The 144,179-nt window shown below is 41.5% G+C and overlaps 2 pseudogenes; one reads left to right on the forward strand and one right to left on the reverse strand.

Annotated features, from left to right (window-relative positions):
* Positions 1 to 55,959: 55,959 nt before the first annotated feature.
* LOC147421305 (uncharacterized) lies at positions 55,960 to 116,191 on the forward strand (annotated as a pseudogene).
* Positions 116,192 to 119,448: 3,257 nt separating this feature from the next.
* Positions 119,449 to 120,510, reverse strand: LOC147421306 (uncharacterized; annotated as a pseudogene).
* Between the last annotated feature and the right edge of the window lie 23,669 nt (positions 120,511 to 144,179).

A 144,179-nucleotide genomic window follows, 5' to 3' on the forward strand; every position in this document is an offset into this window, starting at 1 on the left:
CCATCCAAAGAATGAAAGAAACATGCACTAGCATCACTGAGGTTAGAAGGTTTCTGGGAGCATGTGTCTTCTATGTTATTTGGATTCCACATTATGCACATGTAGCTGATCCTCTTTATCAGCTACTTAGAAATAATCAAAAGTTTAAATGGACAGAAGCACATGTAAAATCCATGAAAAAGCTAAAGGAGTTACTCCAGTCAGCAACGACTTTGAGAAAGGTAGACTATGAGTGTCAAAGGCCAGTGATTGTGAAAGTAGATACCAGTCCTACAGGGATTGGATAGGCAATAGGGCAAGATGACAAAGAAGGACACAGGTATGTGGTAAGATTTGGAGCAAAGGTACTAAGTGCTCGCCAAAGAAACTATCCACAGATAAAGAGAGAGTTATGGGGTATGGTTACAGCCTTGAAAAGTGGGAAAGAGTACCTAATTGGTGCATGTGTGGTTGTAGAAACAGATTGTCTACCACTTCTTGGGATGATTACAAACTGCTCAACACCCGACATTGCTATGTTGCGGTGGATTGCCTACATTAAGTGCTTAAATCCCGAGTTTAAGCAAATTGCAGGTAAAGACAATACAGTGGCAGATATGCTATCAAGGGCAAGGTATGAAGATGAGTCACAAATGATTGATGAGGGAGATGATGTAGGCACAAATTTCTATTCTATCTCTCATGTCAAAGGTAACAATGTCTGCATGGCTAATTCACTTGAATTGTTCTTGAAAGATCTTTATGAAGGTGATTGGCTTTCTATTGGAAGGTACTTGAGTACTCGTAACAAAACAAGATGGTTGGTCTGAACAAGAATTCAAGAGGATACGTAGGAAAGCATATGGGTACTTTTTAAGGGATGGTTACTTGTGGAAGCATCCTAAACAAAAGGGTGCTACACCACAACGGGTTATATGTAAAAAAGAGACTCAAGTAAAGCTCATGAAAGAGTTTCATGAGAGTCTATGGGCTGGACACAGGGGTGTGTGGGCAACCTTCTCCAAGTTGAAAGAAAAATATTGGTGGAAGGGTATGTATAAAGATGTATCTCAGTTTGTAGAGTCATGTGTAACTTGTCAAATGTATTCAAATGTTCGACATCATGATGGATTGCACCCTACATATCCACTAGCCATGCACTATAAATGGATTGTGGATCTAGTCACGATGCCTTTAGGACTCTGGCAGATGAGATACTTGGTTCTTGCACGAGAGGACCTAGCTAACCAGGTTGAAGGAAGAGCATTAAGAGCTAAGACCACAGAAGCTGTGTGCAAATTCCTTCTTGATGAGGTGATTTGCCGTTATGGTTGTGTGGGAAAAATCACTGCAGATCGAGGTGAACTGGATGTCGAAGAAGCAAGGGAGTTCTTTTCTAGATTAAGGATCAAGCTTTCTCTTACTACAGCTTACAACCCTAAAGGCAATGGAAAGAGTGAAAGAGGGCATCCTCCTATCATCAAAGCTTTGGCCAAGGCTTGCGAAGGAAGAGTTGGTGAGTGGCCAAAATTGTTACCATATGCTTTATGGGCTGATCGTACAACACATAGCTCATTAATTGGCTACATGCCTGCGGAGCTAATGCATGGTCAAAAGCCAGTGATGCCGATTGAGGATACAATTCCCACATGGAATGTACTACCTTGGCAAGAGGGGCTTAGTAGGGAAGATCTCCTTGCACTACGTATAAGCCAGCTAGAGAGAAGACCTGGAGACATTGAAGCTGCAAAAGAACGACTCAAAAATGCAAGGTTGAAAAACAAGGACTATTTTGATAAGCGACATCGACTCAGGAGCAAAGCAATTGACAAAGGTGACTGGGTTTTAGTGTATGATAGTAGCCTTGATAACCAACACACAGTCATGCGTAAGTTCTCAAAAAGATGGTTTGGACCGTATGTTGTAAAGCATGTGCATGAAAATGCTACTTACAGCTTGTCTGAACTAGGTGCTACAGAAGTAAAGATTCCCATTGTAGGAAAAATGATTAAAATGTTTAAGAGAAGAGGAGACAATGATCTAGAAGATATGGATGAGGAAGAAGAGAAAAACACAGGTCAAGATCAAAGTGAACATGAAGCTCTCGAATCATCCAGTGAAGAAGAAGACAAGGAAGATGTACAAGAGGTCTAATCTTACAAAGACACAATGTGACACATACCGGAGGATGTGCAGGTTTAAGGGGGGTGGATGTCGTGCTGTGACACGTACATAGTGGGAATGCATGCTGCAAGATCTATCTTGTATTTTTTTAGATACATAATTATATTTCCTATAGTGTACATATGCATATTTAAGTATAATAATAAGCCTTCTATCTCATTCTATTATTTTTCTCAAGGGTAACATATCCTTACTTTACCATCAGAAAATACTATGGGAAAAGCATCAATAGCTCCGCTTTTTTAACTTGGGGCAAAAAGCATTGATTCTTTATTTCTACTATTTCATTATCATCTCACACCCTAGCTAAATCCTATATCTAGGGTAAACTCCAATATATATATATTCTACGTATTTTTTATACTTTTCTTATATTTCTTTTTAAATAGCTACTAGGAGAGAATCAAATCCTAGTGGGACACTAGGTGGCATGATTTCAAAGATACACTTATTTTAATGCATTATTGCAAGCATGATTACAAAACTTTGTCAAGGAGCAATGTCATGCTTTCATATGGCATGAGGTGTCCTTGTGAATTAAATGAAAGTCTAGGCTAAGGAGACCACATCAAGACTTTTGCTGCCATAAATGGACCCTATTTTGATGAATTTTTTACACAAGGTTCCAATCCGAATTGGGAAACGATTTTAGAATGAAAATCGTAGCTGATGAGCTGAAGTTTTTGCCCATATTTTTAATTTTTTATTTGGAGCCACGGTTGAGGAGATATGATCAAAATACTGGACCCCAGTCTGCCCACATCATGCAGGGGCAGCTCATTTCCAACTTTTCCAATTCCTGTTCACACTGGCTCCTCTCTTCTTGTGTAAACCCTTGGGGGTTCCCTTCACCTATAAAAGGGGACCTCCTCTTCCTTGGAAGGAACTCAAGTATTCAAGCTATTGATGAGAGGAATTCTTGAGGGAGTGAGTAGTAATGCCTAATTGTACTTAGCCCCATTAACATAAGCCCAAGCCTACACTTTCTCCTAGAGGAAGACTAACCATTCTTGTACGCTATCCTTGGAAGATCAACTCTTATCAAAGAAGGTGTTGTACTTGGCGTATCAATCAACATTGAATTCTCCCCTCTTCTTCTCTCTCCCATCAATAATGGTGCCGAAGGGTTTCAAGTAAGATGTGTTCTACATTGATGTTTTCTTGATTTCTTGTTGTTTTCATTTTCATCTCTAATCCAACATATATATATGTGTCTACTCTCATCTCCTTAACCAAACCTATATCTCTCATTCTTAATAATTCATCCTCTCTAGGTTCTCTTTGCTACAGGTACATCTCTCCCCGCAGTATCCTTATTGCCTACGTGCAAGAATAGGGCTTGGGAGGGAAACTGCTCATCTCTTCACTTCTCTCATATCTACATTTCTCACATACTATCCTAGATGAATAACCCACATGATGATCATTTCTATCGCTTTCACTCTGTACGATCTATTAGAATTAACGTATGGATTAGCCGTAAAATACACTTTCAACAACGTATAGTGTTTCTCTTCGGCCCTGAAAGGCTCAATGAAATACTTCTATCACCGGATCCCATCATACTACCTCTCATAGACTATAATTTTTCTTTTGATGTAAGCGTAGTTATCTTGCTATGAACCAAGAGGATTTGTACACACAATTAATCCCAATCACTAGACAAAATATCTATATTATGGTAAGCACAAAACTACAATTCCAAAGAACAATTCGTAACCTATTTGGTCAGCCAAGATTGAATGCCATTAACTCATCCATTAACCCTTTCATATTACCCATGATACGATATGACCATAGCCTTGATGTTTTCATCTTCGTATTGTTTTAGCATTCTCTTTTGCGTTCTTTCTTTGTGTGTGTGTGAGTGCAAGAGAGAAAGAGTGAGTCTTCTTTGATTGCACTTCTTTCCAAACCCTAGTCTTCATGGCATCTATGGTTTAACTCCTTCATATAGTTTTTGTTGAGTTCTCTCACAAACTCTCAAAGCCATAAGCCCGGTGCTTTCCTAGCAAGACCGCAAATTTCTCGACACCGTATGGCCTTTTTCTAGTCTCTCGCTTCATGCTTCTCTCATCATCAGCTTGTGCAATTTTCTCCCTCCTAGCTTTCTTTAGAGCCATGGTTTCAAACGTTCCCACAAATCCACAAACTTGGACTTATAGGTGGCATACTCTAAAAGACCCTCCTGCTTCAAGTCTCTCAACTTGTCCCACAGCTTCTCTGAAGTGGTTCCTCCCCCAAAGCGCCTCTTGAAAGCAATTTTTAGGAGTTCGTAGTTATCCTTAGCTGCTTGTGGGAGTGCATTGTACCACAAACTAGCTTTTAGCTTCATGAGATGCTTAAAGATTCTAACCCGAGACTCATCTGTATCTTTGTTGCTTACTACACATGCTACTTCAAAGTCATCTAAAAAATCTGCTACCAAATCCTCCCCCTTCTTTCCTTTAAATGTTAGAAATGCTACACTTGCTATAATTACTGAGAGAGAGAGCTAAAAAGATACAGTGCTTAGCCTACAACCAAAGATGTTCAAAAACGATGTGTCAGGTGGGGTGGCCTCTACACCACACACAGCCTAAACTCCTCGAGCATCATCTCAAGACAGGGGTTATCCTATAACTATAAAGGGGCACCACCTAGCATAAGTGCAGCTAGGACGCAGACATAGATGACCTAGGTTGGTAGGAAGGAGATGCCATCTAGGTAATCAATATAGAATGATGATATAGCAACGTCTGGATATAAGAAATGCCTAGTCAACAATTAGGAGTGTGTGTATGAGAGAGGTATGTGACAAAGGTCAGAATGGAGCATGACTGACTAGTGATGGAGTACTTGATGAAGCACAAGCACGGTGATAAACAAGAAGAGAATCATCCCACGGATATGGGGAGAACAAATCTAAGCAGAAGAGAGAATGGACCCAAAGATCATGATAGAATTGCACACTTTTATTGATGTTGATGATACTTACAAACGGTGTTCTTGGCTGTTACGAACCTTGCTCCTGTCACTAGGGATACATGATGGAATGTGAGTGCCACATGGTGCATGACGAAATTTGGCGTTAGCGATGTTAGCTTATTAGCGGGAGGTTAGTTGAGGGAAACCTCAAGACGATCCAATCGCCAGCATCATCGATCACTAACATCGAGAGTGGCCCAGGATAGCGTGATCATGTTTCCTTGTGGGGTGATGATGAGTGCCTTATGTGCATGGGGTGGCCATGACTAGTAAGTCAACCATGGTGTGGGTGGATATTGGTGGTGGTGATGGTGTTCCCAATGCTAGAATACCCATGCTTGCAACAAGCACAACACCATAAGCTCCCTAGCTTGTGATGGTGCATTATGTGCTTAGTGGTGTATGGACTGTAGAGTGCATGGAGCTTGGGTGGTGCCTCTCGTGTGTTCTCTTCTTTGTGCTTAGTGGAGGCCTCTTTATATAAGCTTGGGAGGTGGTCCTTACCTAATTGATCCTTGCAAATACCCAATGGTCACTGTAGAGAGTCTAGATGCCTCTCTAGTGAGAGAGGTAGAGAGGAAGAGAAGATAGAGATAGAGAGAAGGGTGGGGAGTTTTTTACAATTCACTAGCTGTTGGCTTGGTTATTGGAGAAGAGTGGAGATTGAGGAATTTACAATGGGTGTTGTTGATGCTTCGAGTGGTTGGTGTGAGGTTAATGCTTCCACAAGTTGTGTTTTGCTGATGTTGAGATGCTACACGCTCGTCACTTTTTGGGGCAGACCGAGGTATGCCTTCGGTGTATTTGTTTGAACTATGGTGGCTTCTACGTGCTTTTGGTTGTCTTCTTTGTTGATGTCAAGTTCCTTTGTTTGTTTCTTCTTGTGCGTGCGTATGGCGTGCATGTGTTTGTTTGAATGTGTGTGTGCGAGTGTCAGCGTGTGTGTGAGTATGTAAGTGGGTGTGTTTTATGCGTGTACGTGATGTTGTGTGTGCACAAAGCATGTGTTTGTGTGTGTATGTGTATGGAAAGAGAGTGATAGATTTTTTACTAGAAGAGAGAGATGGAGAGAGTGAGTGTTTGTGTGTGTGTGTACGCCAATCTGTGTGTGGAAACAAGAGTGAATAAGATTATTTTTTCTATTTTTTTTCTTGGCTTGCCGACTACAGAAAACGAGAGAGGGAGAGAGAGTGTGTGTGATGTGAGGGTGAGAGGGGGAGGGAGAGGGAGAGGATGAGAGAGAGAGTGTATGTGTGTGTGTGTGTGTAAAATGTAAGAGAGAGAGAGAGAGAGAGAGTTCTGCTATGATGCACCCTTTGGGCTAGTTCGACACAGGGGAGAACAAGAGAGGTGAGAGATAGAAGGAGAGAGTGGTGAGAGGGGAAGGGGAAGGTTGAAAGGGGGGTGTAAGTGTGTGTGTGGTGGGCGTAAGAGAGAGAGAGAGAGAGAGAGAGAGAGAGAGAGAGAGAGAGAGAGAGAGAGAGAGAGAGAGAGAGAGAGAGGCTTTTTATTGTGCCCTGCATGGGTCGGTGCCGACATCACGAAAAGAGAGAGGGAGAGCGGGCATGGGTAAGGGAGAGGGAGAGAGGAGGTGAGCGGGGGAGGGAGAGGCTGAGGTGGTGGGGAGTGTCTGGGTGTGAATGAATGAGAGAGGGAGAGTTCTTCCATGGAGGGCCTTGGTGGTTGACAAACAAAGGAGAGAGATATGTACTTTTTTATGCGCCCTCTTGGGCTGGCTACACAAAGAATGTGAGAGAGTCAAATAATAGATGAGAGGGAGAGTGTAGCTAAGGGAGTGGTTGAGGGAGTGGGGCGGCGATAATGGAGGGGAGAGAGGGGGGATAATGGAGGAGAGGGAGGGAGTGGTGCAAAGGGGAGGTGCGGGCAGGTGGCCCACGGTGGCGCACGGGGTGGTTGGTGGCAGTAACATAAAGGAAAAAAACATGTTTTTTTGTTGTTTTATTTTATGCTCCCTGAACGGGACTGGTTCTTACGGCCTGAGCTCCGAGGTCCGGCCATGATCAATAGTTTTTGGGTGAGCTAGAGGGCTATATGGCTAACCTCGTGTCAATACACTCGTTTGGGTTGAACACAATAGTACGCATGATGGTTTATCCCAAGGCTGGCTCACATCTAGATAGTCACTAGAGCCATAGATATTTTATAAAGGACATAGACAGATTTGGGTTCCTAGACACCACAAACCATAGCCCATCCTCATAGATCCCCTAGACTTTCTTTGATCACACCCATGCTACAGAGATCTAGACCATGTTCACGACCTATATAGAAGCCTACCCCATGACGATTGCTGCACAAGCTAGACATTCATGACCACATGTGAGGAGAGCTCAACCTACATTCAATGAGATATTGCGTACATTGAAGATATGGTTAACAAAGAGCAGACCACCTATCACACCATAGGTTGACACGAGCCATAGCTCACTTGAGATTTCCACTGACCATGTTGTTGACTTAGAGCTAGGCAAGAGTTAGCCATTGAGGAATCTTGAGACACATAGCTTATTTCCCACACAGTCTGTTGATGTCATCCCTATATTTATTAGTTTCCCTATAGATTCTACCATACACATGGAGCTAAGTGCTAGCCAACCGATGACCATTAGACAAAGATCTAGGATATTGCAAGTTCTATTTTTTGGAAAGAGTTATCTTATCCCTCCTAGTTGCACCAGACTCTTGACCTGTGAAGATTGACCATGGTGCATTAGACACATGCACATATACTAGAGGCACTTTTTTCCCATGAGGTTTTTCCCTTTAGGCATTGAGGTATGAGAAATTATTATAGGATTTGTTTTTATTTGTATTTACGAAATAAAAAATCTTATTTCTACGCTGATACACCTTTCTAGGTGGTAGTGTTATTTTTTATGAGTTTGTAGCATAGATGGACTTGAGCTTTCATGTAGCATGGATAGACCAAGATTCAACATTGCATGTTTGCTTTCACAACTCTTGAGGAGACACATCCCATACCTCCAAGTGTACTACTTTATATGATTCATGCTGATGGACATTTATATTCACCGATTGTGCTTCTTCATGGTTTGATTGAGTGCATCTAGTTATATTTTGTTATCTGCCATTAAAGTATATGAACTTGTCTTTGCTTTAGGTAATTGACTTTGAATTTAGTCTTATCGATGAGCCTTGAGGTTAGGAGGCCATGAATTTAGGTTAACTCATTTACTTGACCGCTAGTCCTAGTTAGTAAAATTATTTGAATGTTTGAGACCGTAGGAGTGTTTTAGGCATAGAGAGGCTTGCTCAACACTAGTGAGAATACACAGGAAATGGAGCAAAAAACAAAAGTTCCACAAAAGTAAAATCTTAAGCTGGAAGAGTAATCCCGGCTTGATTTGGTACTTCACTCACATGTATTGCTTATGGTACTATAGCCTTAGAGGTTCCTAGTGTGGGCGCTTTTCTTTGAGAAGCAAGAAGCCCCGGGGTCACAAAATAATCACACACGTCAAATGAATCACTGTGGAAAAAGAAAAAAGAAGAAGAATGAAATGCAAAGACTTCCATTGAGCTTCAAGTGAAAAATTCAAGCTTTTGTTTAGAGTTGTAAAGGTTAGCTAGCTAATTGAAGTCAAAAAACACAACTAGGGAATCTTGCATTTAGATAATCTTCCTAACTTAGCTAGTGCTAGAGTGAGTGTTTTGACCCTTAGTCATAGCTAACTAGTCGAGAGACTCATTCATAACCAAAGTGCAATTTATTTTTCCTTAAGGCAGTGTAACATTTCATAATTATTTGCATTTACTCATTCCCACATGTGCTTTGCATTTCCCTCATGCTTTATTGCCATATGATTAAGGTTGCTAACTCATTTGGGTTTTTCTTTTGCAGGCACATCCTTCCTCGATCGTCTACCACAACATGGCTTTGTTAAAGACAACAAAGCTTTGAAAGGGGGGAATGTTGGAAGCATCCAACACCAACAGCTGCTTACCTCTTCTCCACGAGCATATTTTTCCATTTATATTGTATAGGTTCATGGGATCCTTACGAGTTACGAATTGTATCTATTATTTTACTTTATGTTCCTTGGATGACCGACCTTTTAAAAAAAACCCTACGCATATAAGTGAATTGTAGGCATGTGAAAAAGGGGAGATATCATTTTGAGAATAAACCTAGAGTAGAGAGGAGGAAGGAGGCTATGGAGGTGGAGGCTTGGAGCCACACATACTCTCTTCATGAACCGGTTAAGCATGCAATGAAGTTGAGTCCTATTGATTCTATCTTTGATTTTCATTCAAGTTGTGTATTAGTGTCTTGATTTTTCTGTGTTAAGAACTAATTGGCCTCTAATTTCTTGATTGCCTATTGTGTGTTTGATAATGGTGTTCTATGTATGATTAGATTAATGTGTAGATTAGGATTTGTGCATGCATTTTCCTACTTTTAACCCCATGAGCTTGGGCAGCTCATGACTAGGATGCGATTACAAGAATTAGCAGGGAATGAAACAAACATAAATGTGTGATTATCATGAGGTTTAGCGTGTGTGAAACACTCATCCCTTTCATTAGTTCTCTCTTCTCTCTAATCTAGATGGACTCTCATGATTTTCCCACTCTTTTTCTTCTCATTACTCTCACACACTCACCCATGTGTGATGCTTCCATGCTCTAGCCAGGTCACTACCATCCATGGAGATTGATGATTTTGTTGATCCGATGGAGGTATGCTACAAAGGGAGCCAACAAGAGCCACTGGCTTGAAAGATGTGCCACTCTTTTGGTATAGCATCAACAATGGCTTGACACATGCTCTATTCTCCCCTCATCCTGCACACTGGATGCTCTAACTCTCCTCCAAGAAGTGTTGTAAACTGTAACCAATCTCCTAGTGTGTAGGTTGGACCCTCTGCCATGGGACCCCATGAGACATGGGGTCTACTACCAACCATGTTACCTCAGTGTGTACTCACCAACAGGTTTCATGTGACAGGTTTCCTCAAGCGCTCTTCAATGAAAGTGGGCTGATGCTACTCAAGTCCCCCCCTCAGGTGCTCCCAAGACCAAAGTAAGCTTACTGAAATCAAAATATTCCTCCCATCTCCTTCTCAAATCCACTATGTGCATCTCTATGAAAATCCAATGAATGGAGGGGCTCCAAGGGCCACTTGTCTGTGGAAGTCAATCTCTAATCCAATGTAGTAAGAGCTCTTTCTAGGAATCTATCAAAGTTGATGATGCGGAAGTGTAGAGCAATGGGGAGGATACATGAGAGAGAGAAACAAAGAGAGAGAGAGAGAGAGAGAGAGAGAGAGAGAGAGAGAGAGAGATAGAGAGAGAGAGAGAGATAATACTGAACCAACCAACCTTGGCAATGAATTGATGATTATACAATGGGGGCTAGGTGTACTTATATACTAACCTTAGCAATTTTGCCTATCCAAACTTGATAAATAAATCAAATAAATACCTAAAGCCAAAATAAATATTGGGATCATGTTGCAAAGTTCACTTGAGATGCCACAACTTTAACACCCTCTCTGCAGGTTATAGTGGACATAAACAGTGAGACCAAGTCAATGAAGAAGCTACCATGGATACCCCAGCAATCGTAGACTACTGCATACACCTTTGATGCTACCTTCAACTTTGTACCTTAGAAGAATTCCATCTTGAGGATCATTTGCCTTTTAGAAAATTGAACTGTAGACCACACTATGTCCAAGAATCCCCATTTGTGAACTATGAGCACATCATGTCCAAACTTTCTAGAAATTGAACTTTAAAACACATGTTGTCTATAGTCCGACCAACATTAACGGTGAATTGGGCACGCACATACATAGTATTTTAGATGCGGTTGATTGGTTCCCTACTAGATCTATGTGCCTTGAACTCCAACGCACGAGTTCAAACAACAGTAAATTGAACTCCAACAAAAGGGTCCAAACTACTTATAGGGAGCATTGTTTGTCCCTCTCTACCACTCACAAGACTTTCTCTAGCTGAAGCTAGTAGCAACATCACCCTCTTGACCAAAAATCAAACATCATGGCCAATGTGGCCTCCACCATGTGTGCCATGCCAATCTGCTCTTTCGATTCTATATGACCGTATCTCTTTCCATCTTGCCTTTGCCTTTGTTCTCTTATGAGTTCTTGCTTTAACCTTTGGATTTGCATTCTCGAACGAAACAAAGCATCATCTCACATTCATATCAATGGTTGTTGGACCTCGTGGGTACCAAGGTAGTTATTTGAGTATTATTACTACTATCCTTGTCAATCTTGCCTTTTCCTTTGTCCTCTAGAGAACTCGTGCATTTTCTTTTGGCTTCCCAATACCAAGCCAAACAAATAGATGGATTCCTTGAGAACATTTATTGTGCATAGGTCGCTACTAGGAATTGGTCCATCCTGATTCCATAGCCATGTGTTGGTGTTGGTATTAGTTCTCCATTGAAGTCAAAGCTAGGCATGAACCCCATTGAGGGTCTTTAAAAAATTTCCAAGTCACATGACCTCTCCTCCCAATGGATTAAAAAATGTAAAAGGTTGCCATTGTCATTGGCAACAACCTCAGCTTCATGTCATTATTGAGATATTAGTTGCTCCAGGCATCTCAAAATTTTTTCCAGCAGCTACTTCCTCATCCCACTTTGGAAGAGTATCATTGAAGTCTAGTCCCTAGAGTGGCAAGACCGTTTCACATTTTGAAACAAAATAAAATTTATTCTCTCTTGTGATACCGGTCTCTCTCCTATGCACCGTGCATTTCAAAAAACTAGCGACATCGACCTAGTTGTCTCTACAAACATATGAGAGTCCTCCTCGAGACATGATTGGAATGACTCCCTTAGGCTTGCATTTTGGAATGTTGTGAATTTTATGGAAGTCAAGCCTCTACCTTTTAGAACCCTTGTTAACAATTATCGTGGCACTATCTACCTACTTCTTAGAATTCTTACCAATCAGCTCGTTCACTTTTGTTTTGGAAAGCACAACACCGCTTGCTCCTCATACTCCTCTTCTCCTCATTTGGTTCTCTTCCCTTGCAATCAAAAAGCTTGAGGCTCTAACACCATGCCAAACCTGACGATGCAGAAGTATAGAGCAATGGGGAGAATACACGAGAGAGAGAGAGAGAGAGAGAGAGAGAGAGAGAGAGAGAGAGAGAGAGAGAGAGAGAGAGAGAGAGAGAGAGAGGGGAGGGAGAGAAAGAGAGAGAAAGATATATAATGATGAACAAAAAAACCTTGGAAATGAATTGATGATTATACAATGGGGGTAGGTGTACTCATATAGTCACCTTAGCAAATTGCCCTACCCAAACTTTGACAAATACGTGAGAAAATACCTAAATCCAAAATAAAGATCGGGATCACATTGGGCAGTTCACTTGAGATGCCATAACTATAACATGCTTCTCCTCTAGAAGAAGACCTCAAACAAAGAGCTTCCCAAGGAGGGATCTTCTTTGATGTGCTAGATTGATGATACACAACCCCCCCTAAGAGCAAGGTAAGGTGATTCCCGCCACGAGATTTTGGCCCAAGTCGACTGCATGTCTCTGTCTGTCCACTAAAATTTCTTCATCAGCCTCTCTAGCTGGTTGATACAAGATCTTGACATGATGTGTAATGGAGATGGCCTATGAACTTTGAGAGTAGCGGAATTAGGAAATTAGGTGAAGCACTTTTGTGAGATTACTTTGTGAGCATTGCGAGTGAACTTAATTGATGGTAGCAACATAAACATGGTACTTAATTAACTTGGCACGAACAATACTTTTGCAAGAGAGAGAGTTTAGAGAACATGAAAATAGTTGAGGACCGGATTCATACCTTCCCCCCTCCAAGAAGCATTTTTATTATAGTTTCTCCCATCAAGAGAGACTTGGTACAATACAATCTTTGTGTTCCTTGTGACCTAGGTGATGCAATGAAGATGGAAAGCTTCATGCATCACAAACATAACATAAAATTTGTAGAAAGCATTAACTATCCCAAGGCCTCAAACACCTTCAAAGGAGGAGAGAGCTAGTGGGGAATGAGGGTAGGGTAGAGGAAGAAGAAACATTCCATAGGAGAAAGAAATATTATTTCACTTATCATCACTCTTCTTGCTGGCATACATAATACCATAGTAATGAAGATGGTAAGCTTAAGCATTGAAGCATAGCTCTTGGTTGGATTTGAATTCCATAGCCAAGAGTGTTGGTGTAGGCTCTCACTTCTCACAAGCTTGGAGGAGGAGGTGGAGTTCCTTAACTTTCACGAAGTGAGAATCATCCAAAAAATGAGTGTGTGTGTGTGTGTGTGTGTGTGTGTGGTGTATAGCCCCCCAACACCGCCCTTGCTTGCTTGGGGCGAGTTCCACATGCTTCAAGCTCATTGGACCCCTCTCCCCCTAGCCAATCCCATGCAGCATGCATTCAAGTACATGGGTAGTCTTTAGACAAGTGTCCTCCTTACCCCTTAGAGGGAGAGAGCTTGAAAATATCTAGATATTTGCTGGATGGAAATAGAATCTCATTGGACCCCTCTTTATCCCAACCAATAGCATTCAAGCACACCATGTGGCTAAGCATAGGGAGAGTCTGACATGTGTCCCATGTGCCCCTTGAGAAAAGGGGTGTCCTTTGGGTGAGTGGGAGGTTAAGTCAAAGATTCCCCTAACTTTGGGACTTTCCCCCTCCTTTGTAGGGCCTCTTTTTGACTCAAGCACCTTACCCTCCATGCATCGGAAGCTTCTCAAACACCTTCCACATTAAGTTTGTAGGGTCTCTTTTTGACTCAATGTTGGGGGGTTGTCGCATAGTTCAATCCACCGACATAATGTCAAACCAATGGATCGATAACCCGGCTAGTGCATGGAGGCATGGAATCACTAGAAATGCAAGAAGAGGATCCTAATCAAGAGAGTTAAGAAGAAGAGAAAGCTATGGAGAAGGCTAATCACTCAATGCCTACTCTCTAATCTTCTTTAATCTCAACAATCAAGAGTACAATGGGTGCACACTCTCATCAATCACACACACACATCAATCAAAAGCTCAATGAGCTCACAAATAATGTAAAAGTGAAGATAAATGAGAGAGGGAAGCACTAATTAGAGACTAATCAATGCTTAACTACACACCATAAACACAATTTACAAAGAGAAAGAAGAACAAGAGCACTTAGCATTCCATTGCATGCCATAGGAAGTAGGTGAGCACAAGAGGAAGCTCCAACTCCAAACATCTTCACCTCTATCTTCTCTACAAGCTTTCCATGAAAGCTTAACTCACCTAAGGATCTCTAAACAATGACCTAACTTTCACTTTTATACCTAGGGCATAAAAAATATGTTCGGCCGCCCATGAGATGCATAGAATTGTGTGCATCTCTATAGCTCCTAGGCATCATGGTAACATCAAATATACAAGCTGGAACTCATGTAGAGCCCGTAAATATGTCAAAAGTACATATACAAAATGATGTGTCTGTCAAAAAATGAAGCAACGTATGCTAATACATCATAAGAATATGCTAAAAATAGCATAGTTGAAGGTCATCTGCTACTTTGTGTTTGCGCTGCCAAACACTGCCCCCCTCCTAAGATTTGTCATCCCTGACAAAGCCATGCGTGGTAGATGCTATGTGAAGAATGGACCTGAAAAAGAAAAAGGCAATGAGGTAGCAAGCTGAATCATATGGCAATAAAGCATAAAGCAAAGGCAAATCATATGGCAAAAAATCATAAAGAAAAAGGAAATGAGGTAGCAAGCTGAATCATATGGCAATAAAGCATAAAGGAAAGGCAAATAATGTATGTGGTAATGAATGAATACAAATAATTATGGAATGCTACACTGCCATTAAGGGCAAATAAATTGCACTTGCTGAAATTAATTAATCAAAAGTTTTGGGGTTATGGATGAGTCTATCAATTAGTTAACTACAACTAAAGGTTAAAACAATTACTCTAGTACTAGCTAAGTTAGAAAGATTATCTAAATGTAAGATTCCCTATTTATGTTTTTAAGCTTTGATTAGCTTACTAACTCTCACAACTCCGAACAAAAGCTTGAAGTTTTTACTTGAAGCTCAATGGAAGTCTTTTTCATGTCTTTTTTTCTTTTTTCATTTTTGTTTTGTTTTTCTTTTCTTTTTTTTCTTTTTAAAACATGTGTGTTTATTTTGTATGCCTGGGGCTTTTTGCTTCTCAAAGAAAAGCGCCCACACTGGGAACCTCTAGGACTCTAATACCATAGGCAATACAATGAAGCTCGGATTTCTCTTCCAACTTTTGCTTCCATTTCCTTTGTATTCTCACTAGTGGTCGTTGTTGTTTGAGTGAGAAAGCCTCTCTACGCTTAAAACACTCCTAAGGTCTCAAACACTCAAATAATATTTCCAACTAAAACTAGTGGTCAAGTGAATTGGTTAACCTAAAGTCACAGTCTCCTAACATCAAGGCTCATAAACAATAATATTAAACTTAAGGTCAATTAACTAAAGAAAATACAAGTTTATACATCTTTAATGGCAGATAACAAAACATATCTAAATGCACTCGATCAAACCATGGAATACAAAAATCAGCAACAAACATAAATTGCCACAAACATAAATCATGGAAAGTAGTACACCTGGAGATATGTGCTACATATCCTCAATAGCCAAGGAAAAAAACATGTGAAGCTGGAACTCGAGATTTCCATGCTGTGTGAAAGCTAAAGTCCATCTATGCTGCAAAATCATAAACAAAACACTACCACCTAGAAAGGTGTGTCAGCATAGAGGTGGAAGTTTTATTACCTAACCACAAATAAAAATAAATCCTAAACTAAGGTCTCAAACCTGGATGTCTAGAGGGAAAAAACCAAAAGGGAAAAAAGTGCCTCTAGCACATGCGCATGTATCTAGTGCACCATAGTCAATCTATACAAGTCAAGGGTCTGGTGCAACTAGGAGACATAAGAGAACTCTCTCCAAAAAATAAAACCTGTAGTCTCCTAGCTCTCTCTATAATGGTCATCAACTGGCTAGCACCTAGCTCCATGGCAATGGTAGAATCTATAGCACAACTAATGGATCTAGGGATAACATCAATCTGTGACTGTGTGGTCAATGAACTATGTGGCTCAAGATCCTTGAATGGCTGACTTTTGCCAAGCTCTAAGTCATCAACATGGCCAATGGAAACCTCAGACAAAAGCTATGACTAGTGTCAACCTGTGATGTGATAGGTGGTCGGCTCTTTGGTAGCCAAATCTTCAATCCCTTCAATCTTATGAGGAGGTCATTGGGAGATTTCTTTACATGTGAATATAAAGATCTCTCTCTTTGATACAGTCTCTTTGGTCGTGATCTCTCTAAAAGGATCTGTGAGATCTTCTAGAAGGTCTAGAAATCTCTTGTTTGGGGGACAAAGCGATAAACGGCCGTTTCCAGAGGAGGGTCATATTTTTATGAGAAACCTTTGTAAAATTCTTTTGTAAGGGAGCATCTCTAAGCCAAGAACTTGTCAAAGGATTTATGATTTTTCTTCTGGGAGCAATTGTATATTAAAGAGCCGGTTAAAAGTTTAGGAGCTTTTGTCCGGACAATCCATTTGTAAAGACCTAAACTATAAGCGTCATTTTTTGTAAGTTTGAACATTTTCTTTTTGATGGGAAATTGAGAAGACAACGTACATTTGAGAGCTCCATCTTTCTCCAACTTGTAATCTTCGCCATTGTGGCTAGGGTAATCCAAATTCAGATTCGTTTGTTGCATTGTGTTCCTCTTACCTTGCTCTTCCATTCAAGTCTACTCATTCAAGATTCGTTGTAGGTTTTTAACTACGAGTTTGAGACCTTAAATCGCTGTTTTGAGTGTTTATATGCGTATTTTATGTTGTTTTGACCCTAGGAGAGACTTTAGGGACCCTAAAACGACCCATTAGGATCACATGTTCACTGTTTTGCTGACTTTGGAATGAACGATTGCGATATTTGTACCTTTCTAGAATACTGTGATAGTGATAGGATACGATCCTGATAGTCCCCTGTAGCTTCCCTTCAAGTTTCATACGATTCCGAATAGATTTGCATGGTTAACGGGTGTGACGTCTGTAGAGCCGTGTAGAAGAACATAGTCAGATTACATGGCGATAATGCGTTTGATTTGCTTGTAGAGTTAGTAGAATCATCTCATCGAGTTCACTTCATTAGGAGTGACACTCTAGTGAGTTTCCATGCCTCATCTTGGTCGCTTCCCTTGTATTGATAAATATGTTGATGCTTGAGAGCTATGCTATGGACGTCCGTCGCGCGGCAACCCGCAAACATTAGCGCCGCTGTCGGGGAATGCACCTTAGGTGATGAGTGACCGAGTGCGCAATTAGATTCTTTAAAAAGAAGATCAACCCACCTAAGTTAGGTTGCTAGACAAGGGTTTAGAGCTTAGTGGAGTCTAGAGTCGGTGAACCGGCTAGATCCTCTCTTAGGAGATATAGGGAGCTGTGAGTGAGAGTGTTCAAAGCATTTTTGCTCTTCAATTTCTCTAATTCCATTGAGTACTGAAATCTCACCCGAAATCCGTCGTGTTTGTTTTGTTGATTCATTTCCTTATGTTCTTTCATTTTTGTACTTAGGAGTAGGATAAGCAAATCACATTCCAATCAGATTTGGGGCAAAAGTTAGAGTCGAGAAAGCAGAAAACCATAGCTTTGGCAAAAAGGCCATAAGACTCTGAAATTTTGAAAGAAAATCTGACCAAACAGAGCTGAAATTGATTCAAATCACAAAGTGGTAGCACCAAACACTTGGAAATACTTGTCAGAGGGAGTAGACCAAATTTCATTAGATTTAGCCCAAGTACTACAATCGCGATCGGTGTACCTAAGTGCCAGATTTTAAACAAGTTTGTCTAAAGCAACAACACCCAAAAACATCAAAAATCAAGGAAATTATGCCACTTGGATAAAACTATCCTCACAGACCCAGAAAGTGAAAAAATCTTGGCTTTTGATGATCCAAATGCAAAAAGACTTGGGGGATAGCTCTAAAACATCATTGTCTATAAGCATGTCAAGTTTGGTCTAATTTGGGCTTAGAACTACGATCGCGATCGGTGTATCTAAGTGCCAAATTTTGACCAGATTTCATATGTGGAATCCTCAGGTGTATAAAAACATAAAAGTATAAAGGACCTTGAGCTAGAAACCTCAAAATACCTGTCAAACCATCTGAATATAGATCCAAGTCAAAAACTGCTAAACTGGCATAGAAATTGACTTTCAGTAGACCAAAACACATCAAAACTGGGAAGAAACCATACAGAGGGATGGCCTATACATAGGACAACCTAGATAGATTCCAAATCCCAAATCAAGCACCAAAATCAGATCAAACTGACATATTTTGGAAAACAGACACTTCCAACCAAGAACTGGTAAAAGCTTGACTTTTTAGAGTCTGAATACAAAAGTATCCGAGAGGTAGCCTTAAAATAGCCTGGTGAACAAGCTGGTGAATTTTGGTCTAATTTGGGCTCAGAACTACGATCGCGATTGGTGTATCTCTCGCTCAGATCTAACTCATTTTTGACATGTTCATAGACCTAGACTATTTAAGATATCAGGAGTTGTCAAAACTCAAATTGGACATACTGTCAATAATCTGCAAGCAAAATTGTGTTGAAATCATTTTGAAAGTGTTGAATCTGCTGAGAGTTGGAATGATACAGTGATCTCATAGCCATCAAGTGTATTCATTTGCAGAGACCGATCAGGTAACAATCTATGCAGTGTCGCAGGAGTTGGAAGATCACTCCATCTCTAGGTAAGAGGTTTGGATTCAGTAAGTAAATCCCACTTTCTTCATGTTTTTGAGATCAAGAAAACAAATCAAAATCCGACACCAAAATTTAACGGATCAAGCAAGTGTTTTATCAACGGAGGAGAGTGTAAACCAAGGTGTAGTATGACCGTTAGAGCCGATCCTTGAAGAAGGCATCTCTGATACTTCTTCAGAGAGATCTTACGAGTATTTCATAGAACACTTGGGACAATTAAAACTAAACGGAAGAGAAAACATGGCGGTAGGACCATCAGACCCCTCGGCCACAATGAAGCTATTGTTCATCAAGTATCAATATGACAACAAGAAAGGTGCCAAGATATACAAAGATGGTATGGACCGCTACTGTGTGAAAATAGAAGATAGACTAAGTGAGTTCAGAGACTTAGTGCCTCTGAGCTATAGCGGAGATAGGTACCTAGATGACGAGGGTATCATGTACTTGGTAGTCCTGAATCCTAACATTGTAGACAAGTGGGGATTGATGGGCACGAAAGCCAAAATAGATGAGGAACATTAGGAAAAGGCACCAACAATGAGCTTACCTAATGCGAGGCTAAGGCAAGAAAACGAACCTTTAAGAGTCAACACGGATAATGTCTACTTGGGGTTATACAAGTATAATAATGGAGATCAAGATATCTATTATAGATGCAAGGAACCCTACGTCGGAGAGATGACTGAGTGGAAAAGACTTTTTGTCTTCACCTACACAAAGGAAGTAGAAACGAAAATTTCCGCATACGACAAGTATGGAAGACGATACGCAGCAATCGATAAAAAGGAGTTGGAAGGATATACGTACTTTGGGGGACCACTTCACCAGTATTATGTCACTCCAAGCCCACTAAGATCAGCACCTACAACTGTCGTGTCAGACCCGATGACAACAGGTGGAGAGAGGACTCATGTAGCTGATTCTTTCAGTCGACCTCATTATTCTATGCCAAGTCCCAAGGAAACATTACATTCCAAAGAATCAATGGCTACGAATCGAGGTAGTGCGGTTCCTATCTCTACACATACAACAGTAGGTCCCACATTTGTAGCCACAATATCACATTTGCCTCCTAGTAGTAGATTTGGGGCAGGGGAGCCAACAAGAGCAACCCGCGACATCCATGATGCACGAGAATGATTAAGTCAAGACACGGGAGCAATGAGACTGGTCGTAGACCATAGACGGACTAGGCCATCCCAAGTAGCGAAGTGCATGCCGAAGAAGTATAGCAGATCAGGGGACCCATATGCCCATGTATCGCTCTTCAAGCAAGTCTTAAGAGCAGAGCAGATCACTGATTTCCATACTCAATACGAGGGATTCGGGCTGACCTTGGAACAGACGACCTTAACATGGTTTCAACCTTTGAACCCTGAAACTTGTCCGAATATTGAACATGTATTGCACGAGTTCGTGGAAGAATTCTCAAAACGGGGTATAAAGCATAAAACTGCATCGTAGATATATGCTTCTAAACAAAGGGAGAACGAAAAAGTGAAGGAAGCATCCTTCAGATTCAAGAAATACATTGAGAAGTGCCCGAGGAGAGAATTACCGTAGGATGAGAGATTGTCTATGCTCTGCATTGAAGGACTTAGGAACGAAACCTTGAAAAAGGACCTTCACTTGAAGGCCTGTAGCACATTTCAACAGGTTACAAGGGAAGCGTTATATCTTGTTGATAACTGCAAAGCATATGGGTAAGTGTCAGAGAATACTGATTCATTAACCAATGGCTCTTCATCTATCAAGAGCGAACTCTCTACCAAGAAAGATGCTCAAGCTTCCTTGATACCGACAGGCTGACCAAATGATAGAGGAGGTAATGAAGAGAATGTAGCAACATATGAGATCAAATCCAGTGATGAGACAGTCTCAGACAAGGAAATGTGACATATGTGGGGGGGATCACCCAACGCCATGGTGCACACAATAGCCGAAAGCACCAATTGGGAATGGACGAGTACTGAAATGGTGCTCCATAGAGAAAAAATGGACAAATCATGGCACAGAAGAGTGTTTTTACAACAAAAACTATGTGAGGGAAAGACCGTGTGGACCTCTAGCAGGACCACCCCAGCCACCTCCTCCAAGATATCAAGTTGGACCAAATATGAATATGGTAGCACAAGTAGACAGACCTCAACCTGTGTTGGGTCAACAACCTCCATTACCACAGGAAAATAGAGCCATGATTAGGTATGCTCAACCTTGTGAAGCATCACTAGGAACAAATAGTACACTTCAAGTTTCTTATTATGAGGAACCAATGAGGCTTACGTAACAGAACCTGAATCAGAAATGTACGCAGATGAAGCAAATCAACCGTGGGGAAATAGCGAGGTTATGGAACCACCAACGTATGTAGCACAACCTTCAAGAGATCAATATTTGGTGGACCAAAGAACGCTAATGTTCATTGCAAATTAGAAATACAAACCAAGAGGATATCCTAATAGGGCAGGACAACCTATGGGACCACCTCCTCAAAATCAACCACCAATTGGACAGTGCTATAACTCTGGAAGTATGGATCATTGGGAGCGTAGCTACCCTTTCAAAGGCGAAAGAGTGAAAATTTTTGGGTTTTGTAACGGATGTGGTGTGAATCACATATTGCCAGAGTGCCCAAGGAATCCGGACAACAAGGGAAAAAAAACTATAAATATTGTGGGGGTGTTACCAAGTGCAAACAGTGGATCAGAAACCGATCCCATGATCCAAATTAATGCGATAACCAGTGCCCAAGACAAGGACTTAGAGAAAAACAAGCCATTGGAGGAAAAGTTCGAGTTGCCAATACCCACAGAAAAGAGTTTATGTGTGAGAACCCAACAAAAATCCTGGAAGGCGAAACGAGACACAATGAAAACAAGAAGGTTGAAAACCCAAATTTCTATGCAAAACGAATTACATGAAATGAAGAGCAACTGAAACAAGAGAGAGATAGTAAAACTGTTGAGGATAACAACAAGCCAAGGAAAGCGTCCTCAGGAGGATCAGTCTTGGTGGACAAAGTGCTAGAGCCTTTAGATGCTCTATTACAAGTGTGTGAAGCCAGGCTAAAAACAAACCAAACCTTAGAGCAGAGATGGTTGACTTATCCTCAACCAGAAGTGGAAACAAAGCGTTTGGAAATGTGTAAACACCTCATTGAAACAGCCCACGCATTGATGGAACCTAAGGTGGTTAGAACCCCAGAACAAGGAGTGCTGATTCACAAAGAGTGAGAAAAACCAAAAATCGATGAACCAGAACACGTAAAGGACCCAGGCCTGGACGATATTGTCATTGGATCACCGAGTGGTGCCGAACACCACTGATGACGCTAAGTCAATGACTATAATGCCAATTCCAGAAGTTGAAGAACCATGGCCACAACACTTATGGGAAACCATTAGAAATAGAAAGAACGGAAGCGCGATGTTACAGTCTGCTCCAATTCCTAAGATTAACTTGGACAATGGATTTTATCCAGGAGATATAAAATCACTGTATGGGGACGCGGGAACAGAGGTTTCGATGGAAATCAAAGCTCAATCCTTGAAAACCTTGCCTTCATTTATAGGTGAACACAAGGCACAATCGGAGATAAGGTTAGTTCCATCCCAGTTGAGAACTATTCCACAAATGATTGACTCAAAAAGTCTTCAAGAGATGCTATCGACACCTATACCATGCACAATCACACTATCAGAACTCTTGAGAGTCAGACCACACTTATGGGAAGACATGGGGAAACATTTGGAGAACAAAGGAGTAAACATTCCTCTTCAGACAAACCCTACGGGAGAAGAAAACAAACGGGAAGGTCAACCCAAAGACCAACCAGTGCCCATAAACAAGGTCGGAGATTACTATGAAGGAGACAAAGGTAATACAACCTTACCTATTGAATATCAGGATATAAAAACAATAGCTATCCTAAACAGTGGAGCGGGAGTGGCGATTGCTACAAAGCAAATTTGGGAGAAATGGGGCCGTCCAGCTCTCAGAAAGACGAGAATGAAACTGCAACTCGCAGATGGGTATGTATAGAGACCATTGGGAATCTCATACCACATAGTTGTAACTTCGTGTGGAATTAACTATGAGCACACCTTTGCTGTGGTGGATTTCGGAAAAACGAACAACTTCGATATTATTTTGGGGCGACCTTTTATGCGTCAACTCAAAATGATACAAGATTGGGGATACAACCAAATTTACCTAAGGCACGAAGAGCTAATAACGAAAATCAACATGAAGGATCACAGCTATAGAGACGTTGCAAAAACACCAGTGCAAGAATTTAATTCAACCACAGTAAATGAAAAAGAAATACTTGCATGGATGCAAACGAAAGCACATGTCTGGATGTGTGGAGCATCTGATTGTGGAGACATAATCAAAGAGGAATGCGTATTGGAAAGATCCGTAGAAGACGAGGCTTATCTCCCAGAACCTTTCCCTGAACATTTATTTGAGCCATTTGGGTGGACTCAAATATTGTCAACCTTGGACGTATGTGTTAACGAATGCACGCCTACAAAATTTTGTGACAATGAAGGATACGACCTAGTAACGTTGCAAATGGCTAGCGTCATCCTTGAGTCAGGATCAAAGAGTGAGGAACAAGAAGAACCACTACGTGAGACTGAGTGTAAAAGAATAATTGATGAGATATCTGTAGTGAACGATAGCAATCGAACAGAGGAGGAATTCACGGATTCACTAAGCGGTGACTTTCCATCACTGGGTGACGAAATCCAAATGATAGATGCTGATGATGAAAGATCAAGTGGATTAGAGACGAATAGGAAATACAGGTCAAGACAGGGCAGGTTTTACGAGTTTCCTAACCAAAAACCTAGTCGACAAGAGCGGTATAAATCCAAGAGAACAATAAAATCAAGAGCGAATAAGAATAATCCGATGCCTCTTGTCAATGACAAAACGGGATATCTAAAGCTTGTCAAAGCTGATGATTACATCAAAGACGAGGTCACTGGCCGGTTTATCAAAACTAAACCATGAAAAAACAAGAAGAAGAACATGCGCGAAAAGCGAATGACTAAGTCACATAAAGGGGGGAAAACAGGGTTTGGAATGACCAAAACAGAGAGGAAAACGGAGTACAATAAGCTCAAGCGAACCCTCAAAGACATATGGACAACTGAATTGAAAACACATGAGGACATGAATTCTGACAAGATGGATGCACCGTCCCAATATAAGAAGTATACCATACAAGATAGGAAAATCATAGTGCAACAACCCATGAGAGAATTGAAGGAACCAGGAACATAGTACGACGGTCTTGAAAAAGCCAAACGAATAGATCTAGCGGAGCTGGGAGAAGATCCAAAACCTGCATATATTGCCTTACTGAAGATGAGGAAAAGCTTTTGGTAGCTACTCTTAAATAGTATAGAGATGTGTTTGCATGGTCATACAAAGATCTTAAGGGGGTGGATCCAAGTATCTCTCAACACACAATACCCCTTAAGAATGACGCCAAACCCAGCAGACAACGTCCCTATACTTACAATGAGACGTTTGCAAAAAAGATCAAGGAGGAGATAGATAAGCTTAAAGAGGCAGAGTTTATTTACGAAATTGAGCACACCCATTGGGTTTCACCGATTGTGGTGGTCCCGAAGAAAAATGGAAAGTTAAGAGTGTGCGTCAATCTCAAGAAAGTAAACGCTACTACAATTCGGGACAACTATCCCCTACCCATTACTGATCATGTAAGAGAAAGAGTGGCATGTAAAGAAGCTTATAGTTTCTTAGATGGCTTTTCGGGTTACAACCAACTCGTAATAAAGCCAGAGAATCAGCACAAGACGGATTTTGCAACTGAATGGGGCATTTTTGCATTCTGGGTAATGGCTTTTGGCTTAACAAATGCACCAGCCACATTTCAGAGGCTGATGGGTCATGCTTTTAAAGAATATTTAAGACAGTTCCTAGAAATTTACATGGATGACTTGTGCGTTCACTCTCTCGTAAGATTGGAGCACATAGAGCACTTGACCAAGGTGTTCGAAAAATGTAGACTGTATCGGATTTGCCTGAATCCAGAGAAATGTGTCTTCATGGTAAGACAGGGCAAAATATTGGGACATATAGTGTCCAAAAACGGTATTTCAGCAGACATGGAGAAGATCAGCGTCATTGTTGATTTACCACGACCAGTAAAGGTAAAGGAGGTATAGGAAATTATGGGCCATTGTGGATATTATCGCAGATTTATCTACTCATACGCTATAATTGCAAAACCACTTTACGTGTTGATAACTAAATTTGAGTGGACAGATGAGTGCGAGAAAGCTTTTCAAACTTTGAAGGAAAGGTTGATTGCCGCTCCAATTTTGAAGGCTCCGAATTGGGAAAAGATATTCCACATCCACGTAGATGCATCAGTATATGCTATAGGACGCATACTTGCACAACCTGGAGAGAACAACATGGATTTTCCAATCAGTTACTCTAGTAGACAATTGAACAATGCAGAGAAGAATTACACCACAACTGAAAGGGAGGGTTTGGGTATGCTCTATGTGGTGAAAAAGTTTAGACACTACTTACTTTCCAATAAATTTGTATTCTTCGTTGATCACCAAGCACTATTGTACTTAGTAAATAAACCTTGCAGTACGGGGAGGATTGTACGATGGTTCATCATACTGGTTGAGTTTGACTTCACGGTAGTAGTCAAAAAAGGAACTACACACCAAAGAGAGGATCATTTATCTAGAATGATGCATGGAGAAAACCCGGTAGGAGTTGATGATGATTTGCTAGATGCATATCTTTTCAACATAGAAATGGTTCCAAGATGGAGCGATGATGTAATTCCTTTACTGACTGTCGGATCATTGAATGTGACAAGACAAACATCTATCATTGTAGCATCTAGATCATTGCTAATGTTGGTGGGAAGGCTATACAAACAGGGATCGGATCAAATCCTTAGGCTTTGTGTTTAATCGAGTGAACGGGAATTGTATCTAAACCAAGCTCATGTACAACAACGGGGATTCACAATAGGCACGCACAGACGTATCAAAGATTGATGAGAATGTATTGGCTGAAAATGCAACATAGTGTTCATATGCATTTCAAATCATGCGTTAGATGCACATTTCAAAAGACAATAGAACATGGCGTACAAGCCGGTGAACATTTCTCAGCTGACAAAACGGCCAAAGCAATTCTTATTACAGGCATATGGTGTCCTACACTATTCATGGATGCTGAAGAGTTTGTGAAATGATGTGACGATTTCTAGAAGACAAAGATTCCTAGAGCATGAGATGATATGCCCTTGAGGCTAATGATGGGGGAAAGAACGTTTGTGAAATGGGGAATAGATTTTATAGGACCGATTGCGCCTCCTGGATATAAAAAGAACGCTCAATTCATTATTGTGGCAACAAATTATCTAACAAAATGGGTGTAAACGAAAGCAACAACCAAAAATGATGCAAAAATGACAACACAGTTTCTGTATGAGAACATTTTCACCAGATATGGCTTACCAATAGAGATAGTGAGCGATAGAGGGACTCACTTCATCAATGAAGTGATCGAATTCCTATTGGATGAATTCATGGTAATTCACAGGAAGTCAGCTCCCTATCACCCACAAGATAACGGCCAAGCAGAAAGTACGAACAAGATTGTGGTGACAATTCTCACCAAAATTGTTAGCGAATCGAGAGCTGACTGGGATCAAAAGTTGTATTCAGCTTTATGGGCATATAGAGTAGCTTACAAAACATCAATCGGAACGACTCAGTTCAACATGGTTTATGGAATTCAAGCGATTTTGCCACTTGAATTTCTTATCCCCACGCTTCGGGTCGCTAAAGAATTAGAATGGACAGGCCATGAATTATCCAATCAGGTAGATATCCTGGAAAAATTGGATGAAACTAGATTGAGAGCCATTGCATCAATCTACGCGCAAAAACGAAACATGAAATTATTCTTTGATCAACATGTTATCAATAAGGAATTTGCTACGGGGGATTACGTCTTAATGTATACCCTAAAACAACATTCCCGAAAACTCAAAAAGCGAGGCAATGGACCCTGTGTGATTCATGACATATCATCTAGCGGTGCCATTAAACTTGTGACATTAGAGGAAGAGGAGATGCCGAACTGGATTAGTGGTTGTAGACTAAAAAGTACAACCTACCACTAACCTCAGAGATGCTTGCCAAAATACACGCTGCGAAGGAGCGCAAGAACAAAGCAAATGCGACAAAATCTCAAGTGCAGGAGGAGGCCAGAATCAGGATTTTAAAACGAAAACAGAACTCACAACAACAAAGACTTCCTCAACCAGCAGATACGGCTCAAATTCCTCTTTCTATAATTCACACTGATGAGCAATGGGAAACAGGATTCGATGTTCGCATCAATGTCATACTTCCGCATGGCAGATATCAACGAGCATTGATTGACACATGAGCAAGAGTCAATGTGGTCAACTTCTCCACTTACAAGATGCTTACAGATGAACCCCTAGTGCAATCCGCACGTGATTTACAAGCTACAAACGGAGCAACAATGCCAGCATTGGGGATAGTAAACTTACCAATCAATATTGATGGAAATAGTTGTCCTCATCAATTTTTTGTGATGAAAGATGGAGAAATCAGAGAATCACTATGTTTGGGAGTTCCATGGATGAGAACGTATAATGCAGTCACACTGAATGGTCAGAACATGAGTTGATGTACACACTCAACTCTAACACGTACATGACTCCATTCGCCAAAACAGATCACTCGTGGCCGAGTATCCCCATCGACAAAAAGCAACCAGCTCATTAGCCAAAAACACAAAAAAAGGCTGTTCAGAAAGTATGGATGAAGAAAAAAATCATGCAGAACAAATAGAGCCAGATATGGCTACCCAAGGACAAACTCCCGACGGAAGAAACACCATATCAAATACCTTCAGGAGTTAGTCCAAAGTGGAAATGGCAACCAAAACTGGAGAAAACCAAAGATTCGGCGACCAAGCTCGAAGGGAAACCCAAAAGTCAAAATAGGAAGCCTGAACTACCAAAATGGCACTAGAAACCTATGGAAATTCAGGAAACTAAAGTTGAATCTGTAAAGATGCAACAAACCGCATACAAATGGGTTCCAAAAATAGTTGCCATCACAACACCCACAATCAGGGAAAGAGCAATTTGTCTGCAAGCTCTTCTGTTCCATGCACAGCTACCCTCACCATCAAAAGCCACTGAAAACTACATTCAGTCCCTGCATCTTGCACAACACCTTCTTACCCAACGCATTGTCTCAAACATGAGAATAGGGCCACATTACACGGCCATGCATAGACACAGATTTCAAAACCCATGCACATGCACCCAATATTCGTCCAGGACGACGCAATCTAGGAAGGGGGGAGTAACTGCTGAATCTAGTAGCAGTCAAGACCATTAAGGGATCCAGCGTGTATATATGTACATAATGTGTGTGTTTTTCATTATTTAAAGTTCAATTTTGAACATATTTGATCAAAATCTAGCATTTTTAGTGTTTTTATCATGTGACCAGCATAATAACGAGCTGTAATGACAAAATTCGGAGCATTGGGATGCTTCTAGTGAAAATATATGCTTAGGGATGAGTATAAAATTTTGGCTAATTTTTGCCAATTAATAGTATTTTCAATTTATTTTGTTTGATTTTCATTAATAAAATATCAAAAATAAAAAAATATCTCTCACAAGTGTCGGAACCAAGTTGTGGAAGCAAACGCCGAAGTATCATGATAAGGTTATCAAGCATGGAAGATATGAAGCTAATCTGAAGATGTCTAATTTAAGCCTTAATGATCATGACTACATTTCACCAAAATCGCATTAAACGGTCATACGACGTTGGAATGACAAGCGGTTCGACCCACAGGTGGTATGCAGATTATATCGGGATCAAAGGTAAGAAAAATAAGACCTATTTCATGAAAACCTCGGGAAGATATAGGTCGGGTAGGCCAAATTCTAGCTCATTGTTCATTTTCACATTTTGAGAGAGAAGAAGAGAGCTTCTTGACCTAGAGCGAGCTACCACATTTCTACCCCGTACGGACGGTCGGAGCCAGCATTTCATACCAGATTTCATAGGTATGTTCCTTATCAAGTAAAGATCAAATCTATTACGCATGCAAGCGTGAATCATTGCACAAAACAAATGGGCGAAGGGATCAAGTCAAAGCTGGATCGGGTCAAATAGGTCAAGGGCCCTTAGAGGCATCCAAACAAAACTTTTTTCAAGCACAGAACACATCAATGTGCTCCCCACAAGGTCAGAAACAAATCCATATGATCAAATCTCAGTTTGGTGGTGGTACACCGATCGCGATTGGTGTACCTCACTGACAAAACTTGAGACAAAATCTGCAAAAAACCTCCCCTCAGCCTCGCCTACAATCTGCAGGTGTCAAAAAGAATTTTGGCCTCTGTGGTACAATCGCAATCGGTGCTCCCAGATGCAGGTTTTGCAACTTTTGATTTGGCCCAGGCTTGGAACTCAATTAAAGATACACTCTCTTGAATTTTCAAGGAAAATGCACAAATTTTACTCATAGAATGGGCCTAATTTGTCAAACACAACCGAAACGGGAAAATTTGACCTACAACTACCAAAAGCTGGTTAAAAATAATGATGGATAGTTTGAAGTCCATACCTGTCCGACTAAGAGTCAGTACAGTTGTAGAAAACCTCGAATGGATGTCAGAATCTCCTACAAGTACAGATATGATCATTTCAGTCTCGAATGATCACACAAAGGGAGAATTGTGGCCGAACCAATGCCAAAGACCAAAAGGTGACTTAGGGATGCTCAAATATCACATTGGTATCCAAAGAATGCCTGAAAAATGCACAAGTCTGGAAAATCTCCCGAGACGGGGTATAAAGTGTCTGATCAAGTCAAAATCAGACAGTGGAGTAGGCTGATGGTAGTAGCACATCATGGAAGCAGTGAAAGCTCTAAAACTAACTTCAACTAACTCCAAGCTCCAACAAAATTTCATCAGGAAAACCCAATATGGTTAGACTTAGTAAAATAAGGTCAAATAGTGAAAAATTGCTCTAATTTGTTCATTTTAAGTCCAAACTTGGAAATAAATCATCAGCGGGCTAGGCAGGCATAGGGGTCCATGACCATCCAGTTTTCACCCAGAAAATCTCAGGTACTACTATCGGGATCGGTGTACCTCAGCATCAGATTTTGACCAAAACCTAACAGATCCCTTGTATACATCTTGTTCAAGTCACCCACCAAGTTTCAAGCCATTTGGCCATCAAAACCTCATGAAAAGTCAAAGTCTAGTCCAAATTGGGACCTATAAACTCAAAAGTGGTTCAAATGAAACACAGAGTGGACCAAAATGACCCTCCAACTATCAGCAAACCACTCATGTGATCAAATCTAATTTTGGCCTCTGTACTACGATCGCGATCGGTGTACCTCAGGCCCATAATTGTCTTAGATTTTAATAAGCCATAGCTCTAGTCTTCTTAGTCCCACTGGTGAAATATGGACAAGAATGGATGAAATTTGTTCAAGTTATGATCAGTTTTAGCTTTTGAACTGTTTTTTACTAAAAGTCTAAATGCGACTGATTGCGAAAGGAAAATCCTGACAGTTTGTGATTCTACTGACACAGAATGCCTCGCCAAAAGAAAGAAAGGCAGTGGACAGTAGCACCATATGAAGTGGATGAGCTTGCTACAAATGAAAAGGCTGACATCTCGGATGAAATACTAGCTCAGATCCCTCCTCACATTTTCATCTCAAAGTTTAGGGATGCTGATGGTGACATGGTAAAGACAACTATCATGCCACGGGAAATATGGAATCTCCACCGAAGGCCGGAGGTAATAGAGGCACTGCGGGCTGTGCATTTGGAGCAGGTTTTCAGATTACAGCCATTGGTAACAGATTACATGAGGGCCCACGAGCTCATGAGCTCGATACAATATGATGGGCAGGCAATGCTCACGGACAAGAATGGATCAAAGGTGAAAGTAAAGATCACAAAAGAAATCATCAACGAAGCTTTGCATTTCCTTCCAGGGCAACACGACTTGCTGGCAAAGACAAAGCACTAGATAACGAGAAGGTATTCGTCAAAGAAAAAGGAAACAAATACAAATACAGTGACATGATACACGAAGAGCTGGAATTACCGATGAGATTGATCTCTCAACATTTCAGAGTACAAAAGCCTCCTCCCTACACCGAGCCAATCATGCACATTGATGTGGTCATGGCTCTGGCAACAGCCGCCGAAAATAGAACCATTCGCTGCGACTATGGTTCTTACATTTTGGAAAACTTGGTCGAAGAAAATTTGAAAAGCTCGGCAAAAAACAAAAGCTACATGAGCGCAGGGCCAATGCTAACAAGAATAGCATACCAAGCTTTGGGAATGATTGAAGATTTGCCAGCTGCCAGTTCTCAAACGGCCCTGATTCAGAAAGAAAAGTTGGTTGCTCATTCAGTAAGGACGACCCCTGGCGTGACATCATTGCCCTCAACCAAGGCATCCAACAAAATCTTGAGTGATGAAGAAAAGACGGAGACTGACGAGGAAGGAAAATCTCAAGGGTCGAAAGACAAAGGGCCATCAGAGTTTGAAGAAAGTGAGGAGGAAGACTCCACAAAGCCGCTTGAGAGAAAAAGGAGGGAAAGAAGTGCAGTACCGCAGTCAGACCTTCAAAAAGCATATGCAGAAGCCCAGCAAAGAGTCGAGGAAAGAAGAACCAAGTTACGGGCTGACAGACAGGCAAGAGCTGCTGCAACACAAAAAACACAAAAACGAAGATTTGAGAAGGAAAGACAAGAAAGAATAGAAAATGTAGCTCGCATACGAGCTGAAAAGCAAAGGTTAGAAGAAGAACAAAAGGCTGCAGAAGTGGATATTTCTTCGCAGTCCACTAAAAGAACGAAGGAAAAAGATGCAGCAGATGATACAAACCAAGCAGAGCAGCTCAAGAAGACTCAAAGAGAGAGGAATGTGGAAGCGCGACGGGCGGCGGATCTGACCCGCCAAAGAATCATCAAGATTTTAAAGAAAAGAAAATCTGAAGCATCTTCTTTGCAATGAGGGGAAGATGCTTCCAAAAAGAGGCATGTACGAGAAGAAGCAAGCTTGCCTCCTCCCTCGCCTACATCATCACCTCCTCCCTCGCCTAAATCACCACCTCCTCCCTCGCTGAAATCTCCTCCTCCTCCTCCTTCTCCATCAAACAAAAAACCGCCACCTCCTCCTCCTTCAACCTCGCAAAAGGAGTTTATACCTCCTACGGAAGCAATCGGATACCACAAATCCTGCTAGGCTGTTGCTGGTTTTGATTACAGGCAAAAATTAAAGGAATTAGAAAGACAGTTCCAGTGCCAGCACGTGGTGCTGAGTGAAAAGGAAAAGAAGGTACAGGAGGCCCAAAACAAGCAAGCATCTGGGCAAGAGGAGTTAGAGAGCCTGAGGGCACGACTAGAACTCACAATGGAGGAAAGAGACCTTGAGAAACATCAGGCTCAGTCTCTGATCATAGATTTGGTGGACGTCAGGACAGATTTGACCGCCAAAGGAAAAGAATGCCAAGAATTGACGACAAGAGTACAGAAAGCAACGGAGCAACTTGCTTACGAGAGCGCAAGGTTTTAGAGAGTTAACAGTTCGTACAACATTGTCAAAAGCACTCTGACAACCTTGATGGCGAACCAGGAACCTAGTGGAGCATTGATCTCCACATTGGACAACGCCACAGCAGTGAACACCATAGCGGCACTGAAATCGGAGCTAGAGCAAGAAAAGATTCAAAGACAGCTGCTCTTATCAGGAATGATGGCGCAGACGGCAGCAAATGAGAAAAAGATAAAAGAATTGGAGCAGCAACTAGCACAAGCAAGCACCGAATTAGAGACTCAGAAACAGATCAATGACACACTACTAAAGGAAAAGGAATATCTAATTTTTCAACAACAAATCAGAGCAGACAAAGCCCAGAGTCAACCGCAACTGCTGCCTAGACAACAATTGCCTGATTTGCCTGAAACATCACACCAAAGGGAACAAGAGCACGAATTTGCAGAGCCACATCTGGATATTAGAGATGCCAAAGGGACCAACAAAGAATTACATGCTATATGAAAAGAAGATAATGGAGTCAGCGGCCCTGGCCTACTTACAGCCAGAAGAGTAGGTGGAAGGGTTTGGCCATGAGTGCCTACCATTTCCTCTGTTATGCCATGAAGCAATTATTTGGAAGGAAAAGATGCGTCCAGCTCTGCCACGCAACAAAGATGGGGGTTAGGAAGGAATTTCACTGACAACGGAAGAAGCTCAGATGCTTGTTGACGACCACCCAAAGTGGTGCCAGAAGTGGTTGGACAAACGGCCACATGATCTAACTAACTACCACAACGCTCCTAGGCATATACAAATAGATCCTACTTTCTGCCTAGTCCTTAGAAGACGCACGTGGAGGGAGTTTGCCACATGGAAAGGCTCAAGCCAGCAAAAGCTAAACTACCCAGTCTTGACAGTACAACAGCCTCCTATAGTAGCCTACATGGTCAACACATTGAATTCAACAGTCACCTTGCTGCGGGATGTCGCCGATGTGGCTTGTCAAATGATAGTAAAGATAGCTCGGATGATCATCACCTGCATCCAGGTGTTTAAAGACACTAAAGGAGACAATCATCCGTGGAATCTGTTCTTGGAAGTGCACATAGAGATCTGCTGGAATCTCCAAGATTCACCGCCATGACACATTTTGATGGCAATATACTCCAGGCTAATGTACCTGCCTTCACACTACTTGCAATTATTCGAAGAGGCCTTCGTCACACGGTTCTTCGAAATCGACTCCTCAAGGATTTTCCATCCTATGGTGAAGGACCTCAAGGCACGGTACGTAGCATACCAACACACATTAAGTGAAAATCCTTTCAGACAACATCAAGAAACCTTGGAAGCTGTCCTTTCGAGAAGAAGCTTTTTAGCAACACTTGCTTCATTGGAGCCATATCAACGGCCAAAGCATTGAACAGGCACGAGGGCGTGCAAGGATAAGGAAGGGGGGACTGTTTGGCGGACGAAGCGACAAGCGGCCGTTTCCAGAGGAGGGTCATATTTTTATGAGAAACCTTTGTAAAATTATTTTGTAAGGGAGAATCTCTAAGCCGAGAACTTGTCAAAGGATTTATATTTATTCTTCTGGGAGCAATTGTATATTAGAGAGCCAGTTAGAAGTTTAGGAGCTTTTGGCCGGACAAGCCATTTGTAAAGACCTAAACTATAAAGGTCATTTTTTGTAAGTTTGAACATTATCTTTTTGATGGGAAACTGAGAAGACAGTGTACGTTTGAGAGCTCCATCTTGCTCCAACTTGTAATCTTCGCCATTGTGGCTAGGGTAATCCAAATTCATATTCATTTATTGCATTGTGTTCCTCTTACCTTGCTCTTCCATTCAAGTGTAATCATTCAAGATTCGGTGTGGGTTTTTAACTACGCGTTTGAGACCTTAAATCGTTGTTTTGAGTGTCTATATGCTTATTTTATGTTGTTTTGACCCTAGGAGAGACTTTAGGGACCCTAAAGCGACCCATTAGGATCACCTGTTTGTTGTTTTTGCTGACTTTGGCACGAACGATCGCGATCTTTGTACCTTTCCAGAATGTTGTGACAGTGATAGGATACGATCCTGATATTCCCCTGTAGCTTCCCTTCAAGTTTCGTGCGATTCCGAATAGATTTTCATGGTAAATGGGCGTGACGACTGTAGAGCCGTGTAGAAGGACATAGTCAGATTACTGGCGATAGTGCGTTTGATTTGCTTGTAGAGTTAGTAGATGCATCTTATCGAGTTCACTTCATTAGGAGTGACACCCTAGTGAGTTTCCATGCCTCATCCTGGTCGCTTCCCTTGTATTGATAAATATGTTGATGCTTGAGAGCTATGCTATGGACGTCCTTCGCGGCAACCCGCAAACATCTCTCTCAAGTCTCCTGTAATCAAATGTGGTCGTGAATGCTCACTATGTGCTACAACTCTCAACCTGGGAACCCAAATCTGTCTATGTCCCTCATAATAACCCTGTGCCTCTAGTGATCATCTAGATGTGAGCCAACCATGTGATAATCCATCATGTGTAATCCGGCTCTCTATCCACACATAAGTGTCATCACTAGGCAATGGTATCATCGATATCTCTCTCCGTGGAACATATACTCGTCAAGTCCTATAGGAAGCTCTGGGTGTAGATCTATATATCTAATGTGGAAGGGTTAACTCCTTGGGAGCACTACTCTAAACTCTATCTAAAGAAGGCTCTAATGCTCGCTCAGAATCACACAATCCTTGTGGTCTCCAATAGAATCTTGCAGGTGCTCGTCTATCCTCATGATGTAAATGTCTAGAGGTCATACTAGTCTGTGTAGGCTCAATGATATGTGGTGTGACCTCTACATGTATGGTATATGTGTGGTGGTCTAGAGGAACCTCATGTGTCAATGTCTCTGCAATCGTATCTGCTCGCTGTATGATCGAGGAATGAGATCGTGTCTCTGCAAGAATAGATGGCTCTATGGAAACATCTATGTGATGTGGGTGCTCTGTAGGTGAATCAGTCACTAATGTGTCACTCTGCTGCGCATCATGATGATGAGAAACACATATCAGCTCTATTTCATCAGTCTCATGCTGATCAAAGCTATGAAGCTCACTCTGAGGTAGGCTAAGCTCAAGAGCTCCATCTAGGGGTGGCAAAGTCCTAGTAATCTCTCGTAGAGGATCACAATCACTCATGGGTGTAGGAGGTGATCTATCACCAGACTGGTGGGCTAAAGCTGTAGTAGGTAGTCTAGTGCTACAATGTGCTCGATCGATCAATGATCTAGGTGTGTATCTCACTCCAATAGTCAGCACATAGATGGCATGATCAGTGCCTCTATATACACGCTCTTGAGGATCTCAATCAAACGAAAGCATGGCAGTCACTCTCTGACATAACTCACTAGATGTGCTAGACTCTCGTGTGTATCTACATCCACAGTCGTCAACATATGTCTTTGTCTGTTCAAGTCTATACAACTCTACCGATGTGGGATGAGTATGCGTATCTAGGGACTCGTCATATGATAAAGGATCTATGGTCTGTAAGTCAATCTCAAACATCAGCTAGTACACCGCATCATACTCGTCTCAAAGAGATTGTGGCATGCCTCGGTTAGGCATAACTTGCACTAACTGATGTGTGGGAGGATCCTGAACAAAGGGCTCAAGTTTCTGAAAGAAGCTCGATTGGCTCAGATCATGAAATATGCATAATCCCATCCTCTCACCACACAAGACTAGCATAGGTCTATTTGTCTGCAGAGTAGTGGCTAACTTGTGTAGCTCATCTCTCATCGTAGGACTCGTGTCACTCGTCGAAACTATAGCCCCATGTGACATAACTCTCTCATGGTCATGTGATCTTGAAACATCAATATGGCTCAATGTTGTGGTCGTAATAGCCTCTCTAGGTAAATGCATGGTATGCTCCGTTACCAAAGGCTGTGGATGCTCTCTCATGGTCCGCAATGTAATCGTCTCATAGTCAATGGCTCTATGTGTGGTGCACTCACGGCGGGTGCTCTCATCTCAATGACTCATGGTGGCTCTGATCTCATCGTAAACATAGACTGTGAAGTGCTCATCATGACGAATCTAGCTCTGTGTGGTGTCTGTGAGGACTTTGATGTCAATCTCGTCTTGGTCTCTATGCGTGGCTCTCTCAATAACTGCTCTTGAGACTCGTCAATCTCCAGTGTCAACCTAGATCTATGGTCATCGATAGAGTCCTGTGGAGCAATAGGTCTAGGTAGAAAGCCTGGAGGTGGTCTAATGGATGATCTCGCTCTGTATGTGGACTCAAGCTCAATGCCGAAACTAGATGTAGGTGATCTAGGGCTAGGGATAGGTCGATAAGGTAGGCCTGAAATCATCGTGTAGGTACTATAATCATCAACGCCATGATAGGTCCTACTACCCATGGATCTACCAAAATCTACCTGAGGCTCTCGTACAGGCATCTATGACTCTCTCAAATACATGCATGCATCATCATCAACATACAAAAAACTATCATGCCTACACCGTAACTGGATTGTCACTGGATGGTATCGTGTGTTTGCAACATCCTCTAGGGATGGTACTGGGATCTCATGTCTAGAATGGATATTTTGTACTCGATAGAGTACATCTAAGAAATCTATGAGATGATCAGACCTCGTGGGGTGGGCTCTGACTCTACCTGGCTGAAAAGCATGAGTAGAGTGATCATGAGGTTGAAGCTCACAAAATAGCGATCGGTATATTGATCTCGATAACATAAATGTCTCTCGTACTCTCCTACTAACCATATCAACACCAAATCGGAACCTCTAAGGGCCATGGTGGTCATCAATCTAGAGAGTGCAAATACTCAATGATCATGTGGAAGCTCACTATGACTGATCTAGATCTCTCAAGGAATATCAAGCAATATAATAAGTGTATGGCAAGATCGTGATGTGAATGGTGTGATCAAATAAAACTGTCACACGAGTGACCTATAGTCAATCATGCATGATAATAGTGGCTCATAAATCACATCAGAATGATGTCAATGCTATGAAAGATGTGGATATTGAAACAATTGTTCAATGGTTGCAAGTGGTGAGGTTTCATCTATGCTGCATTTTCCAAACAAAAGTTGTTGAAGGTGAATCACCCACTATTTGATGGTTGGTTTGATGAGTACCATGAGTTGGTTGTTTATTGGGTTTGTCCTACCTTTAGGTACCCACTTTAATATTGAATCTGAACACTTTGATGGTGTGTTAGTAGCAAGCTAACATGGATACCATGAATACCATTTTTCAGAGCTCCCATTGTAGAATATTTATTATTTTTGATAAATTGAGAATATTGTAACTCCTATTTTTTGGATAAACCTTGTAATTGATGAGTCAGGGCTACAAGCTTCTAGATTGTATCATCCTGTCATTACATATCATTAGTTAGAGCTCCCAAATTATTAGTTTTGACCACCCAAAACTTGGCTAAGGTATAAAAGCTAATTTTTGTAAGTTATTTGTAAGTTTTGAATAATGAAATATAGTGTGAGCTAACGGCGCTCACTTCTCTCCTTCTCGCACTTCTTACTCCCTCCCCGGTTGTCACATTGCAGTCACGTTTGTTGCATTGCAACCGCAAGTAAGAGCTCTATGCATTGATGTAAACACATGACATTAATTCATAGCTTTTGGCGTCACCAACCCGTGGCCTAATTTCATTATAAGTAGGAATTTTGACACTTCAAAATAAAAAACTAATCATAGGCGCGGTATTGGGGCATCATTGCTAAGCATTTAGGTGCATTCTGGGTCGCAAACGACTAGGTCAAAAATCCACTGTTGTTAATAATCGCAATTTTGAAACTTGACCTGAAGTGGGGTTCGAGGCCACAAGCATGTGTGCTTAGGTTATGTAAACTTGTCCTAGAAGTTTCATTACATTTGGATGTCATTTGATGCTGTAATGGCTGTGATTTGTTTGCCGATGAGCGATTGGCTTGTGGTGATTTCAGTCACTTGAGTGTAGCTTGAGTTAGATTCAAGTTGTTTGTTGTTTTTCAAGAAATTGAAAACCTCTTGTATCCTCTATGCACTAGTCGAGTTAGCTTCGTCCCATGGATTGACAATTTAATCGTGGTTCTCGCTAAAACTGCAATAAGATAGGATAGTGAGGTTAGACTACCGTCCCACATTTAGCGCCGTTGCTGGGGATCGAAGAGACCTAAACTAGGGAAAAATACAAGCTTTTGTGAAGTTATCCGGCTTTAACTTCCTCTAGGATCTCCTAGAGGCAAAAAATTTCTTTTAGAAACCGCATAGCCTAAGATTGTCATCTTTCGCTGTGTAGAGGTAGCTTAGAGGTAAGTTGTACTTGCCAAGTTCCTTTAGGATTGTAGGATTGTAGAGCTAAATTAGTATTTTGAGAATGATTGATAGACGAGACAAGTCTTGAGATTAAAGCTCAGAAAACCACAAAAAAAAAGCAAGAAGACGAGTGTTTGTGGACACTTTCCATAACCTCATTGCATACGAACCTAGGAGTAGGGTAAGTAGGATCCGACGTGGATTTCAAAACATTTCTCTCTCCGAAAGAATCATTGTGAGTTGTATTTGAAGTTGTAGAATTTCAGGTCTACGGCTAGAAATAGCACGAAAAGATTCCAAACCACTCAATCCGACTGGAGAGTAAGATTAAATGTTGTATGAACTAGCGGCGGGTAAGCTCAAGGACACTTTGAGGTAAAAATTTCAAGAGTTGGCCAAAACTTAGATTATTTGCTTTTTCTTGATATTTTAAGCCAAATTAAGTTTTGACTTGATTCATAGGCTTAAAATAACTCATGAAATGACAGTCCTTGGAAAAAGTACAAAAAATGGTTCATTTCAAGCCCGAAGTAAATAATCGCGATTATTTACTTTCAGATCCGATTTGACCAAGGTTGATACCTATGATTCATTGCATATATACAAACAAATTTTGTAAAGGCACATTGGATTTGGATCACCAAACTGGCAAAAAATTGGGTAAAAACTAAAGTTTGTACTGACTTTTGAAGACTTGAGTGTAAATTGGAGAAAAAATGATCCAAACTTGATGAAATTTGATTCATAGGCTTGTATTGATGTGATAGACATGTGTACATGCTCAATTGACCAGAAAGATGCAAACATTTACCAGAAGTAAATAATCGTGATTCCTTACATCTACCCCATTTTTAAACTTTTTTAACCAAGTTAGCATACCACTAGTTTTACCATGTTGTAATAAGCCCACAAACCAAACTTGGTAAGATTTGGATCTTTGGATTGGAAATTGTGACCAAATTTGCAAAGTTAGTCTGCAGACAGAAAACTGATGACCATTTGACCAAAAAATTGTCCAAACTTGATGAAACTTGGCTAGAGACCTTAAGTAGAGGTGTTTAATAGATCTGTGTCAAGGCTAGGACAAAAACTTGCAAAAAATTAGCTAGAGTAAATAATCACGATTATTTACATCTGCACCAAAAATTGACAATCTTGCATATTTGAGCATACCACAAAAGGTCAAGCATATCAAGTAGACCCCACAAATCAATTTTGGTGAAATTTGGATCAAAAAAGTGAGACTTAAGCCAGATTCTTGAAATCAGAGTCTACGAACACGAAACAGTTGATAAACTTGAACAGATTTTGTCCAAACTTGTCCAGGGACCTTAACAGGTTGTATACTTGGCAAATCAAGCCAAAAAGTGTAAAAAGATGACAAGAGTAAATAATCACGATTATTTACTACTACTACACAGAGCCACCATTTTTTACTTTTGAACTTGTACAGTGTTAGACCAGCATAATACAAATCCACCATGCAATTTTGGGTTCAATCGGATCCAAATTGGTAGATGTTCACTCAGTTTCTAGGTTGCAGATTAATCCTTTGATTTTTGCCAAAGTCGAGTTTGAAAATCTCAACTACTCACTAAATTAGCTCAATTTGAAGTGATACACATAGACCAATCACAATGGTTAGCAAAATTATACTCTCCTTGTGAAAGAATAGCTAACTTGATCAAATTTGTATAGGAATTAGGTTGCCAACGAGGAATCGGTAACTTGACAGAAAGTGCAATCAAGTCAAGTGGAAGAAATTGAAAATAAGTCAATCCAAAGGTAAGTATTCTATCCATGGCTTCACAAGTCTTATGAACTTTAGATCTGGTCATGTACTAGGAAATCAGGGAATATTTGGAGAAACCTTCAGTAGAGTATCCACCGAAGAAAGCGTGAATCAAGGCAATTCCTTGCACACTATCCCTGAAGAAGTCTCAGTACCTGTTTCTGATTCGACCTCCAAAATGTCTTCTTATTCGACTCACTCAAAAACCGCAATGACAATGCACTATAAGCATATACTCTCTTTTTATAATACTAATCGCCATGGAGCTCAAGTTTACATGGATCCTAACAAAGAGTACGCTACTCGCATTGATGACTATGGTATTGAGTTTGAAGAGGAAATCAAGACAAATAAACAAGAAAAATTGTACATAGATCGAAATGGAACTTAGTATTTACAAGTCGAAAACCCTGACGTGATAGAAAAATGGGGGTTAGAAGTAAATACCATAATTCCAGATATGGTCGCAAAAGAAGGACAACCAACCTTAGAATCCGAGGGATATGATCAAGTTAATTTGTAGCCTTTGAAATGGCTTAGCACTGATAATCCTAAGATCGATGTCTATTGTTGGGAGGATAGAAACATAAAAGATCTCCTATGGAATTCGCATGCCAAATTAGGACAACTAATGCCAATGAAGATCATCTATATCTTCAAGATCAAAGAAAAAGGACCAGTAGATCTACCAACCTACCTGTTTAGGGATTGTTATAATAACAGCTTTGTTATGATGACTCCTGAGGAGCTGGCACAAACCAAATATCAAGGATATTCCATAAGGGATTGGATCTTGGGCCAAGGACCAAAAACTATTCCAAGAGATGAACATCATGAGAGATCTTCCAAGAGTAATGTTAAGAAACCAAAAATCACCTCATCATGTAGAAAACCGGGTGACATTAAGGCCAGTCTAGGGCTACATGAGTCGCTATTTCCAACAGACTGGTTTGAAGGACTTGGAACATGACCAACTACCAGAAGACCGGGAGTTGAACCAAACAGAAACGCCAGACCAGATGATTTTTAGAAATGGGTTAGAAAATACAATGGATATGGGGATCCATATGACCACTTATCAATATTTAAGCAAGTGCTAAGAGCAGAATGCATATTCGATTTCCATACTCAAAGCATTGACATGGTCAATCATGGACTTGAACACATTAGGTCAAGGACTTGTATTTGCTTGTTCTAAAACGGGGATCAAACACAATATGGTAGCTCAAATCTACAGATTTAAGTAGAAACAAGGTGAGTCTGTTAGGGATTGTGAAACTCGAATGAAACAATACATTGCCAGATGCCCAAATCTAGAGATACCTACAAAAGAATGAGTAGTGTCATTTTTTCTAGAGGGAGTGCTAAACAAAGAACTTCATGCTATACTGTATAGAAAGAAGCATACAACCCTAGAAGCATGTGTGACAGATGCGATCGACTTAAGAGACAATTGTGATATTTTCAACGAAGAAGATGTTCCTAAGGGTAACCAAAGTGAAAAAACAACATCCACTAAACCAACACAAGTGGGAACGGCTACTACAACATCACTTCAACCATAAAAGACATGCTCAAAAAGGATGAATGACATGATGAATAACATGAAAAAAGCACCTATGAGGGGACCAGGGCAAGGGATACCTCAACAGGGACAACCAATTAGACTGCAGAAATGGTGTGCAATTGAGGAAAATGGACCAACCATGAGACCAATGAGTGCTACTAACGGCCAAAGTATGATGGGAATGTTCAGTATGTGCCCATGAGGCCACAAGGACAACCCATGTATAGATACCAGCTTAACATGACACCAGCTCAAAGACCACCGATGGGTATGGAAAGACCTCAACCCAGGTTGGGTCAAAAACCTCTATATCTAGGATATAATGTAGTGTCTGTAAAGTACATGCATTTAGAAGGAGTCATAGATGAACAAGCACTAGTGCCTGTTACACCCTATGCTAAGCCTAGTCCATCTACAGTAATGGTAGAAGGACATTGGTATAATTCACATCCACCGCCAATGGAATAACTTGTGACTTATGCTCCACCAGAGCTTGCACCAATGTATCATGTAGCTAATCAAGGTGCTATACCTCCTATGGTAAGACCCATGATTAAGCCAAGAACGGGAAATTGTCACAACTGTGATGCCGATGATGATTGGAAAAATGAATGCACAGAGCCTGACAAAAACCTCAAGCTGGCTGGAGCTTATTGCATACAATGTTGCAAAAAGGGAGGACACTTCCCAGAAGATTGTCCTAAAAATCCTTTAAACAAGGGAAATACAGTAGTAAATGTAGTCCAAGTGATACCAAATAGCTCATCTGAGAGTGAACCGATTGTTCCAATCAAGGTAATCACTAGAGCCCAGGCTAAGAAAAAGAAACATAACTCCTCTGATGATTCGAAGAATACAAAAGTTGCCTCTCAAAAGACCAAAAGAAGCAGAAGCAAAAGGTATAAGTTGAGAAAACATAAACAAAAAGCTGAAATCGAGGAGAAAGCAAAAAAGCTATTCCAAGAAAATGTGAAAGAACCTGGAAGTGAAAACAAAGAGACAGCCGTGAAATCTGGAGGAGCAATTTTGGTTGATTAAAATTTTGAGCCTATTAATGCAGCCTTGGAAGCCTACCAAGCAGGACTTAAAGCATGCCAAAACATGGAAAACAAATGGAAAAACTATCCTTCTCCAGACATGGAAGCAGCTAAGCTTGAAGCTTATCAAAATTTGGTAAGAATCACGGAAGAGATGTTAGAAAAACAAAAACCAAAGCTCAAAAGTATGGCAAAACCTGAAGAGCTTGTGGTAAGAGACAATCAAGAAAAATCCAAAGTGGTGGTAGAACCCCACGTGGAACCAAAAGAGCCAAAATTTATACTGCCAAACAAGAAAGATGCCTTAGACAGAATTCCATTCGTAGAGGAAGACTGGCCAAAACACTTATGGGAAAAAGTTTGAGAGATCAATGATGGGAGCCTAACTCTAAAGTCAGCTCCTATAGAGGAAGTTTCGTTAGACAACCTACCTCCTGACATGGAAACGGGTGTACAATCCTTGTACAAGGATTGCAGATCTGGAGCTTCAAGAATGTCTAAACCATTGACCTTGAAAACATTACCCTCTTACTTGGGAGATAACGAAGATGAATCCATAGTGTGTAAGACCACTCAAGTAAAAAGAATGGAACAGACCCTGAAAGTAGACAATATTCATTCAATCATGTCTACACCCGTCCAATGCCCTCTTACTTTGGGAGAGCTGTTAAAAATCAGACCATATTTATGGAATGACCTACAGAAAACCCTAACAAGGTGGGAATAACAGGGCTCATTGCAAAAAATGTGGAAAGATTGAAACACAAAATGGATAGCAAAGATATTCGATCTATTCCAATGAACAAAGCTGGAGAATATTAAGAAGGGGAAGAAGGAAACACCATCCTTCCAGTGAAATATAATGACATTGAAACCATGGCAATACTCGATAGTGAGACATGCATAGCCATAGCACAAAAGCATAGTATGGGAACCCTGGGGGCAACTAGCCATTAGCAAAACTCGAATGAAATTGCAATTGGAAGATGGACATATTGAAGGACCCTTAGGACTGCTAGAAAAAGTGATAGTTAATTCCTGTGGGATTGAATATCAACACACTTTTGCCATAGTAGACTTTGGGAAGAAACTCAATTACGAAATCATATTGGGAAGACTCTTCATGCAACAGGTACAACTTATCCAAGATTGGGGAAACAACTATCTGTACTTGAAGCAAGTGGGATCTATAACAAGGGTTAATTTAAAAGATCACACTTACAGAGATGTCATGAAGACACCCATACAAGAGTTTGATTCAGCCTCTTTGACTGAAACTAATGTTCCTTCGTGGTTAAAGAAAGACACTCCTATTCGCATGTGCGGAGCTTCAGAAAATGGAAGCTTAAAAAGAGAAGAATGTACCTTAGAAAGGGTTTGCACAGACGAAGCTTATGTACCTTAACCCTTTCCAGAACATTTGTCTGAGCCATTTGAGTGGACTCAAATTTTAGCGACAATGGATGTATGTGTGAATACGTCTATGTCTACTCAATTTTGTATTGAGGATGGCTATGACATAAATCCCATCCAAATGATTTCAACCCTCCACATTGAAGATGAGATTGACGAATCCAAGGACTTGATGAAAGCTCAACAAGTCTTTTCAGACCTCTACTATGATGCAACAGATGAGTTAGAAGAACACTCAGCTGCAGAATATTTGGGGTCAGAAAAAGAACATGTAAGAGCTAAGCTACTCCTAAAAGGAGAGGCGGAATTTTTTTTTGACTTTTCTAACCAGAAATTGAGAAGACCAAAATGGTATAGACAAAAAAGAGACACCAAAAACGTGAAAACAAGACATATGCCATCAGTCTCCAGTAGAACTCAGTTCCTAATGCAGATGGATGCACATGTCAAGGACAAAATCATTGGTAGATATCCTTCAAATGAAAATCCCAAAATGGCAAAAACATTGAAAAAAACAAGGAAGGATACTCAAGCAAAGCCAAACAAACAGGACAAGGAGCCAACCATGACACGAGTTGAGCGGAAAAAGAAATATCAAGAGTTGAAAAAAGCTCTAAAGGAGATATATACAACCAAAATGGAAACCACAAAAGTGGATGGTAAAGATGGAATGAGTGCTCCATCCCATTACAAAAAATATACTCTCCAAGACAGAAAAATCATAGTAGAACAACCTGTTAGAGAACTACAAAAACAAGGTGAGTCCTATGAAGGGCCTAAAAATGCGAAAAAGATAGATTTCGCTGAACCAGGAGAAGAACCTAGGCCTACCTACATTGAAAATGACCAAACAAAAGAAGAAGAAGAGCGTTTACTAGGCTTACTAAAGGAATACCGAGATATCTTCGCTTGGTCTTACAAGGATCTCAAGGGTGTTGATCCATAAATCTGTCAATGTACCATACCTATGAGAGATGATGTGAAACCAAGTAGACAAAGGCCATAAAAATACAATGAAACATTTGACAGGAAGATCAAAGAAGAGATTGAGAAACTAAAGGAATCTGAATTCATTTATGAAATTGAACACACAGATTGGGTGTTTCCAATTGTGGTCGTACCTAAGAAGAATGGAAAATTACAAGTGTGTGTCAACCTCAAGAAAGTGAATGCAGCTACCACTAGAAACATCTTTCCTCTTCCAATCACTGAGCATGTGTTAGAATGAGTTGCAAAAAAAGAATCTTAAAGCTTCTTAGATGGATTTTCGGGATACAATCAACTTTTGGTTGACCCAAAAGATCATCATCAAACTGCTTTTGCAACGAAATAGGGTATTTTTGCCTATTGGGTTATGCCCTTTGGGTTATGCCCTTTGGGTTAACTAATGCTCCTGATACATTTCTGAGATTGATGAGTCATGCTTTTTAAAGAATATCTAAGGAAATTCTTGGAAGTATATATGGATGATCTATGCGTACATTCATCAATCCGAGTTGATCATTTTGAACACCTCAAAAAGATATTAAAAAAATGTAGACTTTATAGGATTTGCTTAAATCCTGAGAAGTGTACATTCATGGGTGGACAAGAAAAAATTCTTGGACATATAGTGCCTAAAAATGGCATAGCTAATGATATGGATAAAATTCATGTTATTGCTGATCTCCCTAGACCAACAACAGTCAAGGGGGTTCAAGCCTTCATGGGACATTGTGGATATTATAGACGGTTTATTTACATGTGTGCTATAATTGTAAAACCCATGTAGAGCTTGATTACACACTTTGAATGGACTGATGAGTGTGAAGAATCCTTCATGAAGCTTAAGCAAGCTCTCACCTCAGCTCCAATATTGCAAGCACAAGAGTAGAATAAGATATTCCACATACATGTAGATGCTTCAGATTTTGCCACAGGGTGTATACTAGCTCAACCAGGAGACATGAAAATTGATTTTCCTATTTCCTTGGATTTTCTTAATTATTTTGTATTTTCACTTTGATTTTTTAGCGCATTTTGTTATTTTCTTTGATTTTTCCAATAAACAGGTCAAAAAAATTAATAATAATTAGCAACGGAGCTCATATGAAAAAACTAAAGACACGGTGGTGATCAGAAAGACAAGGCGGACAAGCACAAAAAATTTCAATCAAATTCGTAGATGGAAGTGAGAAGCCTAAATTGGGTAGCCATACCTACTTTTGTAGAATTCTTGCAGAATGAGCTACAGGGATCCGATTGGGAAATTTTTTGAGTCTAACATAGATTTCACAGCCTAGTAGGACTAACACGGGAATATGGGAAAAATTGGTTTGGGAAGTCCGAGTATAGATACCCAAGGTAGGCTAAAATCACCCATTTTCACTTGTTGCCTTTGGAGAGAGAGCGTTTTGACTTCTCCGCACGTACTTTCTGGAGTCTACAGTTGTCCGTTTTTAGTGCTGTCGCACACAAGACATGAGGGGTAAGTTCTTTACTCATCAATGATCCATTTTTTACGGCAGGTAGCTAGTATAAACCCCTAGAAAAAACCCTAGAATCCGAGCAATGTACGAAGACCTACGACCAAAAATCAACCATAGCGGCTTGTTAGCTCAACCAAATCGGATGAGATTTGAAGTGTAGCATGTCCCAACATATTAGAACACTTCTATATCAACAGTTGACCATCCAACAAAGGTCAAGGGGGCCCCAAGTGCTACCATATACATGTGGTAGTTATGTGTGTGAACACACTAGGACCGTTGGGGAATTTTTTCCCTCTTTAGGAGGTTTTTTTCTCCGAGCATTGTATATGCACCAATCACTCTAGGGCTATCTATCTTTCCATTGCACACTAAGTAACACACTCTCTATTGTCTGCCTTGAGCTTCCTTTGTCTTCTCCAAGCTGTGTGCATTTCTCTGCAACCCTAATTCTAACAATTGGTATCAGAGCAGGTTGTGTCCTCCTGGGCTTAGTCATAAGATGCTCTAGCACACGCCTGCTCACTTTCTCCGATTTCAGTGAGCCTTGGGAAGCGTTCGTAGGTCGACAAAAAATTTGTACTAGCTCATAGAGCTAAGTCTGCTTAGATTTTTGATTCGGGCTCATTTCGACCTCCGTTTCCACTACAGGCTATTTCATCATTTTGTGCAGAATTATGTCAGTGGCGTTTTCTGCATAGCAGGTGCCTTACAGTTTTCTATGGTTTGTGCTATATAGCACGTGTTGTTCCCGCTCCGTTTCTCCTATTTTTGGGTAGTTTTCACATCAGGTGCAACATTTACCATGGCTGACAACAACATAGATGTGTTCAAGATGTTTGCTGCTAAGGACAGGTTGGATTGGGGACAATTACTCTATGTGGGCTTACATGATGCAACATGTTCTTGTGTCAAAGGGCGTCTGGAATATTGTGCAGGGCATTGATGTACGTCCTAGTTATGAGGATGCAAGCGATGTTGAGGATGTTGCAGGTCATGCTGCAAGGATTGCTGCTATTAGAGTAAAGGATGCACACGCTCATGCATTGATTGCATTGTTTGTGAAGTACACTATTGTTCCTCACATCCGTTCAACAAAATCTGCAAAACAGGCTTGGGATATTCTAGTAGGTCTTTATGCAAGCCGCAATGAGACTAAAATTGCTTTGCTGCGTAAAGAGCTGGAATCGAATATTATGCATGAGGAAGATGATATGGACACTTTCCTTGTTGGTGTCAAGGATATCAAGGAGCAACTTATTTCTGCAGGTGAAGTCATTTCAGACAGTTCCCTTGTGCAGACTGTTCTTGATGCCTTACTAGATTCCTACCAGACTTTTGCTAGTACTTGGAGACTGATGACCCAAGGAAATCCTGAAGTTGTCAAGTTTGATGCATTATGCACATTGCTGTTGCAAGAGTTACTTTCAAGAAAAAACAGGACTAGGCAGCGTGCAGTTGAACAGGCTTTTATTGCTTCTCAAAGAAATGGTGGAAAGAGAAATGCAGCCACTTCATATGGTTCTGCTGTGAGTGGCAAAAATTCTGTTCCTAATGCTTCTGCTGGTAGCACTTCGTCTGGAAATTCTGGTGATAAGGGCAAAAAGAAGATGCGTTTCCATTATTGTAAATATAATGATCACTTAATCAAGCAGTGTCCTAAGTTGAAGGCCAAAGAGGCTAAGAAGAAAGAGGGTGGTTCCACTACAAATGTTGGTTTCACTACAAATGCAGCCATTGTTGAGTCTTCTGTAAAAGTAGACTGTAATGCTAATGTTGATGCAGAATTGGATTTTAGCGCAGAGTGCACTTACAATCATGTTGTCCATGACGCATGCTTGTCAGTTGTTGCAGATTCACATGTGTGGTATTTCGACAGTGGTTCTACAAAGCACATTACCTCACATCGTGAATTGTTCACCTCTCTCGAGCCTGTCCCTCATGGAAATTCAGTCACTTATGCTTACAATGCCTCTTATGCGGTTCAGGGAGTTGGAAAGATTGTGCTTACTGCTGCAAATGGTAGTTCTTTCACACTTGTTGATGCACTTTATGTACTTGGGATCAAGAAGAATCTTTTTTCTATATCCACACTTGCTAGACTTGGACTTGTAGTCAAATTTGTGGATGACAGATGTACAGTTCATAATCTCAGTTTTGGTGATGAAATTGTTGCATCTGGGCTGTATAAGCTCACTTTGTATGAAAAGTGTGGACAAAATTTTGCAAATGTAGTTGCAGATTCAAGGGCTATTTCAGATGCAAAACTTTGGCAATGCATGTTTTGGTCATTTGAATTTTGCCAGTTTGCTGTGTTTGCAAAAATCTGATATGGTTGCTTCTTTGACGCCTCTTGAATCACCTGTCAAACATGTTTGTGAAGGCTCTATTTTGGGTAAGATGCAATGTTCTAAGTTTCCAATGGATGGTTCAGTTCGGGCCACATGCAGGTTGCAGCTTGTGCATAGTGATGTTTGTGGGCCCATGCAAACTCCGCCCTTGGGCAATTACCTATACTTTGTGACTTCCATTGATGATTACTCTAGGCATGCATGGGTATTTCTGCTTAAAGAGAAGTCCTAAGTTTTTATGTGCATCTCATCGAGATCACTTCATTAGGAGTGACACTCTAGTGAGTTTCCATGCCTCATCCTGGTCGCTTCCCTTGTATTGATAAATATGTTGATGCTTGAGAGCTATGCTATGGACGTCCGTCGCGGCGACCCGTAAACATTGGCGCCACTGTCGGGGAATGCACCTTAGGTGATGAGTGATCGAGTGCGCAGTTAGATTTTTAAAAAAGAAGATCAACCCAAAAATCCATTTTTTACACCTCAGTTAGGTTGCTAGACAAGGGTTTAGAGCTTAGTGGAGTCTAGAGTTAGTGAACCGGCTAGATCCTCTCTTAGGAGATTTAGGGAGCTGTGAGTGAGAGTGTTCAAAAAAATTTTGCTCTTCAATTTCTCTAATTCGATTGAGTACTGAAATCTCACCCGAAATCTGGCGTGTTTGTTTTGTTGATTCATTTCCTTATGTTCTTTCATTTCTGTACTTAGGAGTAGGATAAGCAAATCACATTCCAATCAGATTTGGGGCAAAAGTTAGTGTCGAGAAACCAAAAAACCATAACTTTGGCAAAAAAGGCCATAAGACTCTGAAATTTTGAAAATGTGACCAAATAGAGCTGAAATTGATTCAAATCACAAAGTGGTAGCACCAAACACTGGGAAATACTTGTCAGAGGGAGCAGACCAAATTTCATCAGATTTTGCCCAGGTACTACGATCGCAATCGGTGTACCTAAGTGCCAGATTTTGACCAGATTTGTTGTGCGCCTTCCTCATAAGTTTCTAAACAAGTTTGTCTAAAGCAACAACACCCAAAAACATCAAAAATCAAGGAAATTACGCCACTTGGATAAAACTATCCTGACAGACCCAGAAAGTGAAAAAATCTTGGCTTTTGATGATCCAAATGCAAAAAGACTTGGGAGATAGCTCTAAAACATCATTGTCTATAAGCATGTCAAGTTTCGTCTAATTTGGGCTCAGAACTACGATCGCGATCGGTGTATCTAAGTGCCAAATGTTGACCAGATTTCATCTGTGGAATCCTCAGGTGTATACAAACATAAAAGTCTAAAGGACCTAGAGCCAGAAACCTCAAAATACCTGTCAAACCATCTGAATATAGATCCAAGTCAAAAATTGCTAAACTGACATAGAAATTGACTTTCAGTAGACCAAAACACATCAAAACTGGGAAGAAACCATACAGAGGGATGGCCTGTACATAGGACAACCCTAGATAGATTCCAAATCCCAAGTCAAGCACCAAAATCAGATCAAAGTGACATATTCTGGAAAGCAGACACTTCCAACTAAGAACTGGTAAAAGCTTGTCTTTTTAGAGTCCGAAGACAAAAGTATCAGAGAGGTAGCCTTAAAATAGCCTAGTGAACATGCTGGTGAAGTTTGGTCTAATTTGGGCTCAGAACTACGATCGCGATCGGTGTACCTCTGGCTCCGATCTAACTCATTTTTGACCTGTTCATAGACCTAGACTATTTAAGATATCAGGAGTTGTCAAAACTCAAATTGGACATACTGTCAGTAATCTGCAAGCAAAATTGTGTTGAAGTCATTGTGAAAGTGTTGAATCTGCTGATAGTTGGAATGATACAGTGATCTCATAGCCATCAAGTGTATTCATTTGTAGAGACCGATCAAGTAACAATCCATACAGTCGCAGGAGTTGGAAGATCACTCCATCTCCAGGTAAGAGATTTGGATTCAGTCAGTAAATCCCACTTTCTTCATGTTTTTGAGATCAAGAAAACAAATCAACATCCGAAATTGAAATTTAGCGGATCAAGCAAGTGTTTTATCAACGGAGGAGAGTGTAAACCAAGGTGTAGTACGACCGTTAGAGCCGATCCTTGAAGAAGGCATCTCCGATACTTCTTCAGAGAGATCTTACAAGTATTTCATAGAACACTTGGGACAATTAAAACTAAGCCATCAGACCTCTCAGCCACAATGAATCTATTATTCATCAAGTATCAATATGACAACAAGCAAGGTGCCAAGATATACAAAGATGGTATGGACCGCTACTGTGTGAAAATAGAAGATAGACCAAGTGAGTTCAAGGACTTAGTGCCTGTGAGCTATAGCAGAGATAGGACCTAGATGATGAGGGTATCATGTACTTGGTAGTCCTGAATCCTAACATTGTAGACAAGTGGGGATTGATGGGCACGAAAGCGAAAATAGATGAGGAACATGAGGAAAAGGCACCAACAATGAGCTTACCTAATGTGAGGTTAAGGCGAGAAAATGAAACTTTGAGAGTCAACACGGATAATGTCTACTTGGGGTTATACAAGTATAATAATGGAGAGAAAGATCTCTATTATAGATACGAGGAACCCTATGTACCCTATGTTGGAGAGATGACTGAGTGGAAAAGACTTTATTTCTTCACCTATACAGAGGGAGCAAAAACGAAAATTTTCGCATACGACAATTATGGAAGACGATACACAGCAATCAATAAAAAGGAGTTGGAAGGATATACGTACTTTGGGGGAACACTTCACCAGTATTATTTCACTCCAAGACCACTTAGACCAGCACCTACAACTGTCATGTCAGACCCGATGACAACAGGTGGAGAGAGGACTCATGTAGTTGATTCTTTCAGTCGACCTCATTATTCTATGCCAAGCCCCATGGGGAAGTTACATTCCAGAGAATCAATGGCTACGAATCGAGGTAGTGGTAGTAGGTCCGACATTTGCAGCCACACCATCACATTTGCCTCCTAGTAGTAGATTCGGGGCAGGGGAGCCAACGAGAGCAACCCACGACATCCATGATGCACGAGAATGATTAAGTCGAGACACAGTGTCGTGCAATGGCATGTTCATAATGTGAAATTAAATTATCTATCTCACTCTTAATGTTTATGATGTGTGGGACCAAATGCTACAATGTACATAGTGTGATATATGCGAAAATGAATGTCACGGTTGCAGTCGTGTACATACCTTACCGGGCAGGCGTAGCCCTACACGTGGTACCATGGAATGCTTTTTCACATAAATATTTGCCTAATTTGATTTAGGAATGTACAAATGTCAAGTGTTTCGAAGTGGCACGCTCGTTTTGCCTAGAAACTTCAATGTGGGCAATCTCGGCCAAAAATAGCAGGTTTCGTGCGTTGGTGTTAAAGACGTGTCCAAAGTGCTTACCAAGTCGGAAAATGAGGTTCAACATGAAATCTGAGCCCAATGGGACTTTTCCACAATTTTAGGGATTTTTCCCAGCTTGTTTGGGCTTTTACAGGCAAAAAGTGACATTTTTGGGCGGAAAATGGCTAAAAATGGCCTAAAAATGCTCAAAAATAACCTAGAAAATGCTCAAAATAGCTCAAAATTCCACATCAACGATGCTGGAGTTGTTTCTCAAGTTGTGTGGGAATTTGTAGAGCCAAGAATGAGCTCATTTGGGCACATGAGCACGGAAATACAACCATTCCTCTACAGGGTGCTAGTGCAGTCCTGTGCTGCTTCCACTACATGGTTGAGCCTGTGAGGCCTCCAATTAGGGTTTCCCCTCCTCAAATAACTACTTGGGCTTCTCCAATGAAGTACTGAAGCTTCCATGAAATGGTGACGACGAAGAGTCGAAGCGTAAATTTAGGGTTTTTAACAAGTCGAATGAGCACTGCATCTGTGCAATTGGGAGCGAGGCTACACCTAATCTTCACACACACAAGAGTTTTGAGTTAGTATTGGTTCTTTTTCAAAGTGGAGATTTCATGGCTGGAGTTTTGTTCTTTTTTAGTGTGTTTTTGGCTTCAAATCGTCTATGCCTTGCTTGATTTTGCAACGAATCCTCACAGTCAGAGGCCCGGCACTTTCCTAGTCACAGTGAGCACTTCTTGACACGTTTTTGGTGAACCCGATGCGAAGTAGGCTAGGGTGAGGGTTCAAAATATTCATTGAAGGTCTCAAATAAAGTTTTAAAGTTATGGAGCAACAAGAGCAACAGGGGGTTCGGTTTGATCCAGCCACTATGCAAATGTTTCAAGCTTTTGCAGTGTTTATGCAGCAGCAGCAAGCTGTAGAAAGGAGGGAGCTCTCCTCAACCAAAGCGCTTCAATATGTGGTGAATAAATTGGACCAATTTAAAGGCAAATATGTAACAAATTATCTTTGTGGATATGTAAAGGAGATGGAGCTTCATCGAGTGCCCAAAGCAGAGATGGTGCAAAGTTTTGAACTTGCTGTGGTTCCTGAGATCAGAGAGCATGTAAGGGGAATTAGAGATGAGCATGGGGCAACTTGGGAAGCATTCAAATCAGCCTTGAAGGAAGAGTATTTCATGGAAGACTCTAAAAGGGTAACAAAGAGGACTTTCTTAGAGTGGGTAGTTTGGCCAAAAGAGGGGCTCTCACCTACCGAACTGCTAAGGGAATTCGAACGCCGTTATGAACAACTTTCAAGAACTGAAAAGGTTAATCTAAACTCGGAGAAGACAGAGCTCTTTTTGCAAGCCACAGGTAAAGATATTCAAGAGAAGTTAGAGTTACTACTTGAGGATAAGGATGCGGAACAGGGTTTGAAGACTGATTGGAATGAGGTCGAAGACGCCATTTCACTGCTAGCTAAGCGACAACGACGAAGAGATAAGATGATAGTCAACCCTACTCAATCCCCAAGTGTTCCTGAGAGTCCTATAAAGCCTGTGATTGTGGTTCCAAAGAGTGACAAATCCATCCTAGATGATATTGTCAAAGGAATGCAAGAGCTCAAGTTAAAGCTTACAAGGCTAGATGAAAAGGGGCAACCATCAGGACAATCTACAAGGCAAAGGCCTCAAAACAGAGAAGGCTTTGTAAATAGATGCATATGGTGCGATAGTACTGACCATGGAAGGAGGGATTGTGAAAGTTTTAAAGACGCTTTGACAAAGGAGCTTGTTTTCTTTAAAGATGGAAAAATTCACTTAAGTGAAACAGGTAAGCTCTTGGGAACAAACTTTGGCAAAGGCGGGATAAAGAAACTAGTTGAGGACATGGCTACTAGCCATGCCATCTTAATGGTTCAGGCACCCACCTATGGGTTGAAGGTGGATCCTATTAGAAGAAAAGAAACAATCAAGTTTGGAGAAGAGGAATCTAATGGCATTGGAGAGCTATGGCCATGCGCTATAGAGTCTGCTATGAAGGGTAAAATGACTACAGAGGTTTTACATGAAGCTAGAGATTGCATTCGGCTTGAAACAGGTTGGAATGACCCTGTGGACTCTTTGTCAATGCATGCATATATTGCCAAATGTCAAGAAAATGAAGCCATTGTTGAAGAGAAACGTAGGCGCGAGAATGGGGATGAAGGGACTTCAAAGCGGGCAACGAGGAGTGGAGGTAGAAATGACACATTGCCTCCTAGATCACCTTCCCCGCAACAAATGCCTGTCCCTGAAGTGCCTATGCAAGAAGCCTCTAAAGACAAGAAGAAGGATGCAACAAAATCCAAAGCAAAGGGTCCGGCCTACAAACTCCAATCCGATATAGAGGCAACAACGGATCTCAAAAAGGTTTTGGAAGAGAGGATTCTAAACATTAAGGTGGAATTTACCTTGGGTGAGGTCCTTGGTATAGCAAAGCGGGAATTCCACGAAGAACTAATTGATATCATAAAGAGGAAGCGGAAGTCTCTTACTGAATCTATCCATGTACAGGGTGAAGCAGAGACTTGAAATGCACAGGGTGTACAGGTCTATGGCAAACAAGGTGATGAAGCTATTGTTGGATGCTACAAGTCTAGGGGAGAAGTAAAACACGTTCGCTTCTTGGATGATGAAGATGAAGTGGAGACCACTCACAAGAGCTACTACTTGAATAGTCAGTGGGCAAGAGCAACTACTGAGACGCTGGTAAAAGTGGGAGACTTGGAAGAGCCATACATTGCATTGATAGATCATGGGTCAGAAATTAACCTCATGTCAAAGAGTCTTTATCAAAAAGGAAAATGGCCAATTGATATAAATCATGGATGGATGATTCGTGCAGCAAACAACTCATCAGAGGAGCTGTACGGAGCTTGTCCAAATGTTAAGGTGACTATAGGGGATGTTAAAGATGACCAAAATTTCTTTGTACAGAAGATGTCTACATATCCTCTTATCCTTGGGCAGCCATACATCACTGCTACTGGCATGGACACCAAGGTGATGGATGATGGGTCAGCTTATGCAAGAATAAGGAGCACGGATGGGAAGCGTGCAGTACAGTTCCTTACTGTTTGTGTGGACCATGAAAGGAATCGTGAAAGTCTTAGAGAGCAACCCTTGCCAAAGACGAACAAAGAAATCAAGGACTACAGGGATATGAGGGGTTTTGGCCATGTACCATTGTAGAGCAATATTGCAGTGGTACAAGAAGAGAAAGGTTCTCGCATGATGTATATGAAAAGGATACATTTTCTACAGGTTTTGTAGGATTATCAGACTATGGATCTGTTGCTTTTACAGAGTGTGAGGACTTAAAGCGGAGTGAACAACAACATGTAAATAGTGTACAAAGATGTTTGAAGATGAATGGTTTGCTAGAAGATGAAGAATGCATTGCAAGTGTGTTTGATGAGTGTTCTTTTGTGGATACTATGCAAGATTTGGAGTCTTTAATGGATTTCAATTTGCATATGGGAAGTGAGGTTGTGAAAGTATGCTCAATAGAAATGTACAAGGTCATTGAGGATTTCAAAAACTCTCAAAGTGTTGATGCACGAGTGGAGACCAAGTATAAGTCCGTGGCAAAGAAAGTGAAACCAGTGGCATTACCTCTACCAAAAGACTGCACAAATAAGATGGAACAAGCTGCTTTGCAACCTAGCCTTTGTGACCCAAGCAAGATTGGACACAAGTTCACAAAGGATTCTTTGAAAGAGTTAAAGGTTGGTTGCAAGGACAGTTTGACAAAAGCTGAAAAGATATGCTTTGAAGACATGCTTGCCAAACATGGAAAAGCTTTTGCATTTGAGCCTTATGAGATAGGGTGTGTTGATCCATCCACTGTTGCTCCTATGGTGATCTTCACTATCCCTCATGTACCTTGGAACTTGAGACCTATTCCTATTCCAAAGGCTCATTTGCCAAAACTCATTGAGTTGCTTAATGAAAAGATCAAGATGGGTATCTTGGAGCCTTCTTGTGCTACTTATTCAAACAAGTGGTTCACTGTTCCGAAGAAAAATGGTTCTTTACGCTTTATTCAGGATATGCAACCTGTAAATAAGGTGACAATAAAAAATGTGGGTATAGGGCCAATTGTCGATGAGTTTGCAGAGGCATTTGCAGGGAGGTCAATATATTCTATGGGAGATTTGTACTCAGGGTATGATCAGTTCCAACTAGAAATGGAAAGCAGGGACCTGACTACCATGAGGACACCCTTGGGTTTAGTAAGGATGTGCACCTTACCTCAGGGGGAAACTAATTCAGTTTCACATATCACTACAACAAAAAAAGGTGTTATCGACGCAGATATCGACGCGGAGCGTCGCTATGTACATCGCTATCCGTGTCGCTGAGAAACCAGTCGCTATTTGCGATGCAGGTATAGACGTATATAGAGACGTGGATAGCGACGCGTATAGCGATGCGCATAGTGACGGACATAGCGACGACCATAGCAGAAAATTTTTCTCTTGGGCAGAGGGCAGGTAGCCTGGCCTGTGCCCAGTTAAAAGATGGACACAGCCACAGCCAGACTTCCTGCCTCCGCCCAAGATAGCGAGTAGCACCAAAATATCAACCATGCTCCCGCGCGCAAAAATTTTGGCAGAATTCCCTTTGTTTTTACATATACTTTTCAAAAAAAACCATATCATGTATACGCATCCTACATGCTATCCATGTAGGATCTCACATGAGATTTAAGGCCAATGAAAGACAACTATACCAATTGAAAACATAGCCATAACTTAAAAGCATAACCATAACGAACCATAACCATAACTTAAAACCATAAATTAAAACCATAACTTAAAACCATAACCGGCTATAACCACTTTGATCAAAACCATAATGCAGATAACCATAACCATAAACAAAATTAACAATAACCATAAACATAACCAGAAAGAGAAACAATAATTGTCTATACAATGACAATGACAATAATCATAACCATAAGGGAAACAATAACTATCTCAACACTAATTGTTTGTACAAAAAAGAGACACAGAAGCGTGTCTGTGTCTCACAAAGCATATAGATGAAATATGGTCCACTAATGACTAGGCGTCGCAGCCTGCACATAGGACAACTCACAGAATTAGTATTGATATTACTTCACATATACTGACTTAATTAAATCAACTCACACATATTAACGTCTCACCTCAAGCGTTCAGCGAGACTGTAAGGCCTCCCAGTCTACAGGCTCTCTTGAAGCTTCAAGATCATTCAGTACTTCATAGATACCTCTGCGATATCCATCTGACTCCTCCTCGTGTGATGGAGCTCGATACATCGCAAGATTCTACGTTTATACAAAAATCAAAGTAATAAGAATACATGATTTATCACGTTTTAAAATACGCCATAGTTAAGATTGGATTAGAAACTCACAAACTCATAGCGAAAGGTGTCGAAGCCTCCGCTGCCAAGATCAGATGTCCCCCTAGTAATCTGTCGTACGTGCGCGGCCTCATGCTGCTGTCTGAACCGCGTGGCCGCTTTCCGCTCATCCTCTCTGATCTGCAGCCACGTCTTGTGTGGGATGCCCGAAGGCTTCGGTGAGCTGGTCCTGAAAGCCTTCCGAGCTGCATCTCGTTGATGTTTGATGGTGTCCCGTGCAACACCCTTGATCCACCGTTGATACTCTCTCATGATGGTCTCCACTATGTAAGTGACTTTTTCCTTTTCTTGTTGATCCCAAGACGTCAGAATGCTGGTCGAAAACTGCAGCTCCACGAGCTGGCGAATCCGCTGTCGCATCTTAGTCCCGACTCTATCCATGTCAACAGAACCATCTCCCCGTACAGTATAGATCTTGGAGGCACTAGGATCGTGTGTCCCCCAAGGTGTCCGAGGTGTGTCGAGAGGTGTGGCTGGGTAAGACTGGGGTCGTGAGCGAGGAGGGATCGAAGCATCTGTGGACCCTCCTCCATAGCAACCACCACCTCCACCTGACGATCGCCGAGATCGACGAGTGCGCCTGTGTTGTGGAGATGAGGACGTACCCGCCTCTATCCCACCCCTAGGTGTCGAAGCCGCCGTGATGGGAGAAGAAGGTGTCGTACCCATAGGCGTCCTGAACCCCGTAGGCATCCCCCCCCTAGGCGTCGGACCCTCGGGTGTGAAGCCCGGAGGCATAGTAACCGTGCCTCTGGCTACCCAGTACTGAGAAGCCTCTGCCATCTGACCAGGCGACATCCGTGTAACGAAGCCCATGAATGCATCTGCACTCATGGAAGCGGGATCTGGAATCTCGTCTGCCATACTAAAGTCCTGCACAAAGAAAGTAAAATAAAGCGTCAGAACACAGTTGTTTAAATTAACTTTAAGCTTAATTTGAAGTCAAAGTCTTCACACAAACACTTACAAGCCTAGGCCTCGACGAGTGAGGCATCATCGATAAGATCTTGCACCGTATCATCCTCTATCTCTAATTGCAAACATAACTCTACCCCAACTCGTTCTGGCAGATTGTCTTCATCCATTGCATCTTCATCTATAAGTGTCAATTTTGGCTCGTCTGCATCATCCCTCGTATATCTGTCAGATTTCTCTGCCATACCTTCGTCCATCTCATCTAATGTCACAGTAGTATGCACGTCGTCTGATTGACTTTCCTCCAGGAGATCTTGCCCTTCAAATACTTGTTTATTTCTTGGAGCAACCTGAACCACAAACCACCATTTTCCCTCTCAAGGGTCCGATACAAAGACCACTTTCTCGCAATGTTCGGGGAGAGCAAATGTGTCGCTTGCATCTGTCCAAGTCCTTGTAGAATCTATTTGCACAAGTTTGTTTCCATCTCTGCGTACCGTTGCATTGCGACCAAAAGTAATCACCTTGAACCACTTCACATCCAACAAAAACATCTCAAACCGCCTGAAGCTTACTTTCAGGATATCTGAGACCAGACCACAGTAATCCAGGTTACTAGTGCTCTCATTCGTGTCTCTAGCACTGGCCCTGCTCTTTTTCATGAAACTAACCATTATCCCACTGTCAAACGTGTTTCTTCTACTATCAATTTGTTGTGTTCTGAAATGATGAGTGGCATAAAATGGTAACTATCTTTTTGCAACATTTGTCAGCCTACTCAACGTCCTCTTCCTCATATGTGTATATATTTTTCTATGCTATTAAGATTCCCCCTCTTCGTTTAACCTTTGTGGCGACACATACATTATACTCTTCCCAAAACTGTCACCTTAGTCATATATTTATATTACCACCCTTTTCTTTTTTGCTTTGTAAATAGAATAATCATACAATAACCAACTATATACCCCCAAACTTTCTTACCTCTTGTGAATTAGTAGTAGAAAAATAATATATCCATCTTCCACCCCATATAGATAAATTCCCATGGAGATCAACTCTCCACTTGTCTTTACCAAAGATTATGGTCCCTCTCTACAAGTCTTCTATGCCCCCTACATAGGTGGTCCAATATCTCTTAAGAATATACATATGGTTTCTCTCCTTTCAAAAAAACTCCAATTGTATATTCTTTTCACAAGAAAATAATATTGGGCCCTCCTCTATTTTTTTAAGCATCATAGCCTTTTGAAAAAGCATGATTCCCCTTGGATGCATACAAGCAAAGGGCCCATACAAGAAGACTTGGAAGCAAAAGGTTCCCTAGCCTAGTGTGGACCTTCCAAACGGAGTTCCTTGGTGCATGGGCGTGAAGAATAGTAAAAATTCATATCAAACATGTTGAGAAGGTCAATTTTTCCTTTTGAAGCATGTCATTCCGAGCTACAAGTCAAAATAGTGTAAATCTGTCAGATTCGCAGCAAAAGGGAACTATAAATCAAGTAAATCAAGAGGGTGAGATCTTATTTTTCCCCTACTCATCTTCTAGAAGAGCAATGAGTGTTCAAGGTCACTTGCATGTGATGGGTCCAACCTAAAGATGCTTTCTAAATGCCAAGAAAGACAAGTTGAGATACCCCGCAGGAGCCACCCGTAGGGCCTTATGGTGGGGCCCACCTACATTATGCACCCCTATGGAGCCTTCACGGTCTAAAATGATATTTTTGGTGAATAAATAGTCCCTTTTATATCCAATATTCAATGAGTGGTCAAAGGACACTTAATTAGGTCTAATCACTTACTCTAATTAAGTGTAGCATAATCCCACTCCTACACAACTATAAATAGCCCCCCTTGGAGAGACTCCAGGACACACACCTATATTTTCAACTTCATGTTGTTTCTTGATCAATAGTAGAGAAAACTCCAACTCTCCCTCTTTCACATCCTCCCTCCTAACGCTCCTCTTTGGAGGAAGTGCAACTCTATTTTCCACTCTTTCCATTCTACAATCTCTTACTCCATCAACCCAAAAAATCATTTGTAGCACCTCAATAACTTGTAAATACATCATGATCTCTCGCATGGTTATGTTAAGGATCATGAAATCATCTTCAAAACTTTCAAGCGTCGCAATTCGTGATGGTTAGCCAACGTCTGTCCTCCCCTTAAAAGGTGTGCGAGCATTCAAGTAAGTGCTCTATTCTCAATTGCACTTGTGTGTTTGAGAGGCAAGTCTTGTGTGCATGATTTTTTGATGAGTGCTTGAGAGAGGAACAGTTTGGATGTATTATGGGTATTCTTATGGGGAGAAGGTGAATGCTATTCCACAAATTGCATATTTCATTTTGATGCACGGCATTGGGTTGCATAATCGTTGATGGTGTTCAAGTGTCCAAAGTGTATATAGAGTAAGGGGGTTTTCAAAGTGTGTTGCTTGAGTGGTTGAGTGCAAGTGTTATTTTGATTGGTTTCCTTCTCCACTCCCAAAAGAAGGTGGTGCCTCAAGTAGTGTACGTACCTCTTTATGAACATTTTGTGAGGGTAGGCCCATTGGTTTGGGTTTAGAGGCCCCATTTCAAAAAGCTCGCCCTCATAAAGTGGTGCCCCCACTGAGGAACATATTTCCAAGTTACGTTCAAATTTTTTAGTGATGAACAATGGAGTTCCCATCTATCCATTTCATTTTGCACAACACATTAGAGTAAATGTTCACATAGATAGAAAAGTCTTTTTCCAGCAACGCATTGTTTTTATGTTTGGTGCAGAAAGACTTAGAGAAATACTGGCATCACCCAATCCAATTATACTTCCAATCATCAATTATGAAACTTCTTTTGATGTTCATGTTTTCATTTTGTTTTAAAGGCAGGAACAAGGAGTGGTGAAGGGGTGCTCAAGGGCCATATCAAGGAACGAGGTCTTCAAACCAACAACAAGGAGTATCACATGAATCACGATCAAAACAATGAACCTTTTAGGCCTATTGCTCGGAAATCCATTCATATAATCATTGCAACTAAGTTTAGGTTTCAATCTATCATAAGGAGGATATTTGGATCCACTCGCCTCAATGAAATCAATGCTTCAATTAATCCATTTATTCTACCTATGATAAAGTACGAATTAACAATGCATGTGTACATCTTCATTTTAATGTAATCAGATTTATAGTGTCAATAATCTTGTGCAGCCCGTAAGAGAAAAGTTTCTTTAAAAAAAAGAGATTTCAAAAAGTCTAAACAAAATGTCAAGTTCTTTTCCCACGTTCTATGCAAGAAGTGGGGAAGATGCGCAAGAGTTTCTTGACAACTTGGAGATGGCACATCTCATATCCGGGAGAGATGAAGAGGAAGTAAAGCTACGAGCCTTCCCGTGTGTTCTAAAAGCAGAAGCTAAAGCATGGTATGAGTCCTTGCAACCCCAAATCAAGTCCAATTGGGAGAGACTGCGAGCAAGCTTCCTCTCCAAGTTCGGGCAAGGTGATACTTCTGAAGGACTATGGAAATGTCTTATTGGACATAAGCAGGTATCACTTGAATAATATCCCTCTTATGAAGCAACCTTTGTCAATCTATGGGGTATGTGGGAGGCTACATTAGAAAATAATGGTGGTGCACCTAAATTTCTAAAAAAAGAGAGATTCATGGTTGGCTTGTATCCGCTTTTAAAGGCTAAAGTAGAGCTAAAATTCCCATCCACCTTCGAAGAAGCACGTGAGGTAGCCATCATCAAGTTTAGTAAACTACACTTCCAAGCACATAGAGCAAGGGGTTTGAATGAAGTGAGTGAGAGGGAGTCTTCACAAACCATGGAAGCACCAATTAGGGCCCCTCTTACACAATCTTCACAAATAGGAGATAACTCTCAACAAGAGGTTTTACAAAGGCTAACTCAACAGCTTGAGAACCTCACTCTGAATCTAGTACAAGGCCTACCTCAACAATGACAACCAAGAGAAGGGAATCGCAATCAACGAAGACAAGCTCAAGAGTTGCGATGTTGGAATTGCAATGAAATGGGCCATGGCATGTACAATTGTCCACATCCAAGGCGACTTCCGGGAGAGATATATCCCCCCAGACCGCCTCCTCTCACTGTGCAGCAAGAACAAGCTCAAGGCCCACAAATCCTTCGTTGACCACCACCACCAGCAAATATACCTCTCGTCCCACATGAGGAGTAAGAGAGAGGAGTCAACAACCTCAATCTAGAAGAGGTAATAGATGAGCATACTCTAAACTTTGATGTTATGCCGGCAGAAAAACGCACAAGAGCACATGATAAGGATGAAGACATGAGAAGTGAAGGAACAAATTCAACCAGAAGGGACAAGAAGAAGAAGTCAATGATGGAAGAAGCTGAAAGTAGCAGGAAGAAAAGATCAAGGTGAAAGGAAATTGGTATCAACGACTTCCCATTGGGAAAGGAGCTAGAGCCCTACAACATCTTGGAGGATTTACAAACCCAAAAGCCAAACATTTCATGGCCTCAACTTCTACACCTATCAGCCAAAGTAAGAAGGCAATGGCCAAAGTTGGTAAGTACAAGAATTCCAAAAAAGAAAGCAAATCTTTCCATTAAGGTTGTGGCCTCAAAGCTACAAAAAGATGTGGAACCCATTGTGGATGCTTACATAAGGGGTAAAAAGGTGTCTAATGTATATGTTGATGGTGGAGCTCAAATGTGTGTGATCACGGAAAAATCAATGAACAGGTTAGGGCTTGAAATTACAAAGTCCTCTAATTGTCAAGCTAGGCTAGCCAACAACTCAAGTGTGAAGTGTTTGGGGATCATTGAAAATGTAAAAGTCTCTATATGTAACATAGATGCACGAGTGGATATGTATGTCATGCCAGCTAAGGGGGAGGGCTATCCCATCATCCTAGGGAGGCCTTGGCTCATTGCAGATCAAAAATGGGGAAGTGGTCGTTTGATTCTTAAGAAGGGTCAACCGGTGGTGTATGATTGGCGAGAAGGAAAGCAACTAGATATCAACTATGAAACCAGGGCAGATGAAGAGAGCGAGGGGGAGAGTCCTTACTCAAGTGATGAGGAAGCATCAACCAGTGCATCAACCAGTGAAGAAGGGTCTTCTTTGGATGTAATGGGAATTGTATTCAACGCCAACACTCAAGATGTTCCAATAGAAGAAAAGCCATCAGACAATCACACACGAGGGGATGAAAGATGCCACCACCTTGAAGAAGGATTTGAGAAGATGCTTGCAAAAGATCTTACTTGTGAGGAGAAGAGGTCCTACATCAATATGTTAAGGAGGTATCCCAATTTGTTTATCACTGACTACTCACAAATAAGAGGTGTAGATGTAATAGAGCATCGAATTGAATTGAAACCAGGGACCAAACCCGTGGCTCAAAAGTTAAGGCGACTAGGATCTGTGCAACCAAAGGCTCTCCTACAAGAAGTGAATCGACTCTTGAAGGCTGGGTTCATCTATCCAGTATCCAACTCCGAATGGGTATCACCTATTGTAGTCACTCCCAAGAAGAATGGTAAGTGGAGGGTCTGCGTGGATTACAAACCCCTCAACGCTGCGACAAAGAGGGACCACTTCCCTCTCCCTTTCCAAGATGAAATTTTGAATGAAGTAGTAGGTCACGAATGCTACACTGTGTGTGATGGGTATTCAGGATATTTTCAAATTAGAATAGCAGAAGAGGACCAACCAAAAACCACCTTCATCACACCTTGGGGATGTTTTGCATTCAGAGTAATGCCTTTTGGGCTCACCAATGCTCCTAGCCCCTTCATGAGATTCACAATATTTGTATTTCAGCCATTCTTTGGAAAATCTATAAGAGTCTTTATGGATGATTCCTGTATTTATAGTTGTAGATCACTTCATTGCCAAAAGGTTGAAGAGGGGCTTAAGAGGCTCCATCAATTTGGGGGACAACTCAACCCAGAGAAGTGTCATATCGGTGAATCTCAGGTGGTTTTGCTAGGCCATGTGGTTTCTTTACAAGGAATTCAAGTGGATCCCTCTAAAGTAGAGGCCCTTTTGTCATTATCTCCACCAACAACAACTAAGGAGCTAATGACCTTCAACCACAAAGTGAGGTACATGTCTCGCTTCATCCATCTCCTAGCAGAAGCCATCGCCCCTTTGCATAGGTTGGCAAGACAATCTACATTTGAATGGGGGAGGGAACATGCAAAATGTTTTGAGGAAGTGAAGGGCATTCTTAGCTCTCTCCCAATCCTAATGCCACCAGATCCAAAGGAGACCTACTATGTCACTCCAAGTGTAGGTTTTGAAGCAATTGGTGTTGTTTTGATGCAAAAAGATCCTAAAACATCATACATGAGGCCGATCTATTTTGAAAGCAAGGTGATGACTCCGCCCGAGAAGGGATACACTGAAATGGAGAAAGTGGTCTTCGCAATCTTGTTTGCGGTAAGGAAGTTTCGATCGTATCTTCTCCCTGTGCCATTTGTTTTTCTCACCTTAGAGCACAATCTACCATATGTAGTACAACACATGAGCCTCTCATCTAGAATAGAAAAGTGGGTGCTTGAACTCCAAGAATTTGAATACACTTTCCTTGTAGAAGATAGCACAAGAGCAGGACGTGCAGACATTCTCACCTACAAAGTGAGAGAAAGGGAAGGATCACGACTACAAAGAGAGGAAGGCTCAAAACAGTTCAAAGTAAAGGAGATTGATAATGCCCATACTTTATGCTTTGACGGAGCTTATCAACGCCAACAAGACAAAGCAGCAGGGGGAATCATCATTTTGAACCCACAAAAGGAGGTAATGGTTAGAAAAGGTATCACTCTACCTAGTGTTCACTCTAACAATGAGGCTGAGTATGCTTCTCTAACCCTTGGGTTAGAAGAATGCAAAGAATTAGGCATACAAAGACTTATTATAAAAGGTGATTCTTTGCTAGTGGTTAGGCAAATCCAAGGGACTTGGAGGTGCAAGAATCGTACATTGTTTGAGTGGCTTAGTAGTGTAAGAGCTTTGATGAAGGGTTTTAAAGCAACGCAGGTACAACACATTGTGAGAACTCATAACAAGGAAGCAGACTTACTCGCAAATGAAAAGCTTCAAATGGCGTTAGGAGGTGTGAAACTATATGAACCCAAATATCAAGGTCAAGAGGAGCTAAAAGACATTATCTTCTTTCTACAAGCAGGTGAGTGTCCCAAACACTTAGACAAGGTGCAAAGACATAGACTAGCTAAGAAGGCCACACCTTGCCAGTTGATCGGGGATGATTTATATCACAAAGGGAAAGATTTGGTCTTGAGGAGAGTACCAGGTGTGCAAGAGATAGAGAAAATTCTTCTTTCATGTCATGATGATGTCTGTGGTGGTCACTTTTCTCAAGATATTACAAGTAGGAAGATTTTACAAGCAGGGTTTATTTGGCCGAGCTTACATCGTGATGTCCAATATTGGTGTAAGGCATGTAAGCCATGCCAAATTGCTGGGGATAGACGACTAACATATGAGCCTCGAGTCCCAATAATATCTTATGGCCCTTTTGAAAAGTGGGGTGTGGATGCAATAGGTCCCCTACCTCGTACTTCTACAGGGAAGGTTTTCATCATCATGGGTGTTGACTACATGACACGATGGGCGGAAGCAACAAGCACAACCCGAATCACAGCTGAAGAGGTATCAAAGTTTATTTTTGATCATATTTGTAGTAGGTTTGGAACACCCCTACAAATCTTATCAGATCGAGGCCCGGGTTTTAGGGCTAACCTTCTGAATGATCTCTTGAGGAGGTTAAAAGTGAAACACCTGGATTCCACACCCTACTATCCTCAATGAAATGGATTGGTGGAAAAAGTGAATGGAATGATATGTAAGATCATTTCTAAGCAGGTTGTGGACCGGCCTAATGCTTGGGATCGCCATTTGACGGCTGCTCTTTGGGCGTATAGGACATCTTTCAAGGTATCTACCCAATTCACCCCTTTTCATCTAGTTTATGGACAGGAAGCACTTCTCCCCATTGAGGTAGAGCTCTCAAGCTTGCGGGTTCTTGCAAGAGTGGCAAAAAAACCAAAAGAGGTTCTACATGAAAGGATCTTAGATCTCCAACGACTTGAGCTAGATAGAGAAGAGTCCATTGATCACTACATCACCAAAGCGACAAGCCAAAGGGATAAAATCAACAAGAAGCTCAATGGGAAAGGATTGAAGGAAGGTATGTTGGTTCTTCGCTATGATAACCTATTTGATACTGGACTTGACAAAAAGTTTTTGCAAAGATGGGAGGGACCTTTCATGATAAAACCAAAGATTGGGAATGGTAGTTACAGATTAGCAGATTTATCAGGAAAACTCCACAAGACCAGAGTCAATGGATGGAGATTAAAGCCCTACTTTCAACGTATCAATCCGTTGATAGGCAGTCATCTGCCTACATCATCTAAGCTCCAAATTGACATGGCTCCCTTTGGCTTGGCAAATGCTCCACCTATTTTTAAAGCTTTGATGTGCAAGGAAGAACCAGTCTTGAAATCTGAACATACCCAAGGCAACCCTCCCATCTCCGATTTATGGGATTGAGGTAATAAAAAGCAGGTCTAATGGAGTAAAAGAGTGCATGACACTCCTCCTATTGAAAAAAAAAAAGTGGAAAAGAAAAAATGACAAAAAAAATAGAGAAAAAAGAAGAAGAAAAAGAAGCAACACCATCCTCCTAAAGATATGAATATCTCTAGGCTTGGGGGAGGGCTAATATGAGTGGCATAAAATAGTAACCATCTTTTTGCAACATTTGTCAGCCTACTCAACATCCTCTTCCTCATATGTGTATATATTTTTCTATGCTATTAAGTTATCTAGAGTAAATTTCCCCTCTTCGTTTAGCCTTTGTGGCGACACATACATTATACTCTTCCCAAAAATGTCACCTTAGTCATATATTTATATTACCACCCTTTTCTTTTTTGCTTTGTAAATAGAATAATCATACAATAACCAACTATATACCCCCAAACTTTCTTACCTCTTGTGAATTAGTAGTAGAAAAATAATATATCCATCTTCCACCCCATATAGATAAATTCCCATGGAAATCAACTCTCCACTTGTCTTTACCAAAGATTATGGTCCCTCTCTACAAGTCTTCTATGTCCCCTACATAGGTGGCCCAATATCTCTTAAGAATATACATATAGTTTCTCTCCTTTCAAAAAAACTCCAATTGTATATTCTTTTCACAAGCAAATAATATTGGGCCCTCCTCTATTTTTTAAAGCATCATAGCCTTTTGAAAAAGCATGATTCCCCTTGGATGCATACAAGCAAAGGGCCCATACAAGAAGACTTGGAAGCAAAAGGTTCCCTAGCCTAGTGTGGACCTTCCAAACTGAATTCCTTGGTGCATGGGCGTGAAGAATAGTCCAAATTCATATCAAACATGTTGAGAAGGTCAATTTTGCCTTTTGAAGCATGTCATTCCGAGCTACAAGTAAAACGTTATGGTCAAAATAGTGTAAATCAGTCAGATTCGCAGCAAAAGGGAACTGTAAATCAAGTAAATCAAGAGGGTGAGATTTTATTTTTCCCCTACTCATCTTCTAGAAGAGCAATGAGTGTTCAAGGTCACTTGCATGTGATGGGACCAACCTAAAGATGCTTTCTAAATGCCAAGACAGACAAGTTGAGATACCCCGCAGGAGCCACCCGTAGGGCCTCATGGTGGGGCCCACCTACATTATGCACCCCTATGGAGCCTTCACGGTTTAAAATGATATTTTTGGTGAATAAATAGTCCCTTTTATGTCCAATATTCAATGAGTGGTCAAAGGACACTTAATTAGGTCTAATCACTTACTCTAATTAAGTGTAGCATAATCCCACTCCTACACAACTATAAATAGGCCCCCTTGGAGAGACTCAAAGACACACACCTATATTTTCAACTTCATGTTGTTTCTTGATCAATAGTAGAGAAAACCCCAACTCTCCCTCTTTCACATCCTCCCTCCTAACCCTCCTCTTTGGAGGAAGTGCAACTTTATTCTCCACTCTTTCCATTCTACAATCTCTTACTCCATCAACCCAATAAATCATTTGTAGCACCTCAATAACTTGTAAATACATCATGATCTCTCTCATGGTTATGTTAATGATCATGAAATCATCTTCAAAACTTTCAAGTGTCGCAATTCGTGATGCTTAGCCAACGTCTGTCCTCCCCTTAAAAGGCGTGCGAGAAATCAAGTAAGTGTTCTATTCTCAATTTACCATTGGTTTGTTTCTCCACACTTATTCAATTGGTCTAAAGAAATTTCTCACTCCAACTCTCTTTTGCTTCATTACATATGCATATGGCTACCTCTCATGGTGATTTTATTTGTGTCACGGCATTGCATAGATGGAGATGAGCTCTCTATGCAAAGTGTGTTAGTTTGATGTAAGTGATTCTCTTGTGTGTTTGAGAGGCAAGTCTTGTGCGCATGATTTTTTGATGAGTGCTTGAGAGAGGAAGAGTTTGGATGTATTATGGGTATTCTTATGGGGAGAAGGTGAATGCTATTCCACAAATTGCATATTTCATTTTGATGCACGGCATTGGGTTGCATAATCGTTGATGGTGTTCAAGTGTCCAAAGTGTATATAGAGTAAGGGGGTTTTCAAAGTGTGTTGCTTGAGTGGGTGAGTGCAAATGTTATTTTGATTGGTTTCCTTCTCCACTCCCAAAAGAAGGTGGTGCCCCAAGTAGTGTACGTACCTCTTTACGAACATTTTGTGAGGGTAGGCCCATTGGTTTGGGTTTAGAGGCCCCATTTCAAAAAGGTCGCCCTGATAAAGTGGTGCCCCCACTGAGGAACATATTTCCAAGTGACCTTCAATTTTTTTAGTGATGAACAATGGAGTTCCCATCTATCCATTTCATTTTGCACAACACATTAGAGTAAATGTTCACATAGATAGAAAAGTCTTTTTCCAGCAACGCATTGTTTTTATGTTTGGTGCAGAAAGACTTAGAGAAATACTGGCATCACCCAATCCAATTATACTTCCAATCATCAATTATGAAACTTCTTTTTATTTTCACGTTTTGATTTTGTTTTAAAGGCAGGAACAAGGAGTGGTGAAGGGGTGCTCAAGGGCCATATGAAGGAACGAGGTCTTCAAACCAACAACGAGGAGTGGCACATGAATCACGATCAAAACAATGAACCTTTTAGGCCTATTGCTCGGAAATCCATTCATATAATCATTGCAACTAAGTTTAGGTTTCAATCTATCATAAGGAGGATATTTGGATCCACTCGCCTCAATGAAATCAATGCTTCAATTAATCCATTTATTCTACCTATGATAAAGTACGAATTAACAATGCATGTGTACATCTTCATTTTAATGTAATCAGATTTATAGTGTCAATAATCTTGTGTGGCCCGTAAGAGAAAAGTTTCTTTAAAAAAAAGAGATTTCAAAAAGTCTAAACAAAATGTCAAGTTCTTTTCCCACGTTCTATGCAAGAAGTGGGGAAGATGCGCAAGAGTTTCTTGACAACTTGGAGATGGCACATCTCATATCTGGGAGAGATGAAGAGGAAGTAAAGCTACGAGCCTTCCCGTTGGTTCTAAAAGCAGAAGCTAAAGCATGGTATGAGTCCTTACAACCCCAAATCAAGTCCAATTGGGAGAGACTGCGAGCAAGCTTCCTCTCCAAGTTCGGGCAAGGTGATACTTCTGAAGGACTATGGAAATGTCTTATTGGACATAAGCAGGTATCAGTTGAATAATATCCCTCTTATGAAGCAACCTTTGTCAATCTATGGGGTAGGTGGGAGGCTACATTAGAAAATAATGGTGGTGCACCTAAATGTCTAAAAAAAGAGAGATTCATGGTTGGCTTGTATCCGCTTTTAAAGGCTAAAGTAGAGCTAAAATTCCCATCCACCTTCGAAGAAGCACGTGAGGTAGCCATCATCAAGTTTAGTAAACTACACTTCCAAGCACATAGAGCAAGGGGTTTGAATGAAGTGAGTGAGAGGGAGTCTTCACAAACCATGGAAGCACCAATTAGGGCCCCTCTTACACAATCTTCACAAATAGGAGATAACTCTCAACAAGAGGTTTTACAAAGGCTAACTCAACAGCTTGAGAACCTCACTCTGAATCTAGTACAAGGCCTACCTCAACAATGACAACCAAGAGAAGGGAATCGCAATCAACGAAGACAAGCTCAAGAGTTGCGATGTTGGAATTGCAATGAAATGGGCCATGGCATGTACAATTGTCCACATCCAAGGCGACTTCCGGGAGAGATATATCCCCCCAGACCGCCTCCTCTCACTGTGCAGCAAGAACAAGCTCAAGGCCCACAAATCCTTCGTCGACCACCACCACCAGCAAATATACCTCCCGTCCCACATGAGGAGTAAGAGAGAGGAGTCAACAACCTCAATCTAGAAGAGGTAATAGATGAGCATACTCTAAACTTTGATGTTATGCCGGCAGAAAAACGCACAAGAGCACATGATAAGGATGAAGACATGAGAAGTGAAGGAACAAATTCAACCAGAAGGGACAAGAAGAAGAAGTCAATGATGGAAGAAGCTGAAAGTAGCAGGAAGAAAAGATCAAGGTGAAGGGAAATTGGTATCAACGACTTCCCATTGGGAAAGGAGCTAGAGCCCTACAACATCCTGGAGGATTTACAAACCCAAAAGCCAAACATTTCATGGCCTCAACTTCTACACCTATCAGCCAAAGTAAGAAGGCAATGGCCAAAGTTGGTAAGTACAAGAATTCCAAAAAAGAAAGCAAATCTTTCCATTAAGGTTGTGGCCTCAAAGCTACAAAAAGATGTGGAACCCATTGTGGATGCTTACATAAGGGGTAAAAAGGTGTCTAATGTATATGTTGATGGTGGAGCTCAAATGTGTGTGATCACGGAAAAATCAATGAACAGGTTAGGGCTTAAAATTACAAAGTCCTCTAATTGTCAAGCTAGGCTAGCCAACAACTCAAGTGTGAAGTGTTTGGGGATCATTGAAAATGTAAAAGTCTCTGTATGTAACATAGATGCACGAGTGGATATGTACGTCATGCTAGCTAAGGGGGAGGGCTATCCCATCATCCTAGGGAGGCCTTGGCTCATTGCAGATCAAAAATGGGGAAGTGGTCGTTTGATTCTTAAGAAGGGTCAACCGGTGGTGTATGATTGGCGAGAAGGAAAGCAACTAGATATCAACTATGAAACCAGGGCAGATGAAGAGAGCGAGGAGGAGAGTCCTTACTCAAGTGATGAGGAAGCATCAACCAGTGCATCAACTAGTGAAGAGGAGTCTTCTTTGGAGGTAATGGGAATTGTAGTCAACGCCAACACTCAAGATGTTCCAATAGAAGAAAAGCCATCAGACAATCACACACGAGGGGATGAAAGATGCCACCACCTTGAAGAAGGATTTGAGAAGATGCTTGCAAAAGATCTTACTTGTGAGGAGAAGAGGTCCTACATCAATATGTTAAGGAGGTATCCCAATTTGTTTATCACTGACTACTCACAAATAAGAGGTGTAGATGTCATAGAGCATCGAATTGAATTGAAACCAGGGACCAAACCTGTGGCTCAAAAGTTAAGCCGACTAGGATCTGTGCAACAAAAGGCTCTCCTACAAGAAGTGAATCGACTCTTGAAGGCTGGCTTCATCTATCCAATATCCAGCTCCGAATGGGCATCACCTATTGTAGTCACTCCCAAGAAGAATGGTAAGTGGAGGGTCTGCGTGGATTACAAACCCCTCAACGCTGCGACAAAGAGGGACCACTTCCCTCTCCCTTTCCAAGATGAAATTTTGAATGAAGTAGTAGGTCACAAATGCTACACTGTGTGTGATGGGTATTCAGGATATTTTCAAATTAGAATAGCAGAAGAAGACCAACCAAAAACCACCTTCATCACACCTTGGGGATGTTTTGCATTCAGAGTAATGCCTTTTGGGCTTACCAATGCTCCTAGCACCTTCATGAGATTCACAATATTTGTATTTCAGCCATTCTTTGGAAAATCCATAAGAGTCTTTATGGATGATTTCTGTATTTATAGTTGTACATCACTTCATTGCCAAAAGGTTGAAGAGGGGCTTAAGAGGCTCCATCAATTTGGGGGACAACTCAACCCAGAGAAGTGTCATATCGATGAATCTCAGGTGGTTTTGCTAGGCCATGTGGTTTCTTTACAAGGAATTCAAGTGGATCCCTCTAAAGTAGAGGCCCTTTTGTCATTATCTCCACCAACAACAACTAAGGAGCTAATGACCTTCAACCACAAAGTGAGGTACATGTCTCGCTTCATCCATCTCCTAGCAGAAGCCATCGCCCCTTTGCATAGGTTGGCAAGACAATCTACATTTGAATGGGGGAGGGAACATGCAAAATGTTTTGAGGAAGTGAAGGGCATTCTTAGCTCTCTCCCAATCCTAATGCCACCAGATCCAAAGGAGACCTACTATGTCACTCCAAGTGTAGGTTTTGAAGCAATTGGTGTTGTTTTGATGCAAAAAGATCCTAAAACATCATACATGAGGCCGATCTATTTTGAAAGCAAGGTGATGACTCCGCCCGAGAAGGGATACACTGAAATGGAGAAAGTGGTCTTCGCAATCTTGTTTGCGGTAAGGAAGTTTCGATCGTATCTTCTCCCTGTGCCATTTGTTTTTCTCACCTTAGAGCACAATCTACCATATGTAGTACAACACATGAGCCTCTCATCTAGAATAGAAAAGTGGGTGCTTGAACTCCAAGAATTTGAATACACTTTCCTTGTAGAAGATAGCACAAGAGCAGGACGTGCAGACATTCTCACCTACAAAGTGAGAGAAAGGGAAGGATCACGACTACAAAGAGAGGAAGGCTCAAAACAGTTCAAAGTAAAGGAGATTGATAATGCCCATACTTTATACTTTGACGGAGCTTATCAACGCCAACAAGACAAAGCAGCAGGGGGAATCATCATTTTGAAACCACAAAAGGAGGTAATGGTTAGAAAAGGTATCACTCTACCTAGTGTTCACTCTAACAATGAGGCTGAGTATGCTTCTCTAACCCTTGGGTTAGAAGAATGCAAAGAATTAGGCATACAAAGACTTATTATAAAAGGTGATTCTTTCCTAGTGGTCAGGAAAATCCAAGGGACTTGGAGGTGCAAGAATCGTACATTGTTTGAGTGGCTTAGTAATGTAAGAGCTTTGATGAAGGGTGTGAGAACTCATAACAAGGAAGCAGACTTACTCGCAAATGAAAAGCTTCAAATGGCGTTAGGAGGTGTGAAACTATATGAACCCAAATATCAAGGTCAAGAGGTGCTAAAAGACATTATCTTCTTTCTACAAGCAGGTGAGTGTCCCAAACACTTAGACAAGGTGCAAAGACATAGACTAGTTAAGAAGGCCACACCTTACCAGTTGATCGGGGATGATTTATATCACAAAGGGAAAGATTTGGTCTTGAGGAGAGTACCAGGTGTGCAAGAGATAGAGAAAATTCTTCTTAATTTCATGTCATGATGATGTCTGTGGTGGTCAGTTTTCTCAAGATATTACAAGTAGGAAGATTTTACAAGCAGGGTTTATTTGGCCGAGCTTACATCGTGATGTCCAATATTGGTGTAAGACATGTAAGCCATGCCAAATTGCTGGGGATAGACGACTAACATATGAGCCTCGAGTCCCAATAATATGTTATGGCCCTTTTGAAAAGTGGGGTGTGGATGCAATAGGTCCCCTACCTCGTACTTCTACACGAAAGGTTTTCATCATCATGGGTGTTGACTACATGACACGATGGGCGGAAGCAACAAGCACAACCCGAATCACAGCTGAAGAGGTATCAAAGTTTATTTTCTATCATATTAGTAGTAGGTTTGGAACTCCGCTAGAAATCTTATCAGGTCGAGGCCCGGGTTTTAGGGCTGACCTTCTGAATGATCTCTTGAGGAGGTTTAAAGTGAAACACCTGCATTCCACACCCTACTATCCTCAATGCAATGGATTGGTGGAAAAAGTGAATGGAATGATATGTAAGATCATTTCTAAGCAGGTTGTGGACCGGCGTAATGATTGGGATTGCCATTTCACGGCTGATCTTTGGGCGTATAGAACATCTTTCAAGGTATCTACCCAATTCACCCCTTTTCATCTAGTTTATGGACAGGAAGCACTTCTCCCCATTGAGGTAGAGCTCTCAAGCTTGCGGGTTCTTGCAAGAGTGGCAAAAAAACCAAAAGAGGTTCTACATGAAAGGATCTTAGATCTCCAACGACTTGAGCTAGATAGAGAAAAGTCCATTGATCAATACATCACCAAAGCGACAAGCCAAAGGGATAAAATCAACAAGAAGCTCAAGAGGAAAGGATTGAATGAAGGTATGTTGGTTCTTCGCTATGATAACCGACTTGATACTCGACTTGACAAAATGTTTTTGCAAAGATGGGAGGGAACTTTCATGATAAAAACAAAGTTTGAGAATGGTAGTTACAGATTAGCAGATTTATCAGGAAAACTCCACAAGACCAGAGTCAATGGATGGAGATTAAAGCCCTACTTTCAACGTATGAATCCGTTGATAGGCAGTCATCTGCTTACATCGTCTAAGCTCCAAATTGACATGGCTCCCTTTGGCTTGGCAAATGCTCCACCTATTTTTAAAGCTTTGATGTGCAAAGAAGAACCAGCCTTGAAATCTGAACATACCCAAGGCAACCCTCCCATCTCCGATTTATGGGATTGAGGTAATGAAAAGCAGGTCTCATGGAGTAAAAGAGTGCATGACACTCCTCCTATTGAAAAAAAAAAAGTGGAAAAGAAAAAATGACAAAAAAAAGAGAGAAAAAAAAGAAGAAAAAGAAGATTGGGGGAGGGCTAATATGAGTGGCATAAAATAGTAACCATCTTTTTGCAACATTTGTCAGCCTACTCAACGTCCACTTCCTCATATGTGTATATATTTTTCTATGCTATTAAGTTATCTAGAGTAAATTTCCCCTCTTCGTTTAGCCTTTGTGGCGACACATACATTATACTCTTCCCAAAAATGTCACCTTAGTCATATATTTATATTACCACCCTTTTCTTTTTTGCTTTGTAAATAGAATAATCATACAATAACCAACTATATACCCCCAAACTTTCTTACCTCTTGTGAATTAGTAGTAGAAAAATAATATATCCATCTTCCACCCCATATAGATAAATTCCCATGGAAATCAACTCTCCACTTGTCTTTACCAAAGATTATGGTCCCTTTCTACAAGTCTTCTATACCCCCTACATAGGTGGCCCAATATCTCTTAAGAATATACATATAGTTTCTATCCTTTCAAAAAAACTCCAATTGTATATTCTTTTCACAAGAAAATAATATTGGGCCCTCTATTTTTTTAAGCATCATAGCCTTTTGAAAAAGCATGATTCCCCTTGGATGCATACAAGCAAAGGGCCCATACAAGAAGACTTGGAAGCAAAAGGTTCCCTAGCCTAGTGTGGACCTTCCAAACCGAATTCCTTGGTGCATGGGCGTGAAAAATAGTCCAAATTCATATCAAACATGTTGAGAAGGTCAATTTTTCCTTTTGAAGCATGTCATTCCGAGCTACATGTAAAAAGTTATGGTCAAAATAGTGTAAATCTGTAAGATTCGCAGCAAAAGGGAACTGTAAATCAAGTAAATCAAGAGGGTGAGATCTTATTTTTCCCCTACTCATCTTCTAGAAGAGCAATGAGTGTTCAAGGTCACTTGCATGTGATGGGACCAACCTAAAGATGCTTTCTAAATGCCAAGACAGACAAGTTGAGATACCCCACAGGAGCCACCCGTAGGGCCTCATGGTGGGGCCCACCTACATTATGCACCGCTATGGAGCCTTCACGGTCTAAAATGATATTTTTGGTGAATAAATAGTCCCTTTTATTTCCAATATTCAATGAGTGGTCAAAGGACACTTAATTAGGTCTAATCACTTACTCTAATTAAGTGTAGCATAATCCCACTCCTACACAACTATAAATAGCCCCCCTTGGAGAGATTCAAGGACACACACCTATATTTTCAACTTCATGTTCTTTCTTGATCAATAGTAGAGAAAACCCCAACTCTCCCTCTTTCACATCCTCCCTCCTAACACTCCTCTTTGGAGGAAGTGCAACTCTATTTTCCACTCTTTCCATTCTACAATCTCTTACTCCATCAACCCAATAAATCATTTGTAGCACCTCAATAACTTGTAAATACATCATGATCTCTCTCATGGTTATGTTAATGATCATGAAATCATCTTCAAAACTTTCAAGTGTCGCAATTCGTGATGGTTAGCCAACGTCTGTCCTCCCCTTAAAAGGTGTGCGAGAAATCAAGTAAGTGTTCTATTCTCAATTTACCATTGGTTTGTTTCTCCACACTTATTCAATTGGTCTAAAGAAATTTCTCACTCCAACTCTCTTTTGCTTCATTACATATGCATGTGGCTACCTCTCATGGTGATTTTATTTGTGTCACGGCATTGCATAGATGGAGATGAGCTCTCTATGCAAAGTGTGTTAGTTTGATGTAAGTGGTTCTCTTGTGTGTTTGAGAGGCAAGTCTTGTGCACATGATTTTTTGATGAGTGCTTGAGAGAGGAAGAGTTTGGATGTATTATGGGTATTCTTATGGGGAGAAGGTGAATGCTATTCCACAAATTGCATATTTCATTTTGATGCACGGCATTGGGTTGCATAATCGTTGATGGTGTTCAAGTGTCCAAAGTGTATATAGAGTAAGGGGGTTTTCAAAGTGTGTTGCTTGAGTGGGTGAGTGCAAGTGTTATTTTGATTGGTTTCCTTCTCCACTCGCAAAAGAAGGTGGTGCCCAAGTAGTGTACGTACCTCTTTACGAACATTTTGTGAGGGTAGGCCCATTGGTTTGGGTTTAGAGGCCCCATTTCAAAAAGCTCTCCCTCAATGCTTTCCATGCGACCACAGTGCCATGTATGTATGATACTTCCAGTCAAATCCAATAGCCAGCTCTTCCTCTTCTAGAGATATGGGTTCTCCGATCTGTCGAGCTGCTCTCACTCTCTTGCCCAACCATGCCATTGTAGGGAATTCAGGTAGAGGAGCGAGATAGTCTCGCAAGAGTAAGCCTCTGGTCATTCGACTTTGCATGAAATTCTGTTGCTCTAGATTGCGTCTCTCTTTCTCTTCTTCGTACCTTTCAAGCCATTTTTGCATCGGCGCTGAATTTAGTATATAGAACTTCATGATTTTTTCTCGCATGGCCAGGTTCATTTTCTTCGGCACCCCTTGCCCTTGCGGCTCCTCTCCCACCAGTCTTGCATACTCCTCATCGCTCCACAGTTGAGGCATTTCTGGGTCAGAAACGGATAGAAATTCGGTCGTCAATACAAGAGACTCTTGCACCAGCCATCCTTCTTCCATGCTCCCCTCTGGATGCGCTTTTTGGCTAACAAAACCCTTAAGTGTTTTCATGAACCGCTCTAGAAAGAACATCCAACGGCTGTGGACTGTACCTGCCACTGCAACCTCATCTACTACATGGACGAGCAAGTGCATTTGGATAATTAGGCAGCTCGTGGGTAGATACTTCTCAATCATGCAAACTGCCTCAATGGAGTTAGCCCTTGCGACTGCAATAGATTCCTCCCGTATCTCCTTGGAAGAGATCCACGGCACTAGCTCTGAAATCTTGTATATGGAGGTCCGCACTTCCTCCGTTAAACACCCCTTGATCGCAATTGGAAGAATGAATTGCAAGAACTTATGCCAGTCGTGCGATTTCAACCTTGACAGTTGATCGTCACGGGTGAATGCTGTCTTGAGACATCGCATATATCCTGTTGGCATCCTGAACTCTGAAATCACCCTTTTCACTTGTCGCTCTTCGTTTTTTAGCAATACCCATGGCTCTCTTGGAATTTTTGTTTGACCAGCTGCATTGGTGAAAGGCCACAGCTCTGGCATCTTTCCAACCGACTGCAAATCATCTCGTGAAGCTCGATTGTCTTTCATTCCCATGATTGTCTTCCAGAGGATCTCTCCCACATTCTTGAATATATGCATTGGATCCAGCAAATGGTTAATTAGTAGATCACCCCAGTACGGCAACGTATGGAGAATGGACAAACGTTTCATTCCTGGAACAGGTTGCCCTTCATGTTTCTCCCATCGGCAACGCCACTCTTGTACATGCATAGGATGACATTCAATGCGACCAAGCTGGCCTTTACGCAAGTGATGGCCATTTGGAATATAACGGTGGTGGCCTTGATAAATTGTCTTTCAAAGAGAGGTAGAATAGAACACATCCAAAGACTGCCCGCAAATTGGACATGCATTGTATCCCGAAGTTGTTAGTCCTGCATATATCAAAGCATGAATCAGGCCAAGGCAAAGGGCTTGCGAATAGCAAGAATTTTGTAAATCAATAACCATTACCAGAAGCTTCTGTGTATCCTGGCCAATCATGCATAGTCCACATAAGAAATCCATGGATCCTTGCATGCTGTTGTCCTACTGGTTCAACCGCATCTGCTATGTCGATCCCATGCCATAACTCTTCGAGCTCGTCAACTAGTGGAGCTAGATAAACATCTATGTTTTTTGCCTTGAACTTACCAGGTACAATTAAGCTTAAAATCAAATGACCCTTCTTGATAGCAAGCCACGGCGGGAGGTTGTAATTGATAAGGCACACAAGCCAAGTGCTCCATGACGAGCTTCTCAAGCCAAATGGATTGACTCCATCCATTGCCATGCCCAAACTCAAATTGCGTGGTTCACTCTTAAAATGTGGCCAGGTATCTTCAATGTGCCTCCAAGCCTTCGAATCAGCAGGCACCCTAAATGTTGCGTCAGTGGATCTATTCGTAGACTGCCACAGCATCAACTTTGCAATGGAACCACAACGAAACATGCTTTTTATCCTAGGAATAATAGGGAAATGCCGCAACACTTTAGCTGGCACTGTCTCGCCAACTGCATCTTGTTTGTAGCGCATTGCTCCGCACTTAGGACACGACAGACAATCTGCGAGTTCATTGCGAAAAAGAATGCAATCATTTGGACATGCATGAATCTTGTTGTAGTCCAAGCCAACTGAGGTCAGAAGTTGCTTTGCGTCTGGCCTGGAGGGGGGCATTTCATTGCCAGCCGGGAGAATTTTCTCCCGCAATAACTTGTTTAAGCCACATTAAATTAAAAAATCTCTCCGAGCACATCACCGTTGCAATCGGAAAATCTCTTTTGTAAATTACGTACCTAAACAAAGCGGTGACGCTTGCATCTGACCACCCATACACTGACTAAAGATTCAAAAACACCAGACAAGTACGAAGCTAATTATTTTGGTGCCTTCATAGATTGATTGACGTGCCAACTTCCTCAACATGTCTTCAGGAGATAGGCGCACGGCTTCTGGTGCTGCTTTGTTCGCGTTCTCCTTGCTTGTCTGGAAGAAGGCATCCAACATCTCCTCCATGCCGTCGTCTTCTGTCTGTAAGCCCTTTTTTGCTTCCATCTGTGGCTCTATATTGGTACCCTATCTCTCGTTCTTTCTCTGTCGATCTCGCTCTCTCTATCTCTCTTTCTCTCTCTCTCTCGATCTCGCTCTCGCTATCTCTCTTTCTCTATTTTCCTATTTCTCTACCATAACTCCTGGAGCTCCACTTCCCTATCTCTCTCTCTCTCTATCTATCTATATATATATATATATATATATAACTCTCTTTCTCTCTCTCTCTCTCTCTCTCTCTCTACTTACCTCTCTCTCTCTCGCTCTCTACTTCCCCATCTCTCTAATGATCGAAAGAGCGACTGATCTAGGGAGATCTAGACGCCCACGACTGCGGAGGACTACACAACATCGACAGAGGCTGCATCAGAGAATCTAGCTAGGTCACTTTGGCTCGACATGCACAACGTCCGGTCAGAGTACTGACCATGGAGGAGATCTGCCTATCCCAACTACCTCGTTTAGCCGTTTAGCCCACACCCAGTAGTTTAGGATTCCATAATATTTTATTTTGTCATCTTCTTACTCTGACTTTGTATCAGATCCATCACATTGTAACTTTCTTGTCTCATGTCTCATAGGTCACTTTCGCCTTTCGAAGATGTTAATATAACATTTCATTTCATTTCTCTCTTTATTTTTTTTTTCTTTAGTTTTAATTTCCTAAGCATACATTAATTCTCTTGATCTCTCTCTCTTTGATTACCTACACACACACACACATTTCTCTCTCTCTCTCTCTCTCTCTCTCTCTTTCCTACACACACACACACACCTCTCTCTCTCTCTCTCTTTCCTACACACACACACACGATGTAGAGAGAGAGAGAGAGAGAGAGGGGGGTTGGGGAGGGTGGAGATGGACATAATATCTGCGCAGCAGGTTTCGGCCAAGACCTGAGCAGGCGAAAATCGCCCCTACACACGGGTTTTTCTTTTTTCCCCCAATTTTTTTCGCGTCGATATAAGCATCGCTATACGCAAGGCAAACAAAGCCTTTCCATGCGTATATCGATGCACATTGCGATGCGTATAGCGACGCCCGCTAATGTCATCGATATACACGTGGAAAGGCATGGCCGTCGATATAGACGCGTTGATATCTTCATTTAGTGTTGTAGTGTATGATGAATGGTATGAACAAAGTCCTACGTGACTTCATACCGCAAACTACAATGCCTTTCCTTGATGATGCGCCAATCAAAGGATGTGATGTAAGTGATAAATATGTGGCTCTAGACTCGAGGGGGTGCCGAAAATATGTGGCAACCCATATCAATGATTGTAATAATATCTTGTCAAGGTTGGAAGAGGTGAACCTTACCTTGTCTGGCCAAAAGTCAGTGTTTGGTGTGAATGAAGTTCTTATTGTGGGACATATGTGCGGGCCATATGGTAGAAGGCCTTGTCCTGCAAAGATTGATGTAATCCAGAGAATGAAAGAGAAATGTATAAATGTCACTGAGGTTCAAAGGTTCTTGGGTGCATGCGTGTTTTATGTTATCTGGATTCCGCATTATGCACATGTAGCAGAACCTTTGTATCAGCTTTTGAGAAAGAACAAAAAGTTTCAATGGGAAGAAATGCATACCTATGCCATGAGGAAATTAAAGAAGTTGCTGCTTATGTCTCCAACTTTGATAAAAGCAAACTATGAATGTGGAAGATATGTAATTGTGACAGTGGATACTAGCCCCACAGGAATTGGATGGGCGATTGGGCAAGATGATAATGATGGCAAGCGATATGTGGTGAGGTTTGGAGCAAAAGTCCTAAGTGCTCATCAACGCAACTATCCACAGGTAAAAAGAGAGTTATGGGGAGTAGTCACATCTTTGAAATGTGACAAAGAGTACTTGATAGGAGAAAATGTAATCGTGGAGACTAATTGTCTACCCCTTCTTGGAATGATAACAAGTTGCTCAACTCCCGACATTGCTATGTTGAGATGGATTGCCTACATAAAGTCCTTGAACCCAGAATTTAAGCATATTGCAGGGAAAGATAATCCAGTTGAGAATATGCAATCCATCTCAACATTGCTATGTTGAGATGGATTGCCTACATAAAGTCCTTGAACCCAGAATTTAAGCATATTGCAGGGAAAGATAATCCAGTTGCGGATATGCTTTCAAGAGCAAGGTATGAAAAAGAAGAAGACATGGTTGTCGAGGGCGATGATGTAGGCACACAGTTCTATAGTATCTCTCATGCCAAGGGTGATCATGTTTTCCTGTCAAATGCACTTGAGTCATTTACAGAGGACCTATATCAAGGTGACTGGTTGCTCATTGGACGCTCTCTGAGAACTTTGACAAGGCAAGAAGGGTGGACTGATCAAGAGTTCAAAAGAATACGGAGAAAAGCCTATGGATATTTTTTGAAAGATGGGTACTTATGGAAGCATCCAAAACAAAGAAATGGAATTCCAATGAGAATCGTGAATGATAAGCACGCTCAAAATGAGCTTATGAAAAAGTTTCATGAGAGTCTTTATGCTCGACATAGAGGTGTATGGGCCACCTTTACTAAAATGAAAGAGAGGTATTGGTGGAAAGGTATGTATAAAGATGTATCTTACTTTGTGGAGTCCTGTGAAACCTGTCAAATGTATTCAAATGTACGTCATCGTGATGGGTTGCACCCTACTTACCCATTGGCCATGCATTACAAGTGGGTAGTAGATCTGGTTACGATGCCATTGGGATTATGGCAAATGAGATACATAGTGCTTGCACGAGAAGACTTAACCAATCAAGTTAAAGGTCGTGCTCTAAGAACAAAAAGCACAGAAGGGGTATGTAAGTTCCTCTTGGATGATATATTTAGCCGTTATGGTTGTGTTGGGAAAATAACAGCAGACAGGGGTGAGTTGGATGCTGACAAAGTAAGGGAGTTTTTCTCTAGGCTGGGCATTAAACTTGCTCTCACTACTGCATATAATCCTGAGGGAAATGGTAAATCGGAGCGTGGGCATCCTCCTATCATTAAAGCTTTAGCTAAGGCTTGCAAAGGTAAAATGGGAGAGTGGCCTAGGTTGTTGCCTTATGCTTTATGGGCTGATCGTACAACTCATAGCTCGGTTACTGGTTATATGCCTTTTGAGTTGATGTATGGTCAGAAACCTATAATGCCAATTGAGGATGTAATTTCCACATGGAATCTACTACCTTGGGAAGATGGAATGAGTAGGGAAGACCTTCTTGATTTGCGCATACAACAGTTAGAAAGAAGACCCCAAGATATTGAGATTGCAGTAGCACGATTGAAAGATGCAAGGTTAAAGAATAAGGACATATTTGATAAGAGGCATAGGCTCGGACCTAAAGCTATTGAGGAAGGTGATTGGGTGTTGGTGTATGACAGTAGTCTTGAAAACCAACATTCAACAATAAGAAAGCTTTCAAATAGATGGTTTGGTCCTTATGTGGTTCAGCATGTACATGGGAATGCAACTTATACCTTGCATGAATTCGATGGGACAAAAATGAAGATTCCCATTGCAGGGAAAAGAATCAAGTTATTCAAAAGAAGAGGTGATACAGATCCCTTTGATTCACAGGAAGGTCAAAATTAAGGCTCTGATGAAAATTCTATGGATGTGTATGAAGAACAAGAGGATAATGCGTTAGATTGTGTTGCAAGCGATGATGAAATCGACATGTATGTTGACTTAAATGAAGACTGAACCTGCAAAAGATATCTGTGGCACATGCCGGAGGATGTGCAGGTTTAGAGGGGGTGGATGCCATTTAATGGCACGTTCATAATGTGAAATTAAATTATCTACCTCACTCTTAATGTTTAGGATGTGTGGGACCAAATGCTACAATGTACATAGTGTGATATATGCGAAAATGAATGTCACGGTTGCAGCCGTGTACATACCTTGTCGGGCCGGCATGGCCCTACACGTGGTACCATGGAATGCTTTTTTACATAAATATTTGCCTAGTTTGCTTTAGGAATGTACAAATGTCAAGTGTTTCGAAGTGGCACGCTCGTTTTGCCTAGAAAGTTTAATGCGGGCAATCTCGACCAAAAATAGCAGGTTTCGAGCGCTAGTGTAAAAGACGTGTCCAAAGTGCTTACCAAGTGGAAAAATGAGTTTCAACATGAAATTTGAGCCCAATGGGATTTTTCCACAATTTTAGGGATTTTTCCCAGCTCGTTTGGGCTTTCTACGGGCAAAAAGTGACATTTTTGGGTGAAAAATGACTAAAAATAGCCTAAAAATGCTCAAAAATAGCCTTAAAAATGCTCAAAATTCCACATCAACGATGCTGGAAGTGTTGCTCAAGTTGTGTGGGAATTTTTAGAGCCAATAATGAGCTCATTTGGGCACATGAGCAAGGAGATACAGCCATTCCTCTACAGGGTGCTAGTGCAGTCCTGTGCTGCTTCCACTACATGGTTGAGGTTGTGAGGCCTCCAGTTAGGGTTTCCCCTCCTCAAATAACTACTTGGGCTTCTCCAATGAAGTACTGAAGCTGCCATGAAATGGTCATGACGAAGAGTTGAAGCATAAATTTAGGGTTTCTAACAGGTCGAATGAGCACTGCATCTGTGCAATTGGGAGCGAGGCTACACCTAATCTTCACACACACAAGAGTTTTGAGTTAGTATTGGTTCTTTTTCAAAGTGGAGATTTCATGGTTGGAGTTTTGTTCTTTTTTAGTGTGTTTTTGGCTTCAAATCGTCTACACCTTGCTTGATTTTGCAACGAATCGTCACAGTCAGAGGCCCGACGCTTTCCTAGTCGCACTACACACTTCTTGACAACGGGAGCAATGAGATTGGTCATAGACCATAGACGGACTAGGCCATCCCAAGTAGTGAAGTGCATGCCGAAGAAGTATAGCGGATCAGGGGACCCATATGCCCATGTATCGCTCTTCAAGCAAGTCTTAAGAGCAGAGCAGATCACTAATTTCCATACTCAATACGAGGGATTCGGGCTGACCTTGGAAGGGATGGCCTTCACATGGTTTCAACCTTTGAACCCTAAAACTTGTCCGAATATTGAACATGTATTGCGCGAGTTCGTGGAAGAATTCTCAAAACGGGGTATGAAGCATAAAACTGTATCGCAGATATATGCTTTTAAACAAAGGGAGAACGAAAAAGTGAAGGAAGCATCCTTGAGATTCAAGCAATACATTGAGAGGTGCCCGAGGAGAGAATTACCGCAGGATGAGAGATTGTCTGTGCTCTTCATTGAAGGAATTAGGAATGAAACCTTGAAAAAGGACCTTCACTTGAAGGCCTGTAGCACATTTCAACAGGTTACAAGGGAAGCATTATATCTTGTTGATAACTGCAAAGCATATGGGGAAGTGTCAGAGGATACTCATTCAGTAACCAGTGGCTCTTCGTCTATCAAGAGCGAACCCTCTACCAAGAAAGATGCTCAGGCTTCCTTGATGCCAACAGAGCTGACAAAATGATAGAGGAGGTAACGAAGAGAATGCAGCAACATATGAGATCAAATCCGGTGATGAGATAGTCTCAGACAAGGAAATGTGACATATGTGGGGGGGATCACCCGACGCCGTGGTGCACACAATAGCCGAAAGCACCAGTTGCAAATGGACGAGTACTGAAATGGTGCGCCATAGAGAAAAAATGGACAAATCATGGCACAGAAGAGTGTTTTTACAACAAAAACTATGTGAGGGAAAGACCGTATGGACCTTCACCAGGACCATCCCAGCCACCTCCTCCAAGATATCAAGTTGGACCAAATATGAATATGGTAGCATGAGCAGACAAACCTCAACTTGTGTTGGGTCAACAACCTCCATTACCACAGGAAAATAGAGCCATGATTAGGTATGCTCAACCTTGTGAAGCATCACCAGGAACAAATAGTACACTTGAAGTTTCTTATTATGAGGAACCGAATGAGCCTTATGTAGCAGAACCTGAATCACAAATGTACGCAGACGAAGCCTATCAACCATGGGGAAATAGTGAGGGTATGGCACCACCAACGTATGTAGCACAACCTTCGAGAGATCAATATTTGGTGGACCAAAGAACGCTAATGTTCATTGTGAGCCAGAACTACAAACCAAGAGGATATCCTAATAGGGCAGGATAACCTATGGGACCACCTCCTCAAAATCAACCACCAATTGGACAGTGCTATAACTCTGGAAGTACGGATCATTGGGAGCGTAGCTACCCTTTCAAAGGCGAAAGAGTGAAAATTTTTGGGTTTTGTAACGGATGTGGTGTGAATCACATATTTCCAACGATTCCGGGCAACAAGGGAAAAGCAACTATAAATATTGTGGGGGTGTTACCAACTGCAAGCACTGGATCAGAAACCGATCCCATGATCCAAATCAATGCGTAAACCAGACCCCACGACAAGGACTTAGAGAAAAACAAGCCATTGGAGGAAAAGGTTAAGTTGCCAATACCCACAGAAAATGAGAGTTTATCTGTGAGAACCCAGCGAAAATCTTGGAAGGAGAAACGAGACAGAATGAAAACAAGAAGGTTGAAAACCCAAATTTCCATGCAAAACGAATTACATGAAACGAAAGAGCAACTCAAACAAGAGAGAGATAGTAAAACTGTTGAGGATAACAACAAGCCGAGGAAAGCGTCCTCAAGAGGATCAGTCTTGGTGGAGAAAGTGATAGAGCCTTTAGATGCTCTATTACAAGTGTGCGAAACAAGGCTAAAAACAAACCAAACCAAACCTTAGAGCAGAGATGGTTGACTTATCCTCAACTAGAAGTGGAAACGAAGCATTTGGGAATGTGTAAACACCTCATTGAAACAGCCCAGGCATTGATGGAACCTAAGGTGGTTAGAACCCCAGAACAAGGACTGCTGATTCACAAAGAGCGAGAAAAACAAAAAATCGATGAACCTGAACAAGTAAATGGACCCAGGCTTGAGACGATATTGTCATTGGATCACCGAGTGGTGCGGAAAACCACTGATGACGCTAAGTCAATGACTATAATGCCAATTCCATAAGTTGAAGAACCATGGCCACAAAACTTATGGGAAACCATTAGAAATAGAAAGAACAAAAGTGCGATGTTACAGTCTGCTCCAATTCCTAAGATTAACTTGGACAACGAATTTTATCTAGGAGATATAAAATCACTGTATGGGGACGCGGGAACGGAGGTTTCAATGGAAAGCAAAGCTCAATCCTTGAAAACCCTGCCTTCATTTATAGGTTAACATGAGGCACAATCGGAGATAAGGTTAGTTCCATCCCAGTTGAGAGCTATTCCACAAATGATTGACTCAAAAAGTCTTCAAGAGATGCTGTCGACACCTATAACATGCACAATCACACTGTTAGAACTCTTGAGAGTCAGACCACACTTATGGGAAAACATGGGGAAACATTTGGAGAACAAAGGAGTAAAGATTCCTCTTCAGACAAACCCTACGGGATAAGAAAACAAACGGGAAGGTCAACCCAAAGCCCAACCAGTGCCCATAAACAAGGTCGGAGATTAATGTGAAGGCGAGGAAGGTAATACAACCTTACCTGTTGAATATCAGGATATAAAAACGATAACTATCCTAGATAGTGGAGCGGGAGTGGCGATTGCTACAAAGCAAATTTGGGAGAAATGGGGCCGTCCAGCTCTCAGAAAGATGAGAATGAAACTGCAACTCGTAGATGGGTATGTAGAGAGACCATTGGGAATCTTAGACCAAATAGTTGTAACTTTGTGTGGAATTAACTATGAGCACACCTTTGCTGTGGTGGATTTCGGAAAAACGAACAACTTCGACATTATTTTATGACGACCTTTTATGCGTCAACTCAAAATGATACAAGATTGGGGGTACGACCAAATTTACCTAAGGCACGAAGAGCTAATAACGAAAATCAACATGAAGGATCACAGCTATAGAGACATTGCAAAAACACCAGTGCAAGAATTTAATTCAACCACAGTAAATGAAAAAGAAATACCTGCATGGAAGCAAATGAAAGCACATGTCTGGATGTGTGGAGCATCTGATTGTGCAGACATAATCAAAGAGGAATGCGTATTGGAAAGATCCGTAGAAGACGAGGATTATCTCCCAGAACCTTTCCCTAAACATTTATTTGAGCCATTTGGGTGGACTCAAATATTGTCAACCTTGGACATATGTGTTAACGAATGCACGCCTACAAAATTATGTGACAATGAAGGATACGACCTAGTAACGTTGCAAATGGCTAGTGTCATCCTTGAGTCAGGATCAGAGAGTGAGGAACAAGAAGAACCACCACGTGAGACTGAGTGTAAAAGAATAATTGATAAGATATCTGTAGTGAACGATAGGAATCGAACAGAGGAGGAATTCACGGATTTACTAAGCGGTGACTTTCCATCACTGGGTGATGAAATCCAAATGATGGATGCTGATGATGAAAGATCAAGTGGATCAGAGACGAATAGGAAATACAGGTCGAGACAGGACAGGTTTTACAAGTTTCCTAACCAAAAACCTAGTCAACAAGAGCGGTATAAATCCAAGAGAACAAGAAAATCAAGAGCGAATAAGCATAATCCGATGCCTCTTGTCAGTGACAAAATGGGATATCTAAAGCTTGTCAAAGCTGACGATTATGTCAAAGACAAGGTCACTGGCCGATTTATCAAAACTAAACCATGAAAAAACAACAAGAAGAATAGGCGCAAAAAGCGAACGACTAAGTCACATAAAGGGGCGAAAACAGGCTCTCGAATGACCAAAACAGAGAGGAAAACGGAGTACAATAAGCTCAAGCGAACCCTCTGAGAAATATGGATGACTGAATTGAAAACACATGAGGTCACGAATTCAGACAAGATGGATGCACCGTCCCATTATAAGAACTATATCATACAAGATAGGAAAATCATAGTGCAACAACCAATGAGGGAATTGAAGGAACCTAGTACATCGTACGACGGTCTTGAAAAAGCCAAACGAATAGATCTAGCGGAGTCGGAAGAAGATCCAAAACCTGCATATATTGCCTTACTGAAGACGAGGAAAAGATTTTGGTAGCTACTCTTAAATAGTATAGAGATGTGTTTGCATGGTCATACAAAGATCTTCAGGGGGTGGATCCAAGTATCTGTCAACACACAATACCCCTTAAGAATGACGCCAAACCAAGCAGACAACGTCCCTATACTTACAATGAGACGTTTGCAAAAAAGATCAAGGAGGAGATAGATAAGCTTAAAGAGGCAGAGTTTATTTACGAAATTGAGCACACCGATTGTGGTGGTCTAGAAGAAAAATGGAAAGTTAAGAGTGTGCGTCAATCTCAAGAAAGTAAACGCTACTACAATTCAGGACAACTATCCCCTACCCATTACTGATCATGTAATAGAAAGAGTGGCATGTAAAGAAGCTTATAGTTTCTTAGATGGATTTTCGGGTTACAACCAACTCGCAATAAAGCCAGAGGATCAGCACAAGACGGCTTTTGCAACTGAATGGGGCATTTTTGCATTCCGGGTAATGGCTTTTGGCTTAACAAATGCACCAGCCACACTTCAGAGGCTGATGGGTCATGCTTTTAAAGAATATTTAAGACAGTTCCTAGAAATTTACATGGATGAATTGTGCGTTCACTCTCTCGTAAGATTGGAGCACATAGAGCACTTGACAAAGGTGTTTGAAAAATGTAGACTGTATCGGATTTGCCTGAATCGAGAGAAATGTGTCTTCATGGTAAGACAGGGAAAAATATTGGGACATATAGTGTCCAAAAACGGTATTTCCACAGACATGGAGAAGATCAGTGTCATTGTTGATCTACCACGACTAGTAAAGGTAAAGGAGGTATAGGAATTTATGGGCCATTGTGGATATTATCGCAGATTTATCTACTCATACGCTGCAAAACCACTTTACGCGTTGATAACTAAATATGAGTGGACAGATGAGTGCGAGAAAGCTTTTCAAACTTTGAAGCGAAGGTTGATTGCCGCTCCAATTTTGAAGGCTCCGGATTGGAAAAAGATATTGTACATCCACGTAGATGCATCAGCATATGCTATAGGATGCATACTTGCACAACCTAGAGAGAACAACATGGATTTTCCAATCAGTTACTCTAGTAGACAACTGAACAATGCAGAGAAGAATTACACCACAACTGAAAGGGAGGGTTTGGGTATGATCTATGCGGTGAAAAAGTTTAGACACTAATTACTTTTCAATAAATTTGTATTCTTCATGATCACCAAGCACTATTGTACTTAGTAAACAAACCTTGCAGTATGGGGAGGATTGTACGATGGTTCATCATACTGGTTGAGTTTGAATTCACAGTAGTAGTCAAAAAAGGAACTACACACCAAAGAGAGGATCATTTATCTAGAATGATGCATGGAGAAAACCCGGTAGGAGTTGATGATGATTCGCCATATGCATATCTTTTCAACATAGAAATGGTTCCAAGATGGAGTGAGGATGTAATTCCTTTACTGATTGTCGGATCATTGAATGTGACAAGGCAAACATCTACCATTGCAGCATCTAGATCATTGGTAATGTTGGTGGGAAGGCTATACAAACAGGGATCGGATCAAATCCTTAGGCTTTGTGTTGAATCGAGTGAATGGCAATTGTATCTACACCAAGCTCATGTACAAACAATGGGGATTCACAATAGGCACGCAGAGACGTATCAAAGATTGATGAGAATGTGTGTGTATTGGCTGAAAATGCAACATAGTGTTCATATGCATTTCAAATCATGCGTTAGATGCACATTTTAAAATACAATAGAACACGCAACTCTATTCAAATTATCTGTAGCACCCCGATGGAGTAACTACATTGTTGAATACCTCACCACCACGATACTGCTTGAAGGGATGAGTAGATCACGTATCAAAACGATCACGAAAGTGGCAAAAAACTATGTACTGATTGAGGAAAATCTTTACAAGAGGGGAAAAGACAATCAATTGAGAATGTGCGCGACTGAAGAGGAATGCATTCCTATCTTAGAGCAAGCACATGGCAGACAAGCTGGTGGACATTTCTTAGCTGACAAAATGGCCAAAGCAATTCTTAATACAGGCATATGGTGGCCTACACTATTCATGGATGCTGAAGAGTTTGTGAAACGATGTGACGATTGCCAGAAGACAAAGATTCCTAGAGCAGGAGTTGATATGCCCTTGAGGCTAATGATGGGGGCAAGAGCGTTTGCGAAATGGGGAATAGATTATGTAGGACTGATTGCACCTCCTGGATATAAAACGAACGCTCAATACATTATTGTGGCAACAGATTATCTAACAAAATGGGTGGAAGCGAAAGCAACAACCAAAAATGATGCAAAAACGACAGCACAATTTTTGTATGAGAACATTTTCACCAGATATGGCTTACCAATAGAGATAGTGAGCGATAGAGGGACTCACTTTATCAATGAAGTGATCGAATTCCTATTGGATGAATTCATGGTAATTCATAGGAAGTCAGCTCCCTATCACCCACAAGCTAATAGCCAAGCAGAAAGTACGAACAAGATTGTGGTGACAATTCTCACCAAAATTGTTAGCGAATCAAGAGCTGACTGGGATCAAAAGCTGCATTCAATTTTATGGGCATATAGAGTAGCTTACAAAACATCAATCGGAACGACTCCGTTCAACATGGTTTATGGAATTCAAGCGATTTTGCCACTTGAATTTCTTATCCCCACGCTTCGGGTCGCTAAAGAATTAGAATGGACAGGCCATGAATTATCCAATCAGATAGATATCCTGGAAAAACTGGATGAAACTAGATTGAGAGCCGTTGCATCAATCTACGCGCAAAGATGAAACATGAAATCGTTCTTTGATCAACATGTTATCAGCAAGGAATTTGCTACGGGGGATTACGTCTTAATATATACCCTGAAACAATATTCCCGGAAACTCAAAAAGCGAGGCAATCACTACAAGAGGCTCTTCATATTAGCGACGCTCACATAGCGACGCTCCAAAAAAAAATTCCCGGCGTCGCTATGAGCGTCGCAAATTTCTTTGTAAATTTGCGACGCTCATAGCGACGCTGGCTGGGGTAAAAAAATAACCGAGCGCGCCCAAAAACTCAGATCTCAGATCTGAGTTTTTCGGCGCCCTCAAGCAAGGAGCAGGTAACGCTCTCCCTCTCTCTCTCTCTCTCTCTCTCTCTCTCTCTCTCTTTTTCTTCTCCACACACACACACACACACACACACACACACGAGGAGAGGAAGGAGAGCCAGGTATGCTCCTTCCCTCTCCTCATTCTCATGTTCCCTTCCCCTCTTTCTCTCTCCCTCTCTCTCTCTCTCACACACACACATACACACACACACATAGTGTTTTTGAGAGAGAGAGAGAGAGAGAGAGAGAGAGAGTACAAACAAAAACAAAAACGCACACACACATACATAAACAAAGAATGCACACACACATTGAGAGAGAAAAAGAGAGAGAGAGCATGCATAAACAAAAAACGCACGCATTGAGAGAGGAAAAGAGAGAGAGAACATGCATAAACAAAAAACGCACACATTGAGAGAGGAAAAGAGAGAGAAAACATGCATACGATCCAAAAAAACGCACACACATTGAGAAAGAAAGAGAGAGAAACTAATTTAACGTCGTAGGAAACTAATTAAAATTAAAAGACCTAAAGATCTAACCGACGAGGAGTTGAACTCAAGACCTATTATTCAAGAGGGAAATGGCATAATCAATCTATCATACTTGGCATGGGTGATAGAAAGGTTATACCATTTATCTCTTTTTATTGGCACACACATCCACACACGCGCACACACACAAGAAGAAGAGAGTTATTACGTCGTAGGAAACTATCTTAAAAGACGTTAAAGATTAGGTTATATGTAGACTTACATTAAATTAGATTTAGGTTTATTTTTAACTAGATTTACGTTTATTTACGCTAGATTTAGATTTACGTTATATTAGATTAGATTTAGGTCTCCATAGACTGCGATGCCTGCATGAAGCGGGTGAAGAAAGCCCTCAATGGAATATAGGGTATTGCTGCCTTCACTCATGGTGGGCTCCGTCGATCCAAAAGTACTGGTGAAATGTCTTTAGAAGATAGGGAAGAAGGTGGATCTTCAGGGCAGCAAGAGTCACTACATCCCCGACACAATGACAATCTAGACAACCTCTAGTCATTAGACTTACGTTAAATTAGATTTAGCTTTATTTTTAGTTAGATTTACGTTTATTTAGATTTACGCTTATTTACGTTAGATCGAGTCCACGCAAGAATTACTTACGGTTTAGGGTTTAGAGTTAGATGAACAGTGAAAAGATCTACTGTGAAAAGATGTTAAGATGAAGTGAAGTGCTACAGCTAGAGAAGAGGCAAAGGGGTTTTGTCCACTACATGCAGTATCATGTAGACGTGGGTGTGTATATTTCTTGTACCCACAAATATAGGTATTGACCAATAAAGACGAGATTATAACCCGGTGGTTCTGATCTCCGTGCACCTCTAGACCGAGGTGTGCGGGGATTGGACATGACTAGAGAATGTGAGGTAAAGAGAGAGAGAGAGAGAGAGAGAGAGAGAGATAAGACTAAGAATGCCAATAGAATATTAAATTTGTTGTCCAGGTTATAAGTTTTTTATCCTCATTATGAGTAGCGACGAGGATGTGGGACCGTCCAACCGAAACACCTATCTCTCAACGAGGGTCTTATGTCCTTGTAATCAATGCAAGCATGCTGTGCGACGGACAAGACGTGTTTCTTTGCAGCACGTTCGCGAATTTGGTGAGTTCGATCCATCTATTATAGATTGAGTTGTTGCCAATTATAACTCGTCGGACTCTGACGCTGGCCAACAAGCAGCAATCTTGCAACCCAATAGACGTGTTCGCAGGCGCTTTGGTCAAGCAGCATATGTGAGGCCACAAGATGTAGCCTCTGACAGCTCGGGGGATGATCATGCGGAGCACATTCCCAACGAGGCAATGTTTGAGCCCGATATTGATGAAATGATCGAGACGATCATGGATTTAGAAAGTCTTATCTATGATGATATGAAAAGTGAAGCCGATACGCCATTGTATAATGGAGCACGTATGTCTAGATTGAAAGCACTCCTGGTTCTTCTCAACATGCAGACAAAGTTTGGATGGAGTGACACTAGTGTCACAGCGCTTTTCAGGTGATCTATTACAATTAGTTTACTTTAATAGAACTCTAAATGTATAATGATCTGATAGATTTTTACACGACTGTATCATATTTTTATGTTGTGTAGATTGCTGAAAGAGCACATACTACCAGCTGACAATGTGATGCCAGATTCTCGGGATGAAGCAAGAAAGATTTTGCGAAACTTGGGGATGGATTACAATACTATCCACGCTTGTCCTAATGACTGCATTCTTTTCAGAGGGGAATACATAGAAATGGAGAAGTGTCCGAAATGTGATTCCGAAAGATATCGAGTAGATCTCCACGGGACAAAAATTCCACAAAAGGTTTTGCGACATTTCCCTCTGCTTCCTCGCATCAAGCATTTCTTCGAATGTAAGTCCATGGCCGCCCTAGCATCATGGCATGAGGAGAATAAATCTTCGGATGGTGTGCTACGAATTCCTGCAGATTGCGTAGCGTGGAAACATATAGATGGAACATGGTCGGATTTTTCCAGGGAAGCTCGAAATTTGCGCTTAGGCCTGGCTATGGATGGCATAAATCCATTTGGTCAAAGATCAACATCTTACAGTGTATGGCCCGTTGTCATCGTCAACTACAACATTCCCCCGTGGTTGACTACGAAGAAGGGGCACCTATGGCTAAGCTTGATTGTGCCAGGGCGATATAAAGTGGGGAATATGGATGTGTATCTTCGTCCACTATTGGAAGAGCTACAACAATTGTGGATTGGCATAGAGGTGGTGGATATGAGCCGACACACAGGACGACGGAATGCTTTGATCAGAGGCATTCTAATGTGGACCATGCATGACTATCCCGGGCTAACAGAATGCTCAGGTGATCTATTGACACTCCTCACTCAGACACTGTAAATCTTGTTTTTTCCCATAGTTGATCTATTATCATGTGTATACATGCAGGGCTTCAAACAAGCAGATACAAAGCATGTGTCACATGTGGACCTAGACTGAATGCACGTAGGGCACCCTCACTGAAGAAGCAAATCTACGAAGGTCATCAAGCGTATCTTCCAGAGAATCATGTGTTACGCGACGGCTTTTTGGGAAGAGAGCCACCAAGGATGTCTGCACAAGCATGGTTAGAGCAAAAGGAGATGTGCGATGACGGATTGTCTCCAGGGATGAAGAGACTATCTCTATGGTACGAGTTACCATACTAGCCCCGACTCATGATCAATCACTTGCTCGATCCAATGCACATATTCAAGAATGTGGGTAATCTACTATGGGACCATTTGACCGGCAAGAAAGATACTTTGGGAGCCAGAGTTGACCTTAGAAATGTGGATCGTATGGAGCAATATTGGCCGCAAACAGCGTCTGATGGATCGATAAAACTCCCTAAAGCACCATGGATTTTCACAGGAGCCCAAGAACGCAAAGTAAAAGAGACCATTCGATCTTTGCGGACCCCCACTGGCGTAATGCACTCGCTCCGAACGTGTTTTACTAAAGAAGGAAAGCTTACCGGTTTGAAGTCACACGATTGGCATAAAATGTGTCAGGTACGTTCATAGTGGACTTTAATATCATTGCATAAAATGTGGACTTTAATATCATTGCTGTACATACTTTACAGTTTATTTTACCGGTTGCCATTGAGGGATGTTTGTCTCTCGACATCCGTAACACAATCTACAAACTTGCAAAGCTGGTGCAATGGATCTCACAAAAGGAGATCAACGTAGACTCCATACCATTCGCCAAACTAAATGTTGCGGAGCTTGTGTGCATGTTTGAGAAACATTTTCCTACTACAATGCTAACCATTCAGGTGCATCTTCTTGTTCACATAGTTGATGAGGTGGAAATAGCTGGCACAGTTCATTCCAGATGGATGTTCTTCTTAGAGCGTTTCATGAAAACGCTTAAGGGACATGTGCGTCAAAAGGCACGTCCGGAGGGTAGCATGGCAGAAGGTTGGTTGGTATCAGAGTCCCTAGTGTACATTGGAGAGTGGCTAGAAGGATTTGATAAATCCTGGGACACGCTATGGCGAACCATAGATGATGAGCGCATATCTGGGATTGTCATGTGCAATCTCGGTGTTGAGAAGAAGATGACGGAAGATCTAGAGGCTAAAATCAACTGATTTTGCATGCTTCACAATCCAGTGATGAAAAAGTGGATTTCACAATATGAGGATGCAAAGTAAGAGCGACAAAGGGCACGAATCGAGTGGAGACGGGGAAGACGACCACCGATGCACTATCCAACGGTTCTGGAGAGCCTACCAACCTTCATGAGCTTAAGATGGTTGCACAACCAATTGAAAAGCGCACAACAATGCGGTGACAAAGTGACTGAAGAAGAGTGGGAGTACTCTCGGGGTTGCGCGACCAAGGTAAGTTTGCAATGTACGACTAGCAAGTGACTTTATTTATAAACGTTTGAATAGCCACTCATAATCTTTGTTCGTTGTAGTATAAGTCATACACAATAGCACGGTGTAAAGGTCGACATTTTAGGGTGGAACGAATCGACAAAAAGCGTTTTACTCAAGATTGTGGAATCATGGCAAAATTTGAACAGTCTAGTCGACGACGTTCCTCTGATGCAGATCCTGTGGTGGCGGAACTCACTTACTTCGGCACGCTGCAAGAGATTTTGAGGATCGATTACAGAGGATTTTTTTTCGACTTGTTCGACGTGCAATGGTTCAAGATAATCATGGAGGGTCGCAACGCTACTGTGCGTAGAGGAGAGTCTGGTTTTCTTGAGGTGGATTCTACTAAGAAATGGACTGACCTAAGAGACACTTTCGTACTACCCGAGCATTGTGAACAAGTAAGTATGTAAATAGTTAACATCCCCCTTTTACAAGTTATGTGCTTGAAAGCTCTCATGTAAGTTATGTGGCTCTGGCAGGTAATATTTCATCCTACAAAGTCTACATCAAACTGGTGGTACATCATAGAGGTAGCCCCTCATAGTGCAAGGACGTATGAAGGCTACCATGTGCCAATCACAACGACATCAATGGAGGAGATTAGAGAAGATGCTCAATCAGAAGCCGCTGTGGTGGTGCCAGACGAGCATCAAGATGCTACTACTCTATATGGGGTGCATGCAGAGGAGCTACAAAATGAAACAGAGGATAGGTGTTTAAACGGAGAGCTCTATATAGATATAGGAAGTTATGCTGAGTTATGCGAGGATGAGAGAGAGATCTCTTAAAGCCACAAATATTGTATTTGAACAATTTTGCTCCGTGTTGTAAAAGCTCTCGCTCTCTAAGTACCTTCCATGGTGTATAACGCTCTTTTCTACTCGCGCTCACATCTTTTGATTGAAAATTCTGAGTTTTCGACTTGCCCCTTCTATCACTCGATTCATTGCGTCATTGTATTTATATGCGTCATTACGTCATTGTATTTAATGGTCTTTGCGTCATTGTCTACTCTATTCATTCAATATTAAGTTTAAATATTCGTGTGTTTAATGCAGGTATGGATGATGAGGAGTTTCTTTCTTCTTTGTCACCGCAGCAGAGATAGTGGTACGTGGAGCGGCATCGCTCTGGCGCATCATCGCGCGTTCCTACTCCATCCGCATCTCCCTCTCTTTCGGAGCTTCGGCGTCGACGAGACGAGCTTCACACTCGTCTAGACACTGGCGCTCTAGTGGTGGCGGTGGCGGTTGTTGTGGGGATTCCACCACCGATGCCTCCACACCGCCTCGTGTTCGACGAGGCTCTTTACCCTCCCCTTCTTTGCCCGCCCCCACACCAGCCACAGCATCGCCATCTATGCCAGGTTTTGCACGGCTGACTGTTCCTAGAAGCTACACACCTCTACCTACTCCGCCAGGAGCCACCCCACTCGACACTCCTCGCTTCGGGGCCCAGACTGTAGACATGTAGTAGTGTTAGTGTGTATACGCGCTTCACCAGGGGCACTTTTCTCCCACTGTGTTTTTCCCCCTGGACATCTGGTGTGAAAGGACACCTTATCTCTTAGGGTTTCATATAAGCTTTGTAGCTCTGAGTTTGTACACAAATTATTATTCCAATACAGAGAGAGAGACTACAGAGATCTCGTACACAAGCTCTGTGTCTTCTCCTTCTCCATCTTCTTCCTACTCTGAGTTGCTGTCTTCCTTCTGTTTCCTGTTTCATCATCTTCAACAATTGGTATCAGAGCAAGGTGATTTCTAGAGCCTCTACTTGCGTTTTCGCGTCCGCGCGCGCAATCGCAGTTTTCAGGCAGTTTTCGGAAAATTTGTTCGTGGGAGCATCCTCGACGTTCCGGGAGTATTCTGAGCAGGTGACCTGAGGTTTTACCCCCCTTTCGAAGCCGTTCGAGCCCTCAGAATTTCGTTCTGAGCAGCGTAGCAGAAGTTACTTTTCCGAGGCGTTTAGATCAAGAGGGTGTGCTTTTTGACAGATTTTCTTCAGGTAAACAGTTCTTTTGGGAAGCAGCTTGTCTTAGCTTTGTGCTGAGATTTTGTGTAGAGTTTTGCTTGCATTGGAGAGGAGATTTGTGAATCTCTTGGAGGTTCTTTTGCTCTCTTGTGTGCATCTACAGTATGGCTCAATCTACGGAGAAAGAGATTTTTGGTGCGTTTACATCCGAAGACAAATTGGATGGTACCAACTATTCTCTTTGGTCTTTTATGGCCAAAAATGTTTTGGTTGGTAAAGGATTGTGGGATTATGTATCTGGAGATGAAGTTCGTCCAGGTAGCATTGCACCTGCCACGCCTGGTCGTGGTGCAGCTGTTGGTGCAGGACCCTCACAAGTCACTCCAGAGCAAAAGAGATGGGATACTAAAGATGCACAGGCTATGGCTGTGATTGCCTTAACCATAAAGAGGACAATCACACCACATATCAGATCTTGCAGAACTTCTGAGGATGCTTGGAACACTCTGCAAGCTATGTTTGGAGGAAGAAACGCTGCCAGAATAGAGTTTTTGAAGAAACAACTTGACAAAATACAGATGGACGAAGGTGACAATATTGTCGAGCATCTTACAAAAATCAGGGATCTTAAAGAGCAATTGCTTAGCATTGATGAAGTGATTCCAGAGAAGGACTTGGTTTCTTAAACACTCAATTCACTACCACCATCTTATTTGACTTTTCAGACTTCTTTGACTCTGTCTTTGCGAGCTAATCCTGACCCTCTTCATTTTGAAGAGTTAGTGGCTTTGCTATTGCAGGAGGATCAATCACGTAAGAAAAAGTCTTTACAGGTGGATGGTATGGATCATGCTCTTGTTGTACAGAACAAAAATAGGGGTAAAGAGAGTGCTCATCACTCCAAGTCTAGTGCAGGACAATCTTCAGAGAAGTCTAAAGGTGATTCCGACAAGTCCAAGAAGAAAGGTAAATGTCACTACTGCAAGAAACCTGGTCACTACATTAGTGAGTGTAAAAAGCGAATTGCTAAAGAAAAGAAGAAAGAGTCAAGTTTGGTTGTTTCAGCTTCTGGTGATTCTTCTACAGCTAAAGAAGAGTCTGCAAACTTTGTGCAGGATTCTTATGCTTTTGTAGTATGTTCAAATTTTTCTGCTTACAGTGTTGACAAGACACAAATGATTTGGTACTTTGATAGTGGTGCATCCAGGCATATTACTTCAAGGAAGGATTTGTTTTGTTCATTGGATGCAGCTCCAGCAGGAAAGAAGGTGACATGTGCAAATAATGCTTCTTATCCAATCAAAGGCGTTGGTAAGATTTTGATTACCATTTCAGATGGTTCAGATTTATGCTTGCCAGATGTCTTATATGTTCCAGGGATCAAGAAGAATTTGTTGTCTGTATCCTCTCTTGCAAAAAATGGTCTTCGGGTCATTTTTGAGGATGACAGATGTGTTGTACGAGATCGAGAGAATGGTTATTCTCTTATCACTACAGGTACGCTGGAAAATGGACTATTTGTGCTAGATCGTTATGAAAAGCAGATTCAGGTATGTATTGCAGAAACAAAGACTCAGGCCATGCAGGATGCTGAGTTGTGGCATGCTAGATTTGGGCATGTTAGTTATGGCAGTTTGATGACTTTACAACGTCATAATATGGTGCATGATTTGTCTTTATTGGAGATGCCACCAAGACATGTATGTGAAGGTTGCGTTCTTGGAAAGATGCACAGATTTGCATTTTCGCAGGATGGTTCAGTTAGAGCGACACGAAAGTTGCAGCTTGTACACAGTGATGTATGTGGTCCTATGAGGACGCCATCTTTGGGAAACAGCCTTTATTTTGTGACCTTCATTGATGACTTTTCCAGGTTTTGTTGGGTGTATCCACTCAAAGCAAAGTCAGACGTGTTTGCAGTTTTTCAACATTATGTCGCCATGGTTGAAAATGAAACAGGTTGCAAAGTACAGACTCTTCGTACCGATCGAGGAGGTGAATACATGTCAGGTGCATTTAAGGATTTTTTGGGAAAGAAAGGCATTAAACACCAATGCACTATGCCATACACACCACAACAGAATGGTGTTGCAGAAAGGAAGAACAGGTCTTTAATGGAGACAGCTAGATGTATGCTCAAGGCTAAGAGTTTGCCTCATAAGCTATGGATGGAGGCAGTTGCTTGTGCAGCACATGTTTTGAACAGGTGTCCTACTCGTGCCTTGAAGACCATTACTGCATATGAAGCTTGGTATGACAAAAAACCTTCAGTCATTTATCTTCGTGTTTTTGGTTGTCTTGCTTATGCTCACATCCCTCAGCAGTTACGTGGAAAGCTTGATGATAAGGCAATCAAATGTATATTTGTGGGGTACAGTAGTGGAAGTAAAGGTTATAGACTTTACAATCCTGCTACAAACAAGATTTTTGAAAGTCATGATGTAATTTTTGCAGAAACTACTGCTCAACCTATGGTTGCTTTTGATGTACCTCATATGCAGACACATGATGTATTTGAAGGTTTGCTTCCTTCTTTTGTGGAGAATCAAGAATCACAACAGGTTGATAATCTTGATCAATCTTTTGATCAGCATGTGACACCTCATGATGTAGAGAAAATTGTGCGTGAAGAGCAAGAAGTTCTCAGGGAAGAAAGAACCTTGCCTAAATGGGTTCAGAAAACTTTGTAGGATAGCAAGTTGGATGCACCGTTGCCACGAAAAACACGTGCTGGTACTACTTTTGGCAGAGAGCAAGTAGATTTGGCTTGCTTTAGCACTCTTTGTGATGCAGATGAGCCTGATTCATTTGAACAAGCTTTAGAGTGTGTTCAGTGGAAAGATGCTATGCAGCAAGAAATTGACTCTATTCATAAGAATCATACATGGGATCTAGTGGACTTGCCTACAGGTAAAAAGCCTATTGGTACAAAGTGGGTTTTTAAGGTAAAAAGGAAACAAGATGGTACTGTTGACAGGTACAAAGCAAGGCTTGTGGCAAAAGGCTATGCGCAACAGAAAGGCATAGATTATGATGAAACCTTTGCTCCTACTTCTCGTGCGTCCACAGTTAGATCACTAGTTGCAATTGCTGCTCATCATGGTTGGAAAGTGCATCAGTTGGATATCAAAACTGCTTTTTTGAATGGTGATTTGCAGGAAGAAGTTTATGTAAGTCAACCAAGTGGTTTTGTTGTAAAAGGTCAAGAGCAAAAGGTATGTAGATTGCGTAAAGCTTTGTATGGTCTCAAACAGGCTCCAAGAGCATGGTATGAGAAGATACATACTTATTTGATTGGCCAGGGATTTCAGAATAGTCCAACAGAAAGTACTTTGTATGTCAAAAAGAGAGATGGAGTTCTCATTATGCTAACACTTTATGTGGATGATATGCTTCTTACAGGCAATAGTGCAGATGAAATTGAAGCGTTTAAAGATGCTTTGAGAAAAACCTTTGAGATGTCTGATCTTGGTTTGCTACATTATTACTTGGGTATTCAGTTTGTGCAATCAGAAGATGGCATATACATGTTGCAGGCAAAATATTTGCATAAAATTTTGGACAAGTTTGGTATGCAAAATTGTAAGCCAATCTCTACACCCGTAGAAACTGGATCAAAGTTGAGCATGCCCGATGCTGGAGAACCTTTTGATGTACATACTTATGCAGCAGCGGTTGGTTGCTTGATATATTTGGCAGGCAACACTCGTCCAGACATTCAATTTGGGGTTTCACAAGCAAGCAGATTTATGCACAGCCCAGGTATGCATCATTGGCAGGCTGTGAAGCGCATACTTCGTTACCTTTCAGGTACCCCTAATCTTGCCATGTTCTTTCCAAGGGGGGATATGTATGGAAAGCACAGTTCTATGCAGCTTCTTGGTTACAGCGATTCAGATTGGGCTGGTGATTTTGACACACGACATTCCACAAGTGGCAATTGTTTTTTCTTGGGAAATGCATGTATATCTTGGCTAAGCAAGAAGCAACCCACAGTGGCTACATCAACTTGTGAAGCTGAGTACAGGGCAGCTTTCACGGCAACAGTTGATTGTGTATGGATACGCAGGTTATTGGCAGATCTTTGTGAGTGTCAACAGGCACCCACTACCATTTTCACTGACAGTCAGAGTGCTATGGAAGTTGCAAGGAATCCAGTATTTCATGCAAGAACAAAGCACATAGAGGTTCACTACCACTATGTCAGGGAAAGGCTACATGCAGGGGAGATCACACTAACTTACTGTCCTACACAGGATAACATTGCAGATCTATTTACGAAGGCGTTATCACGAGAAAAGTTTGAAGCTTTCCGAAAAGCTTTGGGCTTACTCTCATACACATGATGATCTGCTACCTTGTACAGATTCACACTATCACTACAGGGGGGATTTGTAGACATGTAGTAGTGTTAGTGTGTATACGCGCTTCACCAGGGGCACTTTTCTCCCACTGGGTTTTTCCCCCTGGACATCTGGTGTGAAAGGACACCTTATCTCTTAGGGTTTCATATAAGCTTTGTAGCTCTGAGTTTGTACACAAATTATTATTCCAATACAGAGAGAGAGACTACAGAGATCTCGTACACAAGCTCTGTGTCTTCTCCTTCTCCATCTTCTTCCTACTCTGAGTTGCTGTCTTCCTTCTGTTTCCTGTTTCATCATCTTCAACACAGACGCCGGTGGAGACACCTGACGTCCGTACCCCCATCGACACGCCGCTAGAGACCCCTGCCGGGACACCCAGGTTCACGCGTCACCGGCCAGAGGGCTTGCCTTACTCCGTCGACATCAGCGGCGGCATCATCATGGATGATGACGGCAAGAAGGTGATCTCGCGCATGCGTGGTCTTTGCTCTCAACTGTTTAGACACTACATACTAAACAAATGGAGTGAAGTACCAAGTGATTTAAAAAACAGAGTCATCAGCATACTTCATGATGAGTTTCCCTTTCCAACACGGGATCAGCGCTTCAATGAAGACCTGATGAAGATTCGAATGTGCGAATACTGCAAACACAAGCGTTCCGAAGTGCAAAAAGCAATCAAGAATGGGTGGAACGGGCCAGATTGGCTGGCCAAAGAAGATTGGAAGAATGCGAAGAAAGCAGCGCGCGAGAATCCCGACAAGTGGAAGCAACAAAAGGATGCAGCCAGAGCGCGAGTAGAGGCAGGGAGCTCGCACCACTTGGGGAGCGGTGGATGGGCATCATTTGAGGCCGATTTTGTAAGTGTTTTCACATTGCTCTTTATGCATGTTCGATAGTTTAGGGTTTATGAGTTTTTTAGTTCTAACATAATGAAATCTTTGTATGTTTTGACAGTGGTCGATGACAGGACGTGATCCCACACCGTACGAGCGCGAGTACGCTGGCAGGAAGGGCTTAAACGCCCTGATGGACATTCTCAGTTCTCGCGGCGGCATGGTTAGTATTAGGGTTTACTCTTTTTTATTTTTTGTATTGTTTTATAAATGTCGTTATATGTTTATACTTACTGAAAGCTGTCTTATTGTCTTTTTTTGCAGAATCTGACAGATACGCCGCTTGGAGGCGATGAGACGTCTGACTAGACGACATCAGTTTAGCTGTAGCTAGATAGCATTAGTTTAGGGTTTCTCATAGCTTATGTATCATGAGACGGATTTTATACATCTTTTTGAACCATGTATATTATTACATTTGTCACCGCAGTTCCTTTTGCCAATCAATTCTTTATGCGTACGATGTTGTACAATTGTCATTATTACATTTGCCAATCAATTCATTTTGCTTATGATGTGTACAATTGTCAATTTTGCAAACAATGCGTCTTGTGGGTGACTATTTTGGGTCTATTATCTACTTTTGCACTTTTTTTAAAAAGTGAATCAAGTACAATATGGTTGATGGGTGGCAGAGCATTCAATGCCCTGCCACCAAAAAAAAATTCTCTCGGGCGTCGCTATAAGCGTCGCTATTTATGGCTCTGTAGCGTCGCTATGAGCGTCGCTATAGTCTTCTGTGTAATCGTCGCTATAGACTAAAAAAGCAAAACCTACCACTAACCTCAGAGATGCTTGCCAAAATACACGCTGCGAAGGAGCGCAACAACAAAGCAAATGCGACAAAAGCTCAAGCGCAGGAGGAGGCCAGAATCAAGATTTTAAAACAAAAACAAAACTTACAACAACAAAGACTTCCTCAACCAGTAGATACGGCTCAAATTCCTCTTTCTATAATTCACACTGATGAGCAATGGTAAACAGGAATCGATGTTCACATCAATGTCATACTTCCGCATGGAAGATATCAACGAGCATTGATTGACACAGGAGAAAGAGTCAATGTGGTCAACTTCTCCACTTACAAGATGCTTACATATGAACCCCTAGTGCAATGCGCACGTGATTTACAAGCCGCAAACGGAGCAACAATGCCAGCATTGGGGATAGTAAACTTACCAATCAATATTGATGGAAATTGTTGTCCTCATCAATTTTTTGTAATGAAAGATGGAGAAATCAGAGAATCACTATGTTTGGGAGTTCCATGGATGAGAACGTACAATTCAGTCACTGAATGGTCAGAACATGCGTTGATGTATACACACAACTCTAACACGTACATGACTCCATTCGCCAAAACAGATCACTCGTGGCCGAGTATCCCCATCGACAAAAAGCAACCAGCTCATCAACCAAAAACACCAAAAAAGGTTGTTCGAAAAGTATGGATGAAGAAAAAAATCATGCAGAACAAACAAAGCCAGATATGGCTACCCAAGGACAAACTCCCGATGGAAGCAGCACCATATCAAAGACGGCCATGCATAGACACAGATTTCAAAACCCATGCACATACACCCAACCTTCGTCCGAGACGACTCAGTCTAGGAAGGGGGGAGTAACTGCTGAATCTAGCAGCAGTCAGGACCATTAAGGGGTCCAGCATGTATATATGTACATAATGTGTGTGTTTTGCATTATTTAAAGTTCAATTTTGAACATATTTGATCAAAATCTGGCATTTTTAGCGTTTTTATCATCCTACCAGCATAATAATGAGCTGTAATAACAAAATTCGAAGCATTGGGATGCTTCTAGTGAAAATATATGCTTAGGGGTGAGTTAATTGTTTGATTTTGTTAATAAAACATCAAAAATAAAAAAAATATTACTCACAAGTGTCGGAATCAAGTTCTGGAAGCAAACGCCGAAGTATCATGATAAGGTTATCAAGCATGGAAGATATGAAGCTAATCTGAAGATGTCTAATTTCATCCTTAATGATCATGACTACATTTCGCTCAAATCGCATCAAACAGTCATACGACGTCGGAATGACAAGCGGTTCGACCACCCACAGGTGGTATGCAGATTATATCCAGATCAAAGGTAAGAAAAATCAGCCCTATTTCACGAAAACCTCGGGAAGATATAGGTCGGGTAGGCCAAATTCTAGCTCATTGTTCATTTTCACATTTTGAGGGAGAAGAAGAGAGCTTCTTGAACTAGAGCGAGCTGCCACATTTCTACCCCGTACGGATGGTCGGAGCCAGCATTTCATACCAAATTTCACAGGTATGTTCCTTATCAAGTAAAGATCAAGTCTATTATACATGCAAGCACGAATCATTGCACAAACGGGCGAAGGGATCAAATCAAAGTTGGATCGGGTCAAATAGGTCAAGGGCCCTTAGAGGCATCTAAAAAAAACTTTTTTCAAGCACAGAACACATCAATGTGCTCCCCACAAGGTCAGGAACGAAGCCATATGATCAAATCTCGGTTTGGTGGTGGTACACTGATCGCGATCGGTGTACCTCACTGAAAAAACTTGAGACAGAATCTACAAAAAACCTCCCCTCAGCTTTGTTGGGATTAAAGCCCAAGTGGCCTCTTATGCGGATATGGCCGGCCGCCCGCCTAACTCACTTACCTCTAACTCTTTGTATATACTAACATATTCTTTGTGAATACTAAGGATTTGGGAGATAACCCTTCTAACAGATCTCTGTGTACTGTGTACTGTGTAAGCTGTGTGTGTGTGAGAGAGAGAGTCGACCCACGCTCCGCTCCGCGACTTCAATTGGTATCAGAGCCTTGGTTCAGTGCGGATTTGCGCAATCGCGAGCGCGCGCACTTTTCCGGCAGATTCTGGATCCAGAGTTCGAAAATTCACACTCGGCGTTCCGGGAGCGTTTCCAGCAGGCGACCTGAGGTTTTACCCCCCTTTCGAAGCCGTTTATGCCCTCAGAATTTCGTTCTGAGCACTACAGCAGAAGATAGATTTCAGCCGCAAAGAAATCCGTTTTGTGTAGATTGGCAAGCAGGAGGTGGTCGACATCAATATCGACATCGACATACATCACTTATTCGTCTTCAGAGCATCATCTATAGACCAGGTACACATATATATCATCAGATATATATATTGCAGTCTGCATTGCTACTTCTTGTGCTTGCCAGGTTCCAGGGGAGGTGTGGCCATACGACGGCTTGACACCACTGGCATGTATTGCAGATTGATGTACTGTGATTGTGGGTCTGCTAGTTGTGAGTCACGCTAGCAGACAGACCGCCGCAGCGGTCATAGGACAGTGATTGGTCTATTATAGGATGTATGCTAGTTCTGGGCAGTTTACTGAGCCATCTGAGAGGGTCGTGTGTGAGGTTTTTTGAAGCCAAGCACTGGGGGCTGGGTTACCCAGTGTGAGGTGGATTAGGTTGCTGGAGTTCCCCTCTACACGCATCCTCTTCGGCGACTTTTATCCCTTAGGATGTATGACTTTGTGTAGACACTGGATTGCATCTTATGCGTCAGGCCGTTGAGGCATTGTTCAGAGTTCAGTCTTGAGACAGATACAGGTTCTGTCATCGCCCAGAGAGGAGACAGTGTATGCTTACAGGATTTGTCACTGGTCAGCTATTTATAATTGTTTTTTGAGCTATCTTTTGGTTCCCAGAGCTCAGTTTACAGGGGAGACTCTGTCAAAAATTTTCAAAATACTGACAGTTCCTGAGGAGAGGTGTTCAGCTTGTTGATTACAGCTTGTTTACTGTGTACAGAGGCCAGTTTACAGGGGAAACTCTGCCGGATTTTTCTCAGGAGTAAACAGTTTGGCAGATATGGCATCTTCTCACAGTGAGACTCTTTACAACATAAAGAAGCTGGATGGCACAAACTTTCCATTCTGGAAGAAGCAGATTTGGCAGGTTTTGGTGCAGAAAAAACAAGTGAAGCCACTGAAGCTCAAAGGGGAGAGACCAGAATTTATGGCTGAAGATGAGTGGGAAGAGCTTGACGAGTTAGCTTGTTCCACAATCATGCTGACACTGGCAGAAAATGTTTACTTCAACGTAGCAGAAGAGACTACAGCGTATGGCGTATGGCAAAAGCTATGTGATATGTACAAGAAACAAAGTGCTGCTTCTCAGATTTACTGGCTCAAGAAATTGGTGGATTTGAAGATGAAGGAAGGGACAGCCATGTCAAATCATCTGAATGAATTTCACTCAATTTTCAGCCAGTTAACAGCACAAGAGATAGTCTTTCCAGATTCAGTGAAGGCTATGTTTCTCTTAATCACTTTGCCAGACAGTTGGGATACTTTCCGTACAGCGTTAAGTAATTCTGTCGCGCCAGAAGGTCTTACAAGTGCCAATGTAGAAGGCAGCTTGCTCACAGAGGAAGTGAACAGGAAGAACATTGACAAAGGCAAAGGCAATAGTGCTTTGGTCGTTCGAGGGAGACAACAGTTTAAAGAGAAGAAGGGTAAGAAGGCACAAAACCGAAGTAAGTCTCGTGATTCGAAGTCAAAGGATGACATAGAATGCTACCATTGTGGCAAGAAGGGTCACATGAAGCGAGACTGTACGAAGTGGAAACAAGAAAAAGGCAAAACAAAGAGTTCTGAGCAAGATGAAAAGAAGAGTTCAGTGAAGATTGAAGAGGTGAATGTCACAGGATCTGGTTCAGACAGTGATTCTGGTATAGCAGCTGGTGACATCTTCCTTACAAGCAATCTTGATTCTGTTTTCTTGACTGCAGAGGATGGACATGCTATGAGTGATTGGATTATCGACTCAGGGGCATCTTTACATGTTTCTCCGCACAAAGAGTGGTTTACATCATATGTGGCTACTAAAGACTATGTCAGACTTGGCAATGAGCAGGTTTGTGACATACTTGGAGTGGGAGATGTGCAGTTGAAGTTTCAGAATGGCTCTTCTTTATGGCTCAAGAATGTCAGACATGTTCCAGCAATCCGAAAGAGCTTGATTAGTACAGGGAAGTTGGATGATGCGGGTTATGTGACAGTTTTTGGGAACAACGCTTGGAAGATCTCCAAAGGTTCGATGACTGTAGCACATGGCAGCAAGTCAGGAACTCTGTACACTTTACATGTTTCAGAGGTTAAAAACCATGTAATTAATGTGATTGAGCAGCCAAGTGTGTCACTGTGGCATCGTAGGTTGGGACATATGTCAAAAAGAGGAATGGAAATACTTTCTCATTATGGTTATTTGCCTGGCTTTTCATTTCAAGATTTCGAGTTTTGTGAGCATTGTGTTTATGGTAAGCAAACACAGGAACCGCACAGATCAAAGAGGAATCGTAGGGACGAACGGTTAGCTCTTGTACACAGTGACCTATGCGGACCAATGCCTAGTTTGTCACTAGGGGGAGCAGCGTACTTTTGTACATTCATAGATGACTATTCTCGCAAAGTATGGGTTTACTTCTTGAAGCACAAGGATGAGGTGCTCAAGGTCTTTAAGACATTCTTGCAGCTGGTGGAGAATCAGAGTGGTCAGAAGCTGAAGTGCTTGAGAACTGACAATGGTGGAGAGTACGTTTCCAAAGCTTTTCAAGACTTTTGTCAAGAAAAAGGGATTAAGCGGGAACTTACTGCACCATATAATCCTTCACAGAATGGGGTTGCAAAACGTATGAATAGGACCATACAAGAGAAGGTCAGAAGCATGTTGTCAAATGCTGAGTTGCCTGATGGATTTTGGGCGGAAGCAGTGGCTACAACAGTCCATTTGATCAACAGGTCTCCTAGTAGGGTTCTGGATAAGAGTGCAGTGGCCGAGATGCTATGGACAGGCAAGGCACCTTCGTATAAGCATCTCAGAGTCTTTGGTTGTGAAGCTTATAGCCATATTCCTAAGGAGTTCAGAAATAAGTTAGAACCAAAGAGCAAGAAGTGTATATTTCTTGGCTACGGAGAATCGGGCGAGATGGGTTACCGGCTTTGGGATCCTGAGTCCAGAAAGCTTATTCGTAGCAATGATGTGCATTTCAATGAAGCCAAGTTTCACGCTAAGCCAGAGAAGACAGAGGAGATCAGAAGAGTTGTCTTCAGGGAAGATGGACCTAGTGCTAGCACATCAAGACAGCATGGTCAGGCTCAGGAACAGCCTATAGTGGCTAGAGAGGCAGAATCAGTTGTGGTGAGACGTTCTGAGCGTGTCTCCAAACCACCTGATCGTTATGTGCCATCTCTAAATTATGTCATGCTCACAGATTGCGGAGAACCATCTTGTTACAAGGAAGCATTACAAGTGGTTGACTCGAAAAAATGGCAGTTGGCCATGCAGTCAAAGATGACAGCTCTGCATAAAAACCAGACATGGAAGTTGGTTAAATTACCATAGGGCAAAAAGGCTCTACCTTGTAAATGGGTTTACAGGTATAAGATCACCGCTCATGATAGTCAGCCAAAGTACAAAGCAAGGCTTGTTGCCAAGGGCTTTAAGCAAGAACAAGGCATTGACTTTGATGAAGTCTTCTCTCCAGTGGTCAAGATGACTACATTGAGATGCTTTCTTGCATTGGTTGCTATATTGGATTTGGTGTTGCACCAAATGGATGTCAAGACAGCGTTCTTGCATGGTGATTTAGATGTGGAAATTTACATGCAGCAGCCAGAAGGGTTTGTTGAGAAAGGCATGGAACATTTGGTATGCCAGTTGTTAAAGAGTCTTTATGGCTTAAAACAATCACCGAGGGCATGGTACCATAAGTTCCACCAGTTTATGCTTTCTCAAGGCTACAAACGTAGTGAGTTCGATCACTGTCTATATACAAAGAAGGCTAAGGATGGCAGTTGGCTGATCCTTATTTTGTATGTGGATGACATGTTGATTGCTGGCGAACACTTGGAAGAAATTTCAGCTTTGAAGTCAAAGATGGCAAAATCGTTTGACATGAAAGACATGGGTGAGGCAAGTCATATACTTGGTATGCGCATTGAGAGAGACAGATCAACGAAGTTGATTTGGTTATCTCAAACAGAGTATATTGACAAGGTTTTGCAACGTTTCAATATGGAGAAGGGAAAGGCATTGAGTGTTCCATTGCCACCATATGTGAAACTTAGCAAACAAAATTGTCCTGTGTCTGAGGAAGAAAAGGCTGAAATGGATAAGATTCCATATGCGTCTGCAGTGGGTAGTTTGATGTATGCAATGATTGCTACACGTCCGGATATTGCATTTGCAGTGGGAGTGGTTAGCAGATATATGTCAAATCCCGGCAAGAAACATTGGGAGGCAGTGAAAGGTATCATGAGATACTTAAAACATACAAAGAGTATGCGCATATGCTATGGTAGTCAGGATTTGAGTGTCAGAGGATACACTGACTCAGATTATGCAGGAGACTTGGATAAGAGGAGATCTACATCAGGCTATGTCTTTACATTGGTTGGAGGTGCCATATCATGGCGATCTCGATTACAAGATTGTGTTACGCAGTCTACTACAGAAGCTGAGTATGTTGCAGCAAATGAGGCATGCAAAGAAGCTATTTGGCTTGGTAGATTGGTTGCAGACTTGGGAATCAATGCAGATATGCCAGAGTTATATTGTGATAGTCAAAGTGCTATACAATTGGCAAAGAATCCAGTGTTCCATTCGAAGACTAAGCATATTGATGTGAAGTATCACTTCATTAGGGAAGTACTTGAAGACAAGCAGATACAACTGCTGAAGATCCACACCAAGGACAATCCTGCTAATCTACTCACAAAGGGACTTCCAGGAGAGGTTGTTGGGATTAAAGCCCAAGTGGCCTCTTATGCGGATATGGCCGGCCGCCCGCCTAACTCACTTACCTCTAACTCTTTGTATATACTAACATATTCTTTGTGAATACTAAGGATTTGGGAGATAACCCTTCTAACAGATCTCTGTGTACTGTGTACTGTGTAAGCTGTGTGTGTGTGAGAGAGAGAGTCAACCCACGCTCCGCTCCGCGACTTCAAGCCTCGCCTACAATCTGTAGGTGTTAAAAAGCATTTTGGCCTCTGTGGTACGATCGCAATCGGTGACCCCAGATGCATGTTTTGCAACTTTTGATTTGGCCCAGGCTTGGAACTCAATTAAAGATACACTCTCTTGAATTTTCAAGGAAAATGCACAAATTTTGCTCATAGAATGGGCTTAATTTGTCAAACACAACCAAAACGGGAAAATTTGACCTACAACTACCAAAATCCGGTTAAAAATAATGATGGATAGTTTGAAGGGCATACCTGTCCGACTAGGAGTCTGTACAGTTGTAGAAAACCTCGAATGGATGTCAGAATCTCCTACAAGTACAAATATGATAATTTCAGTCTCGAATGATCACACAAAGGGAGAATTGTGGCCGAACCAATGCCAAAGACCAAAAGGTGACTTAGGGATGCTCAAATATCACATTGGTATCCAAAGAATGCCTGAAAAATGCACAAGTCTAGAAAATCTCCCAAGACGGGGTATAAAGTGCCTGATCAAGTCAAAATCAGACAGTGGAGTAGGTTGATGGTAGCAGCACATCATGGAAGCAGTGAAAGCTCTAAAACTAACTTCAACTAACTCCAGGCTCCAACCAAATTTCATCAAGAAAACCCAATATGGTTAGACTTAGTAAAATAAGGTCAAATAGTGAAAAATTGCTCTAATTTGTTCATTTTAAGTCCAAATTTGGAAATAAATCATCAATGGGCTAGGCAGGCATAGGGGTCCATGACCATCCAGTTTTCACCCAAAAAAGCACAGGTACTACCATCGTGATCAGTGTACCTCAGCATCAGATTTTGACCAAAACCTAACAGATCCCTTGTATACATCTTGTTCAAGTCACCCACCAAGTTTCAAGCCATTTGGCCATCAAAACCTCATGAAAAGTCAAAGTCTAGTCCAAAGCTCCCTGGTAACCCAAAATTGGGACCTATAAACTCAAAAGTGGTTCAAATGAAACATAGAGTGGACCAAAATGACCCTCCAACTATCAGCAAACCACTCATGTGATCAAATCTAATTTTGGCCTCTGTACTACGATCGCGATCGATGTACCTCAGGCCCAGAATTGTCTTAGATTTTAATAAGCCATAGCTCTAGTCTTCCTAGTCCCACTGGTGAAATATGGAGAAGAATGGATGAAATTTGTTCAAGTTATGATCAGTTTTAACTTTTGAACCGTTTTTTACTAAAAGTCTAAATGCGACTGATTGCGAAAGGAAAATCCTGACAGCTTGTGATTCTACTGACATAGAATGACTCGCCAAAAGAAAGAAAGGCAGTGGACAGTAGCACCATATGAAGTGGATGAGCTCGTTACAAATGAAAAGGCTTACATCTCGGATGAAATACTAGCTCAGATTCCTGCTCACATTTTCATCTCGAAGTTTAGGGATGCTGATGGTGACATGGTAAAGACAACTATCATGCCACGAGAAATATGGAATCTCCACCGAAGGCCGGAGGTAATAGAGGCACTGCGGGCTATGCATTTGGAGCAGTTTTTCAGATTATAGCCATGGGGAACAGATTACATGAGGTCCCACGAGCTCATGAGCTCGATACAGTATGATGGGCAGGCAATGCTCATGGACAAGGATGGATCAAAGGTGAAAGTAAAGATCACGAAAGAAATCATCAACGAAGCTTTGCATTTCCTTCCACGGCAACACGACTTGCTCGCAAAGACAAATAATTGGATAACAAGAAGGTATTCGTCAAAGCAAAAGGAAACAAATAAAAATACAGTGACATGATACACGAAGAGCTGGAATTACTGATGAGATTGATCTCTCAGCATTTCAGAGTACAAAAGCCTCCTCGCTACACCAAGCCAAATCCTGCACATTGCCGTGGTCATGGCTGTAGCAACAGCCGAAAATAGAACCATTCGCTACGACTATGGTTCTTACATTTTGGAAAACTTGGTCTAAGCAAATTTGAAAATCTCGGCATAAAACAAAAGCTACATGAACGCAGGGCCAATGCTAACAAGAATAGCATACCAAGCTTTGGGAATGATTGAAGATCTGCCAGCTGCCAGTTCTCAAACGGCCCTGATTTAGAAAGCAAAGCTGGTTGCTCATTCAGTAAGGACGACCCCTGGCACGACATCATCGCGCTTAGCCAAGGTATCCAACAAAAGCTCGAGTGATGAAGAAAAGACGGATACTGACGAGGAAGGAAAATCTCAAGGGTCAAAAGACAAAGGGTCATCGGAGTTTGAAGAAAGCGAGGAGGAAGACTCCACAAAGCCGCTTGAGAGAAAAAGGAGGGAAAGAAGTGCAATACCGCATCCGGACCTTCAAAAAGCATATGCAGAAGTCCAACAAAGAGTCGAGGAAAGAAGAACCAAGTTATGATCTGACAGACAGGCAAGAGCTGCTACAACACAACAAACACAAAAATGAAGATTTGAGAAGGAAAGACAAGAAAGAATGGAAAATGCAACTCGCATACGGGCTGAAAAGCAAAGGTTAGAAGGAGAACAAAAGGCTGCAGAAGTGGACATTTCTTCGCACTCCACTGAAGGAACGAAGGAAAAAGATGCAGCTGATGATACAAACCAAGCAGAGCAGCTAAAGAAGACTCAAAGAGAGAGGAATGTGGAAGCATGACGGGCGGCAGATCTGACCCGCCAAAGAATCATCAAGATTTTAAAGAAAAGAAAAGTGGAAGAATCTTCTTTGCAATGAGGGGAAGATGCTTCCAAAAAGAGGCATGTACGAGAAGAAGCAAGCTCGCCTCCTCCCTCGCCTAAATCATCACCTCCTCCCTTGCCTAAATCACCACCTCCACCCTAGATGAAATCTCCTCCTCCTCCTCCTCCATCAAACAAAAAACCGCCACCTCCTCCTCCTTCAACCTCGCAAAAGGAGTTTATACCTCCTACGGAAGCAATTGGATACCACGAAGCCTGCCAGGCTGTTTCTGATTTTGATTACAGGCAAAATTTAAAGGAATTAGAAAGACAGTTCCAGTGCCAGAACGTGGTGCTGAGTGAAAAGGAAAAGCAGGTACAGGAGGCCCAACAAAAGCAAGCATCTGGGCAAGAGGAGTTAGAGAGCCTTAGGGCACGACTAGAACTCACAACAGAGGAAAGAGACCTTGAGCGACAACAGGCTCAGTCTCTGATCAGAGATTTGGTGGACGTCAGGACAGATTTGATCTCCAAAGAAAAAGAATGCCAATAATTGACGGCAAGAGTACAGAAAGCAACGGAGCATCTTGCTTACGAGAGTGCAAGGTTTCAGATAGTTAACAATTCGTACAACACTGTCAAAAGCACTCTGACAACCTTGATGGCGAACCAAGAACCTACTGGAGCATTGATCTCCACATTGGACAATGCCATAACAGTGAACACCATAGCAACACTGAAATCGGAGCTCGAGCAAAAAAAGCTTCAAAGACAGCTACTCTTATCAAGAATGATGGCCCAGACGGCGGCAAATGAGCAAAAGATAAAAGAACTAGAGCAGCAACTAGCACAAGCAAGCGCCGAATTAGAGACTCAGAAACAGATCAATGACACACACTACTGAAGGAAAAGGAAGATCTAATTTTTCAACAACAAATCAGAGTAGACAAAGCCCAGAGTCATCAACTGCAACTGTTGCCCAGACAACAAGTGCTTGATTTGCCTCAAACATCACACCAAGGGGAACAAGAGCACAAATTTGTAGAGCCAGATCTGGATATTAGAGATGAGCTCACTGAGAGCATTAAGGACATGCCAGAGGGACCAGCAAAGAATTACATGCTATATGAAAATAAGATAATGGAGTCAGCGGCCCTAGCCTACTTACAACCAGAAGAGTAGGTGGAAGGGTTTGGCCATGAGTACCTACCATTTCCTCTGTTATGCCATGAAGCAATTTTGTGGAAGGAAAAGATGCGGCCAGCCCTGCCACGAAACAGAGATGGGGGTTAGGAAGGCATTGCACTGACAGCGGAAGAAGCTCAGATGCTTGTTGACGACCACCCAAAGTGGAGGCAGAAGTGGTTGGACAAACGGCCACAGGATCTAACTAACTACCACAACTCTCCTCAGCATATACAAATAGATCCTACTTTCTGCCCTGTCCCTAGAAGACGCATGTGGCGGGATTTTGCCACATGGAAAGGCTCAAGGAAGCAAAAGCTGAACTACCCAGTCTTGAGAGCACAATAGACTCCTACAGTAGCCTACATGGTCAACACATTGAATTCAATAGTCACCTTGCTATGGGATGTTGCCGATGTGGCTTGTCAAATGCTAGTAAAGATAGCCCGGATGATCATCACCTGCATCCAGGTGTTTAAAGACACTGAACGAGACGATCATTCGTGGAATCTGTTCTTGGAAGGGCACATAGGGATTTGATGGAATCTCCAGGATTCACCGCCACGACACATTTTGATGGCAATGTACTCCAGGATAATGTACCTGCCTTCAGAATACTTGCAGACATTCGAAGAGGCCATCGTCATAGGGTTCTTCGAAATCGACTCAAGGATTTTCCATCCTATGGTGAAGGACCTCAAGGCACTGTATGTAGCATACCAACACACATTAAGTGAAAATCCTTTTAGGCAGTATCAAGAAACCCTGGAAGCTGTCCTTGGAACAAGAAGCTTTTCATCAACACTTGCTTCATTGGAGCCACATCAACGGCCAAAGCACTGAACAAGCATGAGGGCGTGCAAGGATAAGGAAGGGGGGAGTGTTTGGTGGATGAAGCGACAAGCGGCCGTTTCTAGAGGAGGGTCATATTTTTATGAGAAACCTTTGTAAAGTTCTTTTGTAAGGGAGCATCTCTAAGCCGAGAACTTGCCAGTTAGAAGTTTAGGAGCTTTTGGCCGGACAAGCCATTTGTAAAGACCTAAACTATAAAGGTCATTTTTAGTAAGTTTGAACATTATCTTTTTGATGGGAAACTGAGAAGACAGCGTACGTTTGAGAGCTCCATCTTGCTCCAACTTGTAATCTTCGCCATTGTGGCTACGGTAATCCAAATTCATATTCGTTTATTGCATTGTGTTCCTCTTACCTTGCTCTTCCATTCAAATGTAATCATTCAAGATTCGGTGTAGGTTTTTAACTACAAGTTTGAGACCTTAAATCGCTGTTTTGAATGTCTATATGCGTAATTTATGTTGTTTTGACCCTAGGAGAGGCTTTAGGGACCCTAAAACGACCCATTAGGATCACCTGTTCGCTGTTTTTGCTGACTTTGGGACGAACGATCGCGATCTTTGTACCTTTCAAGAATGCTGTGATAGTGATAGGATACGATCCTGATAGTCCCCTGTAGCTTCCCTTCAAGTTTTGTGCAATTCCGAATAGATTTGCATGGTAAACGGGTGTGACGACAATAGAGTCGTGTAGAAGGACATAGTCAGATTACTTGGCGATAGTGTGTTTGATTTTCTTGTAGATTTAGTAGATGCATCTCATCGAGTTCACTTCATTAGGAGTGACACCCTAATGAGTTTCCATGCCTCATCCTAGTCGCTTCCCTTGTATTGATAAATATGTTGATGCTTGAGAGCTGTGCTATGGACGTCCGTCGCGGCAACCAACAAACATCTCTCTCAAGTCTCTCGTAATAAAATGTGGTCATGAATGCTTACTATGTGCTACAAATCTCAACCTGGGAACCCAAATCTGTCTATGTCCCTCATAATAACCCTATGCCTCTAGTGATCGTCTAGATGTGAGCCAACCATGTGATAATCCATCATGTATAATCCGGCTCTCTATCCACACATAAGTGTCAGCACTAGGCAATGGTCTCATCGATATCTCTCTTCGTGGAACATATACTCGTCGAGTCCTGTAGGAAGCTCTGGGTGTAGATCTATATATCTGATGTGGAAGGGGTAACTCCTTGGTAGCACTACTCTAAACTCTATCTAGAGAAGGCTCTAATGCTCGCTCAGAATCAGACAATCCTTGTGGTCTCCAATAGAATCTTGCAAGTGCTCGTATATCCTCATGATGTAAATGTCTAGAGGTCATACTAGTCTGTGTAGGCTCTATGTGTGGTATCTGTGTGGTGGTCTAGAGGAACCTCATGTGTCAATGTCTCTGCAATCGTATCTACTCACTCTATGATCAAGGAATGAGATCGTGTCTCTGCAAGAATAGATGGCTCTATGGAAACATCTATGTGATGTGGGTGCTCTGTAGGTGAATCAGTCATCACTAATGTGTCACTCTGCTGCGCATCATGATGATGAGAAACACATGTTGGCTCTATTTCATCGGTCTCATGCTGATCTAAGCTATGAAGCTCACTCTGTGGTAGGCTAAGCTCAAGAGCTCCATCTAGGGGTAGAAAAGTCCTAGTAATCTCTCGTAGAGGATCACAATCATTCATGGGTGTAGGAGGTGATCCATCACCCGACTGGTGGGCTAAAGCTGTAGTAGGTAGTCTAGTGCTACAATGTGCTCGATCGACCAATGATCTAGGTGTGTATCTCACTCCAATAGTCAGCACATAGATGGCATGATCAGTGCCTCTATATACACGCTCTTGAGGATCTCAATCAAACGAAAGCATGGCAGTCACTCTCTGACATAACTCACTAGATGTGGTAGACTCTCGTGTGTATCTATATCTAGAGTCGTCAACATATGTCTTTGTCTGCTCAAGTCTATACAATTCTACCAATGTGGAATGAGTATGCGTATCTAGGGACTCGTCATATGATAAAGGCTCTATGGTCTGTAAGTCAATCTCAAACATCGACAACTACATTGCATCATACTCGTCTCTAAAAGATTATCGCATGCCTCGGTTAGGCATAACTTGCACTAACTGATGTGTGGGAGTAGCTCATCTCTCATCGTAGGACTCGTGTCACTCGTCGAAACTATAGCCCCATGTGACATAACTCTCTCATGGTCATGTGATCCTGAAACATCAATATGGCTCAATGTTGTGGTCGTAACAGCCTCTCTAGGTAAATGCATGGTATGCTCCGTCACCAAAGGCTGTGAATGCTCTATCATGGGTCCGCAATGTAATCGTCTGATAGTCAATGGCTCTATGTGTGGTGCACTCACGGCAGGTGCTCTCATCTCGATGACTCGTGGTGGCTCTGATCTCATTGTAAGCATAGAGTGTGAAATGCTCATCCTGCCAAATCTAGCTCTGTGTGGTGTCTGTAAGGAGTCAGATGTCAATCTCGTCTCGGTCTCTATGCGTGGATCTCTCAATAACTGCTCTTGAGACTCATCAATCTCCAGTGTCAACCTAGATCTATGGTCATCGATAGAGTCCTGTGGAGCAATAGGTCTAGGTAGAAAGCTTGGAGGTGGTCTAATGGGTGATCTCGCTGTGTATGTGGAATCAAGCTCAATGCCGACACTAGATGTAGGTGATCTAGGGCTAGGGATAGGTCGATAAGGTAGGCCAAAATCATCGTGTAGGTACTATAATCATCAAGGCCATAATAGGTCCTACTACCCATGGATCTACCAAAATCTACCTGAGGCTCTCGTACAGGCATCTATGACTCTCTCAAATACATGCGTGCATCATCATCGACATACAAAAAACTATCATGCATACGCCGTAACTGGATTGTCACTGGATGGTATCGTGTGTTTGCAACATCCTCTAGGGATGGTACTGGGATCTCATGTCTAGAATGGATATTTTGTACTCGATAGAGTACATCTAAGAAATCTATGAGATGATCAGACCTCGTGGGGTGGGTTGTGGCTCTAACTGACCGAAAAGCATGAGTAGAGTGATCATGAGGCTGAAGCCTCACACAATAGCGATCGGTATATTGATATCGATAACATAAATGTCTAATCCTGCTCTCCTACTAGCCATAGCAACACCAAATCCGAACCTCTCAGGGCCATGGCCGTCATCAATCTAGAGAGTGAAAATACTCAATGATCATGTGGAAGCTCACTATGACTGATCTAGATCTCTCAGGGAATAGCAAGCAATATAATAAGTGTACGGCAAGATCGTGATGTGAATGGTGTGATCAAATAAAACTGACACACGGGTGACCTATAGTCAATCATGCATGATAATAGTGGCTCATAAATCACATCACAATGATGTCAATGCTATGAAAGATGTGGATAGTGAACCAATTGTTCAATGGTTGCGAGTGGTGAGGTTTCATCTATGCTGCATTTTCCAAACAAAAGTCGTTGAAGGCAAAGCACCCACTATTTGATGGTTGGTTTGATGAGTACCATGGGTTGGTTGTTTATTGGATTTGTCCTACCTTTAGGTACCCACTTTAATATTGAATCTGAATACTTTGATGGTGTGTTAGTAGAAAGCTAACATGGATACCATGAATACCATTTTTCAGGGCTCTCATTGTAGAATATTTATTATTTTTTATAAATTGAGAATATTGTAACTCCTATTTTTTGGATAAACCTTGTAATTGATGAGTCACGACTACAAGCTTCTAGATTGTATCAACCTGTCATTACATATCATTAGTTAGAGCTCCCAAATTATTAGTTTTGACCACCCAAAACCTTGGCTAAGGTATAAAAGCTAATTTTTGTAAGTTATTTGTAAGTTTTGAATAATGAAATATAGTGTGAGCTAACAGATCTCACTTCTCTCCTTCTCGCGCTTTCTACTCCCTCCCTGGTTGTCACATTGTAGTCACGTTTGTTGCATTGCAACCGCAGGTAAGAGCTCCAGGTAAGAGCTCTATGCATTGACGTAAACACATGACATTAATTCATAGCTTTTGGTGTCACCAAGCCATGGCCTAATTTTATTATAAATAGGAATTTTTACACTTCAAAATCAAAAACTAATCATAGGCGCAGTATTGGGGCATCATTGCTAAGCATTTAGGTGCATTCTGGGTCGAAAACGACTAGGTCAAAAATCCACTGCTATTAATAATCACAATTTTGAAACTTGAACTAAAGTGGGTTTTGAGGCCATAAGCATGTGTGCTTAGGTTATGTAAACTTGTCCTAGAAGTTTCATTACATTTGGATGTCATTTGATGCTGTAATGACTATGATTTGTTGTCGATGAGCGATTGGCTTGGGGTGATTTCAGTCACTTGAGTGTAGCTTGAGTTAGATTCTAGTTGTTTGTTGTTTTTCAAGAGATTGACAACCTCTTTTATCCTCCATGCACTAGTCGAGTCAGCTTCGTCCCATGGATTGACAATTTAATCGTGGTTCTTGCTAAAACTGCAATAAGATAGGATAGTGAGGTTAGACTACCGTCCCACATTTACCGCCGTTGCTGGGGATCGAAGAGACCTAAACTAGGGAAAAATACAAGCTTGTTGTGAAGTTATCCTTTAACTTCCTCTAGGATCTCCTAGAGGCAAAAACTTTCTTTTAGAAACCACATAGCCTAAGATTGTCATCTTTCGCTGTGTAGAGGTAGCTTGGAGGTAAGTTTTACTTGCCAAGTGCCTTTAGGGTTGTAGGATTGTAGAGCTAGATTAGGATTTTGAGAATGATTGATAGACGAGACAAGTCTTGAGATTAAAGCTCAGAAAACCACAAAAAAAGCAAGAAGACGAGTGTTTGTGGACACTTTCCATAACCTCATTGCATGAGAACCTAGGAGTAGGGTAAGTAGGATCCGAGGTGGATTTCAAAACATTGCTCTCTCCGAAAGAATCATTGTGAGTTGTATTTGAAGTTGCAAAATTTCAGGTCTATGGCTAGAAATAGCACGAAAAGATTCCAAACCACCCAATCCGACTGGAGAGTAAGCTTAAAAGTTGTATGAACGAGCAGGTAAGCTCAACGACACTTTGAGGTAAAAATTTCAAGAGTTGGCCAAAACTTAGATTATTTGCTTTTTCTTGATATTTTAAGCCAAATTAAGTTTTGACTTGATTCATAGGCTTAAAATAACTCATGGAATGACAGTCCTTGGAAAAAGTACAAAAAATGGTTCATTTCAAGCCCGAAATAAATAATCGCGATTATTTACTTTTAGCTCAGATTTGACCAAGGTTGATACCTATGATTCATTGCATGTGTACAAACAACTTTTGTAAAAGCACATTGGATTTGGATCACCAAACTGGCAAAAAACTGGGTAAAAACTAAAGTTTGTACTGACTTTTGAAGACTTGAGTGTAAATTGGAGAAAAAATGGTCCAAACTTGATGAAATTTGATTCATAGGCTTGTATTAACGTGATAGACATGTGTACATGCTCAATTGACCAAAAAGATGCAAAAATTTACTTGAAGTAAATAATCGTGATTCCTTACATCTGCCCCATTTTTCAATTTTTTAAACCAAGTTAGCATACCACTAGTTTTACCATGTTGTAATAAGCCCACAAACCAAACTTGGTAAGATTTGGATCTTTGGATTGGAAATTGTGACCAAATTTGCAAAGTTAGTCTGCGGACAGAAAACTGATGACCATTTGACCAAAAAATTGTCCAAACTTGATGAAACTTGGCTAGAGACCTTAAGTAGAGGTGTATCTGTGTCAAGGCTTGCACAAAAACTTGCAAAAAATTAGCTAGAGTAAATATTCACGATTATTTACATCTGCTCCCAAAATTGACAATCTTGCATATTTGAGCATACCACAAAAGGTCAAGCATATCAAGTAGACCCCACAAATCAATTTTGGTGAAATTTGGATCACAAAAGTGAGACTTAAGCCAGATTCTTGAAATTAGAGTCTACGGACACGAAACAATTGATAAACTTGAACAGATTTTGTCCAGACTTGTCCAGGGAGCTTAACAGGTTTATACTTGGCAAATCAAGCCAAAAAGTGTAAAAAGATGACAAGAGTAAATAATCACGATTATTTACTACTACTACACAGAGCCACCATTCTTTACTTTTGAACTTTTAGAGTGTTAGACCAGCATAATACAAAGCCATCGGGCAGTTTTGGTTCAATCGGATCCAAATTGGTAGATGTTCACTTAGTTTCTAGGTTGCAGATTAATCCTTTGATTTTTGCCAAAGTTGAGTTTGAAAATCTCAACTACTGACTAAATTAGCTCAATTTGAAGTGATACACATAGACCAATCACAATGGTTAGCAAAATTATACTCTCCTTGTGAAAGAATAGCTAACTTGATCAAATTTGTACAGGAATTAGGTTGCAAACGAGGAATCGGTAACTTGACAGAAACTGCAATCAAGTCAAGTGGAAGAAATTGACAACAAGTCAATCCAAAGGTAAGTACTCTATCCATGGCTTCACAAGTCTTATGAACTTTAGATCTGGTCATGTACTAGGAAATCAGGGCATATTTGGAGAAACCTTCAGTGGAGTATCCACTGAAGAAAGCGTGAATCAAGGCAATTCCTTGCACACTATCCCTGAAGAAGTCTTAGAACCTGTTTCTGATTCGACGTCCAAAATGTCTTCTTATTTGACTCACTTAGAAACCGGAACGACAATGCACTATAAGCATATAATCTCTTTTTATAAGACTAATCGCCATGGAGCTCAAGTTTACCTGGATCCTAACAAAGAGTACGCTACTCCCATTGATGACTATGGTATTGAGTTCGAAGAGGAAATCAGGACAAATAAACAAGAAAAAATGTACATAGATCGAAATGGAACTCAATATTTACAAGTCGAAAACCCTGACGTGATAGACAAATGGGGGTTAGAAGTAAATACTCTAATTCTAGATATGGCCACAAAAGAAGGACCACCAACCTTAGAATTCGAGGGATACGATCAAGTTGATTTGTAGCCTTTGAAATGGCTTAGCACTGATAATCCTAGGATCGATGTCTATTGTTGGGAGGATAGAAACATAAAAGATCTCCTATGGACTTCGCATGCCAAATTAGGACAACTAATGCCAATGAAGTTCATCTATATCTTCAAGATCAAAGAAAAAGGACGAGTAGATCTACCAACCTACCTGTTTAGGTATTGTTATAATAACAGCTTTGTTATGATGACTCCTGAGGAGCTAGAACAAACCAAATATCAATGATATTCCATAACGGATTGGATCTTGGGCCAAGGACCAAAAACTATTCCAAGAGATGAACATCATGAGAGATCTTTCGAGAGTAATGTTAAGAAACCAGAAATCACCTCATCACGTAGAAAACCGGGTGACATTAAGGCCAGTCCACGGCTACATGAGTCGCTATTTCCAACAGACTGGTTTGAAGGATTTGGAACATGACCAACTACTAGAAGACCGGGAGTTGAACCAAACAGACACGCCAGACCAGCTGATTTTTAGAATTGGGTTATAAAATACAATGGATATGGGGATCCATATGACCACTTAGCAAGCTTTAAGAAAGTGCTAAGAGCAGAATGCATATTCGATTTCCATACTCAAAGCATTGACATGGTTCCAAAACATTCCACCAAGGTCAATCATGGACTTGAACACATTAGCTCAAGGATTTGTATTTGCTTGTTCTAAAACGAGGATCAAACACAATATGGTAGCTCAAATCTACAGCTTTAAATAGAAACAAGGTGAGTCTGTTAGGGATTGTGCAACTCGAATGATACAATACATTTCCAGTTGCCCATATCTGGAGATACCTGCAAAAGAACGAGTAGTGTCATTGTTTCTAGAGGGACTGCAAAACAAAGAACTTCATGCTATACTGTATAGCAAGAAGCATACAACCCTAGAAGCATGTGTGCCAGATGTGATCGACTTAAGAGACAATTGTGATATTTTCAACAATGAAGATGTTCCTAAGGGTAACCAAAGTGAGAAAAAAACATCCACTAAACCAACACAAGTGGGAACGGCTGCTACAACATCACTTCAACCATAAAAGACATGCTCAAAAGGATGAATGACATGATGAATAACATGCAAAAAGCACCTATGAGGGGACCAGGGCAAGGGATACCTCAACAGGGACAACCAATTAGACCGCAGAAATGGTGTACAATTGAGGAAAATGTACCAACCATGAGACCAATGAGTGCTACTAACGACCAAAGTATAATGGGAATGTTCAGTACATGCACATGAGGCCACAAAACAACCCATGTATAGATACAAGCTTAACATGACACCAGCTCAAAGACCACCGATGGGTATGGAAAGACCTCAACCCATGTTGGGTCAAAAACCTATATATCTAGGATATAATGTAGTATATGTAAAGTACATGCATTTAGAAGGAGTCATAGATGAACAAGCACTAGTGCCTGTTACACCCTATGCTGAGCCTAGTCCATCTACAATAATTGTAGAAGGAGATTGGTATAATTCACATCCACCGCCAATGGAAGAACCTGTGACTTATGCTCCACCATAGCTCACACCAATGTATTATGTAGCTAATCAAGGTGCTATACCTCCTATGGTAAGACCCATGATTAAGCCAAGAATTAGAAATTGTCACAACTGCGATGCCGATGATCATTGGAAAAATGAATGCACAGAGCCTGACAAAAACCTCAAGTCGTCTGGAGCTTATTGCATACAATAATGCAAAAAGGGAGGACACTTCCCAGAAGATTGTCCTAAAAATCCTTTAAACAAGGGAAATACAGTAGTAAATGTAGTCTAAGTGATACCAAATAGCTCATCTGAGAGTGAACCGATTGTTCCAATCAAGGTAATCACTAGAGCCCAGGCTAAGAAAAAGAAACATAACTCCTCTGATGGTTCGAAGAATACAGAAGTTGCCTCTCAAAAGACCAAAAGAAGTAGAAGCAAAAGGTATAAGTTGAGAAAACAGAAACAAAAAGCTGAAATTGAGGAGAAAGCAAAAAAGCTATTCCAATAAAATGTGAAAGAACCTGGAAGTGAAAATAAAGAAACAACAGTGAAATCTGGAGGATCAATTTTGGTTGATAAAAATTTTGAGCCTATTAATGCAGCCTTCGAAGCCTACCAAGTAGGACTTAAAGCAGGCCAAAACATGGAAAAAAAACGAAAAAAGTATCCTTCTCCAGACATGGAAGCAGCTAAGCTTTGAATCTTATCAAAATTTGGTAAGAATCACGGAAGAGATGTTAGAAAAACAAAAACCAAAGCTCAAAAGTATGGCAAAACCTGAGGAGCTTGTGGTAAGAGACAATCAAGAAAAATCCAAAGTGGTGGTAGAACCCCACGTGGAACCAAAAGAGCCAAAATTTATAGTGCCAGACAAGAAAGATGCCTTAGACAGAATTCCATTCGTAGAGGAAGACTAGCCAAAACACTTATGGGAAAAAGTTTGAGAGATCAATGATGGGAGCCTAACTCTAAAGTCAGCTCCTATAGAGGAAGTTTCGTTAGACCATATTTATCCTACAGAAAACCCTAACAAGGTGGGAATAATAGAGCTCATTGTAAAAAATGTGGAAAGATTGAAACACAAAATGGATAGCAAAGAGATTCGATCTATTCCAATGAACAAAGTTGGAGAATATTACGAAGAGGAAGAAGGAAACACCATCCTTCCAGTCAAATATAATGACATTGAAACCATGGCAATACTCGATAGCGAGACATGCATAGCCATAGCACAAAATCAGAGTATGGGAACTTTGGGGGCAACTAGCCATTAGCAAAACTCGAATGAAATTGCAATTGGCAGATGGACATATTGAACAACCCTGAGGACTGCTAGAAAAAGTGATAATTAATTCCTGTGGGATTGAATATCAACACACTTTTGCCATAGTAGACTTTGGAAAGAAACTAAATTACAAAATCGTATTGGGAAGACCCTTCATGCGACAAGTACAACTTATCCAAGATTGGGGAAACAACTATCTATACTTGAAGCAAGTGGGATATATAACAAGGGTTAATTTAAAAGATCACACTTATAGAGATGTCATGAAGACACCCATACAAGAGTTTGATTCAGCCTCTTCGACTGAAACTAATGTTCCTTCGTGGTTAAAGAAAGACACTCCTATTTTCATGTGCAGAGCTTCAGAAAACGGAAGCTTAAAAAGAGAAGAATGTACCTTAGAAAGGGTTTGCATAGACGAAGCTTATGTACCTTAACCCTTTCCAAAACATTTGTCTGAGCCATTTGACAGGGCCTCAAATTTTAGCGACAATGGATGTATGTGTGAATACGTCTATGTCTACTCATTTTTGTAATGAGGATGGCTATGACATAATTCCCATCCAAATGATTTCAACCCTCCACATTGAAGATGAAATTGAGGAATCCAAGGACTTGATGAAAGCTCAACAAGTCTTTTCAGACCTCTACTATGATGCAACAGATGAGTTAGAAGAACACTCTGCTGCAGAAGATTTGGGGTTAGAAAAAGAACATGTATGAGCTAAGCTACTCCTGAAAGGAGAGGCGGGAAATTTTTTTGACTTTCCTAACCAGAAATTGAGAAGACAAAAATGGTATAGACAAAAAGAGACACCGGAAACGTGAAAACAAGACCTATGCCATCAGTCTCCAGTAGAACTCAGTTCCTAATGTAGATAGATGCACATGATTGTGTCAAGGACAAAATCATTGCTAGATATCCTTCAAATGAAAATCCCAAAATGTCAAAAACATTGAGAAAAACAAGGAAGGATACTCAAGCAAAGCCAAACAAACAGGACAAGGGGCCAACCATGACATGAGTTGAGCGGAAAAAGAAATATCAAGAGTTGAAAAAAGATCTAAAGGAGATATATACAACCAAAATGGAAACTACAAAAGTGGATGGTAAATATGTAATGAGTGTTCCATCCCATTACAAAAAATATACTCTCCAAGACGGAAAAATCATAGTAGAACAACTTGTTAGAGAACTACAAAAACAATGTGAGTCCTATGAAGGGCCTAAAAATGTGAAAAAGATAGATTTGGCTGAACCAAGAGAAGAACCTAGGCCTACCTACATTGCAAATGACCAAATAGAAGAAGAAGAAGAGCTTTTACTAGGCTTACTAAAGGAATACCGAGATACCCTAAACCCATGAGAGATGATGTGAAACCAAGTAGAAAAAGGCCATAAAAATACAATGAAACATTTTCCAGGAAGATCAAAGAAGAGATTGAGAAACTAAAGGAATCTGAATTCATTCTGAAATTGAACACACAGATTGGGTGTTTCCAATTGTGGTCGTACATAAGAAGAATGGAAAATTAAAAGTGTGTGTCAACCTCAAGAAAGTGAATGCAGCTACCAGTAGAAACATCTTTTCTCTTCCAATCACTGAGCATGTGTTAGAACGAGTTGCAAAAAAGGAAGCTTACAGCTTCTTAGATGGCTTTTCGGGATACAATCAACTTTTGGTTGACCCAAAAGATCATCATCAAACTGCTTTTGCAACGGAATAGGGTATTTTTGCCTATTGGGTTATGCCCTTTGGGTTAACTAATGCTCCTGATACATTTCTGAGATTTATGAGTCATGCGTTTTAAAGAATATCTAAGGAAATTCTTGGAAGTATATATGGATGATCTATGCGTACATTCATCAATCCGGGTTGATCATTTTGAACACCTCAAAAAGGTATAAAAAAAATGTAGACTCTATAGGATTTGCTTAAATCCTGAGAAGTGTACATTCATGGGTAGACAAGGAAAAATTCTTGGACATATAGTGCCTAAAAATGGCATAGCTAATGATATGGATAAAATTCATGTTATTGCTGATCTCCCTAGACCAACAACAGTCAAGGGGGTTCAAGCCTTCATGGGACATTGTGGATATTATAGACGGTTCATTTACATGTACGCTATAATTGTAAAACCCATGTAGAGCTTGATTACACACTTTGAATGGACTGATGAGTGTGAAGAATCCTTCATGAAGCTTAAGCAAGCTCTCACCTCAACTCCAATATCGAAAGCACAAGATTAGAATAAGATATTCCACATACATGTAGATGCTTCACATTTTGCCACAGGGTGTATACTAGCTCAACCAGGAGACATGAAAATTGATTTTCCTATTTCCTTGGATTTTATTAATTATTTTGTATTTTCACTTTGCTTTTTTAGCGCATTTTGTTATTTTCTTTGATTTTTCCAATAAACAGGTCAAAAAAATTAATAATAATTAGCAACGGAGCTCATATGAAAAAAATGAAGACACGGTGGTGATCAGAAAGACAAGGCGGACAAGCACAAAAAATTTCAATCAAATTGATAGATGGAAGTGGGAAGCCTAAATTGGGCGGCCATACCTACTTTTGTAGAATTCTTGCAGAATGAGCTACAGGGATCCGATTGGGAAAATTTTTGAGTCTAGCATAGATTTCACAGCCTAGTAGGACTAACAGGGGAATATGGGAAATATTGGTTTGGGAAGTCCGAGTATAGATACCCAAGGTAGGCTAAAATCACCCATTTTCACTTGTTGCCTTTGGAGAGAGAGCATCTTGACTTCTCCGCACGTACTTTTTGGAGTCTACAGTTGTCCGTTTTCAGTGTTGTCGCACACAAGACATGAGGGGTGAGTTCTTTACTCATCAATGATCCATTTTTTAATGGCAGATAGCTAGTCTAAACCCCTAGCAAAAACCCTATAATCCGAGAAATGTACGAAGACCTACGACCAAAAATCAACCATAGCGGCTTGTGAGCTCAACCAAATCGGATGAGATTTGAAGTGTAACATGTCCCAACATATTAGAACACTTCTATATCAACAGTTGACCATCCGACAAAGGTCGAGGGGGCACCAAGTGTTACCATATACATGTGGTAGTTATGTGTGTGAACACACTAGGACCGCCGGGGAATTTTTTCCCTCTTTAGGAGGTTTTTTTCCCCGAGCATTGTATATGTGCCCATCACTCTAGGGCTATCTATCTTTCCATTGCACACTAAGTAACGCACTCTCTATTGTGTGCCTTGAGCTACCTTCGTCTTCTCCAAGCTGTGTGCATTTCTCTGCAACCCTAATTCCAACAATTGGTATCAGAGCAGGTTGCATCCTCTTGGGCTTAGTCACAAGCTGTTCCAGCACACGCCTGCTCACTTTCTCCAATTTCAGTGAGCTTTGGCAAGCATTTGTAGGTCGACAAGAAATTTGGATTAGCTCGTAGACCTAAGTCTGCTCAGATTTTTTATTCGGGCTCATTTCGACCTCCGTTTCCACTACAGGCAGTATACTCTACACAGGCTATTTCGTCATTTTGTGCAGAATTTTTGTCAGTGCCATTTTCTGCATAGCAGGTGCCTTACAATTTTCTATGGTTTGTGCTATATAGCACGTGTTGTTCCCGCTCCATTTCTCCTATTTTTGGGTAGTTTTCACATCAGGTGCAGCATTTACCATGGCTGACAACAACACAGATGTGTTCAAGATGTTTGCTGCTAAGGATAGGTTGGATGGGGACTATTACTCTATGTGTTCTTACATGATGCAACATGTTCTTGTGTCAAAGGGCGTCTGGAATATTGTGCAGGGCATTGATGTACGTCCTAGTTATGAGGATGCAGGCGATGTTGAGGATGCTGTAGGTCTTGCTGCATCAACAAAATGGTGTTGCTAAGAGGAAAAACAGGTCACTTACATAAATGGCATGATGTATGGTCAAAAGGCAAGCTTTGTCGCATTCTTTTTGGCTTGAGGCCGTCATGTGTGCCACTTATGTACTAGCCAGGTGTCATACAAAAGATTTGTAGTCTATTACTCCATATGAAGCATGGCATGATAGAAAGCCTTCTATTGAGTACATGCGTGTTTTTGGATGTTTGGCATATGCTTTGGTGCCACAAACACAACACAAAAAATTGGATGATAAGGCTATCAAATGTATTTTTGTTGGTCATAGTGTTGAAAGTAAAGGTTACAAGTTGTACCATCCGCAAACAAAACGTATTCTGGTTTCACGAGATGAAGTGTTTGTGAAAGATTCTGGTCAGCCCTTGTTGTCATGTACTAGAGACAATAATGTAAGCTCACTGGACATTTATGACACTTTGTTGCCTCTATTCAGTGGTGGAAATATGAATGTAAGTTCCAATGAGGAAAATGTACAACCTATGGGGGTTTCTGAAAATGTTATAGATCAGCCTATTACTGATGCAGATGTACATGATGTACTTGATGAGGAAAGGGCTGAAAATGAGTAGGCTAGAGGTATGCCAAAATGGCCGGTGCACACTTTGCGTGACAGTAAATTGGATGCACCTTTGTGTAGTCATAATCGTTCAGGCTCTCCCCATGCACCTTATGCATCAGATTGTTATGCTTTGGCTGTGTCTAGCTTACATGATGTTGAGGAGCCTCTGTCTTTTGAAGAAGCACAAAATTTAGAAAACTGGATGGCTGCCATGCAATCAGAATATGATGGACTTATATTATAGAAAATGACACATGGACTTTATGTGATTTGCCTCCTAGGAAAAAGGCCATTGGTACGAAGTGGGTTTACAAGTTCAAACGCAAGCCGGATGGTGAGATCGATTGCCATGAGGCTTGACTGGTTCTCAGGGCAGTCATTTATCAAAAGACCCCTATATCACATGCGTTCAAGAGGTAATTAATAATACCCCAATATACATACTATACTTACACTGTGAGCCTATTTAAAAAACCCCCACCCCCCTCTGTATGTATACATTTTTTTACATTTTGGTCTTTTAATAATCCTCTCTGGTTAACTCACGTGATATCATACACATTCTAAAAAGTGACCGCCCCGGGGACTGGTTGCAAAGGGTTATGCACAACAAAAAGACATAGATTATGAAGAGACCTTTGCTCCCACTTTTTGTATGACTACTGTGCGTTTTCTATGTGCATTGGCAGCTCATTTTGGTTGGGATGTACATCAATCAGACATTGTTACTGCTTTCTTGAATGGTGACATATTTGAGGAAGTTTATGTAACGCAGCCTCGCGGTTTTGTCATAAAATGACAAGAGGACAAAGTGTGTAGATGTAAAAAGTCTTTGTATGGGTTGAAGAAATCTCCTCGTGCTTGGTATGAGAAAGTTGACACTCATTTGGTCAAACGAGGGTTTTGTAACAGTCCAACAGAAAGCACATTGTATGTAAAGCGTGAGGGTGATGTACTTCTCATTGTGGTTCTTTATGTCAAAGATCTACTGATCACTGGACCAAATGAGAGACATATTGCTGAATTTAAGGCTGATTTGAATGTTACTTTCAAGATGAAATATTCGGGGCTGTTGCATCATTACTTGGGTATACAGTTTAAGCAGTGTGATGGTGGTATTGCCTTGTGTTAGAAAAGCTACATAGAGACATTGCTATGTAAGTTTGGACTTGAGGATTGCAAACCTATTGCAACTCCCATGGAAATAGGTTTAAAGTTGAGTCTACATGATGCTGGAGATCCTGCTGATGTCACTCTTTACCAAACTGCTATTGGCTGCCTCATTTATGTATGCAATACGAGGTCGGATATTTAGTTTGCAGTCTCACAGGTTAGCAGATTTATGCATATCCCAGGGTCTAATCATTGGCAGGATGTCAAGAGGATTTTCCGCTACCTCAGTGGCATTTTACATCTTGGCTTGTTTTGTCCCAAGGGGTGATCATTGCCGCCAGACTTACATGCTTTTTTGGACTCAGATTGTGCTGGTTGTTTTGACAGGCGAGTGTCCACAAGTGGTTTTTGTTTCATGCTTGGCAGTTCATGTATATCATGGTTGAGCAAGAAGAAACCTACTGTGGCCACTTCGAATTGTGAGGCTGAGTACATGGCAGTCTTCAAAGCTATGGTTGAGTGTGTATGGCTCCGACATCTTATGGCTGATTTGGGTGTTGGACATGAAACTGCCAACACTATCTACACTGATAGTCAGAGCGCATTGGCAGTTGCGAGGAACCCAGTTTTTCATGCTCGCACAAAGCACATTGAGGTGCATTACCACTATGTCAGGCAGAGGCTCTCAGCAGGAGAGGTCAGTTGGCTTATGTGCCAACACAGTACAACCTTGCAGATCTTTTCACAAAGGCATTGTCTCGTGAGAAGCTTGAAGCTTTCCGCAAAGCTTTGGGCTTACTCCCCTTTGGTGGACTGATCATGTCCTCAGGGCATGGCACTTCCCTTTACTCGTGTGCTAGCTCTCATTCACCGCATCACTCCAGGGGGGATTTGTTACCATATACATGTGGTAGTGATGTGTGTGAACACACTAGGACCGTCGGGGCATTTTCTCCCTCTTCAGGAGGTATTTTTCCCCGAGCATTGTGTATACTCCCATCACTCTAGGGCTATCTATCTTTCCATTTCACACTAAGTAACACACTCTCTATTGTGTGCCTTGAGCTTCCTTCATCTTATCCAAGCTGTGTGTGTTTCTTTGCAACCCTAATTTCAACACCAAGTAGAAAAGCTAGGTTTTTGGCAAATGCCAAGATTGGGTTCTGACTCCATAGACAGCTTACCTACGAGGTCTATACACAATGTATATGATTGGTTTCGTTAAATCAATCAAGCAAAGCCCTCAAAAAGCAGAAAATGGCTCGAAGGCTACAAAGCGTCAAATTCAACATACAAGGTCAAACTGACTCCAAATGGGCCAAAATTGGATGAGTTGCTTCACGACTATGTTGCGAACAAGTCCATAGCCTTAAAAGTGACTAACAAACTCAACTGGCAGCGTAGTCACAAAAATCAGAGACTTTAGAGTCAACAAAGCACAAAGTGATGCTGTCAAGATCAAACTTTATCAAATTCAATTTAGAACTTGTTTTAGGTGTATAGAATGTGTGTAGGTCAAAATTTTTACATTTTGCAAGAAAAATGTGACTCCTGTAAATAATTGTGATTATTTACTTTTTGCACTATCTTTGCTTGAAAGTTGCATCATCACACCACCTATCACTTATACACACGTATCACATGTCAAAATTCAAGTATGATCCAAAATAATCACATATAACTTGGAAAATTGCCAAAAACTGCAAAGAAGTCCTTGCAAGCCAAATTCTAAGTTAGAGACACATTTCTTGATCCATAATCACCTCATATCACATACACAAGGTCTATACAATGCCTAGAACCAAGTTGTACCAAAAAATGTCCATTTTCGTAAAAAAGTTAATAATCACGATTATTTACTTTTTGGCCAAAATGGTAGAAATTTGCAATTTTGCCATTATAAATCCAAAGTACATGATGTGCTAAGCCCACTACCCAAGTTTGAACAAATTTGGAGCTCAAAATCTCAAAATCTCTTTACATCTACTGTTTGAGAGACCTAAAGCGTAAATCTGGCACCATTTTCATCTTATGCATCCAAATGAGCCCATATTTCACTCAGAGTATCTATTTGGTATATACTTCAAGGCTGTAATGCCAAATTTGCAAGAAGTTGAAAAAATTACTCAGCTGTAAATAATCACGATTATTTACTTTTATTGCAATGTTTTGTTTGGACTTTATGATTTTGTTTCTTTCATGTTTCTATGCATCTATGCTTATTCAAAATTTGATTTGAAGAAAATTGGACCAAATTTGTTAGCATTTCAGACTCAAGGACACTTCAGAGAAAAAGCTGTCAAATCTTCTAACTTTGACACGCTACTCACTGAACAGGAGAAATGCAAGCAGCAAAGAAGGCCAAGAAGAAGCTCAACCAAAAAGAAAAGTTGCAAGAGCTACCAGCCTACCAAATGGACCCTGAGTCAGTCAAAACTGTCAAAGAAATCTATCTGTTCACCCGTTTTTGAACAGCATGATCACCCCATGCCGAGCCCACCACCTTCACCAGTGGAGAAAGCGAAAGAACCTGAGCCCATTAAGGAGACAGAGCTTGAACAAAGTAAGGAAACTGAATCTATAGAAGAGTAGCAAAAAGAGCAAACAAAGATCTAGAAAGGGCAGCCAGTCCTACACCATCAAAGACAAGAAGGAGTTTGAGCAACCCAGAGAACAGGAGGCCGAGGAAACACCCTCTACCTCAACACAACAAGAGAAGGCCAAGGCATCCACAAAGCCTCAGGATGACAAAACGCCAGAAGATCAGCCACAACCACAAGGGCAATAGCAAACAGCCACCATGACACCGCCAGAGGACACACAAGAAGCTGCGGAAACATCAAGTCAGATAGCACAAAATGAACATTGGCAATCAAATGACGAGGTCATCCTGAAAGTTAATGAGTATGCTAAGCAAATGCAGGATATTACTGAAAAACTTTGCTTAGCAGCACTAAGCCGTAGCACAAGGGCTAAAGAATTAGAAATGGTGATTGACGCACTCCAAGGGGAGTTAGACGACTGACTCAACATCATCACCGATTTACAAAGGCAAGTGCAGGAGTTGAAAGTGAAAGCTGAACAACATCAGCTCGTAAGAGATAACAACACAGAGAAATGGAGGAGCTTGGAGATTTGCTTACAAAATTGTCAAATGCATGCAAAGCAAAAGATGAACAGCTGACAGAAGTCACAAACAAACTTCTAACCACAACCTTGTCAATTCAGAAGATTCAGCTTCAGCTAGATGTAGCCAACGCCTCCCTACAGTACTCTAGACAAAGCATAAATGATCAAGAAATTTTCCTGCGACAAATCAAAGAAAATCTCATAGTGGCCTCGGTCAAAGGAACAGACGAGGTCTATAAGGCATTACAGAAGAAAAATAAAGACCTCGAGCTAGAGATTAAATTAGGTAGTCTCAGCGCAGAGACTTGGCTTTGATGTGGGTCCAAAGAGAAGACAAGCTATTGAAGAAATAACAGAACTTAAAAGAGTCAACTAGCTATTGAGAGAGGGACGGCCGGAAACACAAGAAGAGGTAGGCACTTTAGAGCAGCCACAATAGAGATCCCCTCAATTTCATTCGCTCAGATGGAGACGTAGCCAGTCAAAGAGCTAAGTGGCGAGGAAGAATTTCAAATACACATAACTAAATCTGACACAATGCTAATGGTCCAGCTCTCAAAGGCTGAAGAAAATCCACTGAAGGAAAAAATTACACAAGAGGTAGATGAGCAGTGGAAAGCAGCAATGGATAGGGAGCTGAGAGTTCTTCATTCCATCAATGTTACACAACTCACTCCCAATCAAATCAATGCACAATGGCACCAACAATCCTTGCCCTATCCTCTGATTAAAGTGGAGTTGCTACAAGTGAAAGAAAGGCTTTACACCGACATGCAAGTCGACGGCGCAGATCAAGACCACCCCAAGTGGAGACTGAGCTAGTTGAACAAGAATCCAAGGTATTTGATTTTTTTCACAAGAGCACCTGCGGCCCTGCAAAAGGATTCTACTTTCTGTCCTGTACCAAGAGTCAGGAATTGGCAAGCACATGAGGCACTAGTAAAGAAGCGGCCAACTTGGTTGAATTACCCAAGATTGACTGCTCCAAAAAAGGGACCACTGACGGAGGAGTACATGGTGAAAACCCTAACGGGCGCCATGTCCTTCTTCAATAATATACCAGTGTTAACCCTCATGCACATTCCTATCACCTACAATGGATGCTGTATTATTTATTTGGTAGAGTTAGGTGACGGGCTTGTCGGTCCCATAGGAAAAGGGTAAGAGTGAGCGCCAATGAGAGGTGCACTCTAACTGGAACATTCAAGGGAGTTAGTTGGCTAAGTATGTGCGCCCAAGTGTGAATGGGGCGAGCTCATATAAAAGTCAACTTAACCTAAAATTCACTCATTCTCTCATTTGTGCTATTGAAGAGTGCTCTTGCTCCATCTCCATCTTCTTCTTCTTCATCTCCTTGTGTGTGTGTGTATGCGTGAGAGAGAGAGAGAGATAGAGAGAGAGAGAGAGAGCGATTGAGCATTGTAGCGGCACGACAACGGTGAGACAGTTGAGTGCGGCGTAGCGGCGTCTCCCTCTTCTTCGCGGCGAGGAAACCTCCACAACAGCAAGCGTAGAATGGTGAGTGACACACCATCGCCATCTTTGAGCTTACTAGTTTAGGCTTGTTATGCTTGGAGCCATTTGTGGCTCGCACACAGTGTATTGGCACGACAGCAAGCATAGAGCGGTGAGTGACAGACCATCGCCATCTTTGAGCTTACTAGTTTAGGATTGTTGTATGCTTGGAGCTATTTGTGGCTCGCACACAGTGTATCGCCAAGTTCCTTGCATTGACACGTGCGACATACGCGCACATTTTTGGCACCGCTATCGGGGAATGTCATTCACTAAGATTGAATGGCACTCTGTGCTTATTTTGTGGTGCAATTTCAATTGTAGGAAGGGTAGGGAAGGAAGGTGTGTGTGTTGAGAAGAAGGATTTTGTGTTGCTACTGTGTATTTCTTTGTTAATGAAGTTTTGAAAGGTTACTGTGTTTTCTCTGTGCTAAGGTATTAGTATTAAGGTTGCTAGCTTTGTGTAATGTAATGTACAGTAAGTAGGAAGTAGATCTGTGAGAGCTAATGAAGTGTGTTAGTGTGTAATAATAGGTGTATTATTTGTAAGTAGGTAGGTAGAGTGTGTGTGCGTGCTCGCGCACAGGGCGCGGCGACCTTATCCCCCCCCCCAAAAAAAAATTAAAGGTACAACCGAGATCGGGAATATCTCCGAGACCCAAGCCCAGACTCAAGCCCAAGCTCACACTCAGGCTCAGGCCTCAGTCGCCCTTTAAAATTTTTATTTTAGCTTCACACGTAGCTAAAAATCGACTTTTTTGAGCACCAACGGAGCTTCAGGTGACAGAACTTTGTGTTGTAAATCACACCGCAACCCTCTGAGTGATACACTTGTTTTGAGCTATCACACACTTTAATAAAAAATCAATCATTAAAAAACATCTAAAAATATATAAAAAAGAAAACAAGTAAAAACGGACGCCTAAAAAAGTAAGCGGTTAACCTTCGAGGTTATTCGCCGACGCTTGTAGGGTGCCAAAGGCACATGCATCTGCACTCTGGTTGTGTGCTAGAAATAGAGCAACTAGAGAGAACTTTGACTTTTGCGAGTTCTCAATATCCACCTACCTTAGGTTCCGAGCCCTCGACGGGGACCCAAGGTAGTACAAACCAAGACCCGAACATAGCGGCTAGTGACTCTTCCTCTGACTACGACGTCATGGAGGGTTTTTCAATGCCTAATCCTGATAGCTCAAGCCGAGACATGCATGACATGGGTCCGCGGTCCGGGCCGAGCATGCTTAGCCGCTTGAAAGAAACCTTTAGTAGAGCCACTTGCTCCGAACATGGAGCTAATGATGTAAATGAGGGGGGTGGGGAAGTAAATTCTCCATTCATGACCAACGTAGACCCTATGCCATTATAGAATGTGCACGTGAATACTTCATTCACTGCACCTTCTGACTCTTCAGAGTTATTTCCCTCGGAGGTCATATTACCCGATGGTAGAAGCCTTGCCAAAGCGCAAGGGGTTGAGCGGTATATTCTTGCAGCAAGGGAAAAGGAAATCGAGAGCTTACGCAAGGTGGAGCAACAAAGAGAGTTAAAATTGAAAGCTCCTATGTCAATATCTTTTCTAGGAGAGTAATTCAGTGCTCCTAACTTAGCAACCGCTAAGGGCCAACCCCTAGAAAGCAACATTGCATCTAGTGCAAAGGACACCCCTAGCACCTCAATCCTAGATGGAGCGTTCTTAAATAAGAACTGGGAGTAGGAACTACAAATGTAAACTCTAAGAAATCTATACACAGATCACACCTATCACATGGGTTAGTTAGATGTCCTACAATCCACAATGGGCGCTACTAGTGTGGAGGATCAACAACAAAGAGTTTGTGAGGTCGTCCATAGGGTCATTGAGTTAGAGAGACAGAACAAGGGGATCAACATACCTTCAATGGGTCTCATGAGATTCTTGGATACAGGGAAGGCTAAACAACCTACCTTATCGCAAATGGAGACTCCCTCGGTAAGTCCAATGGATCCCCCATATGTTGTTTCGTCAGGGGTCTCGGTGCAATCTAAGCCCATAAATGATAGCTTTACCTTTCCAAGTCTAGCTCATCTTTCCCTTGATGACACCATGGCTACCATGCCTACCCCAATGATGGGCATGCCAAGAAACATTCCATGGACCTCATTTGTTAGTAAAGCACCGCTACATGGTAGCTCAATGCTTGCAACAGTACCTACAAGTGTGTACCAATCGTATACACACATGGGTCCTCGTACTCATGTAGCCGCTACTCCTCCCATTGTTTCAACTACCTATGCTCCACAACCACAACACCCAAGATCTTATTTCCATCGGACTATATCGGCTAGCATTAGCATGTCACATCTGACGTCTGCTATGCCTAGGACCACACATATGAACTTTGGACCGCCACATGGCACAACACCGTACCAAACGTGGAACCCAAGGGCTTCCTTTGTGCCAAGCCCAATGCCAATACCTACTCCACATGTAGTCTCTGGAGCGCCTTCACCCATGGTTCCTACTCACTTAGGTGACTTGGAAACATTATCTCAAGCTATTGGTTGATCTATTGCTGAGAATATGCATAACACGCCTGATAGAGAGCCTAGAAGTAAGGTAGTACAAATATCCAGGCTCACACAAAAATTTAGTGGAGACGGGGATGTGAGAAAGCATACTGAAGTATTTGAACAAATATGCGATTCTCTAGGAGAACACAATGACCTGCATAAGAGTAAAAGTGGTAAGGCTAGGGATTGGTATAGAACCCTAAGGGTGGAAGAAAAAACGATTTACCCTACTCTTAGGAGACTGTTCTTGAAAGAATACATACGAGAGGGAGTAATTTGGGGTGTAGCCTCTCAACTCCAGAAAGCCCAATGAGAGGAAGGAGAGTTGGTGAGAGACTTTATTAGTTGCTTGAAGCATTTGAAATCTCGTTGTAATCCAAATGAGTGCTTCAATAATAATCAATTGCTTGATGGATTCACTAGGGGATTACGATATGAGGATATCTACAATGGCCTAGTCATTAGAGGTATCACCACTTGGGAAGCATTCACAACCAATGCGATCCAATTGGAGGATAATTTAATGATTCAAGGAGAAAGAGTGTCTGTTGAGCCTAAATCTATTAGCTCCCAAGCATCAAGGCATAAGCCAATGACCCTAAAGCCTATTTCTAAGGAGCCAAAGACATCTGAGATGACTTTAGCAGATCACCAAGGCTATTCAAGAGAGTCTTAGAGACAATCGCGCTCCGCAAAACAATCATATGTATCCAAGAAGGGAGCAACAATGGTGCTCAATATGCTATGGACCACATAGTATCAGTGAATGCCCTACTTTTAGAGTAAAATTCAATGGGAATTGCAATGCCGGTGGAAGGTATGGTCATGAAGATAAGGATTGCATAGTATTTAAGCGCGCGATGGCCAATAGACCAACCTTAGCATGGACAGACAGACCTCGAGTGCCTGCATTGATGTTGGCCCCACCTCTTGAACAAACAGCACAACACTTGGTCCTTAGGACCCAAAATGTTTTTCAAACAACACCCTTACCACCTCCAGTGCTAGGACCCCAACTACCACATCCGAGGATCACTTCTGTGAATTAAGTGGGTTGTGAGTCATCTATTTCTTGTTTGGAAGGCTGTGAGGAAGATATGGACCCTAATATTGCCTATGGGATGGATGTCCTTGAAGAAAGTTCACAATACTACATGGAGGACTATTGGGGACAAGTCAAACCTGTCTATCAAGTAGCTGCTCTTGGGGCAAGAGGCCAAAATATCAATCACACTGCTAAGAGACCACCTCTTCAATGCTATGAGTGTGGAGGTCCACATCGTGTAGCCAAGTGTCCTATTAGGCTACAAAAGAATGCCACAATAATGCAAACTAATCAAGCGAGCACGTCTACAATGCTGATACTCGTGTGTAATCGATGTGGCATAGATCATTTGATTGCCCAATGTCCAAATAATCCAAATGCACCGAAGATCACGCCATTAAACTTGATTGAAGTTACCGAGGAGCCATCACAAAGTACACATGTGGTACCAGTAAACGTACTCACACGATCGATGCTCCAAAAACAAAATTATATTCTTGAGGAAAGAGATACGGCATCAATTGCCCAATCTCAGAAAAAGAAGAAAACACGAAGGAAGACATCACAAAAAGCAGCGAAGTCGGACCCCAGTTCAAAGACCAACATATGGATTGGTGACGACCCCGTATATATGAATGACACTGAAGAGGATTCTAATTCAAGTGAAACCATGGAGACCAAAACGACCACTAAGATAGAAACCAACAAGGAAGATCTTCATGAGCCACAATGGCCAGGATCCAAGAAGAAGATATTAACTTATCCAAACCCTACAAAGGAGATTGAGCGAGTCAGGCAATTGAGGAGTTTGGTAGAAGATACCCAAAGGGATCTAGAACCAGCACCTAGACAGATCCAGATTACAGACACCATGTTCCTTACGCAACAACAACCTCACCAAGTCCATAGACCCTTAGCCATACCTAGTGTCATCCAAGAAGAAAGTGACTTAAAGTCATGGGAAAGTGGGCGTACTCACTTCTTGATGGAAAGAATGTTTATAGAGGGACTACTTGATCCTATCGAAGAAATGGAGATCCCATCTTCCCCACGTCAAGGGATTGAAGTCCAAAAGGTGCCATTAAACATTGCCAAATTGATGGATTTCATGTCTTCAGAAGTTAGAACCACCATCATGTCCAAACTATATAAAGACCCTGAGCTAGTCACAGCTCTTCGAGCCTTCCTCAATGGAGAACTAAAGTTTGGGCTACCACAATTTTCACAGATGGATGGAGCTGGGGAGATGCCAATAGAGGAGGAACATTTAGATCCACAACCCAACCTAGATGAGAACCTTGTTATAGAAATACCTGTTAGAAAGTTGGGATAATACTTTGAGGGTGATGAATCCAATGCGACCATACCAATCACTACTAAGGGATTAACTGTGAAGGGAATTCTTGATGGTGGCGCTGGGGTTAGCATTGTGACTAAAAATTTCTAGGAAACTATGGGAAGACCTCACCTTGTGACCACAACCATTGTAGTGAAGATGGCCAATGGGTCTATCGTTAAACCTATTGGGATGCTATAAGATCTCAAGATCAAGGTCTTTGGACATAAAATAAGGATTACCTTCATTGTTATGGATTTCTCCAAACACACTATGGCATCGAAGATGATCTTAGGACGTCCTTTCATGAGGGAAGCAAAAATGGTACATGACTGGTCTAAAAACAATGTCTACTTACAGTTCCAAGATTCTGTCATTCGAGTGGATCTTGTGACTGGTTGAGCACATCCTCTAGGAAACAAGTTTATAGTTGATCATAGATCTGACACCACGGTTCACTCGGCCCCATTGCAGTATTGTTACATGTGTAAAGCGGACACTGATGTTGGGGAAGATTCTCCTTATATGGATGTACTACCTGGGATGACTGAGTCAGACAATGTGGATTGGGTCCACCTAGTAGCAACCATAGACACTTGGGGAAATAGGGGGACGCCATAAGTAGCACTTGAGGGGGATGAAATGCCCGCATCCTTAAATATGCTACAAGCAATGCATATAGCTTCTAACAAGACTCATCCTCATATAACAAAAAGAACATACACATGGGTCCCTAAATCGTCTTTAGCGACCATAGCTAGTGCTTAAAAACAGAATCCTTGTAAGAAACGTCCCACTCGCTCCAAGAAATGTAAGAAAACGTGGAGGTGGATCCCTAAACAATTATTGGAAGCCCAAGGCTACTATCAAGGAATTGATCAAATCTGGGTGCCAAAACGTAGCTTGTTTTCTTACCTGTCACCTGACCCATGTGTGCCCAATCATGTAGCTCCAAAACAAATCGACGATTGTGGAAAGAAAAAAATCACAGAATGCTACACACTCGCTCCAGAGCTAGTTTGGGTACCGAAGAAAGAGCAATTTGTTCCACCTAGCTTAGGAAGGCGGGAGTCACATGAAGCTTCTAGCTCCTCATGTAATGTATCCATAGAGGTAAAAGCTTCTCCAGAGCCTCCACCTACAGTAGTGGACCTGCATAAAGCTACAAAGGAATACACACCTCCCAGTGTTCAAGATTCACCTGATGAACCACTTCAAGTTCGATCCTGGGAGAGTACCTTACCACCCTTGCAACTCGACGAGGCACCTAAGGTAATAGAAAACTACTGGCAAAAATCCTCACCTATTACCAACTGGAACAATTGGTTTCAAAGGGTGACGAGCACATTTCAAATAGTATGACCTACCCAAGGAAGGGGGGAAGTCTTCATTCATGTTAGCCTATTGAATTATTTCCCTCTCAACCTTCCTCCTTGACCTCTCAATCTCCCAATGTTAGGGAATGTATATATAAAGCCTTATACTCACAAAAAACAAAAAAAAAAGAGCAAGAGCAATTAGCAAATGAGTATGCAGAATAAAAGTCAAAACATTGACTCAGACCTACACATTTGCATCCGGTACAATGAAACAGAAACCTATGCCATAAAACACCTTTGATCCTCATCACTCGAGTGATGGAGGGTACGTAGAATTAGTACGATAGGAATGTTTCTGTTTTGGAGTTGAGTGATTAGCAAAGTTCCTTTTTTCCACTGATGTGCCGCCTAGAGGTATTCTTTGTGTTTGCTAGTGTGTACAGGAACGTGTTGCTGTTGTTAGGATTTGGACCTTCATGGAATCTTTCTCCCGTTCACACTTCAAATCAAGCGCGACCATCAACACAAACAGATGTTTCTTGTCCATTAG

This window comes from Adiantum capillus-veneris, chromosome 28 (genome assembly GCF_014529385.1).
Source record: "Adiantum capillus-veneris isolate H3 chromosome 28, ASM1452938v2, whole genome shotgun sequence".
Taxonomy (NCBI): Eukaryota; Viridiplantae; Streptophyta; class Polypodiopsida; order Polypodiales; family Pteridaceae; genus Adiantum; species Adiantum capillus-veneris.